This window comes from Osmerus mordax, chromosome 18 (genome assembly GCF_038355195.1).
Source record: "Osmerus mordax isolate fOsmMor3 chromosome 18, fOsmMor3.pri, whole genome shotgun sequence".
In the NCBI taxonomy this organism is placed as follows: domain Eukaryota; kingdom Metazoa; phylum Chordata; class Actinopteri; order Osmeriformes; family Osmeridae; genus Osmerus; species Osmerus mordax.
Genome location: NC_090067.1, coordinates 8,862,256 through 8,996,437, shown reverse-complemented (window position 1 = coordinate 8,996,437; position 134,182 = coordinate 8,862,256). Strand labels below are relative to the sequence as shown.

Here is a 134,182-nt window from a genome sequence, read left to right as displayed (position 1 = left end):
GCCCACCTCCCTCACAACATGATACCTGCAGCCAGCCTGTTATGGATCACCATGAGTCCCGGGGAGGCAAGCATCCTCCCGTACCCAAAAGCCCTTTATTGGCTTGATTTACTAGAATATGAGGAACTCAGAGATAATTGCTTTCTCTTTAGCTGTCCATGGCTTTCTCTCTATCGCTCTCCTTTGCTTTTCATCCCCTTAGTAACTCTCCTTCTCTTACCATGTCACTCCCCCACTCTTTCTCCCTGTCTCTCCATCTCCCCATCTCTCCCTCTCTCTCTCTCTCTCTCTCTCTCTCTCTCTCTCTCTCTCTCTCTCTCTCTCTCTCTCTCTCACACGATTGGTGGATGAATGTGACCGTGTAGGGCCCGGGGGGTGGAGGTGTGGGGGTTGGATGAGCGCATCGATTTCTGAGCGACAGTGGCTAAACAGTTCCTGCTGTTTCTACAGAAGGTCCTTGCTGGATAAAGAATGACTGGGTCTGGCTTCTCTCCTACTCGTTAGTACATTCGCTTTGTTGTTAGGGGCTCATGCCCTTATGGTCAAACATGCTGAAGTCTCGCAGTGAAGGATATGGTTACTGCAGAACAAAGCCTGGGCCTACGTTAGTGTCAATACTACAGTACATGACAAAATACCAAATAAGACGGTGGGATTATCTCTTTAGAAGACAGTGTGCATACGCGGATATAGGATAAGTCACCGTTTTTGCCTAGAGGTGCTCATGTACGCTAATGATTTATCACTTAGATAAACTGTGCCACTTCCCTTAATAATACACCATTGTAAATATTTGGTTTGGTTCACATTTCCTCCATTGTGTGTGAGTGTTCTGACAGCTGATACGGACGGTTCACTTGCAGATCAGAGATGAGGGTCCACCTCAAGGCACCCAGCCAGAGAGATGAGGGTCCACCTCAAGGCACCCAGCCAGAGAGATGAGGGTCCACCTCAAGGCACCCAGCCAGAGAGATGAGGGTCCACCTCAAGGCACCCGGCCAGAGAGATGAGGGTCCACCTCAAGGCACCCAGCCAGAGAGATGAGGGTCCACCTCAAGGCACCCGGCCAGAGAGATGAGGGTCCACCTCAAGGCACCCGGCCAGAGAGATGAGGGTCCCGGCGCAAGTGACACACTATGGAGGACAGTTAAACACTGAGACGTGCTGATTACCAGAGAAAGCCAGTGAATGAAGGCCCTGTCCCCACCCTCTCTCTCTCTCGCTCTCTCTCTCTCTCTCTCCCTCTGTCTCTCTCTCTCTCTCTCTGTCTCTCTCTCTCTCTCTCTCTCTCTCTCTCTCTCTCTCTCTGTGTCTCTCTCTCTCCCTCTCTCTCTTTGTCTGTCTTTCTGTCAGTCTGTCAGCAGCAGCCGGCGACTTATTCAGCCTTGCTTTTCTTATGGGGCCTCTCCTAGCGATAAAGGGCCCTCCAGCTAGATCTCAAACCACAACTCCCCCCCTCATCCTCCCCGGCCGTCATCTGGCCCCGGCACCCAGAGCCAGCCAGAGCCAGCCAGAGCCAGCCCGGAGAGACAGCAGGTGGTTTGGGGGTTGGTTGGCGTGAGAGGAGGCGCTGAGGATACAGTCAACCTCACTGTTGACTTGTGAGGAAGTCTGTGTCTTTGAGAACGATGAGTTGCAACAGTGGACCCCTGTGTTTCATGTTCTTTACCTAGACACGCACAGCTGCTGCATTATCTCGACGGTTGCGTCAGAAAAAAGTACCCAGTTGTTTGTCTGAGGAGCAATTCTTGCAAGCTGCTGTGGTGGGTAGTGACACACACACGTTTTGTTTTTTTCAGTCCAACTGCAAGTTTTGGATTTCACAAGTTAGCATGATGCGCAATCAACCATGAAAGATATTGGCCACACCTTCAAGTTACATTTCTAAGATTGATTTGATAACTGGGGTGGTTCCAGTTTTGGGTGCTTGGCATCGCAGCAAAGCTGACATCTGTGCTTTGCATCAGTGAGGTCGTACAAGGAGGCTCACTGAGTGCTCCGAGCCCGTGCTAGGAACTGTGGGCAGGAAGAAGAGAGGGTGACATGCATAAGGCATGCTGGGAAGGCCTCAGAAGGTCCATGGTGTCCTAACGAGACCCTTCCCCCAGGACCTTCTGGTGGGTTTATTGATCGTACTTCACTGCGCTTCCCCTGTGGGCTTCGTCAGAAGAAGACAGAGAAGGCTTCCAGATGTGTTCTTCATCGCCGATCTCGCTTGCCATTCCCTCTCGACGCAGTAACAGGTTTAGGTTGTGGTTACTTGCCATTCCCTCTCGACGCAGTAACAGGTTTAGGTTGTGGTTACTTGCCATTCCCTCTCGACGTAGTAACAGGTTTAGGTTGTGGTTACTTGCCATTCCCTCTCGACGCAGTAACAGGTTTAGGTTGTGGTTACTTGCCATTCCCTCTCGACGCAGTAACAGGTTTAGGTTGTGGTTACTTGCCATTCCCTCTCGACGCAGTAACAGGTTTAGGTTGTGGTTACTTGCCATTCCCTCTCGACGCAGTAACAGGTTTAGGTTGTGGTTACTTGCCATTCCCTCTCGACGTAGTAACAGGTTTAGGTTGTGGTTACTTGCCATTCCCTCTCGACGCAGTAACAGGTTTAGGTTGTGGTTACTTGCCATTCCCTCTCGACGTAGTAACAGGTTTAGGTTGTGGTTACTTGCCATTCCCTCTCGACGCAGTAACAGGTTTAAGTTGTGGTTACTTGCCATTCCCTCTCGACGCAGTAACAGGTTTAGGTTGTGGTTACTTGCCATTCCCTCTCGACGCAGTAACAGGTTTAGGTTGTGGTTACTTGCCATTCCCTCTCGACGCAGTAACAGGTTTAGGTTGTGGTTACTTGCCATTCCCTCTCGACGCAGTAACAGGTTTAGGTTGTGGTTACTTGCCATTCCCTCTCGACGCAGTAACAGGTTTAGGTTGTGGTTACTTGCCATTCCCTCTCGACGTAGTAACAGGTTTAGGTTGTGGTTACTTGCCATTCCCTCTCGACGCAGTAACAGGTTTAGGTTGTGGTTACTTGCCATTCCCTCTCGACGCAGTAACAGGTTTAGGTTGTGGTTACTTGCCATTCCCTCTCGACGTAGTAACAGGTTTAGGTTGTGGTTACTTGCCATTCCCTCTCGACGCAGTAACAGGTTTAGGTTGTGGTTACTTGCCATTCCCTCTCGACGCAGTAACAGGTTTAGGTTGTGGTTACTTGCCATTCCCTCTCGACGCAGTAACAGGTTTAAGTTGTGGTTGAGGGTGAATTCCTTTCGTTGTCTCTAGAGGTTTCTTCTGACGAATGTGTGGAATGTGAGCAAAGTCAGATGTCATGCAGACCAGGGTTGTCTCTGAACAGTCAGTAAGATGACATCTGAATGTAATTCTTCATCTCATCTCCACCCCCCACCCCCCCAACCCCCCCCCCCCAACCCCCCCCCCCCCCCCCCAAAAAAAAAACACCCACCCCCGTCCGTCCATCCGTCCGTCCCTCAAAACAGCAGCATGGTTTGGATCATGAGGGGCAACCCCTCGTGAGCCCCTCTCTGCAACCCCTCTCTGCAGTCGCTTTGGTTGTTGTGTTTTATTTTTAGGTGAGAGGGAGCTGGAGGGCAACAAAAGCATTGACTGAGGCTTGTGTGGGTGTATGTGTGCAGGCTTGCATGCATGCTTCTGTGTTTGCGTGTTTTCATGAGTGCATGTGTGTGTGCAGTGTCCCCCCCCCCCCCCCCCCATCCCTCACGCACCCAACCACGCCTCCCTTTCCTAAATCCCACAACACATTGTTGTCAAGGGGATGTCCTGTGAAGCGTGCCGCCGTTGTAATCCCCACCTCTCCTCCTCTCCCCCTCAAACTCCCCCCATGCCTCCCCCACCCTCCCACCCTCCCAACCCAGAACCCTTAATCATTTCCACTTATTGTTTGACCTTATGAAGGAAGTGGATGGAGAAAGACCATTTCCCTTCAACCAACGGTCGCTTTGCGGCCTGCTGCCGGGTACAGGCTACAGGCAGCTGTTGCTGGTGTTGTTGTTTTTGCACTGTGTGTGTGTGTGGGGGGGGGGGGGGTCAGCAAAAGAAGAGAAGATTAGCAACCTGAGAGGAGCGATGCAAGCCCAGGGGTGTTCTGTTGTAGAAGCAAGACACAGAGATAGATGGGAAGGAGAGACAAAGAAAGAGAGAGAGAGATAGAAAACGAGAGAGAGAGAGAGAGAGAGAGAGAGAGAGAGAGAGAGAGAGAGAGAGAGAGAGAGAGAGAGAGAGAGAGAGAGAGAGAATGGAAAGAGATGGAGAGGGGGAGCAATAAAGACTGTAACAATAATGCCGCTTGGGGAAAACAGAGATCGGATAAATTGATTGGAAGTGACTGACAAAAGACGATAGAGGCAGCTGACAAGCTCCACGGGCGTAGCTATAGGTGTTAAGTCAGCCAGCTCTGTCACTCTGTCACACATGCGCACGCACGCACACAAACGCACACGCAGAGATCATCTCGCTGTCCTTGCACGTCAACAGAGTAATGCTACACTCCCAAAAGCACGTGTGCACTCTGTTCATGAATCATTAACCATCTGCTGGTGGAACAAGGGAAGCAAGGACAGAGACAGAGAGAGAGAGAGAGAGAGGGGGGGGGGGGAGAGACAGAGTGGAGAACAGAACAAAGTCTGCCTTTTTTATGGCATCTCTTTGACCCAAAACAAAGAGTCTGTTTAGCTGCCTGTAGCCAGCAGAGCAGGGTAGCTTGTAGGGAGGGGTGGAGGGAGGGAGGGGTGGAGGGAAGGGTGGAGGGAAGGGTGGAGGGAGGAAGGGAGGGAGGCGAGGAAAAGGCTACAGGCTGCAGGCACCGAGAGACACAGTCAAGGAGAGGAGAGAGGGAATGAGGTAGAGGTGAAAGGAGAGAGGGAATGAGGTAGAGGTGAAAGGAGAGAGGGACGGGGAGGACGGCAGTATTCTCTCTGGGTGGCTGTTCTTGCTGCGTGGTCAGGCAAGGGAGGGTGTAATTGGGGCAGCTGTTTGGCAGCTTGGGACGGCCTGGGGTGGTCAGCTGGGAGTGACCGCAGAGCAGCTGCAGCTCGTTGGCACCAGGAGGGAGGAGAGGAGGGATGGGAGATGGAGGTAGGGAGGCCTTGATGGAAGGAGGGGAGAAAAGGGGAGACGGAGTGATGAGGGGATGGAGGAAGACAGAGGGTGGATGGGAGAAGGGGAGCACGTTACTTTTGGGCTTTTGCGGTCATACGTTCCCTAACAGAACAGAACATCTCCCTCCCGGTCCTTAATCTCCATCCTGCTCCACCATCCCCACTCACATCATTCTCCCTCTCTTCCCCCCCGCCCTGCTTCAGTGAAACTCAACCCTCCTCCAGAAACTTCCTAGGTTACTCCTAATTTAGTTCTTGCCTCTGCATGAAAGCGACAAAAAAGGCCAAAAGTCTTTAACTGTTATCCGAAATATGAACGCCGTTTGACACGGAGGAGCTCCAGCATTGCATCTCTCGTCAAGATCTTAACACAGAGAGATGTGAGCCAATGTCAGTGGTGATGTCATGAATACTGTATGTGACAATGTGTGTGTGTTTCGGCCCGGCCAGCTCATCCCTTGACAGGTGCTGATTGCTTAATTGGGCACACCAGTGCCTTGCCGGGGCTGGTGCTCACCAGGGCAGGAAGCTAATGCAGCGTGGCCAACTGAAGGACACAAACCTCGAGAGATATTTGGGGTTCGTCTTTGTGGAAAAAGCGCTATGTCCATTATACCCTCTACCTACGCCGCCCCCCCCCCTCTGTTGTTGTTGCTGCCTGTCAAGAGCTGTAATTGTGTATCTCTGGTAATATTTTAGGCTCTGACCATTTTTGTTTGGGATGCAACTTTGGTGGACTAAGGGAATCGTGTTCCAGTCAGAACAGTGACCCCCCGTTTGCCACGTTTAACCGTTCACCCCAAAGCTTCTACAGCGCATGTGTGTGAGTGTGTGGGAGCATTCGGCAGTGTGTGGCAGTGTGTTTAGTGGTGGGGGGTAAAGACCTGTGCATAGTCGCAAGCTGTCACACTCCTGACTTAAAGAGGCAGCATGCTGACTCGTCACACACTCAAACACTCACACACACACACACACCGCATCTAAAACAGTCCATTGTGGCCAGGCAGGCTGTCTGGCGGAAGCCAAGGAAGCATTGTCATCCTCTCAGACACACACACCCTCCAACGGAGGCCATTGTTGGGGAGTGCAACAAAAGAGGATAGGACAAAGAGAGTGGAGAGGCCGGCTTGAAGGGAGGGGGAGAGAGAATCAGAAAAGAGTGAGAGGAAGGGGGAGAGGGGGAGAGAGAGAACAGAGGGGGTGTTGTTGTGATGGGCAGGTGCGTGTAAGGAGAGGGATGAGTGGGAGGGAGAGGGTTTTTTTAGATGTCCATTTTGAATCCACGGTCAGCTCTTTTTGTACACTGTGAACTTGCTTCACCCATTTGGTGTGTGTGTGTGAAGTTCAAAACAAATTAAAATGTATGATACAAACAAAGTTACTACTGATTGTGTGAAGTTTATGAATGCTCCTGTTTGCTATCTAAAACAGGTACGAATTGGTCCTTTAAAGCTTAGTGAAGATGCTAATTCAGATTTAAGGCAGAAAAGTCATTCTTTTCAACATGGCTGTATGTCGTCAACTTAACAACATTCCCAATTTTTCAATTGAATGAACCTGATGACCCTCACATCTACATGATCTTGACCTAATTACAGTAATATCCTCCATCTGACCACACGTACACACACAACAGCACAGCCAGGAACGTAACAGATAATACCTCAGTACTATGCACTGTCAGAGAGTGGCAGGAAAGTGGCCAAATGCATGTGCAGGGAAGGGGGTGGGATTAGAGCTATTTAAAGCTCTGCACGTCTGTCTCTCCAGGCACAAGCTAGATACACTCCAGCACCCTCCCCTCCAACCTCATCTTCTCTCTCTCTCGCTTTGTCTCTCTCCCTTATTTTCTCCTGCATCTAGGCAATCAGACAGGCAGCTAAGCAGACTGACCGATAAATTGATATATGTACACAGATAGACAGGCAGATTGACAGGCCGATCGAGAGAGAGACAGACAGACAGGCTGATCAACAGACATACAGACAGATAATCAGGCAGACAGGCAGTCCTCTGCTTCAGGGCTCAGTCTACTTATGTAATAGCCTCTGTGGTAGTGAAGGAGCACCATCTGGGCCTGGGGCAACTGTACTCACTGTCCTGTACATAACAACCTGTGTGTGTGTGTTTTATGTGTGGGCGTGTGTGTGTGCATGTGAGTAAGCATGCACGCACGTTGGTGTGTGCGTGCGTGTGTTAGTCCACGTGAGTGTCTGTGTGTGCGTGCATGCAAGCATCTTTCTTCCAATCCCCATCCCAGTCGACTCGGTCAGCCACAGCATACGAGGGACCCATAGCCTCAGTCAGAAGGAAGAGGAACGGAAAGCAGAGCTGGACACACTCCTGGATGGAGGAGTCGATCTCCGTTCCTTTCTAACTCGAAACATCACACTTGGCCTGCCTCTCCAGGGAGCTCTCGCCCTCCTTTCTCCTGACACCCAAAGTTAATTATGTAGCTTAGAGGGTTTTTCCCCCAAGGGGAATCACTAAATCTTTTCATATCCTTTGGAAGGAACTTCACCAGCAAACCTCCAGATGACTTTTACCAAGTTGTTTCATTTCCTTGGCATGTTTCGTCATCCTGTTTTTCCTGAGTGTTACCTGGAAACTTAAGAAAGGTTCTTGAGAGCAGGTCTGGCTCTTTATAGAGCAGGGGCAGGCCTAGGGCTGACTCATCACTTTAAGAGTTCCTGAAGAAGCTGTTAGGGACACTGAGGCTCCCTCCCAACACTTACCATGGACAGATACATCTCCATTGGTTAAAACTACTGATGTGCAGTTTGGACGACAACACAAGCTCAAATCTGGGGTAAAGGGAATTCTCTATGGGATTGAGTTTGCAGGAGAAGCTTGGAAGCAAAGTATACCTAAATAGAGAATCTCGGGCATTCCAAATAAAATATAAATACAAAAAAACTTGTTGCACAAAAATGAGATGGTGATGGACAGCAACTTCTGATTTCATTAGAATAAACATTTCCTTCGGTTATAGTTGAGATTTGATTATAGAAGATATAATACAGAAAAGTGATTTGAACACGGCTGTCTTCAAGCTAAACTAACGCCTGTTCTTCTCCGTCTTTGAAAAATCCCCTCAAGCTTTATATCCGCAGAGTTCGAAATACGTTTCGAAGTCTGGGTAACTGAGTGCCACATCGTTGTTTCAGTTCAGAGTTTCAGATTAAATGTGACCTGCTTTGTTTACTGGTAGGAGAGGAAGGAGGCGCGGCGGAGAGCACAGGCTTAGCGTCAGTTGTACCCTCCAGTCCTACACTTTCTCAGCTCTTCATCTCCATCATCTGTCCTTCTCCCTGTCCTCTTCGACTGTCCACTGTTCTCCCCCACTCTCCTCTCTCCTTCTCTCCTCGTCTCCTCCTGTGTAGCGGGGCCTGCAGTAATGACCTCCCTCCGTTTCAGAGAGCACCTTCAGCCTGGCCGTGGGCACAGGCAATCTGTCGCCTGTTTGTGCCTGTGACATCTGCTCCCACAGGGACGCAGGATTAGTCTCCTCTCTCCCTGCATGTGTGTGTGTGTGCGTGCATGGTGTGTATTTATGCGTGTGTGTGTGTGTGTGAGAGAGATAAATAGAGAAAGGGAGAGAGAAGGCAAAATGGAGAGACAGAGAGAAGGAGAGACACAGCCGAGTGAACACTTAAAGCATGTATCACATAGGTGCAAACATTCCATGCACACCCAGAAAGACACTCTGTTCTCAATAGAACAGAGTGTTCTGAAACACTTAAAATGACATAAACCTGAGTCCTTCACCCTCACTCCCTAAACACACACATACACACTCACACTAACCCACATAAGGGCCATGCACTCAAGCTGTACAAGCATCCAGTTCAGCAGCCTACTACTAATCTGACACAAACTCTGATGCAATCCCCCTTGCGCTTGTTATAAATTGATCATCCTTTCTGTTTGATGGTTTCACACCAAACTTAAGCCCTCACTACTCCCAGTCAAAGATCATCTGAGTCTGTCCTGACACAATCTTACTACTTTCTGAAAACGTTTCAGATGTTGTCAGTTAACACAATACTGTGTCTATAAATAATATGAACATAGTGTGCCTTTGAGATGTCTGTGTGCGTGTGAGTATGTGGACTTAACTAGAACTCCCCTCAAGAATAGTAAAAACATTGTAAAACAGTAACATTTGAACTTTTCTTGGTCCTCACAACTTATTCACCATTTCTAGGGGGGTGTATGGGTTTTACAGTTATAGTTAGAATTAGTATAAGGGTTATAATTACATTACGGTATGGGAGTAGGAGTGAGGGTATAGGGTTCAGGTTAGGTTAGGTTTTTGGGCTGAGGTCAAGGTCAGGGTTAAGGTTGAAGTTAGGGTTAGGGTTGGGGAGTCTCAACAAGAATAGCAACTCAAACTGGTATGTGTTTGTGTGCCTAACTTCTCTAACAACAACCAGATTAACCAACTTTGTTTTGGAGCCATGGGGGTTATTTTAGATGAGTTAGGAATGTTTTACCATGACATTCTCAAGCCTTATCACAGACTTGTTTTTGCTCTCCACTCAAGACGTTCTGTTCCTCAGGGTTGTTGGGTATGATGCTGTGACTCTGTCATTTCTGGAACAGCAGCAAACAGACTAGGTAGATATCTTTCTGCTCTCCTCCTGCCCTCCTCCTCTCTTTCCCCTCTTCCTCTACTCCCCACCTCTCCTCCTCCTCCTCCTCCTCCTCCTCCTCCTCCTCCTCCTCCTCTACAGCTCTCATCCCCTCTTCCCCTCCTTTATTTTGTTATTCCTTGCTGTGAGCTTGCAGTGGAGCTGGAACATTCCCGGGATTCCACACACCCTGATTGGTCAACGAGGACGGACTCTCTCTTGAGGTCAGCTCCTTGGCCTCCTCGGTACATTCTCCGCAAACTTTGCCATCTTCATCATCAGTCTTCTCTTCATCCTTTTTACTAACTGAACCCGACAGACGGGAGTGGCACATTCATAAAATGTTTTGCAACCTTCATCATCATCATCCTCATGGAACCTGATAGTCTGTCAGCAATTAATCAACTGAACACTAACTGGTCATCACGGGTCGGAACCACAAACACAAGTTGTTATGAGTTGTAGTGTGTTTTCAGAAAGCTTCATGCAATCTCAAACATTTGTAGCGTCATTGTTCCAATTGCATACCTTAAAAGGTAGGATCTAATAATCAATTCCTACTTGTTTATATTTGCTAGTTCCTTCTTGGTAATCCTCGAGGGCCAATCATACTGTGTGCTGGTCAGAGGAGTGTAACATTGAACCCGCCCTGCCCCCACCCAGCCAACTGATTACTGTTAAGGCTATATAATCTGCTCAAACGCATGCTACATCAGATCTCTTTTCACTTTCAGTGGTCCAGAGTGTGTACTGATTGTACCTTGTGACATGTAACTTGGAGCTGTAGTGTGAGATGGATGTGTCTCGATTTAGTTAGTTTGTGAGGATTCATGCCACATGTTCCTCAGTTCAATCATGACTCATACTGTTACACCATGGCTATGCACAGACATCCCTCCTTTATCCTGCATCTCTCTATTTCACCCTGGCTCTTCCTAGCACCCTCTCTCTCTTTACTGTTTCCTTCTCTCTGTCTTGCACACATGCACACACACACCACTCACACACACCACACACACACACAACTCCCCTCCCCCACCACTGTGCAAGGCGAAGCTGGAACACAGTACTCTCCGCCACCAATCCGTGCCCTCATTTTAAACATATCTCCTGCCTAATTCACTCAGTTACATAACAGATAATTATACAACTAATTCACTGGGCTCCTCAAAGACTAGCGTCACAAGGGCACTTGAAGCACATAACTGCCAAAGGGGGGCAATGAAGAGAGGGGGGGTGGAGTTGGAAACAGTTAGAAAATGGGTACAGCTATTTAATGAAATAGAGTGATTTAGGCTAGATTAAAAAGTTCCTTCCCACATTCATGAGGAGAAAAGCTCCTGGGCTTCTGAGAAGAGCTACGGTCTAAACCGTCAGGAATTATTACACCACACAGAACAACTGTTTTCTCCATTGAGCGGCACTACACCTAAAGATACCCCGTAAAAAACAACGTTTTCAAACTACAGTCACGTATGTTTTCCCTGTGTCCGTATCTGGCCTGGGTGGGAAGATAGCCAGTCCGGCCTCAGTTAAGCTATGACCCTAGCCGGCTGCTTTCACACTGATGTCTGTGTGCTTCCTGTCCTCTTTCAACACAGCCTGACATTCCAGGGCGAACATGTGATTCTGCTCTCCCTACCCCCGGCCGCCTGCTGGACAGCCCAACCATGTGACCTGGAGCCCGCTGCATACGGACGCATCATTAAGCCGCGCTGAGAGAAGTGGAGAAGGAGGCGGATTTAAGCAGCAGAGGAAAGCAATGGGTGTTATAATCCACCCTGTTATAATATGGGGTGATTATTTAGTAACTGATTATTGAGACTGGTAGGAACACCCTTATGGCTGCAAATAGAGTTCACCCACCCAGATTGAATGGTTGTGGTTACTGTCAGTGGTTGGCGCGGCCATTTCTTTGGACTCACCAAAACGATGGCTGAGAAAACATCTGTGAACGACTGCATTGCATTCATGTGGGCCAGCTAGCGTTCCGGGAGGTCAGTGAGCCAGCTGTTAGAGAGCACACATCTGCCTATCTCTTTCTCTCTCTCTCTCTCTCTCTCTCTCTCTCTCTCTCTCTCTCTCTCTCTCTCTCTCTCTCTCTCTCTCTCTCTCTCTCTCTTTCTCTCAGAGAAAGAACAGACTGGGATAAGGCTGAAAAGGAACAGTGAATGGATGAAGAATCTTGTGACAGAAACAATTGGTGGTTTTGCCACCAAGTCAAACCCACAGCCAGAGTGTGAGACACCACACACCACACTGGAACCTTCCTTGCGTCTCTCCAACAATGTTTTGCGGTGCAGCAACACCAATGACGGATTTTCGTCCTTCGGCTGTCTGCTGCAGGGTCGTGCAGACGTGGAGGCGGGCTCCGGTGGGTTTGATGTCCTCGACGCCTCCCCTCGCCAGCTACATGCCGCCCAGGCCAGGCCGGCAGGCGCAGACAGACACGCTCTGGGCCCACCATGGTCACGGTCAGACGAAGCAACGAGGACACACAAGCAGGTGTCAGGGCCAGTGATGTCACTCTGTGTCGCGACAGAAACATCATCCACAAAGGAGAATTAAAATGACAATAAAAGGCATTTTTTAGGTGCTTTCCCAGACACACAAAACACAATTGAGGGGAATGGGAACATCTCCAGCAGGTGACATTGATATGAATGAGGGTCTGGGAGGGAGGGGGTATTTGTTATTGTTCTATGTCCTTGCTATCGTTGTTCTCTCTCTCTTTCAGTGTGTGGCACCTGGAGGGGTTTGATTCATGGTTCCCAGTACTCGAACTCCAGGAACAATCCCAGCTGTTCCACAGTCACAACGGAAGTGAGGGGGGGTGGGGGGGCAACGATAGCTAATGTAATTAGCCAATGGATGAGCGGGGAGATGGTGGGGCCTGCATTGAGCCAGCGGAAAGGAGGGGAGGGGGGAATCTGATGCTCCCAAACGACAGTGCCCCTATCTCAGCATGAACAAAAAGCCTCCTACTCGAATGTCATCCTCTCAGCATAATTAAATGAGATAAAAGTCAGAGCGGCGGAGTGGCGAGCGGAGCGCACAAACACCCCCGTGACAACGCCTGCCCTCCCGTGGCTCTCAGAAGCTCTGGGATCTTATGGCTGCTACATTGATGGAAGAACAAGAAAAAAATGTGATCAAATGTGATGGCCGCCCCTTCGACGCATGACACTTGTGTGTCATCACGCTGATGTGAGTGTGCGTGGAAAAGACAAGAGAGACATGGTCGGGGGGTGGGGGGGGATCAGAGAGAAAGATGGAGAAATAGAGGGAGAGAGCAAGAAAGGTAGCGTGAGGGAGAGAGAGGGAAATAGAGGCCCCATCCCCCCTCAGAAACTCCACCCCAGTCTTTTGTAAACCCAAAGAAATGCATGTGAAGGTAATCCACAGCAGAGCAGAGCCTGCCCAGCCTGGGGATGGTTTAACCCCTCTGCTGTTACTTAACATGGGGGAGGTTCCACCTATCAGACCTGAGTTCCTCTTCAGGCACACTGCACATGAGTGAGAACCTGCCAATCAAAACCTGGCCAGTCTAAATATGGGCAGTCAGATTGACAATTACCTTTGACTGACTTAACATGCATTTACATGTTCCATGAATGGTTGCTGAAGGGATGGGGCTTGGAAATAGACACATGTTAACCGACAGATGCGTTGCTTCCTGGAAAAGAACACGAGACGTCACATGGATAGAAGAAAGCATGCAACAGGATCATCCATGTGCACACTTCTGAGCGGGTCTGTTGGGCTGGTCCTGGCAGCCACTGTTTCCTCTCCAGATCTATTAAGAGGAAATGGCTGGCTGGGGAGGCAGGGGCCAGCCCTGAGACACTAATTTAATCACAACCTTGGTTAGATATGAATTAAAATTGTGTTATGTCTGCCTGAGGGCAGCTGCGTTTCTGTGTAATGGCTGAGGTTCTGCCAGAGACAGGGAGAGAACAGACAGACAGTACAGTAAGAGTGTCCGACCTGTTCGCTCTGAGTCATCGTCTGTCAGTTCATGACTCCTGTCCCTCTTTCTGTCATCCTGCAAAGCCACATCAGCAACAACAACAACAACAACAAAAAACACCAACTTCTCCCGACAGAGTACAGAACCCAGCCCACGTCAGATCAACATGCGCAACAAACAGAGTGATTATTTGTCAGAGGACACCATGTGAGACACTGGTGCTCGTATGAGTTGGTCCGTCAGCTGCGGAGGAAGGAGGACAAGCTGCCCTCTGTCCTGCTCAGTGGTTCACGGCACAGAGGGCTGGCTGGCCAGTTCATTACACAAGAGAGGCTGACCTTTGTCTTGTGCTCTTTAAGGTCTGAAATTAACTCCCTCAAACACATACTTGTATCCAGACTGCACCTGCTGATTGTGAAGGTTTGATGTGTGTTAATGTTTGAGATAGAGATTAAGACTTGTGGCTCCCCCTACCCTATATCCATCTGAGCTTAATCTGTTAGAGCTAGACTGTGTGCTCATATGTATCCTGTATACAGTATATTCAGCATATATAAATACATCCTTTCAAATATGACATCACACGTCCAATGGTTTTTCAAAGAGGTTATCAATATAAAAGCAAGATGCAACCCCTGTTTGTGTTATTAAACAAATCTAAAAACAATACAATAATTGTGTTGTCATTTAAAATGGAGAGACAGCTAACAAGTCCAGAGTGGAGAACATCTAAAACGATGTGCAGCCTTTGGGGTATTTATTTCTCAGCTTGGCACCCATTGGCAGAATATTTTTCACTGTCATCAGTAGCAATGTATGGCTATTTTACTGTAAATCAAGGTGATCTGAATTCATGATGGAGTCTGATCGCCACCTGCTGGATAATTACTGATTGTACCGTCACTTCACACCCGTCATGAAATCTCGGTGTGGGCTAGCATGCACACATATTACGCATACTTGGTGCCCACAACAGCAATAGGTTTTAGCCGCGACTTGCAGCGTGAAGCACGACGCAATCACACATGATATTTCACAATAAGAGTGCATCTTGTGTTATCACACACTTTAATAAATTGAACATTAGAACAAATATTATACCATAATGTATAATTGTGGAATGACTGTCACTTTCAATTGTTATCGAAGGAAAATGGCTGAACCAACGCTAACTTATATTAGACGTTATCATTTGTAAACTTTTATGTAGAAAAATGTCTACGGCCTAATGCGGCTACTTTCACGACAGCAGGCGAGCAATCGCTGGGAATGTGTGAAACACCATGCTCGTTGGTGATGATTGGTCAACCAACACGTGTTGAGAATAGCTGGATGGTGAGGCACAACAAAGCATCCGGTATTAAATATCAAACTTTTTTTTAAACAAATTGCCGATTTGTAAGGCTGTTCTGAGAATCATTTTAATTTGGTGAGTAAGCGTGCTGTTTTTAACTACTCTGCTAGCTAACTAGCTAGTAAACATGCAATGCATAGAGCTATGACTGAATAGGCTAGGGACCTAGCTAGCTAGCTGGCTCAGTTAAGGTTGCCTGGATAAATGTGTCCTTGTAGTTTTAAATCACCAAACTAGCGTACATACTTTTTAATCATAAGCAATCTAATTTCTGTAGTGATTTGGCGTTTCGTCATGTCGCTGTTCCCCTGTTAATTTGTATTAATTTAACTCTTTATCCAAGCAATTTTATGTATTTAAAAGTTAACCCAACTAACTACCTAGCAACAAGAATATAACTTATTTTTTAAGCTTTTAAATAAGCTGTTCTTCAACTTTTACAGCACACCTCAATATGAAATACATATTGGTTACTGGTGGAGTAATCTCTGGTATTGGCAAAGGAATCATTGCCAGCAGTGTTGGAACAATCCTCAAGTCCTGTGGCCTGCATGTCACAGCAATCAAAATCGACCCCTACATCAACATAGATGCTGGGACCTTCTCACCGTATGAACATGGTGGGTTTGTATCCTCAAAGCAGTCGTTTTCAATCTTTTGTTTTATGTAATATTTTTGTCACGGTTTGATATTGAACAATGTCACCTTATGATGCCTTGCAGGGGAGGTTTTCGTGTTGGATGATGGTGGGGAGGTGGACTTGGACCTGGGGAACTACGAACGCTTCCTGGACATCCGGCTGACCAGGGACAACAATTTGACCACCGGCAAGATCTACCAGTCAGTCATCAACAAGGAGAGGAGGGGGGACTACCTGGGCAAGACTGTACAAGGTGAGGCAGCCTTCTCCTTCCTGAGGAACAGTAGTTATGCTGTTCTTTTTCAAAAAATTTTTTTTATTAAATTATCATGGGTTTGAGTTTATACTGCAGTCAGTCATAGCTAAATTTAAAAAAACGAAAAAATAAAAACGCAAGTATTGATGTACTGTCAAAGGTGATTAAAAATAAGAAATACTTTAGCCACATTGAATGCAGACAGTTGAAATGGTCAGAAGAAATGTATTGTATGCCATTCTGATACATACTGATGAAGCTAATTGAATTGAGATGATGAACCGGCCGCCTTGTTTCGTCAATGCAGTGGTGCCACACATCACAGATGCCATCCAAGAATGGGTGATGCGCCAGGCCAAGATACCTGTGGATGATGACGACATGGAACCCCAAGTGTGTGTAATAGAGGTAACACAACACAAACGCCCCCTTTTTGTCTTACACTGCCACTTGTATGAATGGAGATATCAAGCTGGATGTCACTCAACATTTAAGACGCTGTCTGTCTTTGGGACTTCACTCACCATTTTTTTTTTTTGCCTCTGCAGTTAGGGGGCACTGTAGGGGACATTGAGAGCATGCCTTTCATCGAAGCCTTTAGACAGTTCCAGTTCAAGGTCAAGAAAGAGAACTTCTGCAACATCCATGTCAGTCTCATACCACAGGTAAGACTGTACTAGTATATAAACCCTCACACACACAGACACAAACACACACTTCTTTCAGTCTCTAGAGTAGCCATTCAGCAAGTGGTATATGCTTTTTGATGTGCGGTTAGGGTTAGGGTTTATAGGGTTTTTTACAGTGCCAATGCATTTATTCTCTCTGTCGGGGGGTGTTCTAGCCCAGTGCTACAGGAGAACAGAAGACCAAGCCAACCCAGAACAGTGTCCGGGAGCTAAGAGGACTGGGCCTGTCCCCCGATCTGGTGAGGTTTCCAACAGGATCTTACATCGCTCATCATGATTTCCTCTGCCATCGCTGGCGTAGAGTCTATGGCAAAGATTGCCCGGCTAATAGAACCGTGTTTCCAACAGATCATGTGTCGCTGTTCCACTCCGCTGGAGAACTTGGTCAAAGAGAAGATCTCCATGTTCTGCCACGTGGAACCAGAACAGGTACCGTAGCCTTTCCGTTCAGCTGCATACTTTGGATGTGGTGGATGAACACAACACTGTTTATGATTCATCTGCGGTCTCCCTCCTTTCCCAGGTGATCTGTGTCCATGACGTGTCGTCCATCTACCGGGTGCCCCTCCTGCTGGAGGACCAGGGTGTGGTGGGCTACTTCGCCCGCAGGCTGGAGATGCCCATCGAGACGCGGCCCAGGAAGATGCTCACCAAGTGGAAGGAGATGTCAGACAGGTGTGTGGACGTGGACCAGCCTCCAGGACTATATGCGTTTGCCATTTTATTTTATTTTTTTTGAATAAATCTCTGCTGTTAAATGCCACTTCTTCAATTTGATGTCTCATACTCTGTAATGCAGCCCTTCCACCGTCTGGTGGATTCTGTGAGGGCGTAGCTGTAGATAAAAAGTGTGTGTCATCCTCTTTCTAGGTCAGACAGATTGCTGGAACACTGCTCTATAGCACTCGTGGGGAAGTACACCAAATTCTCAGACTCCTACGCCTCAGTTATCAAAGCATTGGAGCACTCAGCTCTAGCCATCAGCCACAAACTGGAGGTCAAGGTAACCATCTACAGGAGTTTGTTTTGGGTGATCCTTTGCAGAGATTGAGAAATGCTCATGAGTATGCATACATATTCAACTACTTAACAAGACATCAATTACATAACCGCAAGCTACACACCAGATGGTATCGCCAGCTAAAACTAGCAACCCCGCTTAGTTTTTTTTTTCTTCTCCCTTATCTTTCTTTCCCCTCGATCCTCTTGGTCTCTTTCTTTCTCACGGTTAGTATGTAGACTCTGCAGACTTGGAGCCAGAAAAGCTGCAGGAGGAGCCAGTGAAGTACCATGAGGCGTGGCAGAAGCTCTGCAGTGCAGAGTGAGTTTAGGAAGGAGGGGAGAGTACACCAGCTCCATTGAAGAGGTCACAGATGGGGAGGCAGAATAACGTTGTGACATTGTGTTGTTGTTGTCTTGCCTGCCTAGCGGTATTTTGGTTCCGGGGGGGTTTGGTGTCCGAGGGACCGAGGGAAAGATCCACGCCATCAACTGGGCCAGGAAACAGAAGAAACCCTTTCTAGGTACCAACAACAGGCGATGTTGTGTCAGCAACCGACTTAAGACTTTTAATGCGATTATGGAGAACCAAAATAGAAGAGATGCTGTTTTTTTGCATGTTGACACATTATCTCAAGCCATGGTGCCAGCATCGTTGACCCCACAGCTGATTCTTCTCTTTGGGCAGGTGTGTGTTTGGGTATGCAGCTGGCCGTGTGTGAGTTTGCCAGGGATGTTCTGGGTTGGAAAGGTATGGTCAATTTTTCAAATACACACACACTACAGATAATTCATCCATCAGTGGTTCTTGGTGGTCATATAACAGGTATGGTAACGGTCACAATTTTTTTTTGTGTTTTCCCTCAGATGCCAACTCCACAGAATTTCACCCAGAATCTAAGCACCCAGTGGTAAGTCTTATCTCTCAAACACAGGACAGATTTGTCCTTCAATGACAGGTCTTGTTTATCGTCAAACCGGTTCCTTATTGATCGTTCCAGGTGATTGAGATGCCAGAACACAATCCTGGCCAAATGGGTGGGACCATGAGGCTTGGAAAGAGACGGACCATCTTCAAGAGCACCAACAGCATATTGCGTAAGAGCAACTGGCACCATGTGACATTGTAATGACGGCGTAAATGAACGAGCTCTCTGAATGGTTGCGTGGCTTTGCATTGCAGGAAAGCTTTACGGAGATGTTGAGTATGTCGATGAAAGACACAGACACCGATTTGAGGTTTGTGAATAGGTCAAATGATTGATTTTTTTTTTATCTGGTTGCACTATAATAAGTTTTAGACCTCTTGGTTGAGCCTAGCAATTTCTTTTCAATTGGCCTTTGTGGTTAGTGATCGTGTTGGCCCCCTTGCACAGGTCAACCCAGAGCTGAAGCAGCACTTTGCTGCAAAGGGCCTCCACTTCGTAGGGGAAGATGTGGAAGGAGAGAGGATGGAGATCATAGAGCTGGATGGTGAGTTCATTTATTTCCGGAATAACACTGTATTTTTCTTTCGGATAAATGACCATGTAAGACTGCAAGGTCACATGGAGACTGGGATTCCGGTAAGATGCTCGTCTTTCCCTCACGTTTCCTCAGAACATCCGTACTTTGTGGGGGTCCAGTACCACCCTGAGTTCACGTCCCGCCCCATCAAGCCCTCCCCACCGTACTTCGGTCTGCTGCTGGCTGCGTCCGGGAAGCTGCAGGGCTACCTCCAGAAGAACTGCCGCCTGTCTCCACGGTAACCACCCCTACGTTGTTCCAGTTTCTGTGCTCGTTTCCACTGCCCAGGGATCCCCATTTACACATTTGAATGCCTTTTGGTGGGGACATTGTGTGGGAAAACATGTTGCGCTGTTTTAGTTCTATGGGAAGATGCCCATAAATGGATGAATAACTCCCAAAAAAGACAGCTGGTGTGTGGGTAGTGAATCAGATACTCAATCAAATACTTGCATGACATCAAACTTGAATGTAGTTATGAAATTTAAGATCCTGTTTCACCATGTTGACTGTTTAAGGCACAACAGAATGCTGTAGAAGTGCTTGGGTGAAATAAGGTGTAACGTTGTCTCTTCTCTCCCCCCCCTCCATAGGGACACGTACAGTGACCACAGCGGCAGCAGCAGTCCAGACTCTGAGGGCAACTTCATCCCAGATACCTCAATCTCCCGGGAGATGAAATAGGAATGCCAAGCCTTATAGCTCCATGTATATTTTACTGGATGAGGTGACATATCTTTAGCCAATCTAAGTGTTCAGGTGATGTATAAACACATGAACAGGACTGAATTAACCAGGCTCACCTGAACTACTCGCAGGGATTTGTATTTTTTAATGCTCCTGACCTGGCAGGTTAAGCCATACTAGCACTGTTGCCAGTACTCATTGTATTCAGTTACATGATTGCCATGAAATTAGTCAAGTATTTCAAGTTGACTTTACATGTGCCAGTTAATGCCATTTAATGCTGCCTTATGTAAATATGTATCTGAGTTAAAGGACCATGCAGTAAAATGTAAGTTAAGCTAATGCTTAATAAATCAGGACAATAAATTTGGAAACCCACTCCATTATGGTTTTGTTTCATTGTTAATATGTACTTTGGCACTAGGGGTGGGGGGGAAGAAATCAATTCAATGAATCGCAATTGTCTTCTAGCAATTCAGATCGATTCCCACAAGTGTGTAAACATACATTGAATCGAAATCGGATTTGAATAAATGTATAGAATCGTGACCAAGACCAAAAGATTCCCACCCCTAGTCAGTGAGCTGTAGATTTATTTAACCGTATTGCAGAAATGTATATTCAAGAAAAGTATTTTTAGTCACTTGTGAATGAGTTCTTACACAAGTTAAGTTGGCTGAAGGATTTAAGTATTAGAAAGCAGAGAATTTTTATAACTTGGCATTAGCAGAAACAAATGTCCTTTGGCATAGTGTCAGAAGGGCAATTATACTTGTAGAAAGTAACTTTGCAGGAACTCTGGCTCTGTGGGTAAGCATGTGTACCATTGAGTATTGCTAAACATGGTACCCCTGGTTCAAATACTCACCACCCCTACTTGTCACCGTGTCCCAACTGTATGCGACTAAGCAGGTAGATTTGGTCGGACACCGTTTCCATTTGTCGCTCGCGTTGAAAGCTCTATAGCACATCTAGTCATAGTTTGACGTTGTCAGTGTAGACAGAGCATCCGATGCAACAATAGTTGGGACACGGGTGTTCCGTTCCAAAAAAGGTCTATAGAACGTCTATATTAACAAATCAAGTCTCACACCTGCATTTGTCAAAGTATTAGTAATTAAAAAGCACCAGTTACCCACACACTAGGTTACATTACAGCATGTTGCAGTGAAGAGATGACCAGCATAGTTGTTTAGGTTCATTTATTAAACATGTTCAATTGGCCATCAATCTGAACCCAGCACAGGCCACAGGTCGGAACGTCACACCTGGAAGAAGGGATGACGGAACATGAAAATCTCCCCCATCAGCAAGGCAATGCAGCATCAGGGCATCCCTGATCTCAGTCCCATATCCGCATGTTTCATCCAACAGTCACAATAATAGGGTATCATCACAGACCACCATAAACACACTTGACACCACAAACAAGTGATCATACCTGTTTAAGGCCGAAGATTCCACCACATGAAGGACCCTCGGGTAGGAGCCTGAAGGGCAAAACCAAACACGTTAGCAAGCAAAGTAGACACATCCACAACAATGGACCCCACAATCTGGTTCTGCACAAGCGTGTTGGACAGTAGAGTGACTGCCAAAGGCACGGGAAGGCCGTGACAGTCAAAGACTCCCCGTTGCTCTGGCATGCACTTGGAGAACCAGGGGCTACAGGAGAGCTCCGGTCCTTAGGATTGCATGCTGCCATGAGGTAGGGAGGCTACCAGGGACCCTGCTGTTTCGACTTACCAGTCCTCCGTCTCAGCCCAGTCCAAATCCATGGCAGCGGACAGGGTCGTCTCCATGGCATCACTAATGGAATACAAGACACATGTTAGGGCTGTGATTATTTAATATGCATGTATATATAGAGGTCATCTGATACGAGTTGGCTCAGAAGAGTACATAAGAATTATCATTATCGAGGCAATCCTCTCAGTGAGGGCAAGTGTGTCATCATAGCCAGCAAAAAACAAGTTAACAGTCTGGATTTTACCTTAAAATCCATTGGGTCGTCACATTGTATCCACTGATCCTGCAAGAGAAACAGTCAAGTAAGAGAATGTAATGCCATCTTTTGGGCTTAGTGAACAACAAATGTATTCATTTTCTAGACATGGCTCAGTAGAGTACTAAGGGTTCTCATAATAGAGCAAGCTCTCAGTGAGGGCAAGTGTGTCATCACAGCCAGTCTGAAGTGTGCAGCAATTTAAGATAATCATACCTTGATAATGTCCTCAGTTTCATAGAATTGAACTCAGGTCGGATCAAGGTTTCTTAGGTCTACAAAAGGAAAATGGAATATAACAAGCAATACACGCTGCATTTGACATTATGAACCAGGCACGGCAATATTAGTGTCCTTCCCCTTAATGTTGCTGAGACAGTTACAATAGAACTGAACAGCGACCGTCGGTGAAAGTTATCATTTTGGCATCCTTTTGACCGTTCTTTGCTACGAGATAACATGAACGGCTTCGATAGGTGCCTAGTCAATGAACTATGTACGTCAAATACCTGTTGGTTGAAGCAGCACATCCATTTGGCAATGACTTGACGTACACACTCCCGTACCCCCTGAAAGAGAACGGTGATGATTAGCCAAGTAGCTACAGTAACAGGCCACCTAGCAGATTTGTTTACGGGTTTATTGTTCTTTTCCAATATGTTGCTGAAAAGGTACATGTTAACTACACAGCGACCGTCGGCAAAAGATGATACTGTTGGCTCCTTTGTTGACCGATTCAAGAAAATCAAGCTTACTGAATCGTCTTCGATAAGGGCCGCAACGTTATTCATAGCCCACGTGGCGTTATGTGCAAGTATATACGGAATTTAAAAAAAACTCAATCCGCATCCATAAACTCAGCATAAAAGCGATAACTCGCACGTATAGAAGCACTAATATTTACGTACACGTATATAAAAATACACATTTCACTCATGCTAACGCTTTACTTACAGACTAACTTCATGTCACATGGAGAAGAGAGAGACCGGAAAAGGAGGTCGATCGCTTTATAAAGAGTGCAAGAGCCTGTGGATTGGTCTAACATGTCACGCGGTCAATTTCGTATCGGAAGTAATTAAAACATTTTGGGGGGAAGAAGTGTTTTGTTGAATGTTTGCACATTGTGTGTATAATTCTACATAATATGTCGTATCGTCGGTTATCTTTTGATATTAGCTGAAAAATCATAGGCTAGAGGCTTTCCACTGTATTTATTGGAGACGTAACTTATTGTTTGGTCGGTGGCAAATTACATTACATTACATTTACATTTAGTTATTTAGCAGACGCTCTTATCCAGAGCGACTAACAGTAAGTACAGGGACATTCTCCCTGAGGCAAGTAGGGTGAAGTGCCTTGCCCGGGAGTCAGGTGGCTGAGCGGTTAGGGAGTCGGGCTAGTAATCTGAAGGTTACCGGTTTGATTCCCCACTGTGCAAAATGACGTTGTGTCCTTGGGCAAGGCACTTCACCCTACTTGCCTCGGGGGGAATGTCCCTGTACTTGCTGTAAGTCGCTCTGGATAAGAGCGTCTGATAAATGACTAAATGTAAGGACACAACGTCATTTGTCATGGCCAGAATCGAACCAGCGACCTTCTGATTAATAGCCCGATTCTCTAACCGCTCAGCCACCTAACTCCCATTAATATTAAAATTAATATTAGGATTTGCAACAAAAAAAATCTAACAAAAGTACACTAGCTATCAGCATATTTCCTGTTTCTTGCTGTATTGGTTCATTTGATCTTGCTTTAGAGACACCCTAACTGCAGGTGCATGAAAGTGGCTGTGTCCACCAAGGCTTCCACTGCAAAATACCACTAGGAGGCAGCCAAGTGCATCACTCAAACCTGTCAATAATCACCGTGTCATGGCATCTGTTGCTGTTACAGTCTTAACAGTTGCCAAAATAAGCCAATAGGGAGCCCCTCGGATGGGTTATAAGGACAGTTCTGAGTTGCCAGGAGCAGTTGGGTATGGGGATATCTATGGAGTCTGTCATAATTTAGATTGAATGTGTGTTTTCCAGCGGATAAGGGAATTACACAGGCAACACTATCTTGACCATATCACCATTTGTGCCTAAACTCTTTCTTTGTCCTGGATTCTAATATCCTTCTTTTGTTTTCTCCATTTGTGTCTTTCAGCTCTTTTATCAAGCTTAAAAAATAGACATATGACTGAAAATACTTCCTTACTGAGGAGAACTGCCCTGGGAAACAATCTTTATTCCAGTGCCCTTCCAAATGTGTCTCCTAGAAACCCCTTTCTGTCCTATATATGTCAGGAAAGAGAATACACTGGACTCAGTGTCATCACTTTTGAAAAGTCAAGAATGACTGTGCTACTATGCCAAAAACCCATCCAGGATCTCCAAAGGGAATGGACTTACTTTTGACACAAAGGACCTGTCTACATTTCTCTATTGGATGGCCTTTGTGGCTCTCAATTGGACCACACCAAGCCTCTGTGTCTGTGTGTCTCTGAGCAACTTGCCTGTCTCTAGAGGGCATTAGAGTCCTGTTGAGGACTTTCATTGTCAGCCATTGAGGTTTGATACATTTCACACACACATTCATTCACACACACACACACACACACACACACACACATAAGTTGGTCTTTACTGCAGAACTAGGAGCTGCACTGCACCTCTCAAACAAAAAGTCTATGGGGGCGGGATTTGAAGGAGAGAGTGAATGGGGGGCTCTTTTCAGTTCTTTTGGAGGCAACAATAGTCTTTGTCCAAGATCCTCCACCATTCTTATTGGGGTTACCAAAGGGAGGGGTGCAGGCGGGCGGAGGGCTGGTTTTCCATAGTAACAGGAACAAAACTGCCTGGTCCCACACTACGCAGGGAATGGGATGAGCTGGGCTGTTGGAAAAGAGCACACAAACCTCTGCTGAAAGTCAGCAGTCTTATTCCTACAACAAACTGAGACAAGGAGGAGAGAGAGACTGGATGGGAGGACACACAGAGAGAGAACAGAGGGCCATGTCGAGCTGAACAAGTGGAAGAGCAAAAGAAAGGAGGAAAGAAAGGAAGGCAGCAGGTGTTAAGAGGAAAGAAACGTCATTCTACACAGAGGACAAGAACTAACACCCACACACGCAGCATGAACAGGGACAGTCACAGTGAGGACAGTTTGTCCTCGCTGGTTCTGGAGAACATAAAGAACAAACTGATTGACGCCTTCAGGACGACGGGGGACCCTGCCGACGTCTCGGGGTCTGGTCCTCGTGCTGGCCCCATCAGGAGCATCGACAGGAGCCACCAAGCCAACGAAGAGCTGAGGAGAGCGAAGATAGATGGAGCTATAACCTGGCTGAGGTCTGAACTGGTAGGTGTATAGATTCCTACAGACAACCCATTCAATGTACGCCTTTATGTTTGTTTGTAAATCCATTGCGCCTGTGACTATCATGTGTTTGAGTGTGTGCCCATGTGCTTGTCAACCCATCTGCTTTTGGGTGTGTTGGGTCCGAGTCACTGATACCTCCTCCTGTCACAACCATGCAGCTGGAGATGCGCTCCCAGGACCGGCAGCTAGCCCAGACACTCCTGGGCCTCAACACGGAGATCCAGAGACTCAGGAGGGAAAGTATCTGTATGTCTGGGGCTCTGGAGCCAAAGGAGGAGGAACACCACTGACCTCCCCCTGCCATATTGCATCTGCTCTGAGGAACATTCCCAGAGTGGGGACTGAGTGGACCTAACTTACTGGAGCCCACGATGGGACTGGGACATTCTTTAGTGGAAATCCATAGAAGTGTTTTATATCAACGTGGCATCGATGGATGGAATGATACCACAGTCAAAGGTCGCACTCACTGCATGTGTGATACATTGGTCACATATCTGGAGCCCTTCATTGGCTTGTGTATGGACTGATTGCAATAACCTTCCATCTCACAGAGTGCCTATGAAATTTGCATACAAATGTGTATGGTGTTCCATGTCCTTTAGCATGATTGTGCTATGCTTAATGGAGAATAAACCAACACTTGGATTTGTGATATGGCTTTCCACGTATGTATTGTATTCAGGGGGGTCAGATGGCTGAGCGGTTAGGGAGTCGGGCTATTAATCAGACGGTTGTTGGTTCGATTCCAGGCTGTGAAAAACGACGTTGTGTCCTTGGGCAAGGCACTTCACCCTACTTGTCTCTGGGAGAATGTCCCTGTACTTACTTTAAGTCGCTCTGGATAAGAGCGTCTGCTAAATGACTAAATGTAAATGTCTTCTAACTGTCTTTAAGTACCACAAGAATGGAATGGCTTGAGGACATGCTTTTTACAGATGTGAATAAATGGGCTGTGTACATCACTTTGGTTTTATTCTCTTTATTGGGGATGACATACTGTTTGTACTTACAGTACCTGTCAGAAACGTAAGCTCCATAATAAGGACAGATATATAAACATATTTTTTCTCATTCTGCGAAAATACCTTCTCAAATGTCCTTGCGGTGACAACACAACAGTGTCAACAAGGCCTGGTTGTTCCATTACCGGCCCATTTAACTTTCATGAACCTGATACATCTGGGGGGGGGGGGGGGGGGGGGGGGCATTCCACTTGCAGTCACCACCAGGGAGGCCTATTCACTCACTGAGACACACTGTAGTGTCAGTCAGGATCCACACCCAAGCATGGGGTTGTAAGGACTACAGGAACGAGGAATTATGCACAGAATATTACAGTAAACAGTTCTCATCTGAACTGCCTCCTGTTGGTCTTATCCAACAAGTTAGACTACATATTTTACATTTAGTGGGAACACTATTAGCCATTTCTCAGGAAAAGTCTAACACACCATCACACACACACAATTGACTATTCCCTCAAAGGCAATTAGGGTTGCCCTTAGTCAAACTATGCCTATGATTAAAAACTGTGATATTCTATTCTATAGCAGCCATTTTAAAACAGCTTTGTTAAAAAACATTGGGCCATAATATTCTCGACAAATATCTGCCACAAGATTTACAATGAAAGGTGAATAACCTTAAATAATCAGAAAATAGCTTTCGTTTCATTCAGATTGTGTACATTGTGAACATTTTTATGATCTTTTAGGAAATTTGACAAATTATTTGTATTTTAAGATTTGTCTGCCTGCCTATCTACCGACAGATTAAAACAATGACCAACAGCATATGGCACAGTCACTCTATGTTTGTGTGAGAGTTTTGTCAATGCCACCATGATGTGACTGTACAGTAGATGACATTGGGATTAGACTGGGAAGCCTCCAATTCCCTTTACATTGACATTTGTTGTTACTGTTGATACAGTTCGATGGATTAAGGTACTGAGCTCCTTCTGCTGCAAAGCCTTCTGGGTAGAGAAGTAACAGGAGGTGGGGTCATACGTGTGGATAGACAGGACGAGAAGCTGACTTCACCCGAGCTTGTATAATAGCTACTGGCCCCTGCTTCACTCCCTGAGTCCGAGCAGACTTCCTCCTCTGGCTCCTCCTCTTCCTCCTCTGGCTCCTCCTCTTCCTCTGACAGCTCCAGCTTGAGCTCCTGGATGCCAGTGTGGAGATCCATCAGCTGCCGGATCAGTGCCTGGTCCTGAGAACGCATCTCCATCTGAGGAGAGTGGAGATACTGCACGTCAGCTCTGACACAGCACGATCCACACATACGCACACACGTACAGTACACTCACACACACACACACACACACACACACACACAGGTTCATCTGTCAAATTAACATAGTTGATTAAGACTTGCAGGGCTGTGTCTTTCACATGCTAATGTACATTTACCAAAGCGTCTTTCTTGTCTTTTTTTTATGAGAGGCAGTTTAATTGCCTGTATTGTGAGAATAGAATATTCTGAGTTCCACCACTCTCAGAGTTCTAGTTTGTCCCAGGAAAAAGGAATGTGTGAACAAAGAAACATCTCTGCCAATCTGCATTTCATTCCCCGTTAATTACGGTGTTGAGCTAGGACTGGGCTAGCGCTGAAAGAGGCTGGTTTTCCAATCTTTTGTTAAAGCACGGATAAGAAGAAGAAACATGAACTTTCCTTTGAGTAAAGGTTGCACCCCTCCCCCCACCGCCATCACCTTGGCTAAACTTAACTTGTGTGTGTGTTTGTGTGCGTGTGTGCCCTTTTTACAATCAGTGCAAACCAAACTCTCAACCATTTAATGGTGAACCTATTGGGCTATCCAGGAACATACTATACAAGTTATTGTTCCTTCTAAACGTTCTGCTTTCTCCTTCATCATGGCAACCAATGAATGCAGAGCCATCAGACTTGATGAAATCTAATGATCCAATGGTTCTACTTGGTGGATGTTTCCATTATTTGTACTACCTAGCAGCCCAGGCACAATGGGGAACTGAATGCTAGACTTAGAAGCTGGACCTGGGCAGGGACAAAAGAGGGGACATAGACCCCTGTATCACATCATGTTAAAAGCCTGGCAAACATTGCTCTCTAGAGTGTGAATGTAATTGGATTGAGTTTTTTAATTTGTGTTTGTGTAGTGAGAAATTGCCTCCATCAACACATTAGACTAAGGTTGATTTTGGTGTCTTCAAGCTTCAAGATGCCAAACCCAAGGGTTGCCACTAGACCATGAGAGCATTTCCCATAACACCAAGAGCCAGTTTAGTGCCAGAACAACATTGTCAAAGTGGCCTACAGTCTCCAACCCTCTACCCTCACCACTGTGCCTCTTTGTGTGCCTTCCATCTGACGCCTGGGTTTGTTGTGTTCTATGTGCTTGGGACACTAGGTTGCCATAGCGATCTGTCTGGCCAAATACTCTAAATGCCAAGTGATATATTAATCATTGACAATAGGCTTTCTCTGCATTGGTGACAGAAGGGGGTGAGGACTTGAAGAGAGGGTGACATCGTAACATTGCCCGCCCAGCCCGAACATCTTATTCAAAGCACAAGCGCTGACATGACACCCCAACACAATGACGTTTTGAATCACCAAAAAGATTTGATGTCTTGACCTTAAGATCTGGTAGCCAATAAAAATGTCTGGAGGAGAGCACACACTATGCTGTAAAGAACTTAGGTTTTAACAGCACTAAGTATAGCAATTTTCACTTTTACAAATATGAATTATGTTACTGACAAGAATATGATTTTTTATCATAAAATTGAACCGTCCCTAGTAAACCATACAATATGAAATAACATTGCCTTTTAATAATAGACAAGGTTTCTCTGTACAGTGAAAGTACATAACCAAGAAAGTAGAAGCTTGGTCAAAAAAAGAAAGAAATTCTCAGTGATGCTTACCAGTTCTCTACGAAGCCAGGCCAGTGCACTTTCTATGTCCAATCTGTAGGGGCTTGTCCCTCCAGTCGGACAGCCCACCTTCGGTACCCCCTCCCCTGGAGACGAGTCTCTGGTCCGGGGGTCCCTGCACACACCGGACCCGGCTGACTCATCGAATGTGGCAACTCTACATGAGAAGTCTCTCAGTCTGGTCAGGACCATCTCCGTCATGGTATAGTTCACTGGTTTCTTCACACAACAGATCACTGTCCTGGTTGGAAGTCTGCCTAGGTTTTAATATAGGGTTCCTTATGCTTTTTAGATACACTTCCTGTGTATGTACTAAGTTTATTTCAGCTGTAGCTAGATACAGCGTTGTCTACAGAATTCTCTCTCTCTTCTGGCTTCACTTGTCCTTCTCTAGTGTTTCTGCTGTGGACTTAAAACTTAGGAGGAACTCCTCTACACCTCCCCCTTTCATACACACACACATACACATCCCATTCTTTGGCACAGTGTGTGTGTGTCGTCAGACGGGCGTTTGCGTGACGCATTGAGGTTGACGTCAGCTCCTTGGCATTGTCCGGTCAGCTTCACTGGTTGTTTACCACACACACACACACACACACACACACACACACACACACACACACATACACACACCTCCCTTTTAGGGGGAAAAAGAGGGGAGTTGAAGGGGGAGGTCTGATGAAGCCAATGTAGCAGCGTCGATGTGACATCACTGCACTGTCTCCCCCTTGCCACCAGAAAGCACCTAGCAACGCCTCAAAGAAAGTTGTAAATCAAGACAAATGATATCAATGCCATTGGCATTCACAGATATTTTTTTAATCAAATATCCTCCACTTTCTGACCACCAAACTAAAGGAGAATCATAAATGAGAATAGACTTGTCTTGAATAGAATAGTCTTGGCCAATTGTATCTTTTCTGAGCCCAAATTCAAGCGAACATTCGGTTTTCAGCGCCCTCATGTGGCACTTTTGCTAAATGTTTTCTCCAAATCTAGATCTCTGAATGTTGTCCGAAATGTACGAAGACTAATGGGTGTGAAATGAATGATGCGTGTGGTTGTCGTTTATTAATTCACTCTGCTTATTCAGGAATAAAGCTTAATTTAAGTAAGTAAGTAATCACCAATCACCAACATGCGACTTTATGCATGTAACTGTAACTGTAACACGTGTTAAATCAAAGTTCAGGCAATTAGGCCTACAGTCAATATCGCTTACATTTGAAAGATAATTGACCATTCAGAAAGTTATCAGTGAGGAATAGCCTATTGACTGTAGGCCTATGGACTGTCTATGGCTACATTTTCTACACAGTGGGTCTTTTCTTCAGTCAACCCTAACGGAAGGCTACAGGGTTCTGCAAGCGGCTATTTGCACACGGTGCTTCGTCACAAGGCTGAGATGCTTCAAGCGGTTTGGCAAGTCTGGGCTACTCCATAACTTGTATGTTTGCAAATATCATGTGAGAGAATCGAAACAAGGATTAAGGATCTTGCAGGCGCACACCTTTTTGAGGACACCGCTCTAAATTGATTTGGTGATGGGACTACACCAAAAATAACACTTTGAGGCGCACACCTTCTTGAGGAAAGTGCTCTACGTTGATATGATGATCGGACGGAACAAAAAATAACACTTTAATATACTAATATCTACTAATATACTATATCAAGATAACAACTTTGTTGTTTTAGTTTTGTTGTAGTTGTTCAGATATTTTTTTTATTTAGGTTTAGAATTCCTTTGAGAATCATGTTCAGAAAAAAGGACCCAGAAAAAAGTCACCTGGTTACGGAGAAAAAAGGCAATATGTATACCATCACCATGGGAAGGTAAAGTTGAATAAATTATTTAAAAAATATATAATTTAGGTGTATTCATTTAAATTGACTATTCAAGTTAGTTCAGTTGATATGCAACGTATCTTCTTACAATCTTCATAAAATAAGTTATTTGGACTTTGCACAGGTTAATCCTCACACCAGCCTACTGAGACCAAATCTGAATTAATATGGATTTATTTGTATTTTTAAAGTTTTGTAAATATTTTAAAATATCTAAACTAATTTAGTGTTGAACCGACAAAATGTGTTTTTTTTGTCTGTGTCTTTGCTCACGTTCCCTTCTCTATTTCTGAATTACACAACACTTTACACACGGATCTAAAGGGTCTGGTATTAGCAGTGCGCAAACATCGACCTTTCAAGTAGCCTACTCCCCTCGCTTCAAGCTTGTGACCTCAACAGCGGTTGTCCATCACCGGTTGCGCCCCCGGGTTGAAGAACAAGCTAAATTCATGTTATCCGATTGAATAATCCAATGCTATATTACAAATTTGACACACGCACGCACAGGCACACATACACACATACACACACGCACACACGGACAGACACACACACAGAAGCTTCACAACCGTAGTACATTCATTTTACTAAGTTAATACACCTTTGCTATTTAAACCTATTTTTTTTACAATAAATCTAAAAGCTAATTTTTTCATCCTGGATTTATTAAGGTATTACTCGACTCTCATGATCTTTATTTATGTGGTTGTTCCCCCTCCCTTTATTTCAGTGTTTCAACAGATGAAGGACTGGAGAAAAATGGGGGGGACATTAAGCATTGCCATGACAACAGTCTGGCTCAGGAGAGCAGAGAGCAAGAGAAGAAGCAGGCCCGAAAGAGACTCTATGTGGTCTCAGTTATCTGCCTGGTGTTCATGATAGGAGAGATCCTAGGTGAGAGAATGACACACACACAATCATCGTATAGTCCATGCCCCCATCTCCAGCACCTTGGCAGTGTGCCACTTCTCTCTTTCTCTTTCTCTCTCTCCCTCTCTCTCTTTCTCTCCCTCTCTCCAGGAGGTTATTTTGCGGGCAGTTTGGCGGTGATGACCGATGCTGCCCACTTACTCGTGGACCTGATCAGCTTCATCATCAGCCTCTTCTCCCTGTGGCTCTCCTCCAGACCTGCCACACACAGACTGAGCTTCGGCTGGCACCGCGCCGGTAACGCTCCTCTTCCTCACCAGGATCCTCATCCGTGTTCATCTACCTCGGGTTGTTTCCGGAGAGTGTCATCATGTCATTGTCTCACTGGTCTCCTCCAAACGTGTCTCCTTCCTCCTCCGCCCCTTTCTCCTTTCCCCTCCCTCCCTTTTCCTTTTCTTCTGCTCCCTCTGGTGTCCTCAGAGATCTTGGGGGCTCTGCTGTCCGTCTTCACCATCTGGCTGGTGACAGGTGTGCTGGTCTACCTGGCCATAGAGCGCATCGTCAACGACGATTACGTCATCGAGGGCACCATCATGCTCATCACGTCCGGCTGTGCCGTGCTCGCCAACATCATGTGAGTGAACCCGAAACCAACGTCCCCCGATCATGACCGCTACTCCACTCCATTTATTAGCCGTAAGAGAGGGGGCCCTTTCTTCCCCCACCCAGCGTACTACACTTAACATATAATCACACATGTTGACCAAATGCAGAAGTCATGCTGTTTGTGCGTATCATAGATTGACAAATATGTATCACCCAGTCAGTTTCGTAACAGAGGATTTCTCCTCAGGGATTTCCCTGCCCGTGTAGAGTATAAGTCATCTGGTTCTGTTTGGTTTCTGTGGGGGGGCAGAATGGCGCTGACCTTACACCAGCCTGGCCACGGGCACAGTCACGGTGGTCTCAGCAGCTCGCACGGACACGGCCACAGCCACAGTTCCAAAGAAGACAAGGGCAAGGGCCACAGCCACGGCAACAGTAACCATGCCCACGGGGACCATGGCGACAGCGACGTTGAGCACCAGGGGACCAAACCGGAGCCGGGGGTGAAGGCCAGGGCCCAGGCTAACGCCAGTGTGCGTTCTGCCTTTGTGCACGTGCTGGGAGACCTGCTGCAGAGCATCAGCGTGCTTGTCAGTGCTGTCATCATCTTCTTTAAGGTCAGAGATCCTGAATCCTGTGTGTTTTATGCGTGTGTCTTGTGGGGGGCTTGTGTCACTGCAAATATTTGTTTGTGAGCGTGATATTAACGGGTGCGACTTTGCTTTGAGGGTGTCTGTGTGTACATTCTTAATTGTGCATACCTATCTGATACAATTCAACTCAGTTACCCAATAACGTTGATCTGCTGGCCAGCTCTGTAGGGAATGGATACTACTTTTTTATCAGAAAGTCCAAATCAACTTCCTGTAAGCTTTCTTATCCAATGGGTTTTTGGCGTTAACCGTTGTGTGCAAATAGAAACAACAAATATTACATATAAAAAAAAAAAATGAGTTATATATATAAAAATAATAATTATTGATATTTCAATGTAAGGTTTCTCTCCCTCTCTGCCTGTACTCTAGCCGGAGTATAAGATAGCTGATCCCATCTGTACGTTCCTCTTCTCCTTGTTTGTTCTGGCCACCACCATCACCATCCTGAGAGACATCCTGCTAGTGTTGATGGAAGGTGAGGAGTCTCTCTGATGTGCTCTGTCTCTCTCTCTCTGTCTCTCTCTTTCTGTCTCTCTCTCTCTCTCTCTCTCTCTCTCTCTCTCTCTCTCTCTCTCTCTCTCTCTCTCTCTCTCTCTGTCTCTCCATGCTTTTCTTAGTTTCTCTCTGTATTTTCTGTGAGATGTTGATGTTAGCCATATTGAGACGGGGTATCCTGATAAAGTCTGTACGTGGACATGACCTGTAATGCAACTCGACTACTAACTGTCACTTCTCTATTTTGATCCCCCCATTACTCTCCCACCCGTCCCACCACCCCTCCCCTCAGGTATCCCTGGGGGGGTGAAGTACAGTGAGGTAAAGGACCGTCTCCTGGCAATAAAGGGGGTCAAGACTGTCCACAACCTCCACATCTGGGCCTTGACCATGAACCAGGTGGTCTTGTCAGCTCATGTGGCCATAGGTACGGTCTTGTGTTTTGGCTTTGGTTGCTGTGTCAGTAGTATGTTAATATAGATAAAATGTTTTTCAGGCTTTCCCTCAGGTTGACACAGAGTCCCAGAAGTGTCCCAAATGTGTCACACATTATCACAGACAGAAACACAGTGCTGTCTCAAGTATCGTCTGATTGGTCAGTTCCCTTTACCTCCTCCATAGATGACTCAGTGGATTCCCAACCAGTTCTCAGGGAGATGACCCAAGCCTGCTTCTCCACCTACAACTTCCACTCAGTCACCATTCAGATGGAGCAACAGGCTGACCAGAAGCCTGGGTGTACCTTGTGTGTGGAGCCCACAATGTAGGCTTCGACCTGGGAAGCCTTCTGAGCCAGAGCCCTTAGGAACAGCCAGACATCAGGAGGAGCCTGATGAAACCACAAGAACTGGTTTATCTTGTCCAGGATGGATATGTTGTCTCAAGTGGGGTGTCGTTCTACTGTCATATGACAGTACCTCAGTGCCTCTGTTCAAACTTTCCCAAAGAAGTAAGGATTAAAAGATTAGGGGATTGTGCCTTTAGTAAGTGTACAATCACAGATGAACAGTTTCCTATCAGTTTATTTAAGTAGTTGTTTTGAAAAACATATATTCTTTTACAAGAACATTTACTATTGCTTATGCTTATGTAAACATTCTAATACATAGATTTGATTGTCATTCTGAATGTCCCTGATGGCTATTTTGGCAGATTTTTAAATGGCAGATACATTTGATTCATTATAATCTGTACTTTGAAGTGTTGCACCTTTAGCAGTACTGTGTCCTTTAAAACATGTGAAATTAATAAAATGTACTGTACTCACAATATTGTGTCATTAATTTCCAATAAGGAACCATGTCAGCCTATACAAAGGACAAAGAACAATCAGACTAAGTGGTCAGGTTGGGTTATTATAGATAAGTGTCCGAAATGAAAAGTATACATCCAACATCCAGAAGGTTTGGGTTACAGTACCAAGTAAATGTTATTGGATCACTGCCAATGGAATTCTAGACATAATGCATGGTCATAGTCAAACTTTGAGATTAGCCAAGATACCGAAAATGAAGCATATTCTCTCTGACAGTACATTCTATGTTGTTGAAATAGTATGAGTGTTCTTTGTAAAATTGTGTTTTAGGTCTGGCATTCATAAAAAGTCAATGTGGTTAAACAATATTGAACTCTTTCTGCCCTCTCACTGTCATCATCATCTCCTCTCAAATATAAGGGTTGCCTGGCAACAGGCGCTAAAGGATCTATTGTCTTTTTGTCCACGTTGATCTCTTTCAATAAATGTTGACCTTGTGAAAGCAAAGTATGGTTATAAGGAATCTCCTCAGCCAGAGCTGGAAGTCGTCAGTGCAGTGGGTCGGCCATCTTGTTTCCCAGGAGGCCTGTAAACACGTCTGTCATTCTGCTACAGCAGACGCTTCCCCTGGTTGGGAGATCTTTATTAACACTACTTGTTCCTAACTAAGTTCATTTTATTGAAGGGGATGGAGAGGGATTACCTACCCTACTGGAGTCATTTTATCATGTTTTGCAGAGTAGTAGCTACAGTGTGGTCTTGCTTTTAGATGAATGAAACAGGCTAGAATAGCCCTCAGGTAGGCCACTGGTTTTCTGCATAGTCACGTTATCCCCATTTGCTGAACTTATTTGTATGCATCATGGCAACCTGACTTAGTTTCATGTCCCATGTCAACCTAGTATTTGGAATGTGTGCCCATATAAGCACCTATGGCTAATGGCTTGGCTATCAGACAGCATTCAACAGATGACTCATCAGATGTGTTTCCCTATTCACCTCTCGCACAAACCTCTGTATGCAACCCTTCCTCTTTTTTGCTGTCCGCACCTTTGCCGTTTGCACCCCGCTCTACTCTGCTCACATGCCCTGACATACTCACACACAAGCACAAACACACAGCCATTTTGCAATAGACACACAAGTTCTCCCTCCCTCCCTCCCTCCCTCCCTCGCTCACACACACACACACACACACGCACACACACACACACACACACACACACACACACACACACACACACACACACACACACACACACAGACACACACACACACACACACACACAGACACACACACACACAGACACACACACACACACACACACACACAGACACTGACACACACACACACACACACACAGTAAAGCCCCTTTATCCCAGTCACTGCATAGCTGTAATGCTCAAAGGAATGCACGCGAGACGGCGGGGCTCTAGACCCTGTCGGCCATCACAAACACACGCATACTACCTCCCAGCCTCCCTCACTTTCCTCTCACTCTCCACTCTTTAATCCTCTGACCACTTCTGTCTTGAGGTGAGGGCTGAGTGTAGCTCTATGGACTTTGGATTGCACCCTCTGAGCAGGCTATTGTGTACCCCCCCCACCCCCCACCCCCCATGAACCTAGCCCTGGAAGAACAAGATCAGTGTGCTTTTAATTAAACGCGGGATGACTGAGTATGGTAGATAAGCCGTCTGAGCCTGATATCGCCCAGCACTATAGTCATCATACGGCTCACCTTTCCTCTCTCTGGCCAGGGGAGTTCCCGTTCCCCTCCTCAGACAGAGGCCTGCCTGCCTGCCTGTATGTGTGTCTGTTTGCCTGTCTATCTGCCTGCCTGTCTGTCTGCTTGTCTGCCTGTCTGTCTTTCTATAAGCTTGTCTCACTATGTGTTTTTCTCTCTCTTGGGAGATGACTTAACGTCATTTTGAACCACTGATTAATTGACCATTTACATTTGACCATTTACACTTTCTGAGTAAATTTCTCAGGGTAAGTTTGGCTGATGGGGTTAAAGGAAACTGTGATTAATTGTAACATTTCAGAGAGCTTCTGACAAAGTATCTCTATACTTAATTATTTACTGACTAAGGTTAGTGCTACTATTATCTCTGATGCCGATATGCTTGGACGTAATCAGATATGGGCTCTGTTGTAGGCCAACATGTTAACAATCCAGATTGCAGACCAAGAAGGATAAAGCTCATCTCAAAGAGTCACATGTATTGCTAAGCTTTTCAGAAATCATAAATCTGAAAATGTACCCTGAAGTTGTAATTACACAAGCCGAAATGAGCTGGATGATCACAGAGGGAGAAAAAAACCCTTACCATTTCCAAATAGTAAGTCTCAGATGGCCTGGCAGATGGAGCATCGGAAGAGCAGCCTGTTAACACACATTCATCATGGCAAACTAAACAGCAGACTATTTCTGCAATTAAGCTGTGGCAAGCAGTAAATGAAAACAACCTTGTTTCTGTTTCAGTGGATAAAAAGACAGGGTCATGGACAGAAAAGGGAGGAAGGGAGATAAGAAAATATCTAGGTTACTATGACTATCGCCAGCTCCATACTAGATCAAATTAAATTGAAATCATCCCTGTCCCCCGTAACCCTAAATTTGAGTGAATATGGGAATTAAGTAATAGGCTTTATAATTTAGTTTCAGCTTCACTCAAGCCTGAAGGCAAAGCCTTTCATTTCTTCAATGAGACTCTTATGTTCTCTGTCACTCACAGCAGAAATTTAACATGGCACAGTAAGCGGGATGAGTGAAAGTATCTATTTCAGGCACCTTTCATATTTGATACTTTAATTTGAAAAAAGATCGCTACCAAAGGCTTCATAACCCAGTCATTTATGATGCAAATGTTACACTAGCAACGATTTATAAACATATTTTCTATTTGTTGCCAATGCTGAGTTTTACACAATGTTTAAGCTCATATGGGTCCTACTGGTGACTCTTCTAGAAACGACCACACCGAAAAGAGTCCCATTTTGTAGTTCAATTATGCTAATGGTTGATAAAGCGCATCCTCTAAAATAATTTGGAACGTGATGGAAGAAATACCACTAGGTGGCGCTTTAAACTATGCGAAATGAAGGACAGCAGCGAGTTCTAATCTACCGTAATATATGCTTTAGCTCGAAGACTAGTTCACCTTTTACGCTAATTATGTTATGTATTATCAAATACACTGTAATAATATTATACTTCTAAATATTTAGCGATAACATGTGATTCCTTGTTTAAAAAATACAAGTCAAAAGCTAAAAGATTATTTAAAATGAATTCAGCTGCGCTCATACTAGAATACTTACTATAATGTAGTCAAGAGGGAGTCTCGCGATACAATTGAGCTCTTCGGAAGAGAAAAGAAGAAACAAATGTTAAACATCCACTATTGAGACAACACAGGTATTATCATGACTTTTAAAATGTTTTAGCTTTAGAGAAGTTCTAGCTGGCTTTTGCGCGTCAACGTTGCTCATTAATTTGCAGAATGCTTACTAAAATTACCTTGACTTTTGCTGCAGCCTCGTACAGTTCTGTAGTATACTGTAGCTAACAAAAATAGCCAGGATTTATAACTAACTACAGACTAGTAACTAACGTTCGTCGCGTTAGCATGCCTGCATTCCTGGATTGTATGTAATTGAAGCAGTTATCAAGTTTATACGAGATCAATAGCTTGAATTTGAATATGCATATTACCATGGCATATCATAGCAATCACATGGCTCAGATAGTTATGTTAGCTAGTACAGTACCAGTGTTGGCCATCCTTTCCATGTCAGATGGTTTTTTTGTAAAGCAGTATGGTTCTGTAAATTGTAACATAGTATTAACAGTTCCCGATTGATGTTAAGTCTGCAGCAAAAAGGATGTAATAATTATATTTGACACGTTCTTGCATATACAAAATGCACTTATTCTTTAATATAAGGCTCAAATGCAAATGTTACACACTATTTTCTTACAAATTCTTTTAAATTCAATTTTAACACACAATTAACATACTTTCATCAATTTAATGTTCTTATTTTTATACTTTTGTTGTTGATTGTTGATTGAAGATCCGTATATGATTATATGTTTATTGTTTGCACCTTCTGGCCACAGTAAATTCCGTGTTTGTGTAAAACAACATGGCGAATAAAACCATATTCAAATTTTGATTCAGATTTTGATTATTGGTACTTCTCACTTGCTCTTTCTCATCTTCCTCCCTTCTCTTTGGAACTTTGATGACCAGGCATGTCGAGGTCTGTCCATGTAGACTAACCTATCAATCACTTACGGGTCCTCTTGCCGTCTCCATGACAACCCCTCCCATAGCAACCGGCCTTATGACCTCCGCGCCATTCGGTGGGCAGCAGGCCCAGGCCGCCAGGGATGTCAACACAGCGTCTCTGTGTCGCATCGGCCAGGAGACGGTACAGGACATTGTCCTGCGCACCATGGAGATCTTCCAGCTGCTGAGAAACATGCAGGTGAACACACACACACGTCCTGTCTTTCTCAGCTTTTTCAAACTCTTGCACACGCACATACACACACACACAAAAGGAATTTGTCCCCACTAGACAGTCACCATCACTTGTAACACTCTTTGTCACCTAGAAAGTTATTGTCTAACATGGGCTTACGTCTGCCGACCCAAATAGAAGTTCCTTCTCCGCCCAGTGTCAGATAACTGTAACTGAGTATGACATGTATTGTCCCTGTGTTTGGTGGCCAGAGCAGACTGAGATGCAAGTTCAACCAATTCTATTCTCTGCTCCATTTGTACTCATTTTCATTTCATTTCATTTTAGTCGTTTAGGAGACGCTCTTATCCAGAGCGACTTACAGTAAGTACAGGGACATTCCCCCGAGGCAAGTAGGGTGAAGTACCTTGCCCAAGGACACAACGTCATTTGGCACGGCCGGGAATCGAACTGGCAACCTTCAAATTACTAGCCCGATTCCCTAACCGCTCAACCACCTGACTCCCTACTCGTGACTAAGACGGAGGAAACCCCGTTTGATTTCAGGCAATATTTAGACTAAATAAAGAGGGAAACAGTCTGCAACATGTGACACTGAAGACACTGCCACTAAAATACTGCTTTTATTCCAGCTTTTATCCTTGACTTGACAAATCTTGTCCTGTGGTAAAGTTGTTCTCTCTGTGAAGCAAGCAGTAGTGCAGCCCCACCTCTCAAACAGCATCCACTACATCAGCAGCCAGCCAGCCAAGCGTTTGAACCTCATTGTGCCCCCGTGTCGACACATCCCGAGGATCAGACTGTTCCCTGAAGAGGTTCAGGACAGCCTCTGTTTTCATGTCTGGTGTCTGGTGCCTGAGAAAAGATCCTTCTGCAACCTGTTATAAAACAAGACCAGAGGGAAGAAGAAAAGATATGGAATACATTATTGCAGTACAAGTTGCCGCCTCGCCACACAATGTATAAACAGCGTTGTTGCAACTTGGCTCTCAGATTGAAGGCTCTTTATTCAATTCAAAAAAGAAAAACTATAAAAGAGATCTCACTTTCTCTGCAGGTATGCATACCCCAGAGGCAGTCGTTTAAAGTTTTAGGAGATGTTCATTATCAGACAGAACAAGCACAGGTCTTCCGGTGAAAACATTATTCCACAGGAACAGTTGTTGATGGTTTGTGATACAACAATATTTTGAGAGGTATGCCAGATCAGAGAGATAAGTTAAACCAAAAGGCACCCTGTGATTTAGTGCAGTCTGGTGCATAGACGTTATACAGTATACTAGCAGTGGTGTTTGTAATAAGAGCGAGTTATTACTTATTACTCACTATGTTCGACATGAAGTTCTGACGTCGGCTAATCAACATCGTGATAGACCATCCATATATGACCGCTTTTGTTTTCAAAGGTGAATTGGTGTACATTATGTTCACAGGTCATTGCCTGGAATGTCAAAACTAGTTCTCCTAACCGACCCATTTGTCCCCAGCTCCCTAATGGAGTGACGTACCACCCCAACACCCACCAGGACCGCCTGGGCAAACTGCAGGAGCACCTGCGCATGCTCTCCGTGCTCTTCCGCAAGCTGCGCCTCGTCTACGACAAATGCAACGAAAACTGTGCCGGTCTCGAAACTATACCCCCCGAGGTGAGTGGCAGGCAATATGTGCTCGGTCCCAGCCCATGTATACCGTGGGAAAGTTTTTTTTTGTTTTTGTTTGTCCTTGTCCCAGTCAGTTCATGAAAGTTTCGTTTGACCTTGCGACCTTTGATGCAAATTGTTGTTCTAGTTGGGGGTATTGTGCTTTCAGTGGTTTTAATCCTCCTGTAGAAGTGAAACGCCACTGGAGTCCAGTTTCGTTGAGAGAATGGCCGACATTCTAGTGTGTGTGCGGAGGAGGGGTGTGTGTGGGGGGGAACTGACAGGAAGTAGGTCACAGGAAGCCCCAGAGGGATTCTTATCTCCACCACAGCCTCCCTCAGGTCTAACTCATCTCCGCTCCACATCCTCCTGCCTGTTCTGCTGTCCGGCCCCCAGGGGCCCCTTAGCGGTGGTTATGGACACCCACCTCTACACACTCCCAGTGCCACTTAGGCTGGCCCGGGGCTCACGCTGAGGCAGGGCCACATAAACACTGCGCCGGAGCTGTGGTAACTGCGTTAGGTGATTTCATTTATCCTGACCACGGGCCTAGTCTCCTGTCGCTTTGGAAGAAATTGCTTTCGTCGTGCATTAATCCTAAGTACACAGAACGAGAACTGGGTTATCTATATATATATATATATATATCAAAAAATGTGGTCCACTTGTATTTTTACACATGTATTTTTGCCGCACATTTTGGCAGTCCTAATTGAGTTTAAGGACCACAGGTCTACTTGACATCCATGATGTGTCTCTGTGTAAGGGCTTATGTTGACCTCTAACGGGGTCTCCTACCTACTGCTGCAGGAGTGTGTACTGCAGGTTATGGGAACCTTCCTTTGTAGCTCTGGTCCTGTGTATAAACCACTCCACCCACCACACCACACTGTTGCACCCTGTTTTACTGTTTACATATTCCCTTCGAGGCCTGGACACACTTACTGCTGACCGACCAATACTCCACCACAGTATGTTGCTGCTTGTGGATGTTGATTTTGGCCCTTGCAGGCCACCATTTATCATCCTGTGGAATTCAGGTGCCTGATACTTCTGCTATTGGCTGCCTCAAACAGGAAGTGGAATCAATGACTCAGCCACTATGACCTCAGCCGGGCCTAATTAGCAGCGGGTTCGGTAATGAACAGCTGGTGGAGATGCAGACATCAGCGTTTCCCCCTCCCTTCCCTCTCTCCTTCGTCCCTCGAGCAATCAGCGAGGTCTTTGACGCTCTGGCAGTTCCTGCACTGCGGACGGCAGCCATGTCATTTCATTTACTCCTTCTCTCCCCCCGCCGGCTGTTATTCTCCCCCCTCCATCCACCTTTTTCCCATTCTCTCTGCCCGTTGTTAGTAAGGAGACCTGGAGAGGTTCGTTAGCCCATTCTTCTCTGTCAGGAGGGAAACAACCATCCATCCTGGGGTGGAGGAGACATAGGTTATGACTCACACATGTACACACACACACACACACATACAATCTTTCTCTCTGTCTCCCTCTCTCCATCTCCGCCTCTCTCCGTCTCCCTACCCTGCACATTACATTTTCCTCCATATGCTGCCAGAAACTTTTCTTACCTGAAAATTCAAGTCTCTGGTTCCACTGCCAAAATCATCGTTAGAATTTTATATATATATATATAAATATATATTCACTCACACTTTTCCGTTTCAATTTTTTTCTTTTTGGGCCATGTGACAAGTGCCGGGTTTGCCTAATGTGATATCCAGCACATGTCTGCTGTCTTCTTTCCCCTGAGAGTCCGGCAGCTGGGGCTTGGCAGAGGATTCTGGGACTGTAAAATAACTGCCAGATACCATCCTTGTCTCTCTCTCCCTCTCTCTCTTTCTCTCTCCCCCTCTCCCTTTATCCACCCCTTCCTTCTCTCTCCTTTTCTGTGTATGTCTCTCCCTCACACTCCCCCCCCACCTAACATGTGATACCCTCCTTGCTTGAGGGTACTGATGCTGGCCTTCACCAGGCACCTCCAGCCTCTAAGCCTCCAAGGCCTCTCAGACACCAGACCACCCCTGTCCTTGTTTCCCAGCCCTTGAGCTCTCAAGCTTTTCTGCTCTCTAGCCCTCCAGCAAGTCCCCCCCCCCCCCCAACACACACACACCCTCCAACCCTAGTCCTCCAGTCATGCTGTGATCCCAGTCTGGTTTAATCATTGTCTATAGCCTCAGCCAGTTTCTAAAACCTCAAGTCGAAGCTGCCATGAAACAGGAATTAGCCGGAATTTGGAACAGCACTCGGCCACGTTTGTTCTGGATTCAACAGTGTTTTGTCACCTGGCAAAGCTTTTCATTGGCCGGTAATTGTTTTCAGTCCTATAGCTAATCTGTGTTTACAATCTTGATTTTGGAATGCAAGTTGTGTTTTCAGAGGGATGCTTTAGATAGTTGTTTCTTTTCTTAAGCACAAAATTCCCCCGTGTATCAACACAGTAAAAAAATTGAAACATTAGATTTTGAGGTAGTGATGTGTGTGTACGCGCGTGGATGCATGGATGAATGGATGAGTATGTCTATCTGTATTCATAAGTGTGTGTGTGTGACACATGTGCGCTTATAAATGTACAATACAAGCATGTGTTTCATTTAAAGTGTGTGTGTGTGTATGAGTGTGTGTATGAGTGTGTGAGATGCAGTGCTGCACAGGGAACACAGTGTCCCACCAGACACAGCAGGCCCATCCAGTTTCATAGGCGCTTTTACCAGTAGGGGGCAGTATTATTTAAAGCTGCTTCGTCAGACTTTTCAGGATAGCAGGAGGCCACAGATACTCAGCGTTGTGTCAAACAGACAAGGTCAAGCACCAAAAATGTTTAAAAATGAATAGAGCTCTCGTATCTCACCAGGCTGAAAGGTGGTTGGAATCTTTAGAGCAGATTCAAAAGGTTCTGTAATTGTGAGGCTTGGCAGGAGATGAGGAGCGACATAGAATAACCATTTTCACTTTCATAGCTAACGGCTTCAGCAACCAGGCACACAAAGCCTTTTCTTTTTCAGGAATGTGAAAGGCGAAAGGTAGGTAAGTTTAAAATGACAATATTTTTGGCAAGCCAGACCCTAGGACACTGACGTAGGCTAACTTACTGATTCATTAGCTTCAAATGACAAGAAAATGTGTTGATTCATTGTAGTTGACTATTCATATTGAACCTAAATCCATTCTTTTGGTGTTTCCACAGCAACTGATCCCCTACGTGGAGGAAGACAGCTCCAAACACGAAGAGCGCTCAGCCAGCCAAGTCCGCCCAGCAACAGAGGAGAGGAGAGAGGTCTTGGAGGTCAATAAGGTGAGAGGCCTGCTGGGTTTACCTACCACACAAACAAAAGTCTATATCACTCTCTCTCCCTTTCTCTCTCTTTCACTGTATCTCTCTCTTTCTCGCTTTCCTGCTCTTTCACAGACAAACAGCCAGCAGCCTTAGAGGTCCTGAAGGTTAATAAGGTCTACTGGCCAAGGCCTACTCTGTCTGTTAACACACACACACAGTCTTCACATCACTCTTTCCCTTTATCCATCTCTCTCTACCTATCTCTCTCTTCTCTCCTTCTCCCCATCTCTCTATGTCTCTAACACACACACACACCAACAGCTAGGACTCTTAGTTCTTTCCACTCCCTCAAGCTTTACCTGAAGTATTTATAGTTTTTGGTAAAACCCAACATGCATTATTTGACAGTATTTTTTGCTTGGCTTTCTATAGTCATCGAATGTGGTTGGAAATGTGTGTGTGTGCGCGCGTAGCTGTAATAGGTGCATGTCTGGCTGTCCAGAGTTATAATGGACTGAGAGGTCTCCCGTGTCAGCGATGAGTTTTGGTTAGTTCTAAGTGCGTTCCCTGGCTGCTCGGAATGCTCTGTCTGCACTGGAAAACGGCAGCAAACTGCACTTAGTTACAAAGACAACAAACACCCAGTACTAACTGTATTCTCTGCCGTAGGTTTCAAGCCTTTCTAACTCTATAATTATGGTTTCCATCATTAAAGTGTCCAGTCACATGACATTGGAAGTAAACTGACAACTTCACATTACTGCCATGCCTCACTAAACCATGGTCATTTGCCCGTAATGAAGTAATGAAAACGATGGCAACACTCTCCCTCCATCCCTTCCTCCCATCATCCCCCCCCTTTCAGCATCCACCCTCTCCCCACCCAGCTGCTCCTTTCCTCCCTCCCTCCCTCCCTCCCTCCCTCCCTCCCTCCCTCCCTCCCTCCCTCCCTCCCTCCCTCCCTCCCTCCCTCCCTCCCTCCCTCCCTCCCTCCCTCCCTCCCTCCCTCCCTCCCTCCCTCCCTCCCTCCCTCCCTCCCTCCCTCCCTCCCTCCCTCCCTCCCTCCCTCCTCTCCTCTCCTCTCCTCTCCTCTCCTCTCCTCTCCTCTCCTCTCCTCTCCTCTCCTCTCCTCTCCTCTCCTCTCCTCTCCTCTCCTCTCCTCTCCTCTCCTCTCCTCTCCTCTCCTCTCCTCTCCTCTCCTCTCCTCTCCTCCCTCCCTCCCTCCCTCCCTCCCTCCCTCCCTCCCTCCCTCCCTCCCTCCCTCCCTCCCTCCCTCCCTCCCTCCCTCCTCTCCTCTCCTCTCCTCTCCTCTCCTCCCTCCTCAGCGCCCAGGCCGAGCTGCTCCTCTCCTCTTCCGTGTTCACCTCTCCTCCCTCACCCTTCCCTTTCTCTCCTCCTTCCCCCTCAACATCCGCACTCGCGCTCCCAGCTGCTCCTCTCTGCGTCCCTCCTGTCCTCTCCGGCTCTCCTCTCCTCCACAGCTCTCCTCCCCTCCTCCTCTCCTCTCTCCCCCAGCTCATCAGCTCCCCAGCTGCTCAGACCCACATGGAGGCAGCTCTGAGAGAACATGCAGCTCTATGAGAACATGCTTTGGGAGGTGAAGGCAGTCGGCTCATCAGTAGGGGAGTAATGCAACAGCATGGGGGAAGCAGATGTTAGCAGCCTGGCTGCATCTGCCGCAGTGACCCGCGCCAGCTAGCAGCTAGCTAGCCGGATAGCAGCTAGCTAGCCGGATAGCAGCTAGCTAGCCGGATAGCAGCTAGCTAGCCGGATAGCAGCTAGCTAGCCGGATAGCAGCTAGCTAGCCAGCTAGCAGCCAACAGGAGAGCGGAGGGAGAGGGAGAGAGGAAGGGATGAAGAGATGGGGTAGATGGATGTCCAAACAGATGGACATATGGGGCTTAAATGGGGGGAGGGGGGGGGGAGAAATGATAATTTTGTACATGGGGAAAAAGAAAGGGAGACATATGGAATGGAAAAAAATAAGATATGGACAGATGGATAGATTTGTAATCGGAAAAGAAGATGAGGGAAAAGAGGGAGAACAGATAGTTCGTAAAAGGGAGAAGATCCAAGTGTTTAAGGTAGACAGCCGTTCTGTCTTTTGACGGTAGAAAGAGAGAAGGAGTGGGTGGAAAGATTGACGAGCGTTTGGATTGATAGATGTACAGACTGCAAGATGTCAGCTCTTAGCCATTCAGACCCAGATACTAGGCTTTCAAAGGAATAAGACAGCAGGCTTGATGAAATGAAATTTCTCTAGAGGAGACTTTCACTTCAACAGAATGCCAAAGGAGAATGAAGAGAGGAGATTGATGTAAGGGCAAATTAATAGATAAGTCCCTTGAATGAAAGATTTTGCTATTTGGGTGCGAAAATGCACACTCGCAGTGTAGTTGATGCCTGTTTTTAGATTGTCATAATTTTCATATCATCCAAGGTTTAGAGGTGCGCTCTGAATTCAAGCGCAGCAGATTTGACTATTTGAAAAGGAAGGTAACTGTTGAACTGTTACAGCTGACTGCCCCAAAAAAACTACGACCAGTTTTCACACCAACACCTTTAAATCCCTATCCAACTAGACTACATGGGACTACAGCTAACCAGGTAGAGAGAGAAAGAGGGGGAGAGAGGGAGCAAGCTGGTAGACTGAATGTTAAGCCTGCTAGATAGATGTGGAGGAGCCAGATAAATGACTCCTCCATGGTAATGTCTTGCTGCTTCATGGGCCGTCCTGGCGGTGAGTGATAGCCTTGCTCTCGTTATCTGTCGATTGGGGTAATTGCTGTTTGTCGGAGCCTCTCTGACTGATGGTGATGCAATCTGCCGGAGAGGAGGAGGAGGAGGAGGAGGAAGGGGAGGAGGAGGGGAGCAGCATCATTCTCCACAAGTGTCTGGTGTGCGTGGGTCTGTCTGTGTGTATGTGTCTACATGTATGTGTCTATCTGTGTGTCTATCCACGTGTATGTGTATCTGTCTGCGTGTGCGCGTAATACGGAGGATAGAGCACATGTGCCCGCGTGTCAGTCGACAGGAGAAGCGTGTCAGTGATGTGCACGTATGTTTGTCTGCCCAGCCGTGCATGCTTCCGAAGGGGTCCAAAAGAAAACGTGCACAAGCTCGTGCGCGACCGCCAGGAAGGCACTTGAGCTTGGCTAGCACATGCCAGAGAAGCCAGGTATGCATGAGTGCCTCCGTGTGTTTCCATAAATGTTTAAGAAGGCATTAGCCATAATTCATTGGCGCCTAATGGTTTGAGATTGCTCAATCTCGGAGCTGCAGACCTTTTGTACTGCAGACTGTGACACTGCATATCAATCTGGGACGAGTTGCTTCTCTACCTCAAACACAGAGCAAACTTGGATGGGGCCCTAGTGGACATGAATACCAATCTTAATGAAAGTTTCACATTGCCGGTCACATAGCAATTGGTGGAAAGGACACAATGCCTAGGACCAGCAGTAGACATCACAGTAGAGCAACGTGGACTGGATTCTTATGACTGTTGAAAGCCTTCTGCTTGTCGGTCTCTTCCAAGATGAGACTGGTTGGCTGGTTTGCCTGACTGGCAGCCTGACTGGGCTACAGGTTGCCTGACTGGCTGGCTGACTGGCTGGCTGGCTGACTGGCTGACTGGCTAACTGAAAGGCTGACTGGCTGACTGAGTCGGTGTGCGTTTTCCAGAATAGAAAGATGATGATTCATTGTTCTCTTCTTCCTTGATAAATATTCCATCTGGGAAATATGACTAGCTGTTTGCTCATAACTCCATTCATCCTCCCTCCCTTCCTCCCTCACATTCCGATCTATTCCCTCCATCTTTGGACATTGCTGATGACCCTCGTCCCCTCAGTGTCCCAGGGGACCCTTCTCCTCCCATGTCCTCCATGTCCCTCCCTCCCGCCCTCCCTCCATCGCTCTGTCCACCACCCTATGAGAGGGGAGACCCCCACCCACCCCCGATGCCCCTCCACTGGCTGCCGCCATCACTACTCTGCCCCGGTTTGATTTAATACCAGCGTAAGTGTGAATAAATTCCTGTCACAGCCCATTAAGGGGGCCTTGGAGAGATCTGGCCTGTTATTAATTCTCCACAGCCCCTCTCTCTATCCCTCGTTCTAGCGTGCACTCTCTTGCTTTTTTAATACCCTGTTAATTACCGCGTCTGTCCTCTTTATTCAAATGAGAAAGTGAGAAATTAAAAGCAAAACATGTTTGTAATTTCAAACAGGACGCCTCTTCCCCCCCCCCCCTCCTTTTCCTTTCCTCTCCAGCACCACTACGAATGGCTGGTTGTTTTGGCTGGCTGGCTGGTTGGCAGGCTGTTTAACTGGCAGACTATTTGTCTGGTGTATAATGAATTCCAGTGGCATTGGTGGTTCTTGTTGTCTGAAGAGCGGGCTGTGTGTCTGCCGGGGCCTGATGATAAACAAACATCACCCTGAACTGGAATGAGACTAAGAGAGAAGAGGTGGTAACCACTACTAGAAAGACTCTCTCTCTCTCTCTCTCTCTCTCTCTCTCTCTCTCTCTCTCTCTCTCTCCCTGTCTCTCTCTCTCCCTGTCTCTCTCTCTCCCTCTCTCTCTCTACCCCTCCCTCTCTACCCCTCCCTCCCTCCTGCATTAGTAGGCTATCTGCAGCAGGCACCCGGTCTGCTGGTTATTAGCAGCCTCCCATGAAGACCATTAGACCCGTCTGTAGGCCAGGGGCTTTTAATTGGTGGACACAAGGTCAAAGGGGAAAAGCGTCTGTCTCGCAGATGAGGAGGCTGTTTTCTGGAATCCAGAGCATTTACCCCCCAGTGGTTTGTAGTACTTAATACTTACTTTAGCAAATAAACCGAGGTGATTTTCGTTCATTTGTTTTTGAAGCATCTAAGAGCTATGTAACCAATTAGAGTATGATTTTTTTTTTTTTTTTTTTTTTTGCGTCAAACCCCTCTCATCACGTTGGGTTTGTTTACTATATGGAGGGCTGGCTGCATGTTGTTCCACAGGCCTGGGTCTGTTGTCAGTGTACTGGAGGATGCTCTCCCCGGATGTCTTCAAAGCCTCCTGAGAGAGCGGCACCTGTGTGTGAACCCAGAGCATGGCGCTTCCCTGCCTGACGTGGCCCGTCTGAAGGGGGAAATCAAGCGCTTCCCTGCCTGACGTGGCCCGTCTGAAGGGGGAAATCAAGCGCCTCCAAGAGATGTGCCAACAAAACTAAAGTGACACTTTGCCACTCTCGCCAACCCTGCATCCCCCCCCCCCCCTCCTTCTAGCCCTCTCGCTCCCTCTATCCCCCTCGCTCCCTCGCTCTCTAAATAACAGTTCGAGCCTGGCAAATACTTTCAAGTGGATTTACGCTCTCCCGCTTTCATCTTCCCAGAGATCTGCCTGACGCCCCCCTGTTCCCACTGTGGGGTGGGTGAGGAGCGTTGGGATGGAGCGAGGTGGGGTGGGGCAGGGCGGGAGGGGCGGGGCTGGGCCAGATGCTGTAAGCCTCTGACAGCCGAGGGGAGAGATGAAAGCTCACTGCTCCCCTTCCTTATGGGCACCTGCCAGACAAACAACCGAACGGTAAACTATACCATAATCATATGCTGCATAGTACATACTGTATACCCTAAACACTAAGCCTCTTTTCCCTGGTTTTTCTTTCCTCAGTTATCCGGCTTAGACAGTGGACCCACCACTAGTCATTAAACTGTAAACTCTTTGTAAACATCAGTGGTCCAAATGTAGTCCAAAACCAACAAATAATGTATTCCCTAGGCTGTAATCCAAGACACACCTTATCTGGGTTCCTATACATCTATAGGCTTTAAGTCCAACCTACAGCGTGCATGCACTGAGCTACAGATTTCTCTCTCTGTTTGGCTTTCATGGTAATCCTCCTCCACCCCCACTAGTGGACTGCAGGTTTCCTCATGTGCTGCTAATTTAGTTGCTGTTTATCAATTCCCCTGCTGCCACCCTCTAACCCCCCCCCCCCCCATCTTTTCAGTCAACTGCCATCACACTCATCAACACTCACTCCAGCTAAACGCCGTTTCTAAACTCGGGGTGAACTTGTCAACCCTGGAATCAAGCCACATACTTAAAAAAAAACAAGCTACTTTTATTTACCCCCCCCCCCCCCCCCCCCCCCCCCCGTGAGGTAAAAAGCAAAGCGCTCGATAGCGATTCAATGCGGAGGGTCGACACGCTAAGCAGACGTTGAGGCCAATGTCAAGTGTTCCCCGGTGAAGGCGGCCAAAAGAGCCCTTTAGTGCTTTAGTTTGGACAAAGCGGTCATCATTTCTCTGTGGTCTAAACAGTCATCAGGGGCAGCCGAGCGTATTGGACACCGGCGAGAGCGTTTAGAGAGGAGGCGTGGAGAAGCTGCTCAACCTGCCTGCACCCTCATCTATAATCACTGGGAACAAAATCACAAAGGAGCGCCTAATCAATACCGCTACCTGGCAAAGAGTCAAGTGCTGGGGAAAGATAGACAGGGAGAGAGAGGGGGGGGGGGTGGAGGGAGAGGGAAAGGAGGGGAGAACACACACACACACAGCCACACCCATGCACTGCTCCTCCTAAAGCCCCGAATCAATGGGAGCCTTTCTGCACCAGTCGGCTGCCACTGCAAGCTCTCCAGCTGGGCGCGGCAGACATATTGAAAGGGGCCGGTCTACGCAGGGATGACAACATGGCTATTGTATTTCTGCCACCCAGGACTAGAAGGCTTTATCTCTCACCTAAACCTTGGGCTTGCTTCCCCGGGGAAGACCCATGCCGAAGCCCGGACACACTGGCTGTTAAATCTTTAGTATGTGTGTGGGGGCGTGGGTGGGGTTGGGGCTGTAAAGTGTATGAAGTCAATTAAGGCTATTAAAGTGATGTCAGAGAAAATTTGACTCCTTTGCGCGGATCCTCTAGAGTCTTGCTGTCAACCCCTGCTTAACAGCACAGGGCCCTCCAGGCTGCGCTGCCCCATGCAGCCAAGAACACTGCAGGCTAGTATATACAATTGAGGCCCCATACAGCTCACTGTTGCTACTAGCTACATACAGCCCAGTACACTCTAGAACTTGTATGGAAGTGTTGTCTGTGTGTGGGGGGTGATAGTCAAGGTCTATCACCTGTGGCACCTCTTCTTTGATCTGGGGTGGACAGACGCATGTGGTGACGATCTCACGGCTGACCACCGATCCCCTCATTGTCTCCTCTCCGCCCCCTCGTCGACTCATCTCCTCGCCCCTATTTTCCGACCCTCTCCTCTCCCTGCTCTTCCTTTCCACTCTCTCGCTCACCTCTCTGTTCTGCCTCCTCCTCTCCTCTCGCTCTCATGCGCTCCTCTTTTCATCCCCCCCCATTTTCCCCTCTCCCCCGTCCTCTACCTAATCCCCTCGCCTCACTCACAGACACTTACACTTGTAATTCCCAGCCAGATCCCGGGGAGTGAAAGCAGCGATTTGAGTCGCCAGCGACAGGGCGGATTAGCCTCCGCGGAATCCTGAGTGAAGGCGCATTTTTAGCACTGCGCGCCATTCTCATTCCGCTGGCAACTTTTAACTCTTGTCCCAAACATCCCCCCCTACGTCGCCCCCCCACCCACCCCCCGCCCCCTGCCGCAGCGTTATCTGGTGAAATCCTGCTCTGGGGAAAAAGTCAGGCAGGACGAAACCAAGAAGCTGCTCGTCAAAAAATGTTTCCGCATGAAACACGTGAACGGATCAAACGGATCAATCTGTGCCTCTCTCTCGCCTCATCTACTGGCGTCGTAATATCATTACAAGATCCGCTTTTCCACATCGGATGATTCAAACACAGGAGATTAGGATGGATAAACTGAAACGGAATCAATTAGCGCATAAATAACGTCGGCTCTGACTGGCGGTGTACGCAGGCTGTTGCTGCTTCTGGTGTTTGTGCATCTAAGACTGTTAGCCTTCCAAAGATGATAGATGGTTACTGCAATACAGATATCCTCACAGATGTGACCATGACAAGCTGCCGTCTGTGTGATATGATAAATAGCAGTTAGCAAAGAATATCTCAGACAGAAATAACCCTTCAACTGTCAATATCACAACTGTGTTGGCGGAGTGGTAGGATGTTGCGGTCCACAGTGATGGCTGACTAGAGCTTGACCGTGGGGGGGGCGTTAGTTCTCGCTGTCGCTCATCAGAGAGAGACAAACCAGATCTTTGGCAGATCCAACATTTTAATAAAATGTTTCAAATAAATCATCTGAAACAGCTTTCTGATTCTGTGTGCCCTCCCTTTTATGGATTACTGTCCTTTGATCAGAAGTCCCTAGAGAGAATACACACAAAGTGAAGGATTCCAAGGAGAGAGAGAGAGAGATGGAGAGATGGCGGGGCATTAATAAGAAGTAGAGGTAGAGGTAAAAGGAGAGGGAAAGAAGGCGAGAGAGAAAAAAGCCTCAGATCTGACTTTCAGTCCTTGTTCCGTCTCGACGTAAAAGGGACGACATTTTGGATATCAAAGCGTTCCGCCTTCCCCTTGTTGTTTTTTGAAAGGCTTTGCTAATGACAAAACCGACCCGTTCCTGTAAGTGTAACTGTGCCTTAGATATGCACAAGCCCTTTGTCTCATGTCCTTTAACACTCAGACCCGACTTGAGAGGAACTCTTTTAAGTTGACGCAATAGAGAGAGAGAGCGAGTGAGAGAGAGAGAGAGAGAGAGAAAGAAAGAGAGGGAGAGCAGATGATGGAAGCTGTCAGGATAAAAGCAAGGGGCATTAATGAGTAATGGGCCTCTCTTTCTCACCCTCGTCGTCTCTCTTTCTCTCTGTCTTTCTTTCTTCACTCTCTCAATCTTTCTTTCTATATACCTCACTCTCCCTTTCTCACTCTCCCTTTCTCACTCTTTATAAACCTCCCTCCCTCCCTCCGTGGTTCATCCTCTATTCTAGAGGGCTTTCCCCCTTAGAAAGACAGTATGCAGAAGAGTGGAGGGACGTACCGAACCGGATTTTGCGGTTCCCTCAACGACTCCCAACATGTGCCCAGGCTAGCCGGCTCCCCCGGTCCTGTCTCTCTCCCCAGGTGTGCCATGAAAGCACCTGAGAGCAGGCTCTATCCCTGAGGTTTGGCATCTCTCGTCACCTCTCCTTCACACACCCTGCCCCTCGCAGTACCCCCTTCCCTCACACACACACACACACACTTTCATCTTGTTCCCTACTCATACCGCAGCTGGCTTTTAAGGGAAAGAGCCAGATAATAGTGTGTGGACCACTCCCTCCCCCCCCTCCCACACACACATTCATTACCCAAAAACTGACGTTGGCCTACCTACAGCGTGTCAGCTCGCTTTGACATGCCACATCGGGTGGACACCCCCCCCCTCCTCCCCCCAATCTCCAGTAAGCGGTCCAAGGCAGGGTGCCCCCCACCAGCACCTGTGTTGTCTCCGCCGCTGGCGGGCGCCACGTCGCCGTGTTTACCTCCCTGACTTGTTGACTGGCCACCCTGTCTCGTCGGCAAGGCGGCGGCGGCCGGGGCGGCGGCGGGAGATGAAAACGGTATCAAAACATTATTGCCGGGCACCGACGTTGACTGGCAGGCGAGGAAATGAGAGAGCGCAACGTCAGGTTCCCTGAGGAGAGGGTGGCGGGGAGGGGGGGGGGGGGGGGGGGGAGGCGGAGGGGGGGGGGGAGAGATTGTGTGTGTGTGTTGGAAAGACAGTGAGAGTTGGAGCGTGGCGCTCAGGCATGGCTGTCAGCGGGGAGACGAAGGGGGAAGCTCTCTCTCTCCCACTCTCTCTGGACGACCAGTCAGGGCCGTCACAGCTTTCACTTCCTATCAGCAGGGTGATGGGTGAGGGCCCCTGGTCTGAGCCATACTCCGCTCCCTGTCTCTCCTCTCTCCCCCCTTTCTCATGTGTCCACAATAGTAAACACTGCACCCCATGTATGGCCACTGTTGGGCTAGCTAACATGACAGACTAGTACCGCATTGACAGCTTTAAATAGCAGTTCTGGGTCATCTTTTCGTACAAATCGTCTGTCTTCTGTACAAATCGGTTTCTGTCAAACTGTGCGCAATGTATTGCACACAATCGCGCCAGATTGTAATAGGTTTCATTACGTATCTGTGATTTGAATTGGAAACACTGTCAGACGGCTCCCACAAACAAGATGAGTGATGCCGCTGTTTCAAGTTCGTACTTAGAATGATGAGTTGCCTCCTGTGTAGATAGACAGAGAGACAGAGAGAGCAAGTCAGAGATAGCAAGGTAGAGAGGAGTGAAAGGTAGAGCGAGTGGTGGGGGGGGAGGGGGGGATTCCCAAGAGACGCCTTGGAGCTGTTCCAAACGTTCTACTCCAGCATATCTTCAAGGACAATCAGCTAAATAGTTTATATTAAGAGGGCTGTGTGAAATCGATTGCTGAAGGTGTTATCTGCGCTGCCAAAACGACTGGTAATTAGTCATGGCTAAAGCAGTGTTACTGAGAGAGCGAGATGGATTTAATCTTAATAGATTTCACTGCACTGCAGATATACTGTAACTTCTGAGTGAGCTCTGGCTCCTCTCACTCTACCTCTCACTCTACCGCTCCCTCTCTCTAGTTCTCATTACCTGTCTCTCGCCCTAGCTCTGTCTACTGTTCCCTCTCCGGCTTTCTCCACCTGCCTCTCTCTCTGTTTTGAACTGTTTCTCAATCCCCTCTCCATATTTCACTGTCTCTACCTCTCTCTCCCCCACTTGTCTCTACCTCTCTCTACCCCTCTCTTCATTGTGCATGCCTACCTCTCCCTCTCTCCACGACTGCATTTCTCCACCTCACCACCAAGACACCGAGCTTACTCCCATGCCCCCGTCCGTAGAGCGGCGTTGCCGCTTCCTCTGACTAACGTTCAAAGGGCCCAGTCAGCAGCTGTGCCTATCCAGCCTGCTTGGGGAGAAGACATTATTTGTTTGCTCGCAAACCACAGCAGCAAGACATTCAAGCGAATCGCAGCTGTTGACTTTGGGCGTGGAGTTTGTGTTCACAGGTAATCTGTGGGCAAACCGATCGTGATTGACGCCCAAGCCTGCTCGGTTGCTCTCGGGCCTGATCTCCGAGCCCCAGGCCTCGGTGTGTTGATTCAGAGAGTCAAACAACCGCGAGGCTAGCTAGCGATGGGTTTCACATCAGGGGCCTGGTCTTCCCGGAGCATCTTATCGCCTGCGCTGTTGATCTAACGCAACGTTTCCTTGCGTGCGCGTGTTTAAATGTGTGTGTTGGTGAGTGTTGGTCTGATTGGTCCTAATGTGGCATAATGTTCCTCTGTTGCAGAAGCTCAAACAGAAGAACCAACAGCTGAAACAGATAATGGATCAACTCCGGAACCTCATCTGGGAGGTCAACTCCATGCTGGCCGTGAGGAGCTGAACAGTGCACACACACGCACGCACGCACACACACACACACACTAGACAGACTGATAGGCATGGTTAATAACTGAAGATATATGACAGGGTCCCTCGGTGGCTGAGACTGCACTTTAGAAAGGCGGGCCTTCGCAATATCACTGCCCTCCTAGACGATGGAGAGGAGAGAAGGGCAAAGAGGTTGCTGTCAGGTATGGAAGTGTCTATGGGTTTAATGGACTGTCATACTATACAGTAGATGCATATTACAGTATGTGCAAAACCACGTTCTAGTGTAAATCATATCCAAAGTTTAGATGCATACCATTTAGTGAAGGTATCACCTCCATGTGCTGGTGTATAAACACACGGAAATACTTTTATAGATATTATTTAATTATATCATTTTTAATAGAGTATACTCCGTACATTTTTGGGAGGGCTTTAATTTGTTTACAAAACTGTAGTAAAAAAAAGTTTATGCTTAGCAATTAGCAACGTTTAATTTCACACTTCATTGTATTTTGCCTCCCTGCTGTTGTTCTGGCGAGAGTGATGGACAGAGCTTACTGGACCATGCCACTCATCACAGCGTCTTGTCAACTCCAGTCATGCTGTCAAGCTGTAAATCCTACTGTGATTTTGGGCCTAGTCTTTTCATGGGCACAGCAGAGTGCAGGAAACACTTGAAGGGGGCTCTGGGTTTGTCCCAAGGCTTTCAAAATGATTTTTTGATAAATGAGAGAGTGGAAGAGATGGAAGAATGAAACATAAAAGAAAAAAAGGGAGAGGCAGAGAGAGACAGAAAGGGTAGCAGTGGAGAGACACTGAGCCTTCCAGTCCAAGATATGAATATGGATGTGGGTTTGAGATTCTAGCGCGATGAATTATTGAGAGCCTGGCTAGGGTCACATCCAAGTTTTGTTATGAGGCGATGGTCCCAGGGGGACCTGTTGGTGGAGAACGGACCCGGGGAAGCAGACCATCTCAGAGGGGACAAATCAGTGGTCACCATAGTGGCTCCTCACTTCTTTTCAGTGGTAAACCGCTGTGATTGGGTTGTTGGAGGTTGTTGAATGTTTGTATTGTCCCCATAACTTACATCAAATTGATTCTCATGCCCCAGAAGTGGAAAATCAGTTGCCTTGATTTGTCTGGTGATATGACAATCTGCTTCTGGAAATATAAAAAGGTTGAAAATCAAATGTATGTTCTCCCTTCTTGGTGCCTGATGCACTCTCTTCTGATAATATATTCACGAGAAACCGATCACTTTTTATGTGAACTGAATGTGCATTATGATGTAGCGTATGTATGTTTGTGCATTTTATGCATGCAGAATATGCATTAATGACTGATGTTTATAAGTGTAGAATCTGAGAACAGGCAGAGATGGTTATCATCAAATATGAGTTTATTCTTTTTTTTTATTATTATAAATCATCCTTACAAAATTGGCATTTCTCTATTTTATTTATTACTTCTATAAAAGTCATTTGTTAATTACAAGGAGGGAGGGAGAGAGGGAGGCATCAGTACAGCTGTTGAAGAGATTCGCCATCCGGCATGGCACATCAGCCAATCACTGATAAGCCTAGGGGGAGTGGCCATGCAGAGTGAGTGATGTCATCACTGTCCCGTTGAGCAGAGCGAGTGGCGCAGGTGAGATTGGTGGCTGTAAAGCTCCAGTGAACGACGAGGTCACAGCGACCCCAATACGACACCACTCTAATGATTGACAGCTGTGAAGCTGCCACAACGTCACAAAAAGAACCCAGATCAAAAAAGGCACAATGAATTGCTTACTTTCTGGCAAGTACACCACCGGTTTGAGAATACATGTCTTAATCCTTTCTAAAACGTGTTGCGCATAGGTTTCTGATGCAACATGAGCAAACAGTAGCCTACCATCATTTGACCCAACAGAGATCATTAAATAATTTATTCTAACCCATACAGGTGTAGATTTACTAGGCATTTGCACCAGATTCAATTAAAATCTGCACTTGAGTTGTGGACCAAAAAGAGAGCCTTCACTTAAAAAAATGTATACTAGTAACATTAGTCACAATCTTTATTATAACTAGTTTATCGGGACAGCAGGCTCTAAATCCCTTTACAGGAGGCAGATGCAACAGTCACACCTGGTGCAAAGGCTACTAAATCTGTCCCATGGTGCATTGCAGCTCATGTTACTCTCTTCAGGGAGATGCGATACAGAGAAACAAACTCTTAGTGAAAGTACTCAGCAGAAATACTAAGAACTTCCATCAGTTTGATGGGACCCAGCTGCCTCCAGTTTTGCTCTCCCTGGCAGCACAGGATAATCTTTGGTGGGGTTTAACAATGCCGCTCTCACAGAGACGAAACGTTGCGGCCAAATCCAATTCTACAATATTGGTTGCTATCATCCTTTTTCTTCATTGCTATTCAGAGTTCAATTGCATCATAACTCAAAGTGTATTCTTATAGCGGCAGTGAGTTGTTGTGGCAGTGGATTACAGAAAGAATGTAAAAGCAGGATGGATGGTTTAATGGAAATACAAACTGAAAAAAAACTAACAAAAAAAACACATTGGCATACACAAAGTTGCATTCAAAATGAACAGGATTTTTGTTTCTCTCTGACTTCCACCAGCTATTAGATGTTTGTTTTTCTGTCCAGTCACCTCCCCCCATATAGCCTGTTATACTGTCTGGTTTTGTTTGTATGTGAAAATAAATAATGTTTAAATACAGTGAAATGTCTCTAGTTTTTCCTGCAATCGTCTTAAGGGTTCCTATACTTGTCTTCCTCTCTTGCGATGTCTAAACAATTCAAACAAACGTAGATATAAATGGCTCAAAATAAATTTTAAAGACAGTTCACTAAACTTCAGACAGGAAATCGTTTTGCATAAACCTTAAGTTCAAACGGCTTCCTACCAAGTGACACACGGCTTTCTGTCACGTCGCACCAAATACAACAAATCTCTCTTGGCCAGAATCAAATTAGACAAAATAAACTTGTGCTGCGGATAAGCCACTGAGTAAATACAAACACAATATGCAAACATGTTGCAGAGAGAGAAGGAGAGAAAAACAACAACAATATAACCAACATGAAACCAGCTTTGAAATGCACTTTGTAGTAATAATGTTGTAGTAAGTATTGTGATATGATTATGTATGAAGTTATACTATGGTTGAAGGATAGCATGACAGAGATCAGTGAAACAACAAAGTCTATCGACAAAAAAGTAATTGGCAGTGGATTGTACTTTGTATATAAACAGCAGTCATTAAAATGTTGACCTCTGCAGATTGCATCATGATATGACAGCATAAAAAAAAGAAAGAAGAGAAACCTATTCAGGAAGAACCCACAGAAGATTCATACAGCAGACTCTTGTCTGACACACCTTCACAATAAAGGCCACAAAAAAAAGCATCACACTCCTTCAAGTCTTATCACATTCAAGTACCTGTTTGAGTAGACTTACTGACTGGCTGGCAGAATGGGTTGAGGCAATGAAGACTTAATGACCGCAATCAACAATCTCTCCAAGTCGTTCCCCTAGAAAAAAATATAATAGCTACGCTATATTTTCCAATTGAACCACTGTGTGCTTGTGATTGTTTGTGGCTGGTGGCAAATGTCTGTTATTACGCTGAATCGTGAGAAGATGGGGAACAACATAGCCTAGGCGATGGCAACAGGGTGGTTGTAGTCATTACTAAGACAATGCCAGGTGGACGGAGGACTAGCGGTCTTCTCAAGGTTAGCATTAGCTAGTGATAGGGTAAGGTGTAAGGGTCATTGTATCCAGCAGACAACCTTTAACGGTAAATATGTTTTCATCTGGGCCTGTTCCCTTCGGAAAGCCAGCACTTCAAAAGGAAATAGCTCCATCTAATTGAACACAAAACAACAATGAACAATGTTATTCTGAAGTAGTGAGGGGACCGTCTCTATAGTAATGACGATGATGAGAAAATTATAGAAGGGTATTTTTTTGTTCTTCTTTCACATCTAAATGGTACCAAATTGACTTAAAGGAGGGGAGAGTTAGGTGGCGAGGGGTGAATGTGCAAAAAGCAATTTAAAAAGGCAATTAAGTCCCTAATGTCACCTTCTGGAACGTGGCACTGACGCATTTCGGAAATAAAAAGAATGAATATCTCGTGACAAGGTGCAGGCGGGGTAAGACCTGTTTAGAGGCCTACATTTTGATTCCTGCCGTAGCGTTGCTCTGAGCAAAAACACTGGGAGTAAACGGGTAAAGGAGTTTAGTTTAGAAGGCAGGGAATTCCGCTGGAGTCAGAAGAGAAAAATAAAAGAGAAGAAGAAAAGGAAAACTGCCTCTTTTTTTAAGAACATTGAAGCATATCATATTTTCCCAGTCGTGTCAGTGGTAGATGCCCAAGAGACAGATTCTAATATGATGCTGCTATTGGGGAAGGCCTTTTCTCAAGGCTACAAGTTTTTTTCTTTTTCTTTCTTCGAACGGCAGTTAGTTAACCTCCCTTTCAGAAAAGAACAATCACACACAGAAAGTTCACGACGTCCAACTTACAGAGAAAATGAAAAATAGAAATGTTTTGATTGAAAGACAATAAGCAGTTGAACACGCATGAGGAAAAAGCGTCCTGAAAAAAAGAACAGGGTTTCCCAAGGGTCCATGGCTGAAGGGTGTGTCAGGTGTCATGATGCAGTTCTAAGAGGTTCTGATTAGGTAGAAAGGGGTGGGAGGGCGGGTTAGGGTGTTGCATTGTCATAGTTACCAAACCGATGGGCAGGGTTTTGGGTTTGGGTCATTAACTTTCCCGCACGTGTGCTGAGATCGCAGGACACTCACTTTGTTTTGTGGCATTCATACAAAAAATATTCTATCCAAGAGTCTCAATGTCAGTAGTGTATATTTGTCTGTTCCAGAGGACCGAATGTCTATGTCGTTCTATAGTTTGTGTGTGTATATGTATGTGTGTGTGTACGTAGTTCTCCAGACACCGGCGCTTAATTCTTTTCAAGTCCTGGCGCTGTGGTCATTGGCAATGTGCTAAGTGGAAGACAGAGAGGTCAAGTGCCTCCTAGCTGGGTGGCTGTCCTGCCGGGGCCCCTCTCCTCCTCCGGCTCTCCACCGAGTCTCTCCCCTCCCCCCGCCCCTACCCCCTCCCCTCCTGCAGGGGGCGCCAGGCCTGTCAGAGGCGCTCGATGTCCCTGTATTTCTTGCGGAGGATGGAGACCTGGTCCTTGAACAGAAGCGGGTCCAGTCTCATCTGGGAGTGGACCAGTGGCATGCCGCCAAACCAGCTGGCGAACTTGTTCATGCACGTCTGCCGCTGAGCGAAGTGGTCTGGGTCAGCCCAACGCGACGCCCGCGACGTCTGAACGAGAGAGAACCAAGAGAGAGAGAAAAGAGAGAAAGAGAGACGAGAGAAAGAAAAGAACACTTTGACGATCTATGACTTGAATATCTAGTCAAGATAACGTGATGTGAAAGACCAACCTGTCAGATTGGGTTGCGGATACTAAAGTCTTTGGAAAACAAAACGTTTCAAAGATACCTCCTGACCATCAGTGATTTTCTAGCATTTGAAATATTCAGACCCTTAAGCCCAATTATTATTCAGCAATGCTATCAATCCTGTCATTATTCAGAAAGATAAGTGAGTATTTTCAAGGACTCTCACCTGTCCCATCATGGTCTCCTTGTACTGCTTCTTCTGGGTGACCTTGATGGGAGGGAGCTTGGTTACCGCAGAGACCAAGAAGTTGATGAGGATGTCCTCGCAGTTGGCCAGCTGGTCCACCATGCCCTTCAGGCTGTCCGGCAGGAAATTGGTGTACAGGAAGTGGTAATACCTGGAGCGGGGGAAGGGAAGGGGGGGTGAGATCTAATGTTGGTGCAACGACATTCACCCAGATTATCGATGGATGGATTGGTTAATGGAGCTCGCACGTGCCCTGGTCGATAGATTGATTTGACGTATTTAACACTGATTGACTTCAGTTACACCAGCTCATGGGCTTGAAGTAATCAGTTTAACTTTGGACCAATGACACCGTATAGCCAATGGAGAGACAGTGGTCAAGCAACGCTGCACAACACAATGAAATGTTTCCCAACATCTGTAGTGGCAGTGGTTCTGGAAGTACCAGCCTGGCTCCTGTGGCCCAGGGTTGTTACCTATGGTAGATGGCCGCCCCAGTGAGCACCATGGAGTAGTCGTTGGTCCACTTGGACGTGTACCCCCAGCGTTCCTTGTTGCTGTCCCAGAAATGGCTACGGGCAGGATATCCCACAATCCTCTCTGGGAAACTCTGCCACACCGTAAAGGCGAAGTCGACCTGAGGAGAGAGACAGAGAGAATCAGTTAATACACACACACACACTAGCAACTCACAGACACAATCTTATTAGACACACTAAAACCCGCTACATCTTTTCAAAGCCGCACTGCAGTTGGCTGACCTCTCTGAGCTGATCAAAGCATTTAAACAAATAATTACAGGGAAAAAAAAATATCACATAGACCCAGCTTTAACAGCCAGCTAGCCAGCCAAAGCAGTCTCTGCATTAGCAACGGAATTAAAAGCTTAATAGCACCGATAACAGCCTTGATCGGATCCTCCTCTACACCCGTCACTGTGTTTAACATCTGTGTTGACGATGTTACTGCAAAATGTGTGCCCCGGGACAAATGACATTACAGAAAGAGACAACGTTTCCATTCAACTGACACAATAAAGTCATTTCCATCAGCGCGCCACACGACGGAGGGATGCAATTAGAACGAGGGAGGGATGGAAAGAGTGAGGAGGCAGCGGTTGAGAGAAAGTGGGGGGGGGGGGGGAGAGGCGAGCCTCAAGAGAAGTGGGATGTGAGGACAAAGAACAAAAGAAGGACAGATGCATGAGTGAGAGACAGAACGGGAGAGAGAGAAACAGAAGGGAGAGAGAGAGGAAAACAGGGAGGAGAGAGAGAGCACGAGAAACCAAAAAGGAGATGGAGTAGCATGTGGGACAGAGAGGGAGAAGTTAGGAGCCCTCTCTCTCTCTCAATGTCCCCTCAGCCAGCCAGCCAGCGTCTGTGCTGACGCAGTGCCACACAAAGCACTGAGGAGCTGGAGCCATGCCAACGGTGACATCATCATCCTCCTCATCAGCAGAGTAGAAGGGAACAGGAGAGAGGGGGCAGAGGAGGCCAGGAGAGGAGGGATGAGGCCACAGCGGACTGACCCAGCCACCAGGTCCGATGGGGAGAAGGAAAGAGAGAGCCATGTAGAGAGAGGGATATACATGGACAGAATGTGTGGGAGAGAGACAGAGAGAGAGAGAGGATTAGTGTAGAGTGTAGCGACTGACCTCTGTGGTAGAGAGGACCGTGTCCTCGTCCAGACTGAACACGGCGTCCGTCACTATGGTCTCATAGGGCAGGAACCGGCTGCTCATGATCTGCAGGGGGCGACAGAGAGCACGCGGGGTAAAACACCACAGAGCAGCCGCCCTACGCCTGAGCGGTCCGCCCGACGAGGTCGGAGGAGATGGAGAGTAGGAGGAACCCGAACTTACTGCTCGCAGGAGTCAAGTGAAATCAAAGAAGCGAACGGGACATCGACAAAATCAAGGGTGACAGCTTTTGTCCCCACAGACATGAACAGATTCCACTGCCTTTACTTCCACTCTCTTGGTGATTACATACAGCTGGTGTATCCAATCAGCAGAGGACATCTGACCTGAATTATGGTGGTTAAGGCGCACATGCACAAGAGTACACGCACACGCACACACACACACAACTACATACACAGACACAGAGAGAGTCCTGTAACATTTGGCACACATTTCCCTTGGGTCCTCCCTGCTTAATGATTCATGTGACACGCTAAGGTCTGTATTATTTACTGGAGAGTGGAGGCAGAGTCTGAGCGGAGAGATATTTAGATGTGATGAATATGGGGGCCGGACTTTGAAAGCTCAAAGCAGAGATGCAACTCAGACAGCCGAGTATGGGTGTATACTGGACAACAACCAGCATCTAAAATACAAACAACTCCCCCACACACCGAGTGTAAATAGCCACAGGCACACTCCTGTACAATCATAGAGCCTAGAAATCACACACAAGTGAAAACCCTGTGTAAAAGCCACCTACTCCCAGGAGAAACTTGTGGGACCTGAAGGTCATCTTGTTCTAAGAGCATCTGGTGTTTTCTCTTAGCGGCTGCCGCTTACAGAAAATGCAAGGAGGTCTGGAAGGGGAGCACGGCTGCATGGAGACTGGAGTGTCAGAGGAGCAGAGGTGGCCAGTTTCCTAACAACACCTCTCCCACCATCCAAACCAACTGGCTCGGAAAAATCCCGGAGATGACTCAACACGACACTGTGTTTTTGTGCGTGTGTTTGTGTGTGGAGGGGGGGTGACAGCCAAGAGCAGCAATACGACAAGTAATGAGTCGCTAAACCGTCAACATTTCCAAACCGCCGTGTGACTCATCACAAAGCTATGAAGACTTTGTTCGGGGGTCGTTCGGTCAAGTGTCATCCTCTTCCTCCCCTCTCTGGAACACTCCAACAGTCACAGAGGGAAGTGAGTGTTCAGGCTTAGCTTGTCCGCCTGTCACGAGGGTGAGGGTTTGAGGCGTGTGATTGAAAGGTGTGTTGATAGGCTGGTGGAGACGCTCTCGTCATTCCAACCTCAAACTTTAGACCAACCCTGGGGCCTGCGCTTGTCAACGCCACGGTAACATGGTACCGTGCCCAAAGAGAAAAACATCTCTCCTTCCCCCTGCTTTGTTTTTTGGGGTTTCCAATGACGTGGTAGGAGGGGGAGGAAAGAAAGAAAGCTGAGAGGGAGGGATAGAGAAACAAAGAGCGGCCGGTGATAAGAGGCTCAATAAGAGATCGCAAAAGAGAAATAACAAAACAGAGAGAGAGAGAGAGAGAGAGAGAGAGAGAGAGAGAGAGAGAGAGAGAGAGAGAGAGAGAGAGAGAGAGAGAGAGAGAGAGAGAGAGAGAGAAGGGAGGGAGCGAGGGAGAGAGGGAGAGAGAGAGAGAGAAAGAGAGGGAGGGAGGGAGAGAGGGAGAGAGAGAGAGAGGAAGATGAGAGGCTGGCGTTCCCATCCCAGATGGTTTGTAGCGTTAGAAGTGTGACACATTCGCCGGGGGGGAGTTGGGAACGCACCAGGAATGTGAGCTTTTAGAGGAGGAATCTGCCTCCAGCCGAGAGAGACATGGAGAGAGAGACAGAGAGAGAGAGACAGAGAGAGAAAGAGGTACGACAGAAGGAGAAGAGTGATAGAATGGTTATCAGATGGCCTCAGAGAGATGGAGAGAATGAGAGAAAATGAGAAAGAGGGAGAGAGAGAGATCGACCAGATGAGTGTGTAAACCACAATAACACTGCTGGCTCGCTCCCAGGGCTTAGTAGGGGATACTTAAACCAGCTTGTGGCCACAATGCCAGTATGGAGAGAGAGAGAGAGCGAGAGAGAGAGCGAGAGAGAGAGCAAGCGAGAGCGAGAGAAAACAGCAGAGAGCCCGGCATGTAGAGAGGGAGAGGCATGTAGAGAGAATGTGAAGCTCCTCCAGTCCTTTCTGCTGGGCCGGAGGCCTGTCAGGCGCACGGTTTGGCTCGCCACAATAAACAAGTCGGCCACCACAAGCACAACAAACCACAGCCCGCCTGGCACCCAGCCCCGCCCACTGTCACCAACACACAGCCAAACACAACGCACAATCAGGGATTGACAGCACAGGAAAAACCACTCAGGGATATAGGGTAGGCTAACCAAAAACCCTGACCACTCGTGTGCCTGGGAGCTACGACGAGGACACCATGGGTGTTACTGACAGGATGGATGCCGGCACAGGTTTCCCCTCACAGACCACACACACGTTATGGTTGACCTCCATTGTTCAGGTCACATAGAGCCTTCAGAAGGGGTGCTCAAAAGGTTCTTATAATAATAAAACTGTACAGACTGCTAGTGTTCTGTCTAGCCTGGTAACTAACCAAAACAGAGGGTGGTGTTATGACAAAGTCAGTCACAATAACAGTTCATTAGCTTCTGTCACTCATGTGACAGAGCCATACTGCTTCTCAGGCAAAGGAACAGAGAGAGCTGTCTGTCAGAGGAGATAACTGATAAGATATAGCTGTCGATCAAACGCAGAGACAACAAAATGGCGGGAAAGCACTGTGCTTGGGAACACGGTGAATCTAAGATGGTAGCAACTGTCGTTTGGGCCGTGAAGGAATCAAAATGGGATCCCGGAGAGTGTGTGTGTGCGCGTGTGTCGCTCACCTTGTTTTCTCCCTCGATGACGATGACAGGTACTGAGGTAGCGGGCCACCGGTGCTTGGCAGGGAGTGGCTTGTCACAGTTCCACAGCACGATGATCTGAGACAATGTACAGAGGGAGAGAGAAAAAGTTCCAATGTTTTACCAATTCAACAAACCAATCAAATCATTTGATCGGGTGTTGAAGTGGAAGAGAGAAGCGACAGTGAAAAAGCACATTGAGGAGACGGTCGTTCTGCCTCATCAACACTGGCGGATCATATCATGCTGTACATGGGGTCCTGTGCCCTGAGACCTGCATGTAATCAAACCTCGGGTTAACCTTAACGATTCGACTTTCAGGTTGACATGAATGTTTAATGAGGAACACACACACACACACACACACACACACACACACACACACACACACACACACACACACAACACCTATGCGCATCCCTAAGCATGTATACATGCACACACACACACACGTCTGAACCCCCACGATTCCCCCACTGCCTTCTCTCTCAACTGTCTTCCTCCTTCCATCCCTCCATCCCTCGCCCTTTCTGTTGTTCTCTAACATTTCTCCCTCCAGTTTCTATCACACACACACACGTCATTTCACTCCCTCTTGGTCTTCTCAGGCTCACTGTATGCTTGTAGATGGCTTATAGATCCCATGTAAGCATGGAAGAAGGATATGGGACACACAACACGTGTGAAATCAATAGAATTCCAACACCATCTTACCCACACACACACCCTAATCAGCCAGTAAAGACTTGGTTTTTCTCAGAGAGCCGTGTGAATCCTTTCCTACATGGGTCTATTCTGGTTCTCTGAAGACGGGGGAGCTGGAAAGGCAGATGGCGTCTCTGTTAGCCCACCAGTGTTCTCAGGGAGGTGTGTGTGTGGTGTGTATGTGAGAGAGTATGTGTGACTTAATGTCAAGAGATGGGAGCGGACGACACACTGTTCCTCCCAGAACAGAGAACACACACACGCGCGCACACACGCACACGCACACAGCAGGAGGTCCACAATCTCCATTCCACCTTCTGCCTTTGCCAGAACCGTCTCAAAAGCTTTCTTGCTCCGAATTTTCTCTCCCCCGCCCCATCCCTCTCATTCTCTCTGTTCCATTCATTTATTTATGTCCGTCTCCCCCGTCCTCCTCTTCCCGGCCCTCTTAACATGCAGGCTTTGTGGCTTGATATAATGTGAAGGAAATTTAGATATAATTATAAATATTGTTTATATATAAATAGGTTTAGATATCTATGTAATACATAAATGAATATAAATATACGTTTATAATATATGTAATATATTAAGCGCACACACACACACACACACACACACACACACACACGCACACACACGCACACACGCACACACACGCACACACACACATCAGGGGAGCCACTTTCATTTCATGGCCCTCTGTGTAAAAAGCTACGAATCAATACATGTTGTTACCAGCTGCGCCAAGGAACATCTCCCACAGACCTGGCGCCATGGAGACAGATGTAGCCCTTCCACTACAAACAGCTGCTCTAATTCAATCGGGGGAAAGTCTACTGGTTTACTGCGCGTGCGCGTGTTTGTGTGCGTGTTTGTTGCTCAGGGAATGACATTTCAAAGGTGCCCAACTCAACATTCTGTGTAATCCATCAGTCAGCATAATAAGTTATTTCTGGTCGAGTTTTCTTAAGAATTGAATGAACACACAAAGACACACTCCACACAAAGCAGCTGTGAACTCTCTCTTACACACACACACACTTGAATTCCTTACCTGAGCGCAGTACTGTGACTTGGCGACAGCCAGCAGCAGCTTGAGAATAGGCTGGGACTGGGAGACCAAGGGGGTGACAGCGTGGATGACGGCTGTGAACTTCGCGTATGGTTTAATTCCTGGAGAGTGACCAGAATAACAGGAAGATGAACATGTTACTCAGGTTATAAATGCAGACATGTAAGGCACGGTTTAAGAACTGGAACTCAAGCACGCGATACGAGCAACATTACACGTATCGTATCGCCAAGATCAGACAGCTTTGAATCTCTCAAAACACTGATGGAAAACTTCTCTTTGTACAGTCAGGCTTTGTCTATTAGCCAGACTTGACCTGATTTATTGTTTCGGTTGTTAATTAGCATTACAAAACAAATTAACCAGCTTGATGACTGATCTAGCTATTAGTGCCCACTTCATATCTGCACGACAACACCAGTCAACCAGTTGTTTTTATCACCCAACAAAGACCCCTCTTCACCCTGAGCAGGGAGACCGGCTCTCACGGGAAACAATTGGATTTCACGTCAGTCGTTTGGAAGACAGATTTCTCCAGTATCTCTCCCTCTCTCCCTCTTAATTTATCCCTGCTCACAACACCTTGTTCCTTTAAGGCTCCCCATGGTTAACTGGCATCTCTCCAACAAACAAATACAAAATCCCAGCAAGGTGATCCATGCTTGTCGCCGGGGCGATTGTTTTTAATATCTGCGGCCCTCCTGAGGTGCTCAATCAGTGACGGCTGTATTGACAGGGCTGCCTAACCCCGGTGATGAAGACTGAGGGAGGGAGGCTGCTCAGGTGCGTGTGTGTGTGTGTGTGTGTGTGCGTGCGTGAGCCCAATGAGGTCAAAAGCCACATCCACTGCTTTAACACAGTGAATTCAGTGAGTGAAGATGTGTGTGTGCGTTCAGTGTGTCAACCGCCTAACGCAAACATCCATCCCCGGTCCAGTCGTCGATCTGTTACCAAGGTTACAGCAGGGTGTGTCGAGGACATGTGAACTCAGGTTCAAGAGGGTCGACTATCAATATCAACACTCCAGGTAGGTGACACTGCACCAGAATTTCATTCACATGTGAAGGTCAAGGGTGACATTAGACCAGGAGTAGAAGACCAGGAGACACCAGGAGTCCTTGAGGGCCAGGCAGGCCACCGGAGCATGGAGGAGAACCTCCTCAGAGATGTTGCTCTACACATCGAGTGGAACATAAAATAGAACCAGTACTGAAGACAACTAGGCTGACACCAGGTTTTAGTGTGGTGTAGTGTAGCGCAGTACCACCACTGACCTAGGGTGGCGTAGTAGAAGGGGAAGTCCCCCAGGTGGGGGGAGTACTGTGGTAAAGCGAAGAGCCCCCCAGGATGCCGGTTCCACATCAGGGTACTCCTGGATGAGGACTCCAGAACACGGTCCTGGATGATCTGGAAACAGAAGGATGGAAAGAGAGAGAGAGAGAGTCAGTGAGAAAGAGCGATAAAGCCCAGTTGTTTGAGTCGTTCCCTTTTTTTTGGAACCAAAGCAAAGAAAAATCGAGAACAGAAGTCTTTTCATCAAACTGGAGAACGAAAAAGTCAATTCTAATAGAAACCCAGCCAGAAATGAATGAGTCATCAGTCACTCCAGAATCGTTGTTGATCCAGAACTCCCCGACCCAGACACAAAATAAGTCTTGTCAATACAATAAAACATTGACAGTGAATCACTGAGCTAGTTTGTGTTCCCCAGTAACAGCAGATGAAAGCAATTATAACAAGAAAACGTTACTTATATGACATAGTGAAATGGGCTCTGTGTACAGTATGACTCATCTTTTTTTATTACCCGACAAACTCCATGGTCCATAAAGCCACCTAAATAGACTTCTACCTCAATCGGGCCACCATTGAACCTAATAAAGCTCCCCAGACAGATCAGATCTAACACACACGACCCGACCACTGAATCACCAGTCAGTCAAAGAAGGCCAGTTCCTCCAAGCCTCAAACAGAGCGGTCACTCACGCTAGACACTTAAATGGCCCCAATTTCCCCTGTTGCTTCTAAGAACAGGCGAATATGGGTGGGGGGATGGGAGTGGGGGGGTGGGACAATTGGCCCCCATAGGGAGAGGCAGAGGCGGCTGAAAGAGATATTACAGCTGTGCCCTTGAGCAAGTCTAAATTGCTTCGGTAAAACCGACAGAGGTTTGCGGCCCTGCTTTATGGCCTCTATTGAATCCTAACAGTGGCTAGGGGTGACTCGGCCGTTGGCTTGGTAACAACGTGGAAAGAGAGAGTGAGGGAGAGACAGACAGAGTGAGAGACAGAGAGAGCGGGGGAGAGACAGAGAGAGTGAGGGAGAGAGAGCGAGGGAGAGAGCGAGGGAGAGACAGAGAGAGCGAGGGAGAGAGAGTGAGAGTGAGAGACAGAGAGAGCGAGGGAGAGAGAGAGAATGAGAGTGAGGGAGAGACGTAGAGAGCGAGGGAGAGACAGAGAGTGAGGGAGAGAGAGAGAGTGAGGGAGAGACAGAGAGCGAGGGAGAGACAGAGAGAGATGGGAAGGGACGGAGGGTAATATATAGAGAAACAAGGGAGCGAGTGGGAGACAAAGAATGAAAGTAAACTTTGATGCTAGGGAGTCAGGTGGCTGAGCGGTGAGGGAGTCGGGCTAGTAATCTGAAGGTTACCGGTTCGATTCCCGGCTCTGCAAAATGACGTTGTGTCCTTGGGCAAGGAACTTCACCCTACTTGCCTCGGGGGAATGTCCCTGTACTTACTGTAAGTCGCTCTGGATAAGAGCGTCTGCTAAATGACTAAATGTAAATGCTACATGAATGTGAATTCTACACACTTGTTACCTTAATGACAGTTTTTACATTTTATATCTAGAACTATCTTGCACTACAGTACTTGTTTTATCTTTCTTTATATTTCTACTTACTATGTTAATTATGCACCACCTACCAAAGCACATTCCTTGTGTGTGTAAACTTAATTGGCAATAAACTGGATTCTGATTCTCATTGGAAAGATAGAAATAGAAAGAGACAGAAACGAGAGAGAGAGGGTTAGGGAGAGCTAGAGAGAGAGAGAGGGTTAGGGAGAGCTAGAGAGAGAGAGAGAGAGAGGGTTAGGGAGAGCTAGAGAGAGAGAGAGAGAGAGGGTTAGGGAGAGCTAGAGAGAGAGAGAGAGAGGGTTAGGGAGAGCTAGAGAGAGAGAGGGTTAGGGAGAGCTAGAGAGAGAGAGGGTTAGGGAGAGCTAGAGAGAGAGAGGGTTAGGGAGAGCTAGAGAGAGAGAGAGGGTTAGGGAGAGCTAGAGAGAGAGAGGGTTAGGGAGAGCTAGAGAGAGAGAGGGTTAGGGAGAGCTAGAGAGAGAGAGGGTTAGGGAGAGCTAGAGAGAGAGAGGGTTAGGGAGAGCTAGAGAGAGAGAGGGTTAGGGAGAGCTAGAGAGAGAGAGGGTTAGGGAGAGCTAGAGAGAGAGAGAAAGAGGGAGAGGGTGGGCAGTGTGAGTTGGAGCTTCCTGAGAAGGTAATAATATAGCTGCAGGGTCTTACTGTCATAATATTGACACAACAGCATCAAAATTCATTGGTAGACGGAGGAATGAAATAAAGAAGAGTGTATGTGTGTGTGAGACAGAAATGGAATGAGGGTTAGAGAGTGAGAGAGAGGGGTAGGGATGGAGTCCAGGCAGGGAGGAAGGGAGCACGAGAGAGAGGGAGCCTATTGTGGTCCCTTTCTTAGGGCCCTCTGGCCAGTCAGAAAACCATTTGCCATCAGCTCAAACTAATTAACGTGGAATCCCTCCACCTCTCAATTCAGTTGCTTTTCACCTTTGAACAGGAAAATGACCGTCTTAAAACTACTGCCTGAAGGTCTTACGAGAGGCCATTACTCGTCCGTCCCCACCACACACACACACACACACACACACACACACACGCGCACACACACACACACGCACACCCACGCACACCCACGCACACACACACACAGCACTCGATCCAACCTATCTCAGCTTGATAGACCACTCAATCTCCCCACCCCACAAGCAACAACACCCAATTAGACGATGATATATCCAGCCCCACTCTCTGGAACCACTATAATTGTCTTAATAGTTAGCGTTAATAGGTGTGCCAGAACTGCAAGAAGCTCCATTGGCCTTGTGATTGGTTGAAACGTCCTCACTTCCTGACAGGAAAGGGGCTGTGATTGGTTGAGCTTGCCTGCTGGTTTGTGACAGAGACGCCATGCTCCACGCATCCATAAGTTTGATGAAAGAGGTTGTGTGTGCGCGCGCGCGCGCATGTGGAGGGATTAAATCTGCTGAGATAGAGTAAGGTGTTTGTGAAAGAGTATGTGTATTTGTGTTTGGGTCTGTGTCTATGTGGTCTGTGTGTATCGGCCCAGATCTCTAGCAGAGCGAGAGCGGCTCGGAAGGATGAATAAACCATGCTGCTCGTTATCTCGCAGGGCTGCCACGGCAACGCCATTTACATATGTCACACCCCCCCCTCTCCCCCCCCCCCCCCCCCCACTCCTCCGCCAGGCAGGACGGGACAGTCACTCAGGCTTAGACGTTTAGCCTCGGCAACGCGCAAACAACAACAAAAACAACAGCGTCTAAGTCGCCCAGGTTGGGCGGTGTCAAGACTGTCTGACATCACACCCCAGATGCGGAGAGGCAGGCTGTGGAGAGGAGTGCCATGGCGATATGTGTGAGAGATTAAAGGGTGCCCGGGGTGGGGCTTAAGATAAGCAGCTGATTGGTGTGAGGTCTGTGGGGCAGACGGGCAAGACTGGAGAGATAGGGATCGGGGGCAGCCAAGGGGTCATGACGGCCGACTCTGATTGGATGATAGGAATAAATACATAAATAAAACGTGCGTGCAGCTAGTTTGGCTGGAGCTTAGTGGAGCTATGGAGCTGGGTTTTGCTGAGAGGGCGCGTGTATCCATGGCCTAGACGTGTGCATTTGTGCTGTGGTGGTGTGACTGTGTTTGTGGTGCAATGCAGTGTTGTGGTGTGTGTGTGTGTTGCCTGGTATGTGTGTTTGAGGGGTGTATATGACACGGTGGGTTTGTGTCACGGAGCGGAGGCGTGTGAGGCCTGTGTTAGCGTGCGAGGCGCCCTGGCATGAAGCGCAGTCTGGGGAACAACACCGCAGAGAGGCTGGCGTGACATTGGAACCCTCCGAGAACAGGGAGAGATTGATGATGAGAGCCGAGCGGGGAGATAGCGAGAGGGAGGCTGGGAGAAGGAGACAGACAGAGGTGAGATAGAAAGGTGTGCGTGCGTGTGCGTGTGTGTGTCGTTACCTCCAGAGTGGTCAGCACTATTTTCTCCACAGAGGAGAAGTAGGCCTCCCAGAGGAACTGGGTCTGCTGTCTGAGAGACAGGATCTGGTCTTGATGGATGGAGCGCACCGTGGACGGGATCTGGAGAGAGAGAGACGCCACACGGTTATCGAAGGAGGGAGAAAGAGAGAGACACCAGACAGAGATACCACAGAGATAGAGACCAGAGAGACCGAAAAGCCCAAACACAGAGGCCAGAGAGAGAGAGAGAGAGAGAGAGAGAGAGAGAGAGAGAGAGAGAGAGAGAGAGAGAGAGAGAGAGAGGAGCAGGACGGGTACCTGCAGCAGAAGTCTCTCGTCCCCGATGACCGCCGCGGTGTTCCAGCTGATGATCTCAGAGAAGGGCAGCTCCCAGCCGTTGCTGAGCATGACCGGAACACACGCCGCCTGCACACACAAACGCCTTCATGACTCGTCTCTTCATGAAAAAGCCGGGGAGAGAGAGCGTGCAGAGGGATGGAGGAGGAGAGCGATACAAAGAGATGAGGTACAGCCAAGCTGAGACTTGGCCTCTGGCAGAAAGCTGGTGGCGGAGAGAGGGATGAGTGGAGGAGAGGAACGGGGGAGGGATGTGAGGAGAACGGGGGGGGGGGGGATGAGGAGAGGCGAACAGCTGGTGTGTGCGAGGAGAGTTTTGACGTAATGACGGCCCTGTCAGTCAGGGGTCATAAAGGTGTCAGCTACAGCAGCACTGGCCCTCGGGCTGTGCTCTGGCTCTCACTCACACACACGGTCATGCATGCACACACACACACGGTCATGCACGCACACACACACAGGCATGCATGCACGCACACACACACAGCATTTGTTTTTAAAGCGACCTCTAATCATCCCTCCACCTTCCACACACGCACTCCCACTCCCACTCGGGTAGACAGCGTGGAGTGAGTCAGACAGTGAGAGCTGGAGGGGAGGGGGCGGGGCGCAAGTGTACCTTTTCCTTTGGAAGGAAGGGGGGGGGGGGGGGGTTGGTGAGGGAGGTATCAGAAAACTGAGAGAGAGTGCTCTAAGAGATTCCTGACAGTTTGTCTGTCCAGAAAGTGGACAGGAAAACACTACTTTTGTGTGTGTGTGGGTGTGCATCTAAAGACCGTGTCCTCCGCAGTATTAAAAGAGGTGAAAGGGAGAACTGCAGAACATTGTGTGTGCGCACGCGTGTAACTCACTTGCAGAGCCTCCAGGAAGCGGAAGGACCCCAGGCGTCTTCCCCGAGGCACCAGGCAGAAGGTGGAGTTGTACAGCATCTCCCTGTAGTCGTACCTGGATACCGCACACACACACACACAAAGGTCATGAGGTCAGACCACACATATATTATCTGCACTACAGACACAAATTCAAGAGATGCATGTTAACGCTTTAGGAAATCCACCTAGTCATGCACGCGCACGCAGCTCCTCAAGGATATGACAGAGTACACGGTTAGGAAATGACATCACCAGCTGTCTTTTCCCTTCCTCCATCTCTCTCTCCCTCATTCCCTTCCCTCTCTCATATGTCCATTTCTCTCCTTTACTCCCTCTCAACTGCCCCTCCTTCCGTTTCCCCCTCATGTCCTCCTTCCCGCTCTCTCTCCAGTCAGGTGTGTCTTATTGCTCTCCAAACAGAATGACCAGCGTTGCCAAGGGTAATGAGCTGTGAGTGACACCTGCTTCCAGGAGGCAAGCTGCTGTGTATGTGTGTGTGTGTGTGTCTAATCAGCCCCAGACAGCGGGTGTGGTGTGTACACACGTGGGTGCAGCCACACACACACACACACACACACTCGGGGCGGCAGAGAAGGTACAGATGGGGAGAGACGATATTAAGATGCTTTCCATATCAAAGAGACCGCCATCAGCCCTTCAGTTCCCACTCTCTCTGCCTCCCACCCCCCCCCCCCCTCATTCTCTCTTTCCCTCACCTTGTCTATACCCCATCTCCCTCTCTCCTCTCCCCTCCTCTACCTCACACTGCAGACTACTAGGCAGTAACAATGAGGGCGCTAGGGTGTGGAGGTTAAGAGAGAGGAGAGGCAGAAAATCATTCCTCAATTTCAGCGATCTATAGGTGAAGGTGAGAAGACACTCGCTGACTAACACACCAACACAAGACACACAAACACACACACATACACACACACACACACAGAGACAGGCACACAAACACCCACGCAGGCATCCAGGCATGCACACTCCCACTTCAAACCACACTAGATGTGTTTTGGCCAAGCCGGGCACTGTCCCCCTGCTTGGTATTCAGCGGAGCAGCAGTGTGGATGGCTCTCTCTGCTGACAGCTGGGCCAGGAATATGGCGTCCAGCTCCCTCTACGTCTCCATCGACAGGTGACAGAATGTCAATGTGTGGGCGTGCAGCTGTCACCTGTTCCTGTGAAGCTTGCCCTACTGAGGGGTGTGTGTGTGTGTGTGTGTGTGTGTGTGTGTGTGTGTGTGTTGGAGAGAGGAGGTGAGATGTGATTTAGGTTGTGGTATGGATGTATCTTTTGGCACTGTCTCTTCCAACCATCACATGACTAGCTGGCGTTGTTGAGTGTGTTTGTCTTGTGGAAGTCGGAGAGGGCTTCTTCGGCCTCCTGCAGAGAGATCTCCTCTCTTAAGCCGCACTTCCACTGCTAGTCCCTGGAAGTTGTTCTCACCAGACACATTTTCAAGGAACTAGAAGATTCCTTCAGCCCACCACAGAACTCTTCCCCTTTACAATAGGTAAATGAGTCATCTGACGAATGCACCATGAATAGAAAAATTTAAAATAGACGATAATATATATAATATATCTTTTATATAATTAAATGTTTTATATTAAAAAAGAAAATCAGCGTGCTTATGACGCCAACTATTATTACATTACAAAGATATTGGAATACACTTAGTCATTACGGGTCGCTGAATCCAATCGCAGCTGGATTTCATGCTCAGCATGAATGCTTAATAAGGAGTGAGCTTAGTCACTGATCCATATCTGGTGTGCTCTCAGTGGACGTGTGTTTGTCGAGAGAGAGAAAGGGCCGGATGCAGACTCAGCAGGGTTAAGGCCTCATCTCTCTCCCCCAAGTCATACTTGTTTGCGGCTGCGGAATTTGATTTATATGCTGCTGGGAGTTCTCAACCAATAAGAAATGTTCAGAGCTGCAAGCCCCACCCCAAAGGTTTGTGTATTGCGGGGAAGAACCATCCCAGGACCAGGCTCGTAATGGTTCCTGCTCTTTGCTCCCCGGAACACAATGGAGACTTCGGTTCCTGGGGAGGAAACACAGTGAGTTCCGGGGGCAGGTTCCTAGTTCCGGGGTTACATTTCCTGCAGAGGAAAAGCGGCTGTAGAGTCACACAGACAGACTGGGTGACCCCTGACCCCTACGTGACCCCCTGGGTGACCTCTGGCTTGTCCACTGACGCCCCCTCGGCTCCATCAGCGCCCCCGGGGCACTTAGCAGGGTCACTGCTCAGCACCTGACTCTTTCCCCCATCTTTCCCTCCTTTATCTATTCGATTGGAAAACAGCAAGACTTCCCTCCTGCTGACCTTGAGCTGCCTAGAAACCCCACCGCTGAGCCACAAGCTTACGGGCTGGGAGTATGTGAGAGTGTGTGTGTGTGTGTGTGTGTGTGTGTGTGTGTGCGCGCGTGAGAGAAAGTGTGACAGAGAAAGATAAACCAAGGAAGAACAGGACAGAAAAGAGGAGGAGGACAGAGCATGTGAAAGGGGTTAGGAGCGTCATGCTTTGATGGGAAACTGAAATGACGATATGATCCTGTGATGTTATGAGGAGGACACTCAGACCAGCACACTGAGGTGAAATAAACCCTGACAACAGACTGTGTGCGTGTTGGTTCCAGTGAGGGACTGCATGCGCTTTCTTACAGTTCTGATGCAACAAGGCGACCCCTTGTCGCACAGATCCGACAACTTTTAACATTGTTGCCATGGAAACTCAGTTAAATACCCCAGTTTGGAAAGACTTAATAACAAGCATTCTGCTCTTAATCTACTGAGGGAGAGAAAAATCACAGCCATTGTTTGGAAACAATTGTTCCATTAAATAAAGAAGGAAAGAACGTAAGAAAGAAAGAAAGAAAGACATGTTGTACTTTTCTAAAACCTCCCCCTCCCTCTCAGGGCCGAGTGATCCCCAGAGATGAGGGGCTCGGTTGGGCCGGCCGCCAGCGCTGCCGTCAGCCCTGGTGCAGGATGGGTATCTGACAGACGACTGCTTCCACTAACCCCCACCCCCAGACTCTTTGCCGTGATGAGAACACACAACCACAAACGGCCTTGTAGTGTTCCAGAAACGGAGGGAGAGGGAGAGAGATCCAATTTAGAGCTTTATAAGCCTGTTGTCACATTAGCCGGTGCAATCTTTCTTGCTTATTCCTGTCAGTGTGTGTGTGTGGGTGTACACTGGATACATTACTAACTCTTTGTGCCTAACTATGACTGGGAGTGTGTGTTTGGCTGTGCCTGGCAGTGTGTATGTGTGCGTGTGCGTATCCTGGAGGGGCTGGAGATATGTGTGTGGAGACAGAGAGAGGAGCAGGCTGGATTAAAAGCAACAATGAGAAATGGATGAACATAATACCCCGACTAAAGGATTAAAGCCAGTGATATGGTCTCAGCCCTGGAAGCTGGACCCTGGGAGATGGCTGTGTTTCAGAGCATACATAGAGGGACAAGGAGAGTCTTAGCATATGCTGTGAGCTAGCATGATTGAACTGTGTGTGTGTGTGCATTGTTTGAGAGGAAACATGGAGAGTCTTAGCATATGTCCTGAGCTATTGTGATTGGAGCATATCTGAAGTGCAAGTGTGCCTGCGGGGCAAACACATGGTTCATGTAGCCTTTCTGACAAGATGAGAATGTGTGTGGGTGTATGATGCATGTCAGAGTGTGTTCGTCTGAGTGTTTGCATGAGAATAATTATACGTGCACACATGCGTGTAGCAGCAAACAATAACAAGTGCAGGGGTTACTGGAGTGTGACTGAGTGAAGCGTGTGTGTGTGTGTGTATGCATTTTCCCTTGTCGCCACAATTCTCACCCTTGCCACTCCCTTGTCATGCGCCCTGTGCACCCTGTAGTGTGTGTGTGTGTGTGTGTCCACCCGTCCACTCTTCTGCCCTCCTCCTTGCTCATCCTGCCCACTGCACGCTCTCCACAACTAATTCATTACCCTAATTAGGGCTCATTAGCCAGCTTATGCTAGTTCCAATTAGTATCCTAGCATAAAATACCCCCCCCTCGCTTCGCTTCCCCAAACAAACACACTGGCTGGACAGGATCCCATGACAACCGCGAAGTCCGGCCACTCACAGGGGAATCCCATCACACACACACACACACACACACACACACACACACACACACACACACACACACACACACACACACACACACACACACACACACACACACACACACACACACACACACACACACACACACACACACACACACACACACACACACACACACACACACACACACACACACACACACACACACACACACACACACACACACACACACACACACACACACACACACACACACACACACACACACACACACACACACACACACACACACACACACACACACACACAAGGATCCGAAAAGCACCCTGGTCCTTTGAAGTCTGTCTGTCTCTTTTCTCTCTGTTGACTCAAAGCTCAAGACAACTTTCACTTTGGAGTTATTGCAAGGGCACCATGAGTAGTTCAAATACACAGCAACAGATAAAGAAAGCAATAGTCTCTTTCTCTGTGATCTAGACATCATCCTCGATATCTTCCTGCCTGATAATCCTCAGCATTCCCAACTTGAGAGGTTTGTCTCAAGCGCACTGCCAAAAACTACAAATGGTTAGCGTTAGCCTGCTTTGATTGGGAATTCACAGCAACTCGACAGGACAGGGCTAGCCAAACAGTGTTGGTCATTCAATACAGCACGGTGGCCTACATTAAGCTGTGGCTAAGACGCTGCTGGCTGGTTGGAACAGACTTGCATTTAAGACCCTTTGTACCATTCAGTCAAACCCTGAAGAGGAGGGAAGGAGGGGGAGAGAAAGAGAGAAAGAGAGAGAGAGAGAGAAAGAGATAGGGAGGTGGAAAATGAGAGAGAGAGCGCGAGGTAAAGGGAAACAGAGCCGGAGAGAGGGAGAGAGGAAGAGAGCGACAATAGCTCGAGGTGGTGAGTTTGAGTGACAGGGGACGTATGTAGCTCTGCTTTAGTCAGCATACCTTCCCCAGGGTGCTTTCTCCCAGGCTGCCCCACCCCCACTACACACACACACACACACACACACACACACACACACACACACACACACACACACACACACACACACACACACACACACACACACACACACACACACACACACACACACACACACACACACACACACACACACACACACACACACACACACACACACACACACACACACACACACACACACACACACACACACACACACACACACACACACACACACACACACACACACACACACACACACACACACACACACACACACACACACACACACACACACACACACACACACACACACACACACACACACACACACACGGCACGTACAAAACCTAAATATTTTACACATAAGCAGATAGCGAGCGTCCCTGGCGCGGAGACGCGTTATTCTCTGGGACAGGTTTATGCCGGCAATCTTTTCAATTTGTCCTCTCGTATTTCAGCCGCCACCGGCAGACGGGGGGAAGATTTCAGCAACGGTTAGTGTCTGAGTGCAGCTCTCTGGAGCCCCAGACCTGTTAGGAGTAATCTAACTAGAAGTGGGGAAAGGGGGGGAAAATCACACGTGCGTGCGCTTTCAAACACACAGTAACACTTTAGATCCAGGTGCTTGTAATGAGTTAGTTAATAGGTAATAAGGCCTTAGTAAGTCTTATTAACAGATGTTAATGTTAAACATCTGTGAAGGGCCTTATTACCTATTAACAAACATTGACGATATCTTTCGATAACTCTAACCCTAGCCCTCACCCTTACTCAAATGTATAACACAAAACATTCATGTTTTTTAGTAAAACTATATAAAGGGCCTATTTGAAGGGCCTTATTACCTATTAACCAACACTTCTTTCAAGCACCTGGATCTAAAGTGTTACTCAAACACACACGCATAGTCCCACACACCCTGATTGGCTGGCTCCGCTGCGCCCTCAGATCAGCGGTCTAGACCAGACACACACTGGAGACCAGCTGTTCCTCGCTCCGCACTGCACTTCACTTCCAGATGGCCCTGGGGACCTAGGCATCCGTGTGTGTGTGTGTGTGTCCGTTTGTGCCTGAGTGTGTGTGTGTGTGAGTGTGTGTCCGTCTCTGATTCCGACGTGTCGGCACACGCTCCTGCCGCAGTCTCTCTGTAAACTCTCGCCCGCTTGTCCTCAGCGCTCCGGGCTGAGTGGCCCAGACGAGCCCACATGGACCCAGGGAGCCATGCCCTTTATCCACTCATCACACAAGCCTACATGGAACGACTTGGGCTGCCGAGAACTGAACGGACTGAGCATATGCCACCCAGACACACACGCACACACCCAAAACACACACACCCAAACGCACAGCGACATCATGTGTTTCAATTCATTCCAAGCGCTTTATGGTTGACAGGGGCCCTTTATATCCCAAACCCCAGTTCAATTTAAGATACACGCTGCAAGCGAGTATTCACACACACGCACACGCCCCAGAGCCCTCGGTTCCAGTCCCATCTGCCTGTTAGCTGCGGCCTCTCTCTTCCTGAAGGTGGCTGGAGAAACTCATTAACTCAAATAACTGTCCACAGACCAGGGCTAATGTATTCTCCTCCCAAGGCTTCCAACATTCTAACGGCAGCTCCATATGTGCCCCAGCACCAGCACAGCGTGAGATTAAGTACAACAGAAACACCAAACTCATACATAAAAAGGATATCATGGGTAAATGGTGCAGCTATAAGCAGAGGGAGTTGGGGGAAGGGGGGGGGGGGAGGGTAACACAGAGAGATGTGAGATGGCTCCCTATGCTTACACATACACACACAGCTCTGTTTGTGCGCACACTTTCACTATCTCTACCCTGCACACAGTCCCAAAGTCTTTAAAGGTGAATGGACACACACCCACAGATCCATGTTCACCTACCTACACTGTCACGGCTAGTTAAGCATGGGTCTGACAGCTCAGCAGAGTCAGACCACCAGGTGTACACATCGCTGGAGAGCTGACGGCTAGGAAGTCGTTTGATGAACATATATGTGCGTGTGCGTGTTTGTGTATTTATCCGACTCCAGAGCAGGAAGAGCAGCTGTCAACCTCTGTCCAGTCAGGACGACCTAGTCACTGCTGGCTTTTATCGGTCGGACACATCATTTACATTTAGCAGACGCTCTTATCCAGAGCGACTTACAGTGAGTACAGGGACATTCTCCCGAGGCAAGTAGGGTGAAGTGCCTTGCCCAAGGACACAACGTCAATTGGCACTGCCGGGAATCGAACTGGCAACCTTCGGATTACTAGCCCGATTCCCTCACCGCTCAGCCACCTGACTCCCTCAATCATAAGAGAGATGAGTCATGTGTGTGTGTGTGTGTGTGTGTGTAAGAGTGGGGTTGAAAGAGAATTGGTGAGTGGTAAACAACACAGAGGGATGGTGAGAGGAAGAGAAAAAAAAAAGTATGCAGTTCATGTAATGGCAAATCTAATTATAATTCAATTTAGATTCCTCCATTCATTATTGAAATATATTCAGAATAATGTCATTGATTTTCCTCATTAATTCTCTGGCGGTGTTTATTAAGGGGCTAAAACTTAGAGCTCTGCGTCCATCACCCATACTCCACATAAATCATGCATTTGTGTCAATGAATGGCAGATTAGCATACAAACCCAGAGACACACAAGTTAAAACTTGATCCCGAGAGCGAGGGAGAGAGAGAGAGGGGGGGGGGGGGAATGGAATGCAGAGACAGAGACAGATAGCAGGGGTTTGTGTCTCGTCTAGTGATGTCACGGGGGGTCAACGCTTAGTGGCCTTTGGTTGGCTACATTTGATGTCATGTGACCCACCTCAGCCAGGGGCTCGTTGGCCAGCAGGTGTCATATGACCTAGTCTACGACTTAAAGCTGGGCAGGGCGGGGTCAGAGGTCAGAGTGCACGCTGGTGAACAATGGCCTGGGCCTCTTGAACAGGGGCCTGGCTTTAGCTTTGAGACTGTGGGAGAAAGTGTGTTTCTGTTCATGTGTGTGTGCAACCCTGTGTGTGTGTGTGTGTGTGTGTGGTAGAATGGGTTCAGAGGGGTGGAGGGGGGGGGAACAGCTGCTCCTCAGCGCTGCTCATCCAGGTCAGCACAAAGCTTCCCGCCATGCAGCTGTGGCCCCGAGGACGGGAGGAGAGAGAGAGAGCGAGAGAGAGAGAGAGCGAGAGGGAGAGCGAGCGGGAGAGCGAGAGAGAGGGAAGCCCTCACACAGATGGATGTATAGATAAACACGGAGCAGGAGCTTAACTAAAAAGGGAGTGCAGTACGCACACACAAGACAGATAACGCCATGTTTGACATAGTAGGTTCGATGGTCAAGTCGTGGTTTGAGGTTTCAAATGACACATTAATACAAACGCACTCTCTCTCTTATTCATCGGCAACTTTAATTCAAAGAGCCTAAACTGACTTTTCAAACGACCAAAGCTCCTCTCTGAGGTGGTGGAGAATGGAGCATATCAAAGAACGCTGGCTGGCTATGAACGCCATTCCTCAACTTTCAGGTCTGAACCCACAGAGAAAGGGGGAAGGAGGAGGGACTGAGGTGGGGGACCAGATGTCAACAATGCAGCCAAAATGGTCTCCTAGCAACGCTTTCGAATGGGAACTGCAGTGGTTTGCACATTGTGTCGCCTTGCGAGAAAGCATGAAAACCCCACTTTACGTTTGAGACCTTCGTCGATTTAATGAACAACGTTGCTGAAGATGTATTCCAATATGACCCGCAGTGTGTCATATTCTTAAAGAAGACTACAAGGCCTGACAACATTGTGTACATCAGTTATGAATAGAGAAAGCTCAAGGGTTGGTAGTTAGGAGAAATTCCAGAGAAGCCATTTCTGTGTGCCTTAAGCAGGGTCTAGACACTACTGACAGGGCAGCAGTTAAACCACCTGAGAAACCTTGGCCCGGGTCTGGTGATGGTACACACTTTCTTTCCGAATGTGTAACATCTCATCTCTCCCATTCTTTCTCTCTCCCATCTCTTATTCTCTCTCAATGTCGTTGATCAACCTTTAGCTGTGTGAGATTTCGAAATTGTTGCCAAAGAGCTATGACTTCAGACGCCAAGAATGCCAACCTCTTCATTTTAATGGATGACACTTCAGGAAAGTAGAGAAAGAGAGAGACAGAGAGAGAGGAGAGAGAGAGAGAGAGAGAGAGAGAGAGAGAGGGAGGGAGAGAGCGAGAGAGACAGAAGGAAGGAAAGCAGAGAGAGGGGGAGAGAGGAAAGACAGCAAAGCATTAATAGTGCCAATTACAGCGCGACTATCTCCGCTCGCAAGCGACACAAACACTCAAAGAGCTCAAAGAAGTGTATGACAAACAAGGACACCTTCGCACACTGCACTCTCGTTGAAGGCGTACACACACACACTCGAACGCATAATCACTGTCTTTCTCTCCATGCCTAAATGAAGTAGAGTAATCTAACGCTTTGATCCGTTTCACTGAGGAACTGTCCACTTGTATCCAGGCGTGTAATTCCATCCAATCAGAGAGAAGCCAGCTTTGCTCGACAGGCGACCCCTCCGACGATCCACACAATCTACCTCGAGTGAAAACATCTCACCGACGCTAAAACCAGACCCTACTGAACACTCAAGCATATATAGTCTCTCGGAGAGAGAAGGCTCCCTCCGAGGGCGAGCGTAGCATTAGCGCCGCAATAAGACCCTTACATCCAGCTGAGACTTCAATTACTATACCCTTACATCCAGCTGAGACTTCAATTACTATGGAGCTAAAAGTTAGCAGGGACGCTAATCATAACTGTAGCATGCCAGGCAGTGCGGAGGTAGAAAACGACAGCTACGTGCCCCACAAGTAACAGTGGAACAATTAGCACTCGTGAAATGGACCAAGCCTTGTGTCTCAAAGAGAGCCTCCATCTATTTCCGGAAGCATCTTTTCCCTGCTGTTCTGTCTCTTAACCTGTATCTGTGCGTCCTCGCTTTGAAAAGCGGTCAACAAAAAGAGACACTTTGATTGGCTGGGAGACTAGGAGAACAGATGACGTGCAAGGGAGGGGCACAGGTGGCCAGCTGGCGGGAGACGTCCAATAACAGCAGGCCTCTGTGACAGCTGAACTTCCAAAAAGGGGGTCAAAATGGAGGATGGAATTCCACCCCGAAAATACAGACGTCAACAACATGTCAGGTTCTGCCAAAACTTGAACTTGAATTTTTTTGTCCTTCTTTCCAAGTTGGTGCTAAATTTGCTGGATAATAAGCCAATAAACTGAAGGTTAACAGGTGGCCCTCGCAGAAGGAACTCTCCGCTACATAGTCAATTTTTACTGCCGCTTGTATGAAGAGGAGAGTGCAGTCCCATGAGCCTTTAGAGCAATACCAACACACCCCTCCTCAACTGGAGAAGTTCAAAGGGAACTCAATAAAACATTTACAGCACAGTAGAGTCTTCTGTCTCCCTTCCTCTCTCTGTACCTCTCCCTCTTGTTGGCTCTGCTCTGAATGACCTTGGGTTAAATGCATTTAATTAGAGCTTCCAGGATCTGCACGCCCCCTCCTCCTGCTGTGTGGCAAGCTCAAAGACGGGCCCTCTGGACACCATCTCTCCCACACCAGCTGGGGCTGGGGCTCGAGTTGGGCTGGAGATACGGTTGGGCTGGCACTACGGATGGGGCTGGAGATAAGGGTGGAGCTAGGGCCAAGGTCAAAGCCAGGGGTGTTTTTCATGAAATTGACTGAGAGACACTCCTTGATATTTTAGTTCATTACCAGATACATCAGGGTTTCTGTATTGAACATGGGGTGTGCAGGTCTGCAAAACATTTGGAAGATGCCGTCTTGATTTGAGAAGTGGGGTAGCGTGCAATTGTAAACACGGTAAATTGAGGTTGGCTTGATAACCACAGACTGTGGTCTTTCATGTTGTACCCCCCCCCCCCCCCCCCCCCCCACTCCCTCTCCACCATGATCACGGAACAGAATGGGAACGGAAAACATCTCACTAAGTATTCCAGCCTCCAGTTACCTCAGAGGGTCTAGCTAACAGAGTGCACCCAGAGGTCTACACAGGCAGAATGGAACACACCGACCGTGTCACAGAGGCAAGGCGACAGCTCTACGAGGAGACAGAGAAAAAGGATCAACCACCACCACACTCTCCCTCACCAACATATGTGGCTGGTGGAACGGGCCTTTACAGGCATCCCAAGACCTACACCTAAATGACCCAATGGTCGTTATTTGTATATTTATATAAAAAACAGCCACTCTAAAAAAGGGCAATCTACACATCTGGGGAAATTAAAGGTCAGAGATTTATATTTAGACACTGGGATGTTCCATTCCTATTCTCTCCTCCATACAGAGTAAGTCAGACAAGAGCATTTGACAATGGACTTTTTAAAATAAAATCTGAGCAAATAGCAGAGGGAGTTAGCAGGTGTTAGCATGAGCGCTAATGCTAACTGCTTGACTGACTGACTGGTTGGCTGTGCAGATCTCATTAAGTCTCTTTATGAATATTTGTGTTGGAGAAAAAAAATCGAGCCTCCCCGGGGATGATAAGATAGACAGTGGGATGTGATGGGGAGAGGGGGGGCGACAGAATGAATTTCATCTCACACACATACACACACACACACACACACAGTATGGTTCCTAATCAGTTAATAATCACACCATGGTATATCATCACTACAGTGGAGGGAAGGGGGGGGGGGGAGGCACAGGACAGGAACTAGCAAACTAGACTCGGGAGAGAGACAGGCCTACAAGAGAAATACATTCCTAATTAACGCGTGTGAAATCCCCAGAGAGGCCTCTCACTGCTCCACGTTTCTCTTCCCTCCAGTTTACCATGTGCTCCCAGGTATTTCCTGCATCTCCCAAGTGCAGCGCTAAGCTGAGCAAGAACATGATTAATGCCCAACACTTCCTAGCTGGGCCCGCTATCCTCCGCAACACACAGACGGGGGCAAGCTTTTAACCTGCAAATGAGGTGCGCTGATTCACCTTTAATAAGTCAGAGGAGGAGGATCATCTGGCTCTGCTGCCGGCCAGGGGGACGTTTCAACTGATATATCCATCAACGCCTTTTAACCGGCACTGCATCGTCAGTGTACCATCTGCCTGCCGTCCGTTCCAGCAAGGCTGCTTTCCCCTCCGTCAGTTAGGCCCTCGCTCAGATGGTTTGAAGCTGGGCTGATGGTGAGGACAGGACTATGCACGTGAGGGGGAGGGACTTGGTCCATGTTGATTTGTAGGCTTCAACAGCTTTAAAGCCAGTCGTCCAGTACCTAGCTGGAGTGGTTGTTTAGTGTGATGGGGGGCATTCAGTATGAGAGGACAATGTGTGCTGATGCGAGCAGCACTTGTGTTGTTTCAGGTTGTTTGAGCAAGTGGGCTCTGGGCAAAGGTGAAGGTTCATACCAGGTGAGTGTATGCTGTATGTGTGTGTGTGTGTGTTCTCTCACTCAATGGGCAAGGTTAAAACCCAACCCTGTGGTCTGGACTCTGAACAATGAGCCCAGTCAGATTTTCCAGACAAACTTTCAACATCCTAGTAAGCTCTGTCTGATTCATGAACTCAAGTGTTTTGACAATAACAAAAGCCTCCTTCGTAACAATGACTATTTATGAGCCAATATAGGATAAAAGGTTCTCCAAAAAAAGTAAACAGTGTCAGCTCGTCTTTAAAGGACATTTTTAGAGTCCTTAAAGTGTAGTGAGTGTAATGTTACACTCAGCAGCTGTGTTTGAAACAAAATGGTGTTTTCTTCAGTGATCAGACACTCCAACTAATGGAGCCATTGTTCTCCTCACTTCTGTCACGACGACCTTCAATAATTTGGACTCAAAATAGAACCTGTGCTTTAAAAATGGGTTCATTCTGAAACTGCTGGACTTCACCATTCAGTCACATCTCTCTACTTCTACATCTCACAACTCTCCCCAACCCCACACACATGCACACACACACACACACGCACACGATGGACAGCTCATGAAACAGCTTGAGAGAGATGAAGGAATTGGTTGTCCTTCCCCCCTCCTGCCCCCCTCCCCTCAGATATCCACCAGGCCAGTCTTACTCTGACAGACTCATTAATGAGTCCTCCCCCCCACCCTCCACTGGCAGGCCTCCAGACATTGTCAGTTTGAGGGGGGATTCCCTTGACAGCCAGGAAACCGGAAAGTTATGTGTGTGTGTGTATGTATTGAGGTAACAAACAAGCTTGTCGCATAGACACCCAGCACAGATTCAGATCAACATGCATTCACACACACCACACACAGGCATTCCGGTCTTCCCTCACCACAGGAGTGCTGGCGGTGTAAGAGGGCGGGGGGGAGGGGCGGGGGGCAGCAGATTAATCCCACGTCTGTCCAAAACATTCTTTAGGCACTTCAGTGGTGGTTCGAATTCCCCCCCCCCCCCCCTCTCAAAGAGTGACAGCGATTCAAGACGTGATTTGATGGCTTGAAAGCCGGAGCAGCAAAGAGCCGTGCAATGATTATTGAGGAGAAAAACATCTTCTGACTGTGAGCTGAGTATTAATGAAGTGCTCTGTGGTCGGTACGTCTAATCTCCTCTCCTGGGCCGTGATGTGGGTGTTGAGCAGCCTACCTGTGTGGTGCTCGTGACACCTTAAAGCCTCGCTGCTCCACCTCCTGTGTGCCTCAGCCTGGGACTTACATTTTCATTTAGTCATTTAGCAGACGCTCTTATCCAGAGCGACTTACAGTAAGTACAGGGACATACCCCCGAGGCAAGTAGGGTGAAGTGCCTTGCCCAAGGACACAACGTCAGTTAGCATGACCGGGAATCGAACTGGCCACCTTCGGATTACTAGCCCGATTCCCTCACCGCTCAGCCACCTGACTCCCCCTGCGTTGACTTGGCAAGTCAACGCAGTTCGAATTGGCCCAGGTCTCTCGCAAGCAACACCCATTGGAGGGTTGTATTTACGAGAGCCGTATTCAAGAGCGGTTACTTATCTAGGGGGCACACACCTCTATCAGTAGAGCTCTCCATCACTCGGCGAGCTGAGCAGTTGAGGAGAGAGAGAGAGGCCCCTGGAGGACGTTGATATGTACCCAAGGAACATACATGACTGGAGCTGCAGGCTCAACACTGCGCCAATGGCTGCACAAAACCTGGCAGAGGGAGGCTTAGAGGAGGATGATTGGAGAATTCTCTCTCTCTCGCCTGCTCTCTCTCTCTCTGGCGCCTGGAGATAAGTGTGAAAGTCAGGCGAGTCGCCGGTGTTAGGCGTCATGGACGCCGAGCGCTGTCGAATACAGTCAGCTGTGTGTGGACCTCGATCGATACGAAGCGTTGCAGCAAAAAAAAAAAAAAAAAAAAAGGGCAACAACACTTGTGGAGAACACTCCCCAATCAGTGCAGATTCCTCACTCGGTACATCTCGGTGTAAGGCAGCTTGCTACATTTCCCCAAAGTCTATGCTCTGCTGTTCCAGAAGCACCATATTTACCCCAAGTAAAGCTCAACTCATTTGCTAGTGTGGGTGAGACCACCCACTCCTCCGCATGACTTCCGCCAGTCAACAAAGCCAGTGACGGTGAAGCTCGTCTTATCTCCTCACATTTCAAACCCTGCTCAGTCACTTCCAATTACATTTATTGGGCCAACACCGCACCAGTGTGGCCTAGCGGAGCATGGGGATGGAGGGGGCTCACGCAGGGCACAACTTAGCGGACCTGACAAGCTCTCTCTCTCTTCCTCTGTGAAACCACCAGGAAGTGCTGACTTGAAGGACCGCGGCGAGAAAGACCAGATCGGTTTCCTCCGCAGAAAACCCACAGCAGCAAACAAGATACTCCTTATTACAGAGACAGGGGTTGGGTAATAGTCCTGAGGCTTTATACCAATAGTGACTTTACAAACATTCAGTTTCACACCGCAAATGTAATAAAAAAAAAAAGTGAATTGTCTGTGTTTTTCATAAACTGAAGATTACCAGAAGACAGATAGAGAAAAACTCTCCACAATCTCAATAGTATAAACACCCTCCCCCCCCCACACACACACAAAAAGAAAACCATTCAAGGCCATGATGGGCATAACAGTCGCCGGTCACTGCTGATGTAAAGTGGGCGTCTCTGCCTCTGATCACCAGGCTGCTCTAACGCACGGCGAAGAGAAGACCACCCGTGTGGTGGCGTGGAGGGGCGAGGGGTTAAGCCGCAGGAGGTGCGGGAGCGCGCTGCTGTTAGCAGGGACTGAGACGCAGCCACGCCACCTTCGCCACTTTGGCTGAGTGATGAGTTCAAAGAGCTCATGGTAATAGCCTGTCTCCAACATCTCCCTGACCATAAATCTCCCCAGAGAAAAATGGGGAAGCAATCAGGTGGGAAGTGGTGTGTGTGGTTGTGAGTGTGAGTGTGTGTGAGACAGAGAGTGCGAGTGTGTGAGATGCACAAGCTTTCTTGAGTGTGTCAGTGTGTGCGTGTGTGTGTTTGTGTGCATGCGAGGCAGAGAGTGCGAGTGTGTGAGATTGTGTGAAAAAGGAACACGCATGCACAGAAATGAGCAAGGGGACGTGTCTGTTGACAAGCTTTCTTGTGTGTGTGTGTTTGTGTGCATGCGAGAAAGACAGAATGTGAGTGTGTGAGATTGTGTAAAAGAGGAAAAAACCTGCACAGAAATGAGCAAGACAATATGTGTGTGCACAAGCTTTCTTGTATGTGTGTGTGTGTGTGAGTGAGTGGGCGCGCGTGCGTGTGCCTGTATGGGAGGGGGTGGCGCTCCTATAAATGCTTTGTGCACGGCTTCCAGATGAAGCCATGATTCCCTCCCACCACTTAATGTGATTAAAGAGTTGGACACAATAAAAAGCCCTTCCTCCCCTTTTTTAAGTAATCAAAGCATTACAGCATGCAGCCTGGGAGAGTTCTTTGCTGTAGACGTTTTGGCTCGAGGAAGAGGAGGCCTGGCTGGAGAGGAGGGTGTGCCAGAGCTCCACACTGCCAGTCATACCTGGGCCGGGGGGGGGGGGGGGGTCTGCGCTGGCCAATCTCCGTGGGGGCGGTGCAATCGATCAGCCTTTGCACCTCAACTTCCCTGACCCTCCCTCCCCCGTTTTCATCACTCAAACGATTACCAGGGACGGGAGGAGAGCGTGTGTGTGTGTGTGTGCGTGTGTCCGTGTTGTGTGCACGTCTCACACATCCAGTGGGAGAGAGAGAGAGGAAGATATGGAAAAATGGGAGTGTTTTGTGTTTAAGAAACGTTAAGGACAGTCAAAGATTTGCTTTGACAACAAAGTGGCCGTGCCCCCTCCCCTCCCTCCACCCCATGTCGGGGTCTGGCCGACCTGCTCCGGTCAGGGACACAGTCCACAGGAGGCTGGCGCCAGAGGAGTGGAAGGAGAGTGAGCTGGGGAGCCTTGAAAGCTTTGTTTGTCTGTAAACACACTAACTGTCCACAGAGAGCATGCACCAACACCAGGGGACCGGAACTATAAACAAAACAAGTGCATACGAGAGAGAGAGAGAGAGAGAGAGAGAGAGAGAGAGAGAGAGTCACAGAGAGAGAGAGTCACAGAGAGAGAGAGAGAGAGAGAGAGAGAGAGAGAGAGAGAGAGGAGAGAGAGAGAGAGAGAGAGAGAGAGAGAGAGAGAGAGAGAGAGAGAGAGAGGAAATGGGGGTAGGGCAGGCGGGAGAAAGAGGCACTTTGAGGTGTGACCAACCGTAAATTCCGACGGTATGTACATGCGGCTGTATGCCAAAGCCACTGGCATGTAGAAAGCATCCCCATAAAGAGCTGAAGATGCTCCCATTAAACCTGCCTGACTTCCTTTCAACAAGTGGAATTGGTGACGCATGCATGTGAAGAACCCAATAAGTACTATCATTTCCTTATTACTCAGGTACAGGTGTGTTAATATGGTTGCTCTCGTTTTCCCTTGCAGCAGATAGTTAACTAGTAATAAGTCTGCCTACACAGTTTGCTCACACAGACAGTTCCTTGTTTCTAAAGCTGCCAGAGTTGGTCTGGAATTTCTCAGGAAATCTCAGCACTACAATAGATCTCCGAAGCTTTCAAAAGCAATCCATTTAAACCAGCCTGAAGGAGCAAAAACAATGGAATTCTTGAATACTGCCTGAATTATTTATTTCCTTGAGTTTGAAACGACCCTGGAAACTCTCCCCGGCTAGTCAACTGTCAACCGAAAGGACCCACAACACGCTCGCTCACACGCAAGCAGTGATTCGGCCTGACTCTTACCTAGCTCAGATGAAGATTCCTTCTCCTCTTGTATCTCTTCCTTCATCTGAAGAGTTTATCCCTCTATGTGTGTGTTTGGGAGGGGGGGGGGGTGTGTGAAAGTGTCTTTTTATTTGGGCATCTGAAAGGGCGCCTTGATAGGCATGACGGAGGGGGCATGTGACAGCCGCCCTGCCAGGCCCTCTTGTTTACATGTGCGCTGGGGCGACATTGACAGTCTGGGCATGCTCTGCGCCCCGCAGACGGACGGTTCTCACGCCTCCCCCCCCTCCCTCCCAACCACCACACACCCACAGCCGCCCCCCCACCCCTCCTGCGAGATCAGACACCAGACACTGTCACACACCGTGAGGTCAGCTGATAAGTCCCCTCATAGCCTGTCACATTACAGCATCAGATAGACACACAGGCAGGCAGACAGACAGGCACACGCACAGATAACAGACAGACAGACACAGGCTACAGAGAATCTCGAAAACATACACACACAAACCTACACCGACAATGAAAGGAGAGAGTTCTCTTACCTGAGTTGAGTGAATCGGGGACGGTGAGCGTTGGGGAAGAGAAACAGAAAGAGAAACGGTTAGGTTGAACTCGGGTTAGTTCCTCACAAATCCCCTACGCTCCTCATAGGTCGAATCCTTCTCCCTAACAACACACTGAATATGTGAGCAATAACCCGATATCCTGTACAGGACTCCCTCCTCGGCCTTGTTCTCAGTTGTACCCTGCCGGTTGTTTGGCTCAGCACTTGTCCCTCCTCCCCCTCCCTGCTCCACGGTTCGAGCCGCAGAAACCTCCCAAAGGACGCTGGGAAACACCCCAATTAGGACGGCCAATCAGCAGGCGGGGCTCGTTGTCGTGACAGCCAGTCCTGACAGAGGTGACCCCTGTCTGGACCCCGGCAGGTGTTTTTCTTCCTCCGTTTCCCGTGCGGCGCTCCTCCACACCTCCCAGGAGGCGCGCATCAGACCGCCCCTCCCACCCCCCTCGCCAAAGGTCAGTCGCGGGGGGAGCAGTCAGAACACAGAACAGACAGCTAGCAGAGCAGGGGACGGTGGAGGAAACAGTGTAATAAATGAACAGAGACGTGTCCAGGCTGGAGACGGCATCTGTCTCCTTCTCCTCCTCCCCTCCCCTCCCCTCCCCTCCCCCCTCCCCGACACACAGATCTCCCTTGACAATGTGTCGATGGGTGTTCCACATGCGCACGCACACCTTCTGATTCATTTTATTTCCCTGTGCCTCTGCCCAGTGGCAGACACAGCTCACCCACATAGAGGTGTAAGACTGATGTGACCAAGCATCGCTGGTCTAAGAAGCTGACAAAACCAGCCTGAGGCAGGCAGGCAGAGCAGAATTTCCTGCGGCAGACACAGGAAGAGAGAGAGCACTCCAAGGCCTAGAGGGCTTTAGATTTGGGCAACAACCCTGATCACACTGCATGTCTTAAGCACAAAGCAACTGTACTGTGGCTTGCACTGGCGCTTGCAAAACTGTGTGTGTGGTGCGTACATGTGTGTGTGCTTCTGTTTGTGCACGCACTCTGTCTTAGTAGAACAGGAAAACAGAATAAGACAGGAGCAACTGACTGACTAGCTGTCTTGCTGGCTGCCTGGCTGGCTGGCTGCCTGTCTTGCTGCCTGGCTTGGGTTTGGGCCCTGTCTCAACTGACCATCCAAGATTGGAGAGTTAGAAGAGTATTTGCGGTCACACTAGCCTCTCCTTACATTCCGCTATGCAAACCCAAACGCACGTGTGCGCACACACACACCCACACACAACGGAAAAAGTGCCGAGCACAGAATATTTCCAGAGTGATGGAGTTGCTGTGAGCTGGAGTGCTTTTCCGGGTAAGGCTACCCATAAATCTCTGCGCCACTAGGAGCAGCAGCTGTGCCAGGCAGTGAACGATGAACTGAAGACAACCGCTGCCTCTGCCCTCCTCCCCCCCTCCTCCTCCCGCCACCCACACATACCCTCCTCCCTTTCTCCTTTAAGGCTTTTTATAATGCCACTGAACCAGGTGCTGTGTGCGGGTAGAACATTCATGAGCATTCATGAGTCTCAAATGGGGCGCGCCATACTAATATGAGGTAATGGACAGAAAAATGTCTGGTTCGGAAGCCTGACAAGCTATAGGGCACCGATCCTCCAACCAGTCCTTTCACAGGCTAGTAGGGAGTTGTGTGTGGTGTGTGTATGTGGTGGGGGTGGAGAAAGGTCGGCCAAGATTAAGACCAGACAGACAGACATGCAATCCAGTATCTGGCCCAGACATGCTAAACCGAGGAGTCAGGCTCGAGCAGACAAGACGAGAAATTCTCTCTCTCCCTCCTCCTCTCCCTCTCTCCTCCTCCTCCTCCTCCTCCTCTCCCCTCAGGCATTTTGACATTTGAAATGAATTGGAGGAGTGAGATCCACCCTCGGAACCCTACGCCGGTCTCCATGCCTACAGCAGCACCCCAGACCAACCCGACATTCTGTCTCTCAGACTCAATAGTGTGGCGTGCTGTGTGTGTGTAGTGTGTGTGTGTAGTGTGTGCATTAAGTTGCTTCCTTCCTCAACATCACTGCAACACAGGTGTCAAACTGCAGAGTGAAGTCTAGAAGGGTTGCCGGAGCGGCACCTAACTGTATGACTGTATGGGTTCTAAGAAAACCCACAGCTCTGTGGAGAAAGCCGACACACAGCTGTGTGGAGAAAGCCGGCACACAGCTCTGTGGAGAAAGCCGGCACACAGCTCTGTGGAGAAAGCCGGCACACAGCTCTGTGGAGAAAGCCGGCACAAAGTGCTCAACGCGCCGAAATCCACCAGCTGTTACCTGATAACTGCATCTCCCTTCCAAGTGACGAAAAGAGTAATTGCCAAAAGAGGACTACACATTCACAGCCAAGATCCCCCCCCATAGCCAGGAGGTCAGCGTGTACGCGCATTGTTGGTCTCAGGCTCCACTGTATTGTTAGTCAGCACTGCATCCACCCTCAACAGGTTCCAGCTTACTGTTGATCAATAATAACCACCACTTTAAGTTGGCAGTAGCTCCGACAGGCTATCAATTCCCTTGTGTGGGTGGGCTGTATTCATACTGAGGTGCATCTAACTGACCTTTTGACAGAAGCCCCTCGAGTGAGACTTGAGCCTCATCATTTGCTTTCTGTGCTAGTGGATGTCACGGTCTGTCTATGGGTTTTGGAGGGCAAGACAAAGCAAACCACATGGATAACCCGGCACCTTACCTTCTCGCTCCGCCCGCTGTGGAGGCGTGGGCAGAAGGCGAGAGGAAGTTGTAGTTGTTTCCTTCCACCGGCGCTCTGAGAGCTATTCTGGGACGCTCGATGCAGATGAAAAAAAAAAAAAAACTTACCACCACAATGCCACGAGAAACATGGCTTTCACTGTAACTGCTCGCTGAAAGCTTTCAGTCCAAGCACTCTGTGGTGGCACATAAGGTGCCCGGCTTTGTGTGTTGCCGTGTGTGGTCGTGGTTCAGTTAAAGGGGGGTCTGGGGGGGGGGGGGGTCAGAGCCAGTAGAGGTGGTCTTTGACAGACAGGTTGAAGGGGTGGGGAGACAGGAGCATGGTGGCGCCTGTTGTCTGGCCGTCTCAAGACCCTCTGGGAATTAAAACACCACCACCGCACAAGAGAAAACCTGGGGAAAATTCCTGGCGTCTAAATCCAAAACAACGCCTCTGTAGAAACTCTATCCAGGGTGACAGAAAAAGGGTTGGACAAGAACATTGTCAGTGTCTGTGACGGAATTGAGCCTGCATGCGAATCCGTTTAAAATTGCACACTAGCTTGGTTCTTTTGAACGCGCGATCAAGCTTGACACTTAATTATTGTGTACTTTACATCTATTTAGCTGCTTGTTATAGCCTGGCTCTCTCCCTGGTGAAGGGGAATGTGATCCTTATCGCGCCAGGCACCGACTTGGACCGTCACTGAGGGTTTGGACTCCCTGTGGGCACAGCACAAGCCCCAGACAGGAAGTCACACCGGTGCTTCCTATCGCTAGCCAATCAGACGCTTCCGTTGGGCCTGGCTGTGTGTGCGCGCCGCTGGCATCCTGTGGGCCTGATTAGACGGTTCCAGGAGGAGGGCTGGAAAAACATCAAACGACCTCGGACAAACACACATCGTCGTGGGAACCAACAGTTTCCAGAGGGGATGCACAATCCTAAATATCAAGGCTCGTCCAAAAGCAACTCTGAATGTTTGCACTCAAAAGTGCACTTTTTCAGTCTGTATCTCACACACGAGTATACCTCCACGACTGCCTATATGTCAGTTTGATAGAGAGAAAGAGTGGTAAAGAGAGGGGACAGATGATTTGGTGTGTTCCCAGGGCAGATCCAGCATCTGGGTGAGATGTTGAAAGTTGCGTGGATACGGGCGAGGAGGCTGGATAAAGAAACCAGGATCTGCAGGCGCTTATGGAAGAGAGCTTCACAGCTCAGTGTATCGACAGCAGATTGCCTGTACGCACGAGCATGTCTTGCATGGCAGTGACGATGTTTGCACCAAAAGATGATCTGTGGTTTTGATTCACATCCTTTTCTAGATGTCCCTAGATGTGCACATGTGATGTGTGTGTAGGTGTGTGTGTGTGGGTGTGTGTGCTTATCCTTATATCCTCAGGGGCTTCTGGGGCAATATTAATGAAGCATCTTTCTCTGTGGGTGTCTGTCAGAGCATCCCCCTCCCTCCCCAGACACTCCCAACATGAATAATAACAGCCTCCCCAACATGAATAATAACAGCCTCCCCAACAGAGAAGAGAGGAGAGGGGAGGAAGGGAGGATTGGTGGTGGGGAAGGGTGGAGAGCTCCTATGGAAAAACACTGTCAACGTAAATGAGAGCAGTGCATTGGTACTCCCAGTTTATAAACATCTGGCCTGCCAGTCTCTAATATCTAGTAAAGATTAGACTTACACACACTAACACACACACACACACAGGTGTAGCCTGTGAGTGTGAGAGCTCCAAGTGGCTTGCTGTAAATATCGGCCGATATTCCCATCTCAACACAATACAGCAGCACACGCTAGATTTCTCCCTCATGGCAGAGAGGAGGCAGAGGAGATGAGGGTTACGCGATACAGGTCTGTCTTGTATGGAGGATGTAGGCTGAGGTCGTTGTATGTACACAAACACCATTCCCTTTCCACCAGCTCTTCTCTCCCTGGCTTCCTTCATCCATCTTCATTTCATGTTTGTGTGCGTGCATGCGTGCGTGTTTGTGTGCGTTGAAGTGATCAATAATAGTCCTTCTGGCCTCAGCCGTCCACATCCAACATCAACAAGGCGACCTTTTCGCTTCCTCACATCTCACCTCTTTCCCTTAATACCCGTCTCCTTCTCTCTATCGCTCTCTTTTTCCCTCAACGTTTTTCTCTCCATCTCGGGTTGCTTATGTCTCATCACTGTGGAAAAAGCTGTTCCTCATGCATGGGCGCATGTCCCTGTTTACTCCATTTCCCTAGCCTCCAAAAACGCCACGCTCGCAGTCGTCTAAGCCCTGTAGCACACACTCACAGACACTCGTCGCCACAGGAACTGCGCGCACGCAGACTCTTACACACCCGGGCTGAACACGGATGTTGTTATTCTAATGAATAAACACTGAATGAAAACAGATTAGGGCAGATCAACTGAAACAACATAGATTGTACCGACTCAAAAACACCAGATTCTTCTCTCCTCCTCCTCCTCCTCCTCCTCTTCCTCCCAGGAACAGCATGTCCTGCCCTTATCTTCCTCTCTCAGGGCTGGACAACATTCTCCTGGCAGGCTTAGTTCTGGGTCAGCGCATGGTCTCTATCTTAGACTGTGGGTGAGACCTGAGAGCAAGGAGACCTGGAACCAGATCCTGGATGTGGATTGTAGAACCTGGCTATTCCATCTAACAGTGTTCTAGGACCTGGCTAGACCTGTTCAGGTTCTATTCTGTTGTTCTAATGTACTGCTGATTAACAGGTAAACCTCATCAGGCTCTATACATCATGAATTCACTGTTCCACACACACACACACACACACACACACACACGAAAGACCTCAATTGCATACCTCAGCTCCCCCTCGAACCCCCTCCCCCTGAACACTTCAGGAGCTTTCCACCGCGTACGTAACCACCGGCAACATAACAAGCTACAGCTGCAATATGAGCTAAATCTTTTAAGTGTTGTGCTACTGACAGAGAAAACTTTAGAAGACTGATATAGACTCGGACAGAGTTTGCTTTTACGTCTCTGGCAAAGGCTATACCGTCACTTTTCCATAACGGACTGAGCTTCCATCATCTAAAACTAACAAACAGAAGGTATCCAGCAGGGCGGAGTCTAAACTCAGCCTTTCCAGTTAAAAACTAAATAATGACGTGATGGTTTCCCCTGACTGGTGCCAGTATGCCCGAGGTCCGAGTGTACCCTCCCCTCGGTCAAATTGTAAAAATAACACTGGGGTCCATTGATCTAGAGCGGCGGCCATCTTGGCTCAAATTTAGCCTGTTGAGGAACGCCGGAATGTCTCTGGCACCCCGCCAGCCTGTCCCTGACCCCCCCGACCTCTGACCCCTGGCCTCAGCATGCAGGGGCCGCACCTCAGCTAATCTGGGTGGTGGCCACCTGCTGCCTCTGATCTTCGGGCCCTCCTTCCCCGAGAGCCACACGCAAACACACACACACACGCAAACACACACACACACACGCAAACACACACACACACACAAGCATGGGAAGGGGCTCAAGGGCGTCTCCACTCATGTAGACAGGGTCCAAGGACAGTCACACAGACCCTCTCTCACGCATGATGTAAACACACACACGCACACACACACACACACACACTGCACTCACGCTCACTTACTCCCGTTCAAATACTCCTACTCTGGCTACGGATAAATAAACATGCTAAGTGCTGTCTAAACATGTCAATACACTGACATGCCTGTTTCAGCTTTAGGGCACACACGCACATAGCAGGGTGGCGAGTAAAGCTCCATCCAGCTGTTGTGGCTTTTAGTATTTTCATCTTTGATTTGTGCGTGTAAGTGTGTCCATAGGCCATGTGATGGACTCGTGAGGTAAGGTGCCCTGCCATTACCTCATTGTCCGCTTTTACGCCAGGTTACTGGAGCTTTGGAGGGGACGTTCTACGGGGAACCGTTTAAAAATAAACGTAAACTCGTAAATCGGAATGACAAATCAGCGTGAAGGCTGAGGCAAGCGGCATGACTCTGAAAAACTCTGGAGCGCAACCGACGTAATCGCTCTGAAAGGGCCTCCTATACACGGGCCCCCAAGCCTGCTAACAGAGAGAGAGAGAGAGAGAGAGACAGAGAGAGAGAGACTGAGACAAAGAGGGGGAAGGTAGAGCAAGAGAATGAGAGCGAGCGAGAGATAGAGAGAAGGCAATGTGGGAGAGAATGGGGATTACAATTTAAAAAGTCCAGCAAGAGTGAGCAAGCGAGGCAGATAGACTGGCAAAGGAGGAGGAGAGAGGGGGATGAGAAGGAAACGGGAGACGAAGGCAGGGCGTCCAACATCCGGACGGGCCTCCTGTTGCCATCTCCGCGGCGATGGGAGAGTTTGGGGAGGGGAAGTGCTTGGGAGAGACGAGACGCTGGTGATTCAGATCATGTGTCTCGCGACAGACAGACCGCTTCCTGTGGCGTTGGAGCCCGGTCTAGCCCGGTCTAGCCCGGTCTAGCCTGGCTTAGTGATGGGAATAACAGCGTGGCTGCACCCGGCAACCCCAAAGAAATGACACCGTCCACATCCACGTCCAGGAAGATCAGAGCAGCAGCGGCTGTTCCGTCATCGCCCAGGACTTCTGTCTATGGAAGCAGAAAAGGGAACTTGGGGAAAATAAAGAGAAAATTATAGATCCCAGTCGCCGCTGTGCTTATGTCATGAAAACAGAGTCACCGCAGGACGTTAACAGGATCCCAGACACAGACAGACAGGCAGAGAGAGAGAGAGCGACGGGCCCCCAAACCTACTAACACGGAGAAAGAGACAGAGAGACAGACAGGCAGAGAGAGAGAGACAGAGAGAAAAAGAGGAAGAAGGGGGAGGGAGGGAGAAAAAAAGGAGGAAGACAGAGAGAGAAAGATAGAGAGAGAGGAAGTGTTTACAGCACGTGAGCATGCTCACACGATGATGTCATGTGGACAGTAACCAGGCTTTGCCAGGCTCCGCTTTCCTTATTCGCGATATAAAACCAGACGACCGAGGACAACCAATGGCTGTAAGGGCTGTGTGGTCCCAAAGCCTCAACCAATAACAGCCACTCTCTTCTTCCTAAACAGAGAGCGCTGCCTCAGGACACACACACACACGGGTAGAGGCGACTGTGCTTCACCGTGACTCCATGCCACAGGGACGGAACCAACCAGACAGAAAGATGAATTTCTTGATTAAGAGGTTTGAAAGGAAGGGTGGAACAGTGAAATGGAAAGGAGTCATGGACACTGAGTCAGATAAGGAAGGCAATCCTTCCCAAAGGTCAGAATGAGTCACGACTGGAGTAGAGTAGGGCTTTGTTGCAGTCTTTTAATGGACTCTATTCTGTTTTGTCGTTTGTGAAATGATTCTCTGGGTGTAGTATGAGAAGTGCAAGTATTTTGTAGAAAAGCATGATTAAAAAAACAACACTTCCGTCGTCCCAGGTTGCAACACACACACACACATCTCCTTTTCACACACACACCCATATAGGCAAGGCCAGGACATGGATATGTCTTCAGATGCCTATGCAGATTCACATTCAGGGTCTCTGTGGACGGATCATGTGCGGGCTGGAGAGGGGGACCCTCCCAGACTATTTCAGAGCCAGTAACTCCACTGGTGCTGGAGGGCTGGTGACAGTGTCAGGATGGGAAGAAACACCCCGACATGTGACACGCACGCACACACTGTCACAGACACACAAGAAGCCGCATCACTAGAATGCAGATAGATATTTGCAAACACGCACGCACAGAAAGAGACGCACGCACACACACGCACACACACACGCAAGCACGCACGCACGACAGTCATCCACCAGTCAGGCCCTTTCCCTCCAGTGAGTCCTCTAAAGGACGAGAGACACAAACAGACCACATGCAGACATGAACAGAGCCGCCACGCTGTTCTGGTCTGGGAGTGGAGGAATGGCTAGGAGCAGTCGGAATCACTCAGACCATCAACAATGAAGCCCTCTCTTTCGCTCTCCTCCCTCCCTCCCTCCCTCCCTCTCCCACTGACACACGGTTCCTCTTCTCCTCAACCTTCACATCCCTCCATTTCTCTCCACCTACACTCTAAACACTCCGAGTGGTTCTCAGAGACTGGGTTGAACTCTTCTGTCAGGAGGAAGTCTTTGCCGATGCCGTTACTGAAAGCGATATCAATCCAGCTGCAGCCCCCAGGAGATAGACCGCTCCATTTAGCATGAAGTGGATCTGGGAGCTGAGACACGGGCGTCCAGAATCGCAGCGACACGTCTGGCATTAATGCACATTATCAGTTCCAAGCAGAACGCTGGCCAAACTCCATGCTCTGACTGATGGGTTTCATCTACCAAGACATCACTGTGTCACATTCACACATGTACACACACACACACACACAGCATGGTTGTTATCCGTTGTTATCAAACCAAACTGAGACAGGGTATCTATACACAGTTAGATATCACCCCACTTCCTTCGATCCTCACAGAGAGTGTGTGTGTGTGTGTCTCTCTCTGCCTGTGTGAGAGCACATACGTGCGTGTGTTCCGCTTGCAGGCGCTCGTTTGATCTCTGCCTGCCTTAAAGGAAGTGGCAGTCTGAGTGCGTGTAGCGGGGAGAGAGATCTGGATGAGGGGAACGGGCGTCAGGGAATATCCCTGTGTGCAGCCCACACGCCATCTGATCACAGCAGAGCAGGGGAGAGAGAGAAACACCAGCGCTGGATGGAAGGATAACGCTGAGAGGAGAACGGGGGGGGGAGATAAGGAGAGAGGAAGAGATGTTAATGATAAGAGGAGGGATCAGAAAGGGGAGGGGGGGGCTGACAGGGAGCGGTTGCGCCAGATTTCTCTAGAGAATGTTCCAGAAACGGAGACTCCAGCGGCGTGCACCTGCTCTGGGGCTGCATGTCTGGGGCTGTACAGGCTACCGTCGCACAGCGGTCTCTCTCAGAACAACAGCCAACGAGTGTTTTACAGCTCTCCTGGATGACGACTGGCTCGCCACACAGTTGCTGGTTCTACTCCTACTGCTGGAGTTGTCATCTGACCAGTAAGTGGGGATGAATGTGTTAACGTGATGGACAGAACCGAGAGAAAGATATGGACAATGTCATGGAGGGTTGACATATCTGTTGCCAATCTCTCTTTCTCTTTTTCCCTCCCTCCCTCTCTCCCCGGCTGAGTCACGCGGTTAGCTAACAGCGGGTCTGCTCGCCGGGGTCTATTTCTGGATGCCACGAAGCGGAAGAGAAAAATAAGATTAAAAACACAGAGTGTGATTTTTCACAGGCTTGAGGATCTATGGAAGTTAAACGGTTTAAATTTTAAAAAAATGATACTCAGCAAAAAGGACAGTCTGAAACCAAGCAGCAGGCCTAAAGAAACACACACACACACACAAACCTTACAGAATAAATGCAGCTAAAACACATTGCGAATCCTTTATCTCCCACACAAAGGATCATGAGAGCCAACTCATTCCAGCTCGCTCACTATTCCATTGTTACTTTGACACAATCAATACCGGGATTCCCGTTATCATCTGACAAATAGATTTCCAAATGGATGCTTTAAGTACTCCAAATCCATGAGAGGCTGATATGTTTTGAGAATAAGCCAGCAGGTGATTTGTAAAGTTGAAACGGTGGGGGGGGGGGGGGGGGGGGTCTGTGTGTGTGTGTGTGCGCGCTTTACCGTAACCACGCTTCCCCTCTCTCCCCAACCTCAGAAATACCACACCTTCCTGTGATGAATGCCTTCCTTTTAAAAAGACATCAGAGAGCGGCGAAAGCTGGAAGACATCGCTTCCTCCATCCCTCCATCTCCCCTCACCCTGAGGCCTGGAAGCCGCCAGCCCAGACTATGCATCACACCCTTCGTGATATCACCCCTCCCCTGTTCCCTTTGTAGTCCCCCCCCCCCCCTCCTCTGGTTCCTCCAGGAGAACACTGGGTTTCCCCCCTCGGCGGTTGCCTGGCGGGGGTCAAGGCCTGGGCCTTGAAGCTGGGAGCCTCGCGGGTCTCGTCAGTGACGAGGCAGAAGCTTCGATTTTCCCGCTTGTGTGCACGTGCACGCCAGAGGCTCCCGCTCGAAGCCACCAAGGTGTGTCCGCTAGTCATTACTCAACCCCACTGATTCCGTTTGAACAAACCAACAAGGGGACATAAAAAGAACTTGGGGGGACCTCGGGCTTGGAGGAGTGGGTGATCCTCGGCCACACAAGGCTCTCCGAGTCGAGGCGGTCACTGTCGTTTCACTAAAGCCCCACAAAGTGACTGCAGCTCAGCCGCGCTCAGAGCTTTGATCCCTGAGGAGAAAGACGGATGTTTTTCCCCCCACCAAAGGGAGTGACAGGTTTGGAATGGCGGGCGAGCAGGCGAACAGCGCCGAAGGCGAGAAAAAGGTTTGAGAGGAGCGGGGGTGGAACGCGTGGGAGGGGGGGGGGGGGTAAACACTCACTCAATCTCCCTTTCTCCCTTCCCTGTCGTCAATCCTTTACTTGGCAGGCACCAGGCAGGAGCCTTTCCTCCACACAAAAGCACACAGAGGGGATAGAGGAGACCGAGACCAGGCCAGACTCGAGTCTTTCGGAGCTCCCGTCTCGATCTTTCACCCACCCGGAGAAACGGGAACGGGACAATAGGCGCTGACGCGGCAGAACCAATCGCTATGAGGACGGCCGCCACGCTGCGTTTCATGTGTTCCTCTGGGTGCTCTCTGGCCTCTCTCAGGCTCCGCCCCCCGCTCCTCCAGTCCCCTCTGGTGAAGGACAGCCTTTGAAAAGGCTAAGCCGTCGAGCTCTCCTCCTCGTTTCCCTCTGAAACACTGTCAAGGTCGTTTTTGTTCTGGCCGGTAGTCCGTCTGTCTGTACGCCTGTCAGGGTGGAGAGACATGCTCACTAGGGCAGCAGGGACTAGCACAAGGAATCGGGCCCAGACAGGGATGGAAGCCATGGCCTCCCCCTTTAGACCAAGAGGACTCTGGTCTCCAGTAGGGTGACACCAAACCATCGTCTTGTTGAGGTTTTGGGTGAAATCTCAAACACCAGTGATGTCAAAGAGTTAAACATGTCTGAAGGGAAGCCGTCACCACGGGCCTGGTGAGCAGCTGTGTGTGTGTGTGTGTGTGTGTGTGTGTGTGTGTGTGTCGTGGCAGTGCTGGCTGGAGAACAGACACCAGTGTGGTCTGCCGAGGGTTCCGTTAGGGCACGTGTGGTCTGTTTAGATTCTGGTCAAGCCCTGATGTGGTCCATCCCTGACAGTCCCTCTGGGTTTACGAGCCGAACACATGCTCGCCTCCCCCCCCCCCCCCTCGCCCTATTCCTCTCTCTGCTGTGGCGTGTTTAGACGAGAGGACCGAAACACGTGGGGTTTGTTTGTGTTTGAGTCTGTGATCTAGAACCTTCCGCCAGGGGAGGTTTGGGTCAAGCTGACCGGCGGCCATTGTTTAGATAAAGCAGTGTGTTGCTAAGGTGAGGAGGGAGGCTGCAGCCTCTGCTCTCTGGTCTGTCTGCTCTCTACGTGGCTGCCCTCTATTTTCAGTTCAGTCCATTCAGACAGAAAACACAGTCCTGGGTGTGTGTGTGTGTGTGTGTGTGTGTATGCAGGATGAGCAGCAGACTGTGACGGCTACAATAACCCCCGCAGTGGAAGCACCCATGTGCTAAATTACTGCCACAAACGCTCTCCTTCAGGCCTGGCCACTCCAAAGCAGCCGTCCAACTCTCTCTCTCTCTCTCTCGTGCGCAGACAGCCCTCCTCTGCTGCATAATTGCGCTTGGCTAGGCCCTGTCGCTACATCCAGCTAGAGAATGAGAAGCGGGGGGACGCATGTGTGTAGGTGTGTAGGTGTGTGTGTGTGTGTGGAAGAGAGAGAGAGAGTAGAGAGTGTTTTTGTCTAGGAAAGTGAGTGTAAATTGTTAGAGTCAGTGTGTGGAAAAACTACAAGTGTGAAGACGGTGTGTGTGTGTGTGTGTGTGTGAGAAAGAGTAAAAGGAGTTGATGACTGAGCAGGTGTGGTTCTGACAGCACCATTAGAGGAGGAGGTGGTGAACCCAGCTCGTCCCTGAGTGTGTTCCTATAATGAAGATATGCAGGTTGTTGGGGTGTGTGTACATGGCCTGTCGGCCAACCCAATGCATGATTAAGTTCATTCTCTGGAAACTAGCAGGCAGAGAAATACTGGGTGCTGCAGAGAAAGAGAGCTCCGCTGGTGTCTGTGTGCGTGTGTGTGTGTGTGTGTGTGTGTGTCTGTGTCTGTGTGTGTGTGTGTCTGTGTGTGTGTCTGTGTGTGTGTCTGTGTGTGTGTCTGTCCTTTAAGCAACTGGACTTGTGGATGTCTCCTTCCTTTGTGTCACATTCCACCAAATTATCTCGCTCCCTCTCGCTCACACACTCATGGGCACACACACACACACACCTAAACTGAACTGTTTCTCTTTTCCTCCAGTAGCTAATGTCTGTCTGCATCACAGACTCAACACAGACAAACACAAAACCTTACAAGAGACACAAACACAAACTCAGACATGAGAACAAGGGAGGGCTGGATAAATACAAATACACACTCCAGAGGTCAGTTCCACCAGACTGGGGGAGAAGGGGGGGGGTTGATACTCTCAATCTCCGACACAACCCTACAGTTAAACAAGCAGGCACTTGTTTATCCCCGTGGGCTTGTTCTGGTAACACAACACCCACACAACACCCACCCGAGGTGCCACGGTCCTGGGGCTAGCGGTGACACGGTCCTGGGGCTAGCGGTGACACGGTCCTGGGGCTAGCGGTGACACGGTCCTGGGGCTAGCGGTGACACGATCCTGGGGCTAGCGGTGACACCCAACCACGGCGGACCTGTGCGCTGGAATACCGTGTATTCAGGAGAGCCAGTTACGACAATGAGCTTCCTGTTCCACCGTGAGACGGTGCGAGGAGCTGGGAGCGTGAACACAGAACACGGCCTGCCGTCAGAGCCCAGCGGACAACAGCCCCCAATCCGCTTCCATCTCCTCCGTCTCGAAGCGGTTCGGAGGCTAGAACAGAGGACTCGCGGGGCCATTTTTCTTCTGCGCCGGTCAGGGCAGGGTTGAGCGCAGCGAAGGACTGGCCACTCCATAAAAAGTATGGGAGTGTGGCGTGTAGTCGGGTGCGGCGAGGAGGCGAGGGAGTGACAGGCTAACACAGGCGGCGGCGATAAGAAAATGCATGGCCCTGTCAATCATGATCCGGCTGGTGAAGGGGACAATCTGCCCTAGGGGGAGAGGACATGACTCACACAGTCACCGGCTGAGTGGAGCATTCTAAACACACTGGCAGGCTAGTCATCACTACGGAATAGAGGCCGCTGATTTAATTAAAATGTACTTCAGACTCGCAACCTACATATCCCAGGGCCACAGGAGCTATACACTCCACAACAGCCTCTACAGCATGAGCGCTGGAATCAGTCTGCCAACACATCACCTTTCCACTTGGCCTATCCCGAATGTTCCGTCTCTGAACGCGCACTGCTGCGTGTCAAGCAACATTACGGTGGCGGAGTGCCTTGCCCTGTCGCCTCGCAGAGGGAAGGTCCTGGGTTTGATTCCCTCTTGGGGGCGCTGTTCGGTGCTCAGGTGGGTCCATCTCCAGGGTATGTGCAGTTTGCATGTCCTCCCCGTGCTTGCAAGGGTTTCCCTCTGCAAAGAACCTCAATAACAACACCCAGAGGAAGGTGTCGCCTGCTAGCTAGTGAAAGGAACAAGAGCGTTTTATGAGCGGTGACTTGAAGGACGAGGGCCCTAAAAGCTACTTGAAGAGACTTCAAGGGCGGAGAGTAGATTTTGGCGCTTAGGAGACAGAGAGCAACACCAGGTCGCTCGGTACTGAGGTGGATAGGGAAAACCAAGATGAGAAGATGCCAAATGAAATGGAGAATCTCTTAAAAGGGACTTTAGATGCCATCATGTCCATTACGGGAGGCTGTGCTCCCACTGCTGAGGTTTACCACATCACCACACCAAAGCTAAACGTAAACCTTGCGGGTAGAGACTATGCAGGTCGTCGTGTCGTCTTCAGACGGCGGTGGTTCATTTACCTGAACTCTCCAAACCTCCTTCTTCTACAACAGAGGAACCGGAGCCCCCGGAGACATCCGCCCCCCTGCCTGCTAGCTTGGCACGGCTCGTCCTCAGTTCATTCTCCGTATTAAACTCCATTGAATCATGAGTTAATTCCCTGAATGCCTCAGACTGTTTTACTCATCAGATTTAATCCAACCAAAACAGTGCCTTCGAGGCAAGGTTTGTTATCCTCCACCCCCAAAAACGGAATGAAGTTCCTTAAGTTTGAGATAATGCCAGGTATTTGTAACAGCCGTGACGCTGAATAAAATGAGAAAGCGAAGGCGACCTGTGAGGGGTCAGGGGGCGAGCACGCCGTACGTGTGGACATGGCGGGCGGAAAAAAAGGAAAGACAAAATATACAGGAATAAAAATCCTGCTAATAAATTATTCATTTGTGTGGTTTCCGGGGTTCCGCATGAGTGCATGCCGTTAGAGAAGCCCCAGCCTCAGATCCAGCCCCAGCCTCAGCCTCAGATCCAGCCTCAGATCCCCAGACCCCCCGTCTTTCACAAGGACATCCTCATAGTCCTGGGGACACATTTGGCAAATAAGACATCCTCGTCATGATGGCGTGGCTCCAAACCACCTCCTCTACACCGGCAACAACGAAATCCAAACCTAGGCCTCTTGAAGAATAGGGCATCTGTCCAAACACACAGCCCTGAACCCAGACAGAGGAGCAAACCTCTTCAGAACGGCCCGCCAGAAAGAGGAAACGCCGCGCGCCGTCTGAGCTCCCCCAAGTCCCTGTATCTTGAGACTGCAGCACAAACACAGGCTGTGTGTCCAGACAGCAGCTCATCCAGGATGGGCGTGTTCAGACCCTCCTGAATGCTCATGTCTGCCTGTTCAGGGAGAGCTTCAGAGGCCGCTTATGCAGACCCGGGAAAAATACCCAGCCTGGTTATTAGATACTCACAGAACCCTAGACCTTCAGACCCAACCCACCGACAAACACAGCCTTCCTTATGTGCACATGCACACACACACCAAGGAAGCCAGGAAGAATGTGACCTCTAGCCTCAATAGCTCACTGACATTAACTGACAAACTAACCGTGCTACAACACACAGTCGTTGGTTAAACAAGCATGGTGCCAATAACACAGTCCCATGCTACCAAACTACAGTCAGGGACGCATACAAGCATTCTCCATCCATGTTAGGCAATAACACTTTCCAGAGAAGAGTGAGACCCAAAGACAACAAGAGCAAGTGAGAGAGACAAGGTGTTGTCAGTGTTGCCGGCGTCGTTAACGGCAGACACAACTGCTGCCGTGTTAAACGCTGCCGCAACCATGAAACCTGGCAACCCCGAAATAAACCTGGCAACCCACAGATAAACCAAACACCCCTCTCCTCCTCACCATGAAGGACCCCTAAGCGATTACCCCAACTTGCTCCCCCCCCCCCCCCTTTCCTTCTCGCTCCCCTTCAAAACCTCTCCACCCCCCCACCCCACCCCCCCCCACCCTCCCGGAGAGGGGAGAGAGCGGTTCGTCTAGCAAGGGAGCGGAGCGTGCGGCAGAGCAAACAAGAGGCAGGCGCTTTGAAAAACAAAGAGCTGTCGACGTGTCACAACTTTCTGGGGGGAAACAAACATTTTCAGCCCTCCTGAAAATACACCCTGCCGCGACGGAGCTAGTCAGAGCATGACACCAGCGCCAGTCTCACTTTATCTCCCTCTCTTCTTCTCTCTCCCCCTTTCCTTCTCTCTCCTTTCACTTCTTAACCTCCTGCCACGGGCTTTGATGCTGCAAAGGATGTGCTTTGGGAAGGTTTGGCGTGCGCTGGGAGGCGAACACTCCGCTTGAACACACAGCCAACCAAAATGTTACCTCGTCACATGGCTACACGCCGCGGCGAACCGCACAAACACGGGTGCACAAGGAAACTGCCTGGCGGAATGCTGAGTCAGATGAATTCAACTGTAACTTTTCGTGCATTTGTTGTGTCGGACAAAGGGTCCCTGATGGAATAAATGAGGTTCAAGAATGTTTCCATGTGTGCTCCAACACTATAGGATCTGGCTCCAGTGTCTCATTGCACTCCAAGACCACTTCTCCATATGGGGAATAAGCCGTTTGGCAGGGCTCTAAAACCATTTTAAAAAGCCTGCTTTGAAACCGTTCTCTTTTGAAGGGGGGAGAAGGGGGACAGAGTGGGGAGGGGGGAGAGGAGGAGCAGGACACGGTGAAAGAGAGAGGGCGTACGTTCTCCAAGTCTTACAGACAGTACCACCACCAGCTGCACTTTGTCCCACATTCTCCTTCGAAATTCACACACCCTTCAAACTCCCCAGTCAAGTCCCATGGACCCCTCTCTTCTCTTATCTTAATAGAAGGCCCTGGAAGAACTCATGAATAAACAGCTCCGGGAAACCAAATAGGCAGGAACACACTGCCCTGATAATACCCCAAACAGAACAACATTCTCCCATGATGCACTTCTGCCACAGGCCTCTGCAGCCTGCCCTGGTAAAGCAAATGATCTTCCCACACACACACACTCATAACCATACACACCCCCCCCCCTCGGCTCAGTTTTGGCTTGGCCAGTGATCCGTGAAGTGTCACCGAATCTTCCAAATGAGGGGGTCGCAGCATCGGACTGAGCCTCCATTGTGTGCTGCTGACTGCCAGGGTTCAAACACAAGGAGACCAGAGGAGACCCCTGCCTGGGGCTGTGATTGGTCGAGGTCCCATCATTGAGGTTAGCTGAGAGGAGTGGGACTAGAAGGGGAGGGGGTGGGCGTTTAGAAGTTCAGACCCTTCAGGGTACAAAGTGGGGGAGTAAGTGTGTGTGTGTGTGTGTGTGTGTGTGTGTGTGTGTAGGGGGCCATATGGGGAGCGGAGCAGTGGTGTCAACAAGGCAACGGCGGTTTATAGCACCAGTGTAAACTTTGACACAAAAGGTCCCCTTGAAGGGCCCGGTGCCGTCGTTCCTCCACCTCTCTTCTGTTTCCCCTCGCCTCCTCCTACCTATCTCTTCTTTTCTCATCCCCTTCTTTCTTCTCCTCCTCCTCCTCTTCCTCTCCCTTCCCATTTCTCCCCTCGTCTTTTCTCAAAAAGGAAGTCAAACTAAGCCATTAAGCATGAACGCCGGCCCCATTTCCTCACCCTCCTCCACTCCAACAAAACCCTCTTTCTGTCCACACCGAGCCCCCACACTCACCCCAACACACACACAAACGCATTCTCCAGTGACATAATGCTTTTTTAAACTACCACCCTCGCCCTCCCACTCCACCTCTTCCAGATGACTATTTGAATATGAATAGAGAGGAAGGGGGCGTTTGTTTTTTGCTCTCGCAGCGGGGTGAGGAGTGAAGGAGGAGGTCAGTGTCTGGAGGATGGAGGGTGACGTCAGCCAGCCTCAGTCTTATTGAACTTAGTCGTTCCAGAGGTGTCGTTAAATGCTCTGGGGGGAGGGGTGTAAAAGCTAGCCCAGGCCCTATGACTCTCTTCTTCCCCCTCCCCCCCCCCCCCCCAAGAGAGCTAGGCATGCGTCTCAGGCAAACTCACACGCATTCAAACCCTCGTAGTGCCACACACTCGCAAGGTAGCCACTGTCCCCTCCCCCGTAGCTCCAGGACAGTGAAGACACATCGCGCTGACCTGCCCTGCAAAGCACAGCCATCGCTCAACGAGCACCACACATGAATACAGCACGCACACAGACTAGTTGGTGTTGTAAGCCCCAGGAACCAGGGCGTGAGCTTCTTGTTGAGGCCCAGGGCCCCCAGGGAGGGATGCAGCGCCCAGGCCAGGGCACAAGTAGGCCAGGCTTTCAACCCACTGCTTCTCCCTGACGACATGGCTCTGTCAGGTGGCCCACAGCCTGGGGAGGGGAGCTGAGGAAGAGGACACCCTTCGACAATGACACAAACACACAAGTCATAAAGTCTCTCTCTCTTTTACCACTTTCTCTCGCACACTGCAATCTTTATTTGTATTCAATTCGAGTGTCGTCGATTTTGTTGTTGCTTTAAATGACAGCGTGATTTAATTACAGGGTGTCTGGACTCCACAAGTTGAAAAACCTGATGACCCATGTTATATCAACATGATTTGACAAAGATCCAAAGAGCTTCTCGTGATGTCTAACAAAGCTCGGCATTGTCAGTCTTCAATAATAATAATAATAATAATTTCAGTTTCAGACTTCTGGACCCTCCTGTAGTCACACATCCATTCTCCTGCTCTACCTCATGGTCTTTGGCACAACCAGAGAGACACACTCACCCATATAGACAGAGACACACTCACCCATACAGACAGAGACACACTCACCCATACAGACAGAGACACACTCATCCATACACACAGAGACACACTCATCCATACACAGAGACACTCACCCATACACACAGAGACACACTCATCCATACAGACAGAGACACACTCATCCATACACACAGAGACACACTCATCCATACACAGAGACACTCACCCATACACACAGAGACACACTCATCCATACACACAGAGACACACTCATCCATACAGACAGAGACACACTCATCCATACACACAGGGGTGTGAGAACAAGATAAGAAGCTAGGCTGGGCCGGGCCACACCGTGTTGCTACAGTGGGACTTTCTTGTCTGAGGTTGTAACCGGGGAGATTACAGGATGTGGTTGTCTACACTGTCATTAACACCAGACAACCCTTTCCCCAGAGCCAATCGTCTGATGTTACAGTAAACTGCAGCTAATTCCAGTCGACAGAGTTACATACTAACCAAAATGGGCTATTTGGTCCCCTAGTTTTGTAGTGTACAGCCGACTGTATCAACTTAACTGTACTGATGTTACTAATTAGAGATGCCTGTGTAAAGGACAGATATGTAAAGGATTGTCCAGAGTCTTTTTATACAGCTTCCACCTCTAATACTGCCTCTACCCATGTCCTGGCCATGGCCCCTGCCCGGGCCCTCACCTCCACCCCAGCCCCTGCCTCCACCCCAGCCCCTGCCTCTAACTGGGCAATTCCCCCCACATAGATGAAACAGAAAGAGGAGAGGTGGGATGCTTTCACTGGCTAAACCAGACAGATGTCAGTGCTCCAGAATCCTTCTGCAGCAGTAATGGAGCCTGCAGGTATCCCTCTCTCCTGCTTGCACACCTCTAATGAGGAACCAATCACACTGCTGTCTGGCTCGTCACTTTTTACCCGGTAACCAGTCAGCAACCTGTCTCGACCAATCCACTTCACAAGCAACCCATCAGCTGTCTACAGCCAACTACCTCTTCATAGCCTGGACAGACACTAATTTGGTCTCTCTCTCTCTCGTCGTCTTCTTCTCCAGCTACCTCTCTCTTTCACTTGGCCAGCTCCTCTCTCTTCTTTTTGTCCTCCCTCGTGGTGAAGGGGCCACATCGTCATGGTAATCCCCTGTGAATATGGGTCACTGGGTAGGGCCTCGCTTACCTCCCTCCGGCAGGGACAGACAGCCAGGTCAAGGCCCCCTGCCCTCATCTTCCACCACACACACACACACACACACACCCGGAAAGAGCAACAGGACGTAGCTAAACACACACACAGACACAGCGCTGTGCGGCGGTAGGAACACCAGCTGGGTGTGGAGAATGAGGTGAACACACACACATCTAGCAAGTGTCAGATGGAAAAGCAACATATGGTGGAGTCTTTCTAAGAACATTGAAAAGACAAACATAATGGTACAATCTTGGCTTGAATCACAAAACGGAACTAGAGAAACGGCTTCAGTCTGTAATTGGTAACAGGCCCAAAAGCCCAGAGAAGAGGAACTGAGAGGTACTGATCCCCTGATAAGATAACACAACCTCAGTGCACTTCTCAAACACACCAAAAATAATCAAACCAAGCTAATTAAGCCAAGCGGCATTCCAGCTAATTACCTTTGGTCATTAGCATATTTATACCATCATAGGCCACTGCTTTATTTAAGTGAGATGGGGTTCATGAATTATTCATGATTTATTAATCTGACAACAGAAAACAAACAACGGAAAAATCAGGGAACCGTGACACCACCCCTCACACAGACGACGCCACAATTTACACGTCGGCGCTAACCTTCAATTCTCCCGCCTCTCCCAGACTACACCACCTCTCCTTATCGGCTCTGACAACAGGCAATGCTGATGTGTGGAAGAGGTAGTTAGAAGTTCCTTCTGAAAGTGATCAGGTGCAGCGAACCGCGTTTGTGGCTCCAGGTTTTGGGCTCTAACCCTGGGGTGCCGTGTCGACAAGACGTCCGCTGCAGTCTGAAGTGGCTCCAGGTTTCTTTCCGTGTCACCCAGTCGTCCTAACGTCACACAGCTTCCCTGCGACTGCTGCCCCAGGCTTCCACTGAGAGGACACACATTTTGATACGGACACTCCTTTCTCCCCGTCTAGGAGACGCGCTACACACCAACACATTAACCCCCCCCTCTCGCACTCACTCCTCCAAGTCCCCAGAGTGACCTTGAGTGGCGTTCGCAGGTGAAGTGGCTAAAACACAAAGTCAATACAAACCGCCGGAGCTGGTTAAGTATTAAATGGGGGAGATCATGACGCCGGTGACTGCTGGGAAACTCGTGACGAGCCGGGACAATCGGCAAGTCATGATGAAGGAGGCTAGGGAGGCCTCCTGGACGCGCCACCACAACAGCCTTCGTGCACAAGCACTAAGTCATGTTACACAGTCAGGTAAATGTATTAAACCAGCGTGTTTGTTTGATACTGGGGCCAAGCCACATGGGTGTCCTGTATTCTCAGCAGACACTAATTGCTTTCCTCATGCTGACCCCCCCCCCCCCCCCCCCCCCCCCCCCCCACCCCCAAGCAACCTACCAAGCTGATTGGATAGCATTTCAATGAATGGGCCCCTTTATCGACGCTGGTCCCTGGATGGAAGTGGAACAAGTGACTCCAATTGGGAGTGATTGGGAGTCAGGAAATCAATTGAGTTAACGGTGCAGGCCATGCCATTGAGCATGTGTGCGCGCGCGTGCTGAACAAGCTCTCAGATCTCGCCCTGGCCGCATTCCAAGAGGAGGCTGAAAGGTCAGAGGTCAGGAGTTGAAATGGTGGGAGGACGTGGAGAGCTGTTGACACGCCGACGTAGCAGAGGGGAGAGGAAGACTACACGTTTGTATACGTCCCTCCACCAGCCCACCTTAGAATGTTCCATGTCTGTACGATGGGAGCCTGGCTCCCTGGGAACCCTCTCCTCCTGGAGCAGCTGGTCCAGCACATGTGAGCCAACCTCAGCTCTGACGCCAGCAGACACAGCCTGACATGGGAGTCCAGCCAAGACTCAGGCTCAGGACACGAGAAGAGAGCTGACCTGACTCCAAGAGAGCGTCTTGAATGTGTTTGTGTGTATATGTGAGACAGAGAACGATGAGATTGGACAGAAGGATGGCAAATGGACACGCACCCACTTGTGGGGATGTTGAAGCAGCATATTTGCATTGAGAGTTTGTGTGTGTGCGCGCGTGTGTGTGTGTGTGTGTGTGTGTGTGTGTGTGTGTAGGATGTACATGTCAGTGTGAAGGATGTATGCGTCAGTGTGTGTCATAGGCAGGGTAGCTATCTGACTCGTGAGTGAGTCTGAAGAGGCTTTCCTGACTCCCTTTTCAAGATCCATAAAGAGAAAGAATGAAGACAGACTTGAGACTCAACCAATGTCCCATCAAAGCTTCCATCACTCGGCTTTTATCAACCAATGATTGACTTAGTAGTGTTTAATGAATCTGTCATTCAAACTTTCCTCCATGCAGGGTCTGGGTCCTTACATGCCCTAGTTGAACAAGGATTTACAAAGTATTGAATTCAAGTAGACATTGCGGCCCCCCAAAAAACCCTATCTGTCACTCTAAACAAGACCTGGCAGCAGTCTGACGGTGAATAGCCTACCTGATAAGCCAACTACTATATCAAGCATACCACTGCTCTGAGTGGTTTGGACACTGACACCCCTAAACTGAACTGAGGTCTCCTCAATCTGAGCGCACAATTTCCAACCTAATTATATTCACCATTCATATATTTAGTTATAGCCATGGGATATTGGTTTCTGGTTATTGCACAATTTTGACAGGATATTGTAGTTACAAGTGACTGATAATTATGGTTTTGTATGCGGGATAGGTACATGTATTAGTTTTACATGGTAACAATATGTCTTCCAGTCCACTCTCTGGGTGAGCTAAACCTGATTCCCATGAAGTATTGAGCAAATCAAACATGTCCGTGCGTATCCTCGGTTGGCTGCAATATCTGTGAAGTGGGCTGAATTCCTCCGGGAGGAGGTGGGGGGGATGACCGCGCTGATTTACGCAAACCCGGAGAGGTAATTGACTGGCTGGAGAGCTCTCCGTTCACGCTTGAAAGAGAGCAGGGGTTAGGGGGTGGGACCGAGGATGGATCATAACCCGCTTTGGTCAACGAGAGTGACGGTCAATGGCTCTAAAAGGTAATAGAATGGGTTCATATCTGCTCGCAAAGCACACACACGATGCGCCACTGGCTAGGACGCATATTCTGTATGAGAGAACACCATTATGGGCCATCATCTTTTAAGATATACTGTAAAAGCTCCAAGTAGACATACTTAATAGGAGACAGATACACACAAAGGCGGCTTTGACACAAATCATTCATAACTCACTTGTCATATTCCGCGTTGTCTTTGTCACAGCGCGCGTCCTTGTGCTTCTGCCAGTCCTTGCCGTGTTTGCAGGTCGTGAGGAGCACCACGTCCTCCGCGTTGTGGACATGGTATAAGGCATTCCTCGTGTCTGACCCAATACCTGTCAGGTATCGTTTCCCTTTGAACACCAGCATATATTTCCTGAAAGGTGGAATGGAGTTGTACTTCAGGTATCCCCTCTCACCGCCGGTTTGCGGGTGCTCCTTGGAAAACAGCGGGATGGACACGTCGAAGTTGGGTCGAAAGTTCTCTGTACTTATGCTGGCCTTGGCCAACATAGCCTGTCCTATGTCGAAGCCAAGGTCTTCCGTGTAGTCCGGCCATGTCCCCGAGTACAGGTTAAATATGAGGTGGTTTCTACCGTTGTTCCAGAGAGCCAGGCTCTGGACCTTGGTTTTGAGATTGTGCACGTACTGTGGCGAGAGCTGGTCCCTATCTAAAGTGTCCAAGCTCAGGATGAATAGACAAGCTTGTCCCGGGTCAGATGTATAGAACCTGGATCCCTCAATGATCGATAAAATATTCTGGTAACTTTCTGAGATTTTCTCCCCCTTTTGCTGGGGGTAGACATAAACTTTGAAACCGTTCTTTTTACATATAGAGAAATCAAAGCACGAATCCATGCGGCATCGTTTGCCTTTGTAAACACTCGTGTTAACGTCCCTCTTCTGCCTGGGAGATATGTGAAGGTTGTATTCCTCTGTGTCCAGTTGATCCCAGGGCAAGAAACGTTGTAACGGGTCGGAGAAGTGTGGCCACGGCTGGTCCGTGCGGTATCCATTGCGGCTTCGGTCATGCCGGTTCCTGCCCGTGGCTGGAAGTTGGACCCCACCAAAGTAGAACAGTAGAACTAGACATGCACCGGCGGAGAGCAGGATTAAATATCGTTTTTTGGCCTGCATGTGTCCTACAAATAGGGTCGAGTTGTTTACAAATAAATTTCAAGTGGCCCAAAGTTAGGCTCTCACCACCTCCACCGCTCCGCCATCTTCCAGCCTGCAAGGATTTCGAACTCGCGTTTTCCCCCGTGTTCGTATTCCGTTCCCCTATCCAGCGATTGATCCAGAGCATGTGGGCGATTTAACATGTATTTTCTCGCTCCCCCTATTCTACTTGGACCATTTCAAAAATCGGTGTAGCTATTGCACTCCTCCGGTGTGATCTCTACCAACGATCAAATATAAGATGTCCTAATATCGTTGCCTGTGTCCTTTATAGGCTACTGTCTGGTTGTATTCAAATGTAAAAATTCGTTTGGGTAGGAAATCTGATAGAGGTCCGAAATCTCAACACCAACTCTGATTCGTGGAGTAGAGGCGGGGGGTTCCTGGGTCTGTCTGCCACGGCGAACACTGAATAGGTACGCTATCCCGCGGTATAGATGTAAAGTCGTTAACACGTTGACCAGGGTAGAACGCCGTCAGTGTGGAAACGTTGAGATCCAGTCCATGGTTCCACTGGACAGGAGACAAGAGAGCCTGGGAAAAAAGCAGTTCATCTGTATAACTGTAGCCTCACGAATCCCTGCATTTCTCTTATTTATAATCCCCAGACAGACCCTCACACACGCAAGAATACAATAATTTCATCGGTGAAGAGGGCCTGACAAGAGAATAAACTAGCGCAACGACAGAACGCGCCGCTGTAAGATATGACTTCTCAGATACACAGAAAACGTTGAAAAGGAGGAATTCCTTGATCCTAGTGTCCAATTACCAAATGCTCAGTTGTTCCGATTGTTACTCTGTAACATTCCAATCCCGACACGATAGCAGCTGACGCGACATCCCATCAGCTTGTATCGGCTCTGCTCATTGGTCTTTTGCCGGGGCCGGAAAAGGCGGTGCTTATTTATGCACCCTTTCACAGCCAGAGCTCAGCCACCGTCGACCACAACGAATAATAAGGGAAGGGAAGTTCAAGCGAAATAGCTGATTCATTTGTGCTACTGCGGTTCTAAAAACGCGAGAACTGTGATTTACAGTAAATTGATTAATGTATACAAGTTCAATTACAACGCCCTTACGTAAAATAAACAACAAAATAACTGGCTTTTGTAAAACAAAAACAAAAAAGAGCCTTTCTGAATGCATAAAATATCAGTTAGGCTACAAAGCATTAGGTTAGCACACAATGAGCTTGTCGATTTCGACTTTTTTATACTAGCTTGTTGAACTGGTAATTATGGTGGTAAAGCCTAAATCAATAGCATTACAGTATGCAAACACCAATATTGAAACACTTAAATATGACCCTGGGCTACAACCTAGCAGACTGGACTGACTGGGTGAAGTGTGGTCCTGTAACTATGATTGATTTTAAGGATTCAAGCCAGAATCTACCGAACTTTAGAGGAGAAAAGGGTTAAAAAGTCAATGAAGTCAACAAGTCTTCACTTCCTTCTCCACTCCAAGGTACTTGAGGGACTTTATGACAGAGATTAATAACACCAAGACTTTGTCCTGGTGTCACCATGCCTCATAAACTTGCCTAATCCACACAGCTGCCATTTTGTGGCACAGCACTCAGACTAGGTGAAGAGGCCATCCTCATTTTTTATCGGCCAATTAGCCAGGGGAAGAGGGGTGGGTGGGTAATTAGAGGTGGAGAAGGAGAGGGGAAGACTGGGAGAGGAGCCAGGAGCCTGGGGTTGGCCTGAACCTCACTGCATGCTGGTGAAACACAGGCCAGATCTTAAAACTCTGCCTTCCCTACCCCAAACTTTACCATCTGGCCTTTCCAAATCCATATAAGCATGGACAAGAAGATGAGATCCTTTCATTTATACTAACGTGGACATTTAGTTGGATAAGGGGACAAGGACTCAAGGAAAGCCTTTTGAGACTGAACCATGGTTTTGCAATTGTTCATCCCAAATGATTACCCTGTATGATCAGTGTAGGTCCTGCCTAATTCAAACACTACCTCTTATGCTTCCTCCCCTCCCCTTTCCTATGCTTTCCTTGGTCTCCGTTTATCAGAGTAGAGTTGGATTACCAGAAGCATTGTTTTTCTTTCCTTGTTGATAAGCCTAAAGTAAGCCACTTCCTCCATGCAGCGACAGGTTGTCGTGATAAAGGCCACAAACTCGGGCCTTGGTAAACAAATACCCGCCGGCTGGAAGGTAATCCACAGGTTCAGGGTCTCCTAGGCAGACAGAAGACAAAACAGTCTTTGAGAGTCTTCTAGGCGCTGCAGATTGGGCGCTGATAAAACTCCCCTCCTGATGATGTCATGGGCCGTACTCCAACAGTCACAGGCTGGCAAAGGATGTGTGTTATTGTGTGGGTGTGGGTACCCACATGTGTCTGAGTGTGTATCTGTGAGTGTGTGTTTTTTTGCGTGGTCGCAAACACATGACGTCTACTCCTGGAGCCATGTCATCCAGCACACCTTCCCAGGAAGCCAGAGCACAGCCACTCTTGCATGTTTATCCGGAGGACTGCAACGAGTCGGCTAATGTAACAGAAGTTAAGACTGACACAGAGTCTCCCCTAACAAGAAACGTAGCTGTACCGAAGCACCCTCTTCTGCACCGTCTCTTTGGGAGCATGCTCATCTGTACAGAAATTTCTAGGGTGAGGATACGCTTCAAGTTGTTTGGAAAACATACACACGTCAAACTTTTTTGTATCTCCATCCCCTCTAGAATCCGGCGAGATGTGCATGCAAACGTTTGGAGATGTAGAACCTTGAAACTAATGAATTTTTATCCCACTGAGGCACAGGGTTGTAATCATTAGCATTGCAGCTGAAGGTAACTCACAGCAACCAGGAGCCTTTCAGAATGATCCGAGCCACATCCGAACATTTGCATCATGACGTGTAGTTCCTGTAATGTAAGCCTGGGTACATTGCTAGAGAGTGGGAGTGTTATCTTGGAAGTATCTTTCTTCGATTCACACATACACGTACCTCCGGGCAAATGCATGCTAAGTTGCTGTTGCCTTGTTTTTCAAAGTGCTGAATGCCTGCTTTGTGTGGGATGTGTGCGTAGCTACCTTGCATTTTGTATTTTGTTTCAACTGACCTTTCGACAGCGAAGCTGAGAGCTTGCCTTAGGCAAAGCGAGGGGTTTAAATGTTCAGGGATGTGGGAGGGAGGCCACCTTGTTTGCAGGGGATCCAAGAAAAAACAGCCAAAAGCGGCCAGAACTCAAAGAATTTCATTCCAGATACTTCTGGGAATACGCGAAGGAGTCAGTAGAAAAAGCGTGGCAGGTCAGATGTGGCTTCAGATGGTCAGATGGGCTTTTGTCCTCATTAAAAATCCCAGGCGTTGCTGACTTTTCACCCCCTCATTATTATTCCAGCACAACTATCTAGGTGGATCCTGATTTGGGATTTTGGTGGTGGAATCACCATTGAGAATAACGACAAATAACAAAACATAGTTGGTTTCTCCACTAAAATACCCTATCAGATCCCACTTACTATGTGATTTTATTAGCACAAAAAGCTACACTGACATTAATGCTTAAAATGTGCTGATGCTGAAGTTGAGGGATACAGTACATGAAGATTTGCATGTATTCATTGGGGTTTGCTGTTGCACACTAATCCACTTTACAATTTACAATTATCCATTTGCACCAAACTCATCACAGTAATGCCACTGATACAGTGTTACATTATTATTGAAAACCCATCATATTACTACTATGATCACAGAGTGTAACAAGTAGGACTCATGCACTCACACCATACAACACCCCCCACACACACACTCAAACGCTCTATCTCTTTGAAATGATGCAGTATTGAACCCCTCAATGCAGGGTGAATGTTAATGCTTTAAAGCCACTGCTTGAGATAAGAGCAGGCTCTCCTCGCCCCTTTCAATCCCCAGTGTCTTGCTGTATCCAAACCTCAGGTCCAATCAGCTGGATGGGGTGCAGAGCTAGGGAGATGGCTGCAGTCTTAGCATCCCTCCCTCCCTCCCTCCCTCCCTCCCTCCCTCCCTCCCTCCCTCCCTCCCTCCCTCCCTCCCTCCCTCCCTCCCTCCCTCCCTCCCTCCCTCCCTCCCTCCCTCCCTACCTACCTCCCTCCAATTCTCTCTATGTTCATGTCTCGATCTCTTTCTCAATTCGTTCTATACCTCTCTCACTCTGTCGATTTGTTTCTCTCGGTGGCCCTCCCTCTGTCTATCTCTCTTTCTCTTTTTCATTCTTTCTTGTATTATTCTTTCCCCCCCGTTCTCTCTCTTTCTTTTGGACAGAGAGGGAATGCCTCTTTTTATTTTACTCTCACTCTCTCTCTTCGTCTTGGTACCTTGTTTTACCAATTTTAATTGCCCCTGTATTCCAGTTTCTAATTTTAGACAAATTTGCGGTTAGGGTCTGAAATAGAGTTACAGAGAAGAGGGGGAGAGAGAGAAAGAGAGAGAGATAGAGAGAGAGAATGATCGTGCTTTGATGATGTTGAACGTAGATAGCATTAATTGGCCTCCCGCCAAACAGACGTCTTTTTCCAACGACATCAAAATAAATGAGAAATCCCCCCTCAACAGAGACAAGGGAAACAGAAGACTTCTTGTTCTCCGATGTCTTTGACACATTTTCACACGTACGCTTATTTAAGCTTGGTTCCCCGTTTCCCCCCCGATATCAGAAAAGAGGTGAACTAGGGATGAAGGCGTGGGTCCAACATAAAATAACATAACATAAACGATGAGGTGAAAACCAGCAAGCGAGGACATGTCAAGCTTTTCAGCTGCCTTGACAGTAATGGGTTAATTATGGATGCAGCCCTCAGCTTTGTCTCATTTCCACACTAAGTAGCATAGGCCACTAAGGACTGAGAGCTTCTATGTGCATTACGTTGCTTGCTGGTGTGTTGATTTCAGGGTCAGGTGGGGCTGGAACAGACATCAAGATGTAAATGGCTAAAGTGAGTTAGATCTTATAGGATACCAACATGGTGAAAGTTTAGTCCAGTGGAACTGAAAACAAGACCTAGTCTACATGAATCATCAAGTGAAATTACAGTAATGTGTCGTTATCAGATGATTCAATTCCCAAAACTGCAATGAGAAACATAATGATTTGCAGGCTGAGATGTTGCCATAACTTATATTTTGTGTTTTTCCCCACAATATTCATTGTGCCACAGTGTGTTCTATTGATTGATGTTCTAGAGCAGAACACTGAACCATCCAAACACACACAGTACACAAACACATGTACACAAACAAGCGAATAAACAAACCTTTATAAACACACACAAACACCCACCCACACACAGATGGACTCACACAGATGTACACAAGCACAAATATGTGCATATAGCCCCCCCCCCCGCACACACACACACCCACACCCACACACATACACCACACACGTACACACTCCCCTCACACAAACAAACACACGCATACACACCCCACTCCATGTTCTCGCATCTGTCTTCTCTGCTTATTCATGATGTTCTGATTGGCCGGATGCAATTAGCCGGGTCAGGCAGGGGAACTGTGGTGGTGTTTACAGACTATAGAAGACACAATGTTCTAGAGCGGTATAGATCTACACTGATGTCAGCCTGAAACAGAGTCTCCAGTCAATACCACAACGTCCTTGAGGCGAGGTCTAAGGGGAGCAAATGTTACATTTATGGTTTGTTTGCGTGTCTGTGTTTATGCTGTGTTTATCATAGTGTAGGATTGGGCTTTGTGCTGAGTCATTTGGGTCTAAGTGACTAATGATGAAAGACGCTCAACATCTGGACTCGTTCATCTCCCATGGCCAAGTTTCTGGGACTTTTGTTCTTTATCTCATATGCTCTCCGTCACTTCCCTCCATCCCCCACCTTCTCGCCACCCTTCGCCCGTCATCTGTTTGTGTGGCCTCGCCCTTCATCTCTCCTCTCCCCCCTTTCCCTCTGTCACGCCTCATCAACCCTCTCCTCTCATCTCAACTCATTTGCTCCCTAATTTGTTTACCTGAAGAGAAGAAAAAATGTAGAAGGAAAGAATGTAATTTCGGCGTGGGCTGGGGAGAAGAGAACGAGGGAACATGGAAAGAGCGTGCGGGGAGGAGAGAGGGAAACGAGGAGGGCCGATGAGAGGGAGAGAGGTACCTAGTCGTTTTACTCTGGGCTGGTAAAGCAGGTTTGTTGAACGGAAGTCTCTAGTTTGGCCGGTGGAAAGGAGTGTCTGTGCTCAGTAACCAAAGCGACGGTGACTCAGGGACACAGCCTAAGGCAAACACGTCAAACCGAAACGTTTACCATTCTGTATGATCAACCAGTCTCCCTCATAAAAGATTTAGCAAGAAAGGAAATGACGGGTTTAAGATGAAGTTCCCACGGGAGCAATCATTTCAGCCCGCTTGTTTGTTTCATTTTATTACATTTTTATTACCCAACAACTCAGGCGAGGGCAGTAAGGAGCATATTGCTCCTATAACCAGGCAATATGTACACCACAGAAATGAATGCGTTTACAGTGTTAGCACAGAGCTTAGTAAATATGAGGGACTGGGATATCTGTTATGTACATCATGCATTGTGATAAAGCTATTAGGCTTACATAACTGCCGTGGAACTGCCAAGTAGGCCATGGTGATTCAAACTCTCAGCCTCTTAAGGATGTCGTTTCTCAAAATAGTAAGTTCCATACAGGATACATTTCCCAGCCAATCCCGCCCATATTACTGGTAGGAAATAACAGTTGTTTGAATGAATCTCTTCGAGGCAGAGTCTTTTGATTTCTGTGTCTGTGTCTCCCCCCACACACAGACCCCACCTAACTCCTTCGGTATTCTGTGTCACCATAATTTCATGCATGGAGACCATTCACCATCCATCCATCATCCTTACTACAACCCATCATTCACACAGACACACTGAGGCCCCCGACGTTGAGGCTATAGAGAGCCAACATCTCCCCCTCCAGCTGTTTGTCCAGGTCTACAGATGAGAGGCGCCCCACTCTAAATCACCTCTCCTAGAACCGCCCTGAACCCTGTGAAATTGGGAATTTTTCTAAACCTGAACTTTTGGCTTTGCCTTGTGTCAACAGGCAAGAGAGAGAGAGAGAGAGAGAGAGAGAGAAAGAGAGAGAGAGAGAGAGAGAGAGAGAGAAAGAGAGAGAGAGAGAATGGGAGAGAATGGGAGGTACAGAGAGAAAGAGACAGAGAATGGGAGGTACAGAGAGATAGGGAGAGGGAGAAAGAGGATAGAAAGAGATAGGGAGAGAGAAATAAGGGGTAGAGAGGCATAGCGAGGGAAGAGAGAAAGGAGATTTATCACTTGTAGTCAGTCCCCAACCAGCAATACACAGTACAGTCCTGGGTAGAAACAAAGGGCCAGAGAATGGGGGGAAGAGAGGGACAGAGAGAGAGAAAACGAGAGACAGAAAGAGAGAATAGTAGAATGAGAGAAAGAGATGAAGAGAGAAGAAGCTGATTTAGAGACAAAGAAATAGTTTACCGTAATTGTACGTTAATATACCTTTTCACCATGTTAATGACACAGGTAAAACAAAGGTTTGCCGATGGTGTGAATACATCAACCCAGACATGGACTAACCCATGTCAGATGCAACTCTGCCTCATGCCTTTGAATCATCAACTGCTCTTGAAAATGAAATGAAATACCTCAGGACTAATTGTGCAAAATGGCAAAAAAAATTGACCTTGGTAACAAATGCTAGAGTTAATAAATAATCTCTCAGTTGAATTGTTACTAATTTCAGAATGTAATAGTAAGCTTAATAGTAAGCTTCTATGGAATGAAACACTACAGTGAATACCAGCGTTATGTATAGTAAGGGTAAAAACCACTTTTCACATACAGGTTAACATTCTGGTTCTTAGAGTGGGTTTGTGTTGGGGGGGGGGGAGGAAGCAAGGTTCTGAGAGAAAATCAGGTCATTCATCGGTCACGGCTATTGAGAAATGCATGAGTGTCAGGACCAGTTCCCGAAAGGTTCTTTTTAGTTTGACTGTGTGTGTTCGGGTGTGTGTGTGTGTGGGCGTGCATGTTTGTTTGTTGGCTGGAGTCAGTTCATGAATTTGCCAATACAGGCAGTTATTTCTCCCTTCATCCTCTCCCTCCCTTTACCCCCCCCCCCACCTCACTTTCCCCTCCTACTCAAGGTTCAGGCTTGCCTGAACAGCTTGTAGGGTATTCCTATCAGGCATTCCATTGACAGCAGTTGGTCTGACACACTGGAAGACTCCGGTGTATGACATGTGGAGCACATTCTTTAGCTGCGCTCAGGGCTGGCCACACAGCCGAGCTACATACAGTAAAGCTTGCAGGTGGAGAAAAACCTCCGGGAGATGAGAGTTCTTGGGTCCAGAGACGTTAGGACAGTCTGTCGTCTCTATATCTGTGTCCTGACTAGCTAGGTATACACTAAAGGGGAGGATGCACTGGTGTGCTGTGTGGGGGTTTGCCTGGAAAAGTGTGGGTGGGGGTGGGGGAGGAGAGGGAGGGGAGTAGGCTTGAAGTCGGGTGGTTCGGAGAAGTGAACAGGAAATGAACTTTAAACCATGAGACACTTGATGTGCGCCTTTGGAACAAACAAACCAACCCACGTGAAACAGAAAGCAAACAGAATGAATCGGAAATCTCACACCGTAAAATCACAGACTCCACCTCAGTGGAATACGTTTTACAGATGAGAAGGTTGTGCTCATTTTACAGTTCTTTACGTCGGTTGCATCGCACACGATTATCAAGTAAGGATTCTAGCAGGAGCCATCTGAAAACCATCAGCTCTTTTACCTTTTAGAAACCATCCTGAAACGCAGCCACCATGTATACAATCTTAAAGCTATTAACCCCAAAAATATCTAAGTACATTTTGATAGTAAAAATGTATGCACAGTGCTTGGAAACTGGTAACTCAACTACAGGTTGGGACCTGTTGATTGGATGATTCCAGTTAAAACCCCTCCCCTTCTTACCCAGTTACCCAAACACCAACCAAGACCAAGACATGCTGACGGGGCATTAAGGCCTTACAAAAGGAAAACACACAACCAAAATAGAGTTTATAATAATAACAACCAATAGCTGTGTTCCAGTCACACAATGTCCCTTGTCTAACAAGCTGATACACCACTTTTTTTACCTCTTAAAGTTCGGTTTGACATGTTAAAGCCTTATCAAGGCTTTGTCACCTTAGGTAAGTACAGCGTGACCCACATGCAAGAAATAGAGTTCTCTCCTCCGAGTGAGTAATTAATCACGTTGAGCCCTAACAAAGTGCTCCCATCCCAGGTAGTTAGCGAGGGTGGGGGTGCGTGGGCCAATCATGACAGCCCCTTTCTCCCCTCTCCTCTGCTCCCTTATGCATCCTTCATTGCCCCCCGCCCCTTGTTACGATGGGCGGGCCGCTGTCATTCTCAGCTCCTCGGCAGACTAAGGGATGAAAAAGAGGTTCAGGAGCGGGAGGTAGGGGGGAGGGGCAGGGGCTGTTATCGTAGACATCCTTGCAGGTTGCAAGAGCTTATTATTATCAGGACCTGACGAATCCAGCAGAGGATAGGACTGGGGGTTGTGCTGTGTGTATCATTTCCGTGTGTTTCTCTGCATGTCTTGTAAGTGTGTGTACACATTCTGATTTCAATGCCTATTTTTGCCCGCGGGCCAGGCAAATGACTGCAAAAGTGTTGTTTTACGTCAACGGGATTTCATATGTGTGTGAATTCCAGCGCCCATTTGTGTATGCATGTGTATGCCATTGAGTGTGAGTGTGTATTGGCCTGTGTGCTTGAGGGTGTGTCCCTCTCATGTTGTCTAATCCAGTGGCCCAGTCATCCCAATGCTCTATTCAAAGGTCTAATATGAAGGCAGTGAAGCTGTCACAGCACATCATGGTGATACTGGATATTAGAGGAACAGAAAGCCCTCTGTGTGAGCGGGCATACCTGGCCAGTGACACAGCACTCCCCTCTTCATGCATGGATGTGCTGCTCACTGCATGAACTAGTCTGTACCGGCGGTACCACGAAACAGATCTGTTTCAGCATCAGTGGGCTCAGGAGCCAGTCTGTAATGTGCTAGTTTTCCTAACTAACTGTTGGTTTTGCGTTTTCTAATCCCAGTGCATGCTGTGTTCTAAGTATATGCGTTATCCAAGGTTTACAGTCAATATAACACCGACAACGAGAGCTGAGGAGAAATAAGCGAGCATTTGGTTTAACAGTTGGGATATGAGAGGTCAATGAGGTGAGAGGAATGTTGGATGTGAAGATGTGTTGCTTCTATTCGGATCTCTCCTCTGAGACGGCCATTTTGGGGGAAGGATGACAAATGAGGCGAAAAGGCAGACAGAGGGAAAGCCCAGGTTGTGCCTCACCTCCCTTGATCTCCCATTGGCTGACAAAAACCCCTCACCTTCCTCTTCTGCTCTGTTATTGGCTTGTATTAACCCCTAAGATCCCCCTCCGGCTCTGCGATTGATTCCTGTCATCCATCCCGGTAGCTTTGATTAACCCCAATCTTCAACTGAATGCTGCGCCATCATCAGTCAGGCTCTTCCATTGGCTACTATTGACCCCATTGCTACCAGCCGCTGACGCATCGTTGCTGCTGGCTCTGCCCAGGACAAAATGCCAAAATGTAATGTTGTTTCCTTTTCTACACAGCCCCCCCCCCCCTTCCTTTTGGGGTGCTGGATCAGCTGAGCACCATCAGGGGCTGAGCCGTGTCCTGGTTGCCACCACAGCCCCAGCTGTCGCAGTGGGGAGCTGTGCCAAGCCTGATACCCGCAGGGCACAGAGGGTCCAGAGGATGCTCTCGCTGCCAGCTGCCCTGCCAGGCCAATCCCCCCACCTCCACACACACACACACACGTGCACTCAGGGACACACACCACACACTCAGAAATAGGAATACACATACTAACACACACATACGGACACACACACGCACACAGTGGGCACACACCCAAAACTTCACATGCTGTCCCAGTCAACAGGAGTGTCAACAACACTGTGCTCTCTGCCTGAATAATCCCCCATCTCCTGGGTCTGCTTTGGGACTCATGACCTTGATCAATACATCAATCCTCTTATTCAATCCGGCGTCTTAACTAGGGAACAAGTCACTGTTAATTTCACAAGGAAAGGGAGGAGGGAGGAGAGGGGGAGAGAGAGGAGGGAAGAGAGGAGGGAAGAGGAGGTGGGAAGAGGAGAGAGGAGGAGGGCAGTGGAGAGAGGAGGAGACAGGAGAAGAGTGGAGTTTTTCCAAACTGGCCAGTTGAGTTTCAGAATCCCAGCGTGTGGTTTCAGAGGAGGAGCGAGGGGAAGGGAGGAGGAGGGCCAAGGAGAGAAGGGAGCATGGGTGGAGGAGGCAATGAACTGTGCCCTCTCTATTGTGTAACCACTGTGAGAAAGTGGTGCCATTTCTAGTTGGTGTCTAAATGGCACGTGGCCACTGGGTGTAACACAGGGAGACCAGTAGCACACAGACACACCTGATCCCTACGGTGTCACTCACACCTACTCATTCTCTTTCTTACCAGCCTTCCAGATCAACGACAAGAGAGAGTCATGAGTCACATGCACAGCTTCCTGGCAGTCAACTCCTCAATGTGACCGTTGGTATGATGAAGAAAACACAACACTCCAACACACTCTGCTTCTGGTCTCTCTGGAAAGGTTTCACAACAGCTGGTGGAATTAAACCCTTTTGTGGAGCTGATCTGAATTCAGCGGCGCAAGATAAGGAAGTAGAGAGACCTGGTGCTGTCCTCGGTTGACCTTGAGGTCACGTGGGGTCAGTGTTTTTGGTGTGTTCTAAAGTTTTGAGGAACATAAGGGTTGGCTCTTCACGAGTGCAGTCATCAGTGGAAAACCCCTTATCCTGACACTCATACACACAGGTGGGACACCAACAAAAGTTGTTTCAGTACTGACTCACATACACATAAAACAGTTACAGTCAACACAGCCCTGTGTGACGCACACACACACACACAGGTCCAGTATCCAAGGTTATATATTAGAGAATTTCTCCCCACAGGCTCAATATTACATCATCTTTCACTTTTATGCACGTTATCATCATAGCTTCCGTGCTTGTGTTCCAGTTCCATTCCTGGGTGACACTGGGCAGCCATCTTGGATCTGGAGGGGGTTAATGGGGCCAAGGCAGAGCCTGGGTTTGAGCCGTGCAGAGTCTGTCTGCTCCTCATTAGTGAGCAGTGTAACAGACCTCCCCACCCCCCAGTCCTTCAGATTGGGCCAAGACTCCTCACCCAGGGTGAGGAGGGAGAGGGGCAGGGGGAAGGTGAAGAGGGGAGAGAAAGCGCCGGCGGATATCATTAGGGGCCGAGCGCTGGACTTTTAACGAGGCGTCTCACAGCACCCCTCCGTCCTCAGTGGCGCCTGCCGGCTGGAGGCCCCTGGGTACAGGATCCCCACTGTGCCCCGTTTGGGCTGTTCCATCGCTTAACAGAACTGTGTGTGTGCGTGTGTGTGCGTGTGTGTGTGTGTGTGTGGGGGGGGGGGGGGGGTACACTGTGCCGGTAGGGCTTCTCACTGTTTCTACGACTACCGGTGGTGATTCACTCTCAATCTCACACGCACATACACACAGTATTACTATACTTTATCTCCCTCTAACACACACACACACACAAACAGATGCATACATGCAGTATAGACAGTACTCAATCACACACAAACATAAAAAAATTACTGAACTTTCTCTCCGACACACACAGTCACATACATACAGTACTCTCAATCACACACACACCAGCCTCAGCGGAGAAAGCTTAACCGCATGCTCTCTCTTATACTTGCCTCCCCCGTCAGAGGCAAAATTGACTCTCCCTGACACATAAACATAGTGGTAATAACCCCCGCCTTGCCCTTAATGTCACACACTGGCTGGACACAGCTGTGAGGGATGCTGGGAAAAGTCAGCCGGCTCCAATGCTGAACCCCCGTTGCTCACTGGGCTCTCACGCAGTGTGGGGCAACAGGAAGTCCACCAGAAAGCCCCTCCCTATCTGCGGAAAGCCCAGTGAAATCATCAACACAGTGAGGAACTTTGAGGAAGGGGAGGGAGAGAAGGAGGGCGATTAAAAAGTGGGAAAATACAACAGAGAGGGAGAGAGGTGGTGAAGGGAAAGGGAGTGAGCAGTAGGGGGTGGGAGAGAGAGAGAGAGAAACGGAGGGAGAAAGGGAGAGGACCTTGATGGAGTCAGTAATGATGAATTAGCAGCCATGTTGTGACTTCCTGTGGAGTGGACAGACACACTAGTTCTGGGCCGAGGAGATAAACACAGTGGTGCTGACAGAGAGAGAGAGAGAGTGAGAGACAGAGTGAGTGTGAGAGAGAGTGAAAGACAGAGAGTGAGACAGTGTGGAGTGGGAGGAAGAGAGAGGGAGGGTAAAGGGGAGAGATAGGACATGATAATGAGAGCAGGACAGGAGACAGGGCAGTGGGAGGGGGGGGCAGTTGGGGTGAAGGGACGATAAGGAGGGAAAGACAGAACAAAAGAAAAGAGTGCATCGAGGACAGATAGAATCGGGAAAGCTAAGAACACTTGCAACACACACCATGAAAAAACAGCCCCAGTTCAAAACAAACATTGTGTACTGACAAGTCAAACAAGATAAGAGATGTCAGAGAGCGATAGGGGAGACAGGGAAAAAGAGAAAGCAAAATGAGAGAGAGAATTCATGATTCCCTTGGTAAGTGAACTGGTCTCACCCTAACCAAAAGTACAAAGACACTGGCTCAGTGCTGCATCACACACAAACACAAACAATCACACCGAGAAAGGGAAATCGAGAAACAATCCCCCTCCACGCACACACACACGTTCACACACACACACACACACACACACAATGTCACCAGGGCATTTCCCTGATGCAATGTTGAGCTTGACACTCCAAAGAGGATCAGTGCAATGTCCCAACATGTTTAATTCATAGACCAGCCTGTGTGTTCGACACAGAACAAGTGAGAACGAGAAGGATGATGAACAGAAGAGATACTCAGAACAAGAGATGAGAGGTAGAAGGACATCCAAAGACATGAGACAGGCCAGGAGGAGAGACAGAGAAAGAGACAATACTTGATATAGATAGAATTAGAATGACCCATGAAACTGAGCCAGGGAGAGATGAGGGTTGAGGGAGCGAAGAGCAGAGGGGTGTGGGAGGGAGGGAGCGAAAGAAAAAGGAATTGTGCGAAAGACGGAGAACAGGGGAGTGTTCGAGTGCCGAGAACGTGTCTGCCAGGTCTCAGGGGATGCACTGAGTCCTAGTGATTTACTGTCATCTCTCTCTTTCTCTTCATCCCTCATTCCCCCTCCTCCTCCTCCCCCGCTCCGCAACATGGCCCAGGGTAAGTGAGTTTTAGCATGGATGCCAGCGGTGCGCATACTGAAGCTCTCACCTCCCGCGCCTGTGTGAATGTGTGCTCGTGTCATTGTGTGTGTGTGTGCTTGTGTAAACGTGAGGGTGAGGCTGCTCCCAGTCATTTCCAATTCTGATTTACAATGCTTGTGTGCTCTGGGGGGCTGGAGAGGCTGGGGAGCGTCAACCCTCGAAAACTGTTTACCTGGCAGCACCACAGTACCTGCTGACTGCAGCGTTCATCACGTCACCCAGCACCAGCCCTAGGACCTAGCCTTAGTCCTAGATGTAGCCCCAGTCCTTAGCCCAGCTTTAGCCCTATGCCGTCACTCTAGTTTTAGCCTCAGTTCTAGTCCTAGATCCAACCCCAGTTCTAATCCAGCCCTAATCATTGTCCTAGATCCAGTCCCATTTACTTGACTAGATCAAGTCCCAGATTTAGTCCAAGCTGTTGGTCCTAGATCCAGCTTCAGTTCCAGACTAGAAGGCCATCTGCACAGACTCCGCCTCTCTTCAGATGGCCACATCCCTGCATCAGTGTGAAGGACAACACCTGTGTGCAAACATGATGTAAAACAGTACAGTTTATTCTGTTTTGTTAAAAGCAACTTCCTGACAGAATTGAATGCGAGGCAGCCAGAGAGTGCTACTGCTAATCAAAAGGATTTCATTGTTCAATACAATATATATGTGTTTTTGAACCATAGAAATAGAATCAGCTTTTTGGCGTGCAACAAAACAAGACAACACAACGATGGTTAATTAGTTTATTCATATTTATGCATGGTAATATTCACATTTGTCACAGATGAACATGAGTATGCGCCCTGTCTGCATGAGGGGTTTTCATGCCTGCTGGAGGCCGATCTCCAGAACAGGGTGACAACATGCTGCTGATGTGGCAAAAAAGTCTACATGTGTAGCACACCCAGGTGAGGTCTGTGTGTGTGTGTGTGTGTGTGTGTGTGTGTGTGTGTGTGTGCAGTGGTGTTTGTCCTTATGTGCCAGTTTAGGTATATTTCTGTGCAATGTCTATGTTGGCTGAAGTAAATCTCTAAATTCTGTTTCTATTTCAAAATGTATCGAGTGCGTGTGTGACTGTACGTGTGTGTGTGTTCCGTATCTATGTCTGTGACTGAGCTGTTATCTGTTTTGTGCAACAACATGGCACAGATTGGTATGTTTTTGTCTTGTGTCAGTGTGTCCTGGTAGAGTCTGGATGACTGCGGATGAGTTCCAACTAGCTAGGAAGAATCAGGTGACTGTGGCAGGAGCCAGTTGGGGCAAGCCCTGGGCCACCTTGGCAGGGCCATGCCAGCGTGGGCGTTTGGATAGTCACATAGTAGGTTTACCACACATTTCGATGCAGTTATTTCAGTTCAGCAGTGTTAAGTTTTCTGTCGAATTTGATTCTACTTGATCTACTACTGATGCGGTCTTGAACTGTGTTGACAACAGCCATTTCTGTCTAATTTCTGCCCTTCTAAAGCCATTTAAGACCGTCCTTTTAAAATCCACAGCAAATTCCCCACTTCACTGAACAATTCTTGTTTCATCTATCCTTAAGTGAACACTCTCCATCTCAAAATCGTCCGCCCCCCCCCCCCCCCCCCCCACACACACACACACACACACACACACACACTGTTGAAGGTGACAGTAAACGGACGTGGGGACGGACGACCCTGGGTCTCCAGAGATGGGCGGAGACACCGGCCGTCTGCTCAGCCGTGAAATAAGTCCTGGTGTTTCACTGTGTTTCACGCCTTCCTTCCTCTCCTGAGGGTGGGGAGGCTGTGCTACGTCGCGGCCCTGGAAGACCCCGCAATCACTCAATCAATACTGTTCAATGTGCTCTACTGGGCCAGGCATACGCAGAGGGCCAGCTCCCCTACCCCATGTGGGTGACTCCGACACAGCACACTGGAGCACTCGTGTCCAATTAAATTCCTTTACACTTGATGGGCCTCGAGGGCTGGAGTCAGCAGCTTTCAGCTCCTTCTTGGCGGCCATTTTATGTTTTTCCTGATTGCCCTCTCAATATATTTTGATGGTGATGGTGATAAATTCTGCTACACTGGTGTTGGTACAATATTTTGTACAGTAACAGTAGCATAAATCATTATACTGGCTTGATTGACATATCATTATAGCTACAGGGTTTCGCTACACACACATACAGGTAACTATGGCCCACACTACGACAGAGCTATTGGCTGCAGGACATTACTTTCCCGATGTGCTTTAAAATACAGTTAAAATGCATCATATATCAACAGTGAACGGCCATTTCACATAAACAGCAAAAATCAGTTCAACAGAGATTTAGATAAATACAGACGTTCTTTAAAAGACTGACACACACACCTGGATAGTTTCTTTTCCACACACCACCTCGCCTTTCGAGACTATTTTCAATTTATTTTTATATCTAAAAATAGTTTCAAGCGGCGAGGAGAGGATTGAGGGAGAGGGAGAAAGAGAGGGGGATACTTCTGTGAGGGGTGTGATCTCTATCTGCTTTTCATCTGAAGAGAAGCACATTTGTGAGCCCTTTTGCGTTACCAGTTCCTTACTCTGAACACCTGAGCCCCCTCTTAGTTGCCAGGTCATTTTACTGACGCGCGTCGTTCTGATGAGGTTACCAGTTGATTGCACATCATAGCTGGATGCTTCTGGGTTGCCAGGGGATTTCAATATTCCACAATAACACCATCCTGGGGTAGACAAGTCTTTTCTTAAGTCAATATTTAGATTCTGGGTAAAGTACGCAGGCTATTAGGTAGCCCGGCTCTTTAACACATCTAGTCTTTTCACGGTTACCAGGTTTTCTCTTAACACCACTTGGTGTGTTCACAGTGAATTTTTATCCAATGAACGGGGTTCTCTGAGAGAGTGTGTGACCCATCAAATGAGGAGAGAAAGAAAGAGAGAGCGAGTCAAGTAAACAGGAAAAACAACAAAGTCATCTGAAGAGGTGAGCCCAAACTCTGATCATTTACAGAATAAATGAGGACAATAGAGAGACAGGAAATGTGGGGGAGAGAGAAACAGAGCAAGAAAATAAGAGCGAGAGCAGAAATAAAACGTTGCTCTATTCTGCTGATGTTCGGTTGAGAAATAGATAAGACATACAAAAAGGGTCTGGCAGTCTGTACAATGGCCGTTATAAGACTACATATAGGGACACATTGGCTCAGTAGTTTATGAAAGGGTGGGGGGAGGTAACATGAGGAAGGACAGGCAGACATAC

At 48.3% G+C, this 134,182-nt stretch overlaps 5 protein-coding genes, 1 long non-coding RNA gene and 6 other non-coding genes across 16 annotated transcripts; 3 read left to right on the top strand and 9 right to left on the bottom strand.

The window, feature by feature from the left end:
• Positions 1–15,027: 15,027 nt before the first annotated feature.
• ctps1a (CTP synthase 1a) lies at positions 15,028–20,247 on the top strand. Of its 2 annotated transcripts, none has more exons than XM_067255505.1 (18): positions 15,028–15,162; positions 15,531–15,707; positions 15,810–15,980; positions 16,291–16,391; positions 16,532–16,648; positions 16,828–16,911; positions 17,021–17,101; positions 17,196–17,347; positions 17,543–17,675; positions 17,905–17,993; positions 18,101–18,195; positions 18,360–18,422; positions 18,539–18,582; positions 18,673–18,769; positions 18,855–18,910; positions 19,048–19,144; positions 19,271–19,415; positions 19,771–20,247. In XM_067255505.1, the coding sequence occupies exons 2-18, from the start codon at positions 15,542–15,544 to the stop codon at positions 19,859–19,861; spliced, it is 1,782 nt and encodes a 593-aa protein (XP_067111606.1). In that variant the 5' UTR covers positions 15,028–15,162; positions 15,531–15,541; the 3' UTR covers positions 19,862–20,247. The 2 variants fall into 2 exon arrangements, with proteins under 2 accessions (XP_067111606.1, XP_067111607.1); XM_067255506.1 differs by having other exon boundaries at positions 15,049–15,068.
• An 804-nt stretch (positions 20,248–21,051) lies between these two features.
• On the bottom strand, positions 21,052–22,859 carry LOC136962406 (uncharacterized). Of its 2 annotated transcripts, none has more exons than XR_010878904.1 (7): positions 22,625–22,859; positions 22,379–22,438; positions 22,086–22,144; positions 21,858–21,896; positions 21,611–21,673; positions 21,306–21,354; positions 21,052–21,132 (listed from the first exon to the last, which is right to left on the bottom strand). It is a non-coding gene; the product is annotated as an uncharacterized lncRNA (long non-coding RNA). The 2 variants fall into 2 exon arrangements; XR_010878903.1 differs by having other exon boundaries at positions 22,824–22,855.
• LOC136962726 (small nucleolar RNA SNORD99) lies at positions 21,199–21,269 on the bottom strand. Its single transcript, XR_010878941.1, has one exon. It is a non-coding gene; the product is annotated as a small nucleolar RNA SNORD99 (small nucleolar RNA).
• On the bottom strand, positions 21,435–21,565 carry LOC136962719 (small nucleolar RNA SNORA44). The gene has a single exon (XR_010878935.1). It is a non-coding gene; the product is annotated as a small nucleolar RNA SNORA44 (small nucleolar RNA).
• LOC136962707 (small nucleolar RNA SNORD103/SNORD85) lies at positions 21,749–21,828 on the bottom strand. The gene has a single exon (XR_010878924.1). It is a non-coding gene; the product is annotated as a small nucleolar RNA SNORD103/SNORD85 (small nucleolar RNA).
• On the bottom strand, positions 21,976–22,053 carry LOC136962708 (small nucleolar RNA SNORD103/SNORD85). Its single transcript, XR_010878925.1, has one exon. It is a non-coding gene; the product is annotated as a small nucleolar RNA SNORD103/SNORD85 (small nucleolar RNA).
• On the bottom strand, positions 22,217–22,353 carry LOC136962709 (small nucleolar RNA SNORA16B/SNORA16A family). The gene has a single exon (XR_010878926.1). It is a non-coding gene; the product is annotated as a small nucleolar RNA SNORA16B/SNORA16A family (small nucleolar RNA).
• LOC136962710 (small nucleolar RNA SNORA16B/SNORA16A family) lies at positions 22,510–22,649 on the bottom strand. The gene has a single exon (XR_010878927.1). It is a non-coding gene; the product is annotated as a small nucleolar RNA SNORA16B/SNORA16A family (small nucleolar RNA).
• Positions 22,860–26,444: 3,585 nt separating the features above from the next.
• LOC136962036 (protein FAM167B-like) lies at positions 26,445–29,539 on the bottom strand. The gene is made up of 2 exons (XM_067255634.1): positions 29,153–29,539; positions 26,445–27,470 (listed from the first exon to the last, which is right to left on the bottom strand). Exons 1-2 carry the CDS (start codon positions 29,360–29,362, stop codon positions 27,180–27,182), a joined length of 501 nt encoding a protein of 166 aa, XP_067111735.1. The 5' UTR covers positions 29,363–29,539; the 3' UTR covers positions 26,445–27,179.
• A 1,378-nt stretch (positions 29,540–30,917) lies between these two features.
• Positions 30,918–34,868, top strand: slc30a8 (solute carrier family 30 member 8). The gene is made up of 8 exons (XM_067255632.1): positions 30,918–30,997; positions 31,743–31,906; positions 32,033–32,179; positions 32,363–32,516; positions 32,799–33,105; positions 33,514–33,619; positions 33,932–34,066; positions 34,261–34,868. Exons 1-8 carry the CDS (start codon positions 30,918–30,920, stop codon positions 34,404–34,406), a joined length of 1,239 nt encoding a protein of 412 aa, XP_067111733.1. The 3' UTR covers positions 34,407–34,868.
• Positions 34,869–38,264: 3,396 nt separating this feature from the next.
• Positions 38,265–58,401, top strand: med30 (mediator complex subunit 30). Of its 3 annotated transcripts, none has more exons than XM_067255844.1 (6): positions 38,265–38,319; positions 39,158–39,395; positions 40,880–41,038; positions 44,226–44,333; positions 55,595–55,678; positions 55,777–58,401. In XM_067255844.1, the coding sequence occupies exons 2-6, from the start codon at positions 39,222–39,224 to the stop codon at positions 55,804–55,806; spliced, it is 555 nt and encodes a 184-aa protein (XP_067111945.1). In that variant the 5' UTR covers positions 38,265–38,319; positions 39,158–39,221; the 3' UTR covers positions 55,807–58,401. The 3 variants fall into 3 exon arrangements, with proteins under 3 accessions (XP_067111945.1, XP_067111946.1, XP_067111947.1); XM_067255846.1 differs by having other exon boundaries at positions 38,269–38,319; positions 39,241–39,395; XM_067255845.1 differs by having other exon boundaries at positions 55,595–58,401.
• Positions 58,402–60,840: 2,439 nt separating this feature from the next.
• Positions 60,841–117,257, bottom strand: ext1b (exostosin glycosyltransferase 1b). Its single transcript, XM_067255349.1, has 11 exons — positions 115,560–117,257; positions 74,246–74,339; positions 73,356–73,463; positions 73,038–73,157; positions 69,030–69,162; positions 67,738–67,856; positions 65,958–66,053; positions 63,017–63,106; positions 61,839–61,999; positions 61,342–61,513; positions 60,841–61,035 (listed from the first exon to the last, which is right to left on the bottom strand). The coding sequence occupies exons 1-11, from the start codon at positions 116,501–116,503 to the stop codon at positions 60,850–60,852; spliced, it is 2,223 nt and encodes a 740-aa protein (XP_067111450.1). The 5' UTR covers positions 116,504–117,257; the 3' UTR covers positions 60,841–60,849.
• Positions 117,258–134,182: the final 16,925 nt, after the last annotated feature.

Bases quoted from the DNA above. Each gene is read 5' to 3' on its own strand.
- ctps1a (XM_067255505.1), top strand. From the start codon at position 15,542: ATGAAATACATATTGGTTACTGGTGGAGTAATCTCTGGTATTGGCAAA. The intron at 18,423-18,538 runs GTATGGTCAATT...GTTTTCCCTCAG, and splicing joins GGATGTTCTGGGTTGGAAAG to ATGCCAACTCCACAGAATTT. The intron at 19,416-19,770 runs GTAACCACCCCT...CCCCCTCCATAG, and splicing joins AACTGCCGCCTGTCTCCACG to GGACACGTACAGTGACCACA.
- LOC136962036 (XM_067255634.1), bottom strand. From the start codon at position 29,362: ATGACGGAGATGGTCCTGACCAGACTGAGAGACTTCTCATGTAGAGTT. The intron at 27,471-29,152 runs GTAAGCATCACT...CACTCTCCTCAG, and splicing joins CCTGGCTTCGTAGAGAACTG to ATGGAGATGCGTTCTCAGGA.
- slc30a8 (XM_067255632.1), top strand. From the start codon at position 30,918: ATGTTCAGAAAAAAGGACCCAGAAAAAAGTCACCTGGTTACGGAGAAA. The intron at 32,180-32,362 runs GTAACGCTCCTC...TGGTGTCCTCAG, and splicing joins CTTCGGCTGGCACCGCGCCG to AGATCTTGGGGGCTCTGCTG. The intron at 34,067-34,260 runs GTACGGTCTTGT...CCTCCTCCATAG, and splicing joins GTCAGCTCATGTGGCCATAG to ATGACTCAGTGGATTCCCAA.
- med30 (XM_067255844.1), top strand. From the start codon at position 39,222: ATGACAACCCCTCCCATAGCAACCGGCCTTATGACCTCCGCGCCATTC. The intron at 39,396-40,879 runs GTGAACACACAC...ATTTGTCCCCAG, and splicing joins AGCTGCTGAGAAACATGCAG to CTCCCTAATGGAGTGACGTA. The intron at 55,679-55,776 runs GTGAGGAGCTGA...GATATATGACAG, and splicing joins AGGTCAACTCCATGCTGGCC to GGTCCCTCGGTGGCTGAGAC.
- ext1b (XM_067255349.1), bottom strand. From the start codon at position 116,503: ATGCAGGCCAAAAAACGATATTTAATCCTGCTCTCCGCCGGTGCATGT. The intron at 66,054-67,737 runs GTAAGGAATTCA...ACATTGTCTCAG, and splicing joins AGTCACAGTACTGCGCTCAG to ATCATCGTGCTGTGGAACTG. The intron at 63,107-65,957 runs GTGAGCGACACA...CGCCCCCTGCAG, and splicing joins TCATCGAGGGAGAAAACAAG to ATCATGAGCAGCCGGTTCCT.